Genomic DNA, 142,511 nt, shown 5'->3' with positions numbered 1-142,511 from the left:
CAGATTAGTGTTTGACCTAAAAGTGGTTGTTCAGATTGTTCTCCATAAACAAAGACTTTTTTCAGTTGCTTTCCAGCTTTTATTTTTTAACGTTTTCCCAAAATGTAAGGTTAAACTTTAATGTTCGTGTCTCTAGTGTCTCAGTCTGGCAGCTCAGCGATCCAAGAGCAGATTCTGAACTGTTACAATTTGCTCCATTTAGCAAATTGAAAATCAAAATCGCCCGGCGGGATGGCACTCAGAGCGCTTAGTTTTCCGAAGTCGCCCAAAATTGCCTCACGAGGAAACTTCGGATGACTTCGGAAAACGAATCGCTCCGAGTGCCATCCCGCTGGCAATTTCGATTTACATTCTAGCCGGCGGGAAGGCAGGGCAAGGCAGTTCAGGGAGATTAGTCGCCCCGAAGAAGAGGAGATTTGGCGACTAATCTCCCCGAATCTGACCGTGTGTCTCTGCCCTAACAGCTTTAATGAGACTCAAGGATTCTGCTTCTCAGCAGGGACAAAGGTATTTAATTGAATGTATCAATTAAATTTATCAATTTAGAACAGTTAAAGAGTCTGCGACCCCCCCCCAGTAGCTTTAGAAGATGAAAAATGAAACTTTACACTTCAATATTAGAAAAACAGTCACAGATAGAAAATAGAAAGTAATTGGAAGAAATCTTTATTTCTTGTGGTCCAACTGAACTGGAAAAAAGTGTTTGAAGGTGAACACCCCCTATAGCTAGGGGGGTAATGGTGGCTTCGGCAAGTGCTGGGTATAAACGGCTATTACATGTTTATCATAGTAAGGATGATATGATCACTATGTATAAATATAAGCGGAGGCCCATACAGTAAATTCTCTCTTTTGATAGTAGGTCCTTTCAGCAGACATGAGGGCCTAAAGTGGTTGTAATGGCAGATGCATTAGATAGCTCTAAGAAAGGGTTGGTGGCTTTTTAGCAAGGGAGGGAGGCCATGCATTTCTCAGCCCTTCAAGGTATTCAAGTGATGAGGCAGTGGTCCATAGGGCGGATGCCATACACAGACACAACTATAAGTAACAAAAGACCTTTTGTTTCTGTTGGAGCAGATCCTAAGGGATACTTTTTTAATAAAATGCTGTGATTACAGATTCTTTGCTCCCATGGTCTATGGTGGCCTACCTGGACCTCATGTTTCTGACTATTTTCTCATTTCCTGCTTTATTATATTCAAGTTCTTCTGTGTGTGGGTAGTCCTATAACAGTTTTCTTGGGGCATATGTGGGGGCCTACCAATGAGCCTATTGGAACCTTAAAGGGCACCGATCACCATGAATTTTTACACCACCAAGGATGAGGGCTAACCGAGCCTTCACTCCAGTTGGAGGAAACAGTTGGGTTTTTTTTCCCAAAAAAATTGCCACTACTAGTTCCTGGTGCGGGTGGCCATGTTTAGGCAAATGCCTGAGCATAATGAGCGAGTGCCACAACTAGCTCATTATGTCCATGTGTATGATGTATGATGTATGATGTATGCTTGTAAGACTCGCTCATTCTGTCCATGTGTATGATGTCAGCTTGTGAGACTCGCTCATTATGCATATGGCAGCCTGCACCAGGACCTCCGCCCAGTGAGGCTATCCTAGCCTGGCAGGAGCTATTAAATAAAAAAAATATTGTATCCCCCGACCAGATTGTGGGCTCCATTAGCATGTGCCTCTGATGGAGTAAAATCAGTTTTGCCTGAGGTGAATAAGAACTGCTGCTCCTCATAGACTGATGTCCCATACATATGCTAACCAGGTGCATTGGCATATGAAGTCAAAGATGTACCCAGAGAGAGAGAGAGTGCAGTGTCCTTCAGTAGACAAAAATCACCAAAGGCCCTCACCTTTAAAGGGATACTGTCATGGGAAAAACTGTTTCTTTTAAAATGCATCAGTTAATAGTGCTGCTCCAGCAGAATTCTGCACTGAAATCCAATTCCCAAAAGAGCAGATTTTTTTTTTATTTAATTTTGAAATCTGGCATGGCCTAAGACAAATTGTCAGTTTTCCCAGCTGCCCCCAGCCATGTGACTTGTGCTCTGTTAAACTTCAGTCACTCTTTACTGCTGTACTGCAAGTTGGAGTGATATCATTCCCCTCCCTTCCCCCCCCCAGCAGCCTAACAACAGAACAATGGGAAGGTAACGATATAGCAGCTCCCTAAACGAGGAAACTTCGGGAGACTTTGGAAAATGAATAGCCGCGTGTGCATTGCCGCAGGCGATTTTCATTTTAGCCAGCGGAAGGGCAGGAGGAAGGCAGTTCGGGGGATTGTTGCCCTGAAGAAGAGGAGATTTGTCCATGGGGCGACTACCGTAATCTCCCCGAATCTGCTTGTGTGGCCAGACCCTAACACAAGATAACAGCTACCTGGTAAATCTAAGAACAGCACTCAATAGCTTAATAGTAAAATCTAGGTTGCAGTGCGACACATTCAGTTACATTGAGTTGGAGAAACAACCGTCTGCCAGAAAGCAGTTCCATCCTAAGTGATGGCTCTTTCTGAAAGCACATGACCAGGCAAAATGACCTGAGATGGTGCCTATACACCAATATTATAAATTAAAAAAAATACACTTGCTGGTTCAGGAATTAAATTGTATATGACAGAGTGAATTATTTGCAGTGTAAACAGTGTAATTTAGAAATAAAAACTACATCATAAAAAACATGACAGGGAATGCCTTTAAATAAACAAGCCCTTCAAGCCTACAAGAGACCAATTCCAGGACACCGGAACATGTACTTAGGGTCTATATCCCCTTACTGCCTGACTGTGTTTGGCTCCCCTGTAGGCGAATCTTTTGCAAGAGCAAGTGGTCATGCCCAGAGAGTGGGGGCGACTCGATGGCCGGGTTGCCTAGGGTGCCCAGCCAGCCTGGCCCGGCACGGCACTGTTTGTGGTAGATACATAATGAGCAACCAGGAGATAAACCTCAGCCAGAGTGAGGCCAAGGAGAACCAGAATTAGAAAAAAGGCAAGAGAGAAGAAGAGACTAGTTGCATAAGAAATGATGCACTTATTGAAGAAGGGAATATAGTTAAATGCCTTTTCTCCAAGCAACACAATGTGCCTGCAAGCAGATGGCCCCTTTCCCTGTTTTAGAGGAACAGAACTGCTACGTCTTCCATCTGCTAAAAGCAGAGGAATGTAACACCCCTATTGTTACTAATTCAATAATTACATTTTATTTTCCAATATTGTATTTCCCTTCTGGGTATTTTTTTTGTTTCTCCTTCGGTGAAAAATCAAATGAACCTGAAATGGTTCCCAGTATATTCATTCCAGTGTTTTAGAACAGCCTGTTCCTCTCCTAACACCTGTTCCTGTAGAAGTGCCCATGTCTTCTTCCCTTTAAGACAAATTAATTGTAGGATTGAAAACAGACTGCCCTGTGATTTAATAGGAATGTAGGCTGTTGGGCATGTAGGCTAATAAATCACATTACAGGCATTTGCATATACATGTATGGGATCTGTCAGGTCCCATACCTGTATATAATGTATAAGGAGATCTGACAAGTGGATGGGCCCTATATTGTTGGAGCATTTCTGTGGGTTCCCAAGTTGGTGTCCCTGGGGTAAAAGCTTCTTCTGTATTTGGTTCAACTACAAGGGATTGGCTGTTGGACCATAATAAGCCAGTGGCAGCAGTGACCCGTGGTGGGAGTTAAATACACATTTATATTTAAAAAGTAGTGATGGGCGAATTTATTCGCCAGGTGCAAATTTGCGGCAGACTTCCACTTTCGCCACCCGTGAATAAAGTTTTTTGACGCCGGTGACAATTTAGACCCCCCGCGACGATTAACGGATGCCCATAGACTTGTTGCCGGCGTCAAAATCTGTGTTTTGCAAATTATTCGCCAGTTTTGCGAATTTCGCAGGAAATTTGCGAAATTTGTGGTGAAACGGAACAGATTCGACAACACTATTAAAAAGTTGATACTTTCTATGTTTTGTTTTGTTTGTTTTACCTCCTTGCACCCCTTCCCTTGAAAATTAAAAATCAAAACCTTTAAGAAAAAAAGTTGATACTTTCAAGATGCTAAAAATGCACAAATACCCCTATTGTCAACAAATCAGTAATATTCCATAGTAGTTGTTGAGGTTGCAATGGATCCAGACACAGGCAAGGTAATAAAGGTCTGATTTCAGCGTAGGGGCTGATTCTCGACAGGCCAAGTTTCGGCCACGTGTGATATGCCTTAGGACTAGGTGACGGATAAAGTGCTCCTTTCTCAACAAAGCAGTCTATTTGAATAAACAGCAGGGCACTTTTTTGCATTGTGCTAATTAACAACGTTTACATGGCACATTCAAGGTGGAGTGCTGCTGAAAGTAACAACAAAGTTGAAAAGGACACGCTATGAAAATGAGGGACAGAAAAAGGTTAAAAAGAGTGTAAGGGCAAGTGTACACAAAGGGACAGTACTTGCAACACATTAGGTTTATGGTTACTTATAAAGAAGGAGTAAAGGTGGCCATACACGGGACTATAAAAGCTGCTATCCGAAAATCATCCAGATGTAGATTAGGCATGTTTAAAAATCCTGTTGGATTGAGGACTGCGTTGGTTCATTGATTTGGTCCTCGGTCCAACCACCTGCATTACCAGCATTGTGATGAAGATTGGGTCAGCTCGATATCGGCCAAACAAGTAGATCTTTTCATGTATAGCCACCTTAAAGTTGCTCATTAATAGGTAGATGAAGGATAGAATCTTTCATCGGCTCATAATTAGAGCTATTCAAGTTGTCAACACACAGATACTGTCCCTGACCCAGCAGCAAAATCAATACTATATCTATATTGATATCTGCCCAATTTTAGGCCATATAACAGTCAGGCAGGGCTGCCTAGCTGGCACCAAACACAGGCCAATAAGTTTCTGACCTGGTCTGGAAGGTCCTTGTATGGCCACCTTAAAGGAGAAAGAAAGTAATTTCACACTTGGGAGTGCCAAATGTTAGGCACCCCCAAGACTCATGCGCAGTAGAATGAAATAGCTGACTTTTTAGTTGAAGTTCGGCTTTTCACTCTAATGCGCATGCACCGCTGCGAGAAGCAAGAAGAAGCTGGTGGTGCTCACTGCAATAACCCTGGGCCGGGGCAGTTTTCTGCTGATAGGAGCACTAGCCCAGGGTTTCAGGTAGGGTTGCCACCCGGCCGGTATTTTACCGGCCTAGCCTGTAAAATACCTGCCAAGGCCGGGGCCGGTATTACAAATTTACCGGCCCTCGGCCTGCCCCTAATCCCCTGCAATTTACCTTTTTCTTTGCCTCTTCTAGCGTCCGCGGGTCTTCGTTGCGTGGCCCCGTCCCTTTTGACATCACACCCCGCCCATTTTGACGCCCGCCCCTTTTGAGGCCCTGCCCCCCAGCAGCCGGTAAAAAAAATTATAAAAGGTGGCAACCCTAGTTTCAGGTAAGTAAATACATTCACTTGGGAGTGCCTAACATTTGGTACCCCCAAGTGTAAAACGACTTTCCTTCTGCCTTAAGAATGATAAATATGTCTTTAAGTGTCTACAAAATGGTGTCATAATACAACTTCAAATTACTACTTTGGGGTAAAAGTACACTGAATGGAGCTTTTACATATGGAGGTTATGTAAAGTAAACATAGTTTTATTTCTCAAGTCACAGATGTTTTGACTGATTTTTGGTATGTTTATGCTGCCCGGATGATCCCGACCACGATCAATGCACAATGGAAAGCAGTTGTTTTGTTGATCAGAAGACAGTTGTTGATGTTGATCAGTAATGCAAATGTAGATGAAGAAGTGAAGGGGAAGAGCAGTTCATACATTTCTAGCCCCTCGTATATCACCTGTTCATTTGGACCATGGGTCGATCGGTCAGAATTCTGTACTGGATATAGAATATCTCTACAGTGATCATAGAGTCATGCCATTGTGTTATGATACTGGAAGTCTACTCACTGTATTGATATGGGGATAGAGTACCTCTACAGTGATCATAGAGTCATGCCATTGTTTTATGATACTACTCACTGAATTGATATGGGGATTGAGTATCTCTAATGTGATCATAGAGTCATGACATTGTGTAATGATACTGGAAGTCTACTCACTGTATTGATATGGATATAGAGTATCTCTACAGTGATCATAGAGGCATGCCATTGTGTTATGATACTGTAAGTCTACTCATTTGATATTAGATATGTGTTATGATTACGGAGTCCCACCATTGTGTAATGATACTGGGATATTAGACACAATGTATTTATATGGAGAGAGAAATATCTCTGTAATGATTATGGAGTCCCCCCCTTGACTTCCATTACTTTAAGGGTAAGTGCACACACTGCTATTTTGGGAGATTAGTCACCCAGCTACAAATCACTTCTTCTTGGGCTACTAATCTCCCTGAACTGCCTTCCCACCGGCTAGAATCTAAATTGCCAGGGGATGGCACTCTAAGCGATTCGTTTTCCGAAGTCACCCAAAGTTGCCTCTTGAGGAAACTTTGGACAACTTCGGAAAGCCGAAGTGATCTGACTGCCACCCCGCCGGCGATTTACATTCTAGCCGGCGGGAAGGCAGTTTGGGGGGATTAGTCGCCCGAAGAAGAAGCGATTTGTCGCTGGGTGTCTAATCTCCCGTGTCTGGCCCTTAGGGTCAGGGCACACAGGCAGGTTCGGGGAGATTAGTCGCCCGGCGACAAATCACTTCTTCTTCGGGCGACTAATCTCCCTGAACTGCGTTCCTGCCAGCTAAAATGTAAATCGCCGGCAGGGTGGCACTCGGATCGATTCCTTTTCCTTTGTCGCCGGACGACTAATCTCCCCGAATCTGACAGTGTGTCTCTGCCCTTAAAGTTCTTCAGGATATCTTATTTAGAAAGCTCTTAATTAAACAATTGGACTGTTAGTCTCTTTTCATTTGTTATAGTTAATTTGCCTATGTTTTGTTTTGTGGAAGAAAAGCCTCTGGGGCACAATCTACTCCCTTATTAAATGCAATGGCTGTTCTCTCTTGCATAGCATCAGTCTGACTAGCCCTAGATAATCACCCAAGGATGGCAAATGGATAATTGCCCAAGGATGGCATACAGTCTTAAAAGCTACAGCCTGTATTTATCTAAGGGCTTTATCGCACGGGCAGATTTGGGGAGATTTAGTCGCCTGGCGACTAATTGCCTCTTCTTCGGGGCGACAATCTCCCCGAACCTCCTTCCCCTTGCTAAAATGAAAAAATGCCTGTGGCAATGCACTCGTGCCGCTTCGGTTTCTGAAGTCGCCCAAAGTTGCCTCACAAGGAAACTTCGGGAGTCTTCTGAAATCAAAGCGCAGCGACTGCATTGCCACAGGCGTTTTTTCAATTTAGCCTTGTTTATCTGGGTATTTATACAAGCAGGAGCAGCCGTGTCGAAAAGGTGTTCAGTGATGGTGACATTAACTGCCCTTATCCGATTTAACCAAGTAGTGTATAGCCAGCATTACATGACATTGCATACATATCACCCATATCACATTTAGGGCTAGATTAAACTAAAAAAAACCATATCTTGTGGTTTATCTCATGAAAACTCAATTAACGTCAATGCAGAATTCTGGAATTGAATTAGGAGATATGTTTTTCTCATCTAATTGAATCTAGCTATTAATTCTAGCCATGTTTCTTTGCTACTTTTAAACTAATTACTGGATAATTTTAGTCTCCTCTTGAGAGCAACATTAAGGGATAGGAGAGCAACATCTTGCAACTAGTTGGGGATCACCAATGTTCTGCCTACACATTTGCACATTTTAAACTTGTGTGCATATTTTTAAAAACTGTGTGCACAGGTCAGAATAAATGTAAAATTTTGTGTTTTCACACAATACTCTTTGTGTACTGGCCGTAGAATTTGTGTGCACAGCTTAGCGGGGTCACTGCTATTGACCCAGTGAGGTGGACATTACTGTGCATCAACTTTTATCGAAATGTATATAGAGAATTCTAATGTATTCCATACTGTATATATTCCTTAAAATAGCATTTACTTTCTTAGTAAAGGGTAACCCTATAGCAAAAAGTTGGCCACAAACTCATTCAATGCAGCATAATTCCTGCAATTGTGAAGGCCATGCAGATAATCATGTGATTTTTCTGCGATACAACTAATCACATGCAATGGAAATCTATAGACCAGGTCCATAACTACAGGGGTTGCAACCTCAAAAGGGACCCCAAATAAATTGATCCTCAGTAACATTTTAAAGCTAAATGCTATGATATTTTAGGCCATGGCCCAGATCGATCACATTCACATCCCATTACATCTCTAATGCAGGAATATGTGCCAAATAATGGAAGTGTGACTGAATGCCTTGTGTGTCTTGCGTCTTATATGTCTTAGGTGAGCAGATAAAAACTGTAAATTGTATATTTAGCTGGACACCTGCCTGCTCAGCATCTCAATTCAAAATGGATGAATATAAAGTCTCCCCTCCCTTCATAACTACGTGTTGGTCATTGTTGAGGGACTTGTTTCCACTCATATGTAAGAGGTTGGCACTAATATTAGGGATCAGGCAACTCACCAAGCAGTCACTGTTTCAATCCAACCTCCAAAAGTTAATTTGGGTTGAGTCAGGGGTCTGTGCAGGCCAATCAAGTTCTTCCACTCCTACTTCAGCAACTCCATTCTGTACAGACGTTGCTTTGTGCAAGGGGGGGGACAAAAAGAGGACTTATACAAACTGTTAGGAAACACAGAATAGTCAAGAATGGTATGATGCAGTGGCATGTATTGCTCATAATTAACGATGAGTGAATGTATTCAAAAAAATCGCCCATAAGAAAAACGCCTATTGACATGCATTTGGACAAAAAAGTCACCATAAGAAAAAACGCCCGTTGACTTTAATGCATTATGCCAAAAGTCCGCAAAAGAAAAAAGCCCATTGACTTAAATGCATTAGGACAACAAAGTCGCCATAAGAAAAAATGGCCATTGACTTGAATGCATTAGGACAAAAAGAGTCGCCATAAGAAAAAACACCCATTAACTTAAACGCATTAGGACAACAAAGTCACCAAAAGAAAAACTCCCATTGACTTTAAAGGAACAGTAACACCAAAAAATTTAAGTGTTTTAAAGTTATGAAAATATCATGTACTGTTGGCCTGCACTGGTAAAACTGATCTGTTTGCTTCAGAAACACTACTATAGTTCATATAAACAAGCTGCTGGGGAGAAATGGCGGAAATTGAAAAACGGCTATATGGCACAGGATAACTAATGGATAGAAGATAACACCATTAGACAGACAGAGCTTATTTGCTATCTGATGTGTAACCTGCGCCTTTTCTCCTTTGAATGGCTGCCCCCATTGCTACACAGCAGCTTATTTATATAAACAATAGTAGTGTTTCTTAAGCAAACACACCAGTTTTACCAGTGCAGGGCAACACTGCATTATGTTTTCATTACTTTAAAACACTTTTATTTTTTGACGTTACTGTTCCTTTAAGGGCAGAGACACACGCTCAGATTCGGGGAGATTAGTCGCCCATCGACAAATCTCCTCTTCCTCGGGGCGATTAATCATCCGAAAGGCCTCCTGCCAGCTAGAATGTAAATCGCCGGTGGGATGGAACTCTGAGCATTTCGTTTTCCAAAGTCGCCCGAAGTTTCCTTGTGAGGCAACTTCGGGCGACTTCAGAAAATGTAGCGCAACGATTGGCATTCCGCCGGCAATTTACATTCTAGCCATCAGTAGGTAGTTCAGAGGGATCAGTTGCCCTGAAGAAGAGAAGATTTGTCTCTGGGCGACTAATCTCCCAGAATCTGAGCACGTGTCTCTGCCCTAATGCATTATGACAAAAGTCACCATAAGAAAAAACACCCATTGAGTTTAATGCATTAGGACAAAAAAAAGTCGCCATAAAAAATACACCCATTGACTTGAATGCATTTGAACATTGTCATACGTAAAAACGTCCATTGACTACAATGTGTTTTAGCGTAATTTTTGCGGGTTTTTTTCACAGTTTTGAGAATTTTTCAGCAAAGTGAAATTGGACAGATTCGCTCATCACTACCCATAATAGTTTACCTTAAATAGCCAACATGCCAAGAAAAAACACCCATAAGAAAAATGCCCATTAACATGCATTTGGACAAAAAAAGTCACTGTAAAAAAAAACGCCCATTGACTTTAATGCATTATGCCAAAAGTCTGCCGTAAGAAAAAACGCCCATGGACTTGAATGCATTAGGACAAAAAATATATTGTCGCGCGTAAAAACACCCATTGACTTCAATGTGTTTTATCGGAATTTTTACTGTTTCGCTAATTTTTTTACAGTTTTGCGTATTTTTGGCAAAGCCAAATGGGACAGATTCGCTCATCACTACCCATAATGGTTTACCTTAAATAGCCAATTACTTGGCCACGTACTTTTGGTCATGTGATGTATTTCCTTGTTTCAGGTGAAGGTTAAGGGCTCTTACTGACGAGCGTTTTTACCTGCACTGGAATAGACGCATTACATTTTTTCCAATGGGGCTGTACTCACACAGGCGCGTGTAGGTCCCGAACGCAGGAAAAATGCAGCATGTTGCGTCTCAACCTGCGTTCGGCGCCTACACGCGCCTGTGTGAGTACAGCCCCATTGGAAAAAGTGTAATGCGTCTATTCCTGCGCTCCCCTGCGGCTGAACGCAGAAAAAACGGAACGCAGGGGAGCGCAGTTAAAAACGCTCGTCAGTAAGAGCCCTTACAGGGACAAAGCTGCATATGCTTAGAAAATAGTAAGTGAAATGCACAATTTACTATATTAAAAGATACAATGTAATTTTGTATTTCCCACTACTTATTATGTTATTTTTGGCTCAAAAAGTTAGATGTCCCCCAAACCCTGCTCTACACTCTTATCTTCATCATTTATTTATATAACGGCACCGTCATTTTATATTTTTGTTGTAACGTGATTAACCCTTTCTATAGCCTGCCCTGCTTGCTTCCACAGCACAGTCCTTCCAAATATAATTCTGTCCATTAATCTCTGTACCCTGGTTGTAACACCGAGAATGAAAATAAATGAATCAAGCCGTTGCTATTGCGTGTATGTGCAATTAAGCAAATGCAATTACCGCATATGAATATTTATTCTAGAAAGTATAAATAATTAAGCAACCGTTTAATTCTGCTAATGTCAGCAACTGTTTTTAATTAAAAAACATTCATGTGCAATTCCTGTCCTCTGGCATAAGCAAATAAAAGTGCTTGTAGCTTATTTGGGAAGCAAAGTAGTGGGCATGCTTTTTTTTTGTCTGTTCAAGGGCGACTAAACTTTCCTTTTTTTACTGAGCATTTACATTTTTGTGAATTAATTATAGTTTTGTTGCATTGTTTTCCTCTATGCCTGCGTGTCATTTCTCATTCTGTCCTTACAGATTCTTGCCTACTCATGTGGGCTGCCATGATACAGGTATGGGACCTGTTATCCAGAATGCTCGGGACCCGGGGGTTTTTGGATAAGGTATGAATTTGGATAGCCACACCATAAGTCTACTTAAAAATTTAACAGTAATAAACCCCAATAGGATTGGTTTGCCTCCAATAAGGATTAATTATATCTTAGTTGGGATCCAATACAAGGTATGTTTTTTAATATTACAGAGAAATAGGAAATCACATTTAGAAATTGGAATGATTTGATTAAAATGGAGTCCATGGGAGATTTCCTTCCCCCAATTGGGAGGTTTCTGGGTAACGGGTTCCATGCCTGTAGTAACACCTTTACAGGCAGCATGGCCTTGGCCTAGTAATAGCATAGTCTCATCACAGTGGGATTGCGGCCAGCCAAAAATGGACATAAATAAATACAGTAATAACTGGACTAACCCTCCAAGCAGGTGCTGCCCATTTCTTTCCATGCAGTTATTCAATATACCAATCATTACTATGTATTACAAAGATGATGAAATGTATATAAAGACTATTGGTTGGGCCCCAAAAACAAAACACTGTGGTTTACGTGAGTTTACTGGACAGCCCACCCTTAAAGGAGAACTAAACCCTAAAAATGAGTGTGGCTTAAAAAAATCCATATTTTATATACTGAACTTATTGCACCAACCTAAAGTTTCAGCTTGTCAATAGCAGCAATGATCCAGGACTTCAAACTTGTCACAGGGGGTCACCATCTTGGAAAGTGTCTGTGACACTCACATGCTCAGTGGGCTCTGATTGGCTGTTGAGAAGCTAAGCTTAGGGCTCGTCACTAATTATCCAGCAGAAAATGAGGTTGGTCTGTAATATAAGCTGATGCTACAGGTTTGCTGATTATTAAATTCTGATGCTAATTGCACTGGTTTCTGTGCTGCCATGTAGTAATTATCTGTATTAATTACTAATCAGCCTTATATTGTGACACTTCTATTCTATGTGTACTGTATATTGTGAGTGGGTCCCTAAGCAAAGTAAGTGACAGCAGCACAGAGCATGTGCAGTGAATCAGCAGAAAAGAAGATGGGGAGCTACTGGGGCATCTTTGGAGACACAGATCTTCCGTGTTAAAGGCCTGTGGTTGCCTTGGGCTGGTACAGAAACTCAAAACATAATGTACAACATTTATAGCTACTTCTTTATTTAGGCTTTAGTCCTCTTTTAAGTCTGCTTTAAACCAGCAGAGAGAGCCATTACAAAGATATGCATTTTGTGGTGTGGTGGAATCCAGGGGGTTAGTTCTTACCCTGGAACATATCTCTATAGAATTAGCTTATGAATATGTCTCTAATATAAAAAAACAAAATGGCTAAAATCTTGAAAACTAGGAAAAAAGAATACATAAAAAGTGTTGAGAAGAATGATCATTATCACTTTACATGAACTTGTTTTTGTTGGTTTGCATTTACTTTAAAGTTGTTCCACCATCCCAGGAATACCTTGCGCCTCAGTTAGACACGCACATATTTTTTGGGCTTCTCTATACTGTACGTGCACAGCTTAGGGATGCACTGAATCTACTCTTTTCAAACACAGCGGAATACCTATTCTTCCACAAAAGATTCGGCTGAATTCCAAATGGATCCCAGAAAAAAAAAAATAAGCGCATGAAAAAAACACCTAATTTTAGGGTTAACTTCCCCTTTAGAGGTTTGAAAGGAGACAATTACAATAGTAAACCAGACAGAGAGTTATAAGGAATGAGAGCCAGGCTTGAATCCACTCCAACTGTTCCTGGAACAACATCATTCAAAGCTTAGAGAATCGCTTAATATTACAGTTTATTGTTCCAACATCTGTACTTCTGCTCCAATTTACTCTGATTGCAACATTGATATGAAAATGAACTGACGGAGTGACTCTGTATGTGTGTGTGTGTATAAGGGTAGGACTTCACGATGCGAGAGGAGCCGACTCGTCACAATGCAACAAAACGCATGCGACGTGTCGGATGTTCTAAAGAAAAAGGAAGTGAAAGGTAAATCACAGGTAAAAACTACATTTATCCAACTGTCGAATGAAAACGCAGATGCTTCACGCGCATCGTGAAGTCCTATCTTCACCATTTTGCAGTTTCATCAATCTGGTTGTTAGGGCAGATTCCCCTAGCAACCATGCATTGATTTGAATAGGAGACTGGAATATAAATTGGAGAGGCCTGAATAGAAAGGTGAGAAATAAAAATTAGTAATAACAATACATATGTAATCTTACACAGCATTTGTTTTTAGATGGGGTCAGCGACCCCCATTTGAAAGCTGGAAAGAAGAAGAAAGTATATAATTAAAAAAACTATTAAAAAAAGACAAAATGAAGGCCAATTGAAAAGTTGCTTAAAAGTTAAAGGTGAACCACCCCTTTAAGGACCATGTTGGGCATCAGCACTCTGGCACATAAAGAGCAGAAAAATGTAAATTAATTTTGTTAATCTATTACCAATTTACCAACATATCTTCCATTCCCTGGTAGAGACCTCTAGCATACTCTTTAGTTTTCAAACTTCACCCATTGCAGAATGGTCTTCTTTCTCCTAATGGCTAAAACGCTTAAAGGAGAATTCAATGGTTAACTAAAAAAAGGGTTTTTTTTTAAGTTAACGGTTGAATTCTCCTTTAAGAAACAGATACCTGCTGCTCTAAGGGTCTTAACCTTTATAGGTACCTATATACACCTCTCCTGTAGTTAGACAATTAGCATGATTCTTAATTATAAATACATTTTCTATATTAGAACTACCAAATTACCTTTGTATCATATGGTAAGACCTGCATCTCACCCTTTTCCACACTTAAAGGTCCCATTACATCCCAACCGACATTCTTACCCCTCTTAAAAGCAAAAGACAGGCACTTCTGCACACTGTGTGCGCGCATGCGCAAGTTGATGCCGGGGCACATGCGCAAATTAACGCCGGCGGGCATGCACGTGTTAACGCCAGCGCGCATGCGCATAAGCATCAATCGACGTGCGCAGAAGCATCAATCGCCCGCAGGAAGACGGGGAGTGAGAGGACCGGACATGGGGTAGGCGACAGAGCAGGTACGTGCCTGGCACCCCCCCAGCTTTGCGCCCTAGGCACATGCCTACTCTGCCTACCCCTAGTTCCGGCCCTGCTTATAAAGGACATCACAAGTACTTCTGAGATGCAATAACTGTGCCTCTAGGATGCTTCTCCATTAGGACTTTAGTTGACAACTCCAAGCTAGAGTCCTGTGCGGAACCAATGTTTGAGACCTGGCATGACCCCAACCCGCGACCCGAACCACAATCCGCATATTTACAGGCTTGGATCTGCTACCCGGCCCATAACTGCCTTATTTGCAAATTTTAAAAGCAGTAAAATATAGACAATATAACATAAGAAATATAGATGAGACCCACAACCCACAGACCCACATCTATACCTACACTGAAAATCTTACGCTCATCCCGCTTTTCTTGCGGGTAATCCACGGGTACACGACCTGCAGTAGGACTCTAAGCAAGCTGGAAGGGTGATGGGTTTGCAATATAATAAAGTCATGAATGAAAAAAACAAACCAGTGTCCATTGTTAAATGGATATTATATGGATTTTCATTATGAAAATAAAAACAGGTGTCGATACAATCACCAATGTAATGGTGAAAGTCACTATCACTGTACGGTGGTGACCATTGTTCACAGGTAAGATTGTTTGTGCACATTACAAACGTTAAGCGCGGAATCGTCAGATGCACAGATAATATATGTGTGATTGGGGTAGACGAGATGATCGTTATCAGCAAAAGACTTGGATATCGATTGGCTTGTGAGTCAGGTAGGTCAGAAAATTTTGATCGGGCGCCTTCAAAGGTCACTCCAAATTGGCCACTGTTACTGCTGAATCGTTAGATACAGGTAGACTTCTAGGGTTTCTACCTGTTTATCTGACAACAAACATGTATGTATTGAAAATGAAGAGTCTTCCTGCAACCAGTGGTCGCAGGAAAGATCGTAATTGTCGCATCCATGGCCATCTTTAGAGATTGCCCTACTGCTTTGTACCTTGACATTTTGTAAAGGTATGAAAGCTTTATGGTTCCACACTAGGCAGTGCAGCTGTTTTAAATGGATGTTTTTCATAGAGGTTTTTGGAGCTTGCATCTGTGTCAAGTAGGGTTGCCACCTTTTCTAAAAAAGTTTACCTGCCGGTGGTGGGCGGGAACAAAAAGGGGGCGATCTGTGACGTAAAAGGGGGCAGGGTCACGCACAGTGATGAAAAAGGGGTCGGAGCAATGTGCGCCATGGACAGAAACCTGAAAAAAAAGGTAAGTACTGAACGAATTGGGGGCGGACCAAGGGCTTTTTCCTAAGGGTTTTACAAATTACTGGCAACTAGATTGCCCGAAAATTTGTAATACCGGCCCCCGGCCTTGGTAGGTGTTTTACCGGCTAGGCTGGTAAAATATCTGCCGGGTGGCAACCCTAGTGTCAAGTGTAACTGCTCTTGGCACATATGCTGCTGACCTGACCCAATTACAGATAAAAAAAAATCTGGTTATATACCCTTTAAGAAATCGGCATATGAATCTTATTAAGCTGATGACAAGGGGGCACTTTTCAGACTGGCAATAAGTGCCTGAATTCTCTTCCTACCGTCTGCTATTGACACAAGTGGGTTCACTGGCATTCTTATGTATGAAGATGCTCTGTCAGGCATTTCTTATTGACATGAATAGGAGGTTGGAAACAAGTGATTTCAGGCTCTTTTCATCTGATTGAAAACTGCACCCTTCTTCCACAAGCCTGTTCAACAATTGCTCTTTCCTTTGTACTAATAATGAAATGGGAAACCAAACCTGGTTAGGGTGAGAAGGGCTAAAAGGAGTCAAAAAGCGTTTCACTAGCAATTTAAATGCAAAGTGAAGCCTTCTGAAATCAGAAGGTATTTACTTGTCTCATTGCAAAAAAGAAAAACTTACACTCGCACACCCTGGCCGTCCAAACTCAAACGAATCCCAGGTGCTCGATGTTAGAGGGATTGGGCAACCTCAAAAACAGCGTAGACACAGAACACACCGGCACAACATGGGTAATTCTAGCAGGTATAACCTTGCTCGTTTATTGCGGATGCAACGTTTCGGGGCGTGACCCCTTTCTCATGCTTGAGAAAGGGGTCACGCCCCGAAACGTTGCATCCGCAATAAACGAGCAAGGTTATACCTGCTAGAATTACCCATGTTGTGCCGGTGTCTCATGCCATATACACAGCACTGCCTAGATAGCAAAATAAGAGTTTTGATTCTCCCATAAAGCATCATGGAGGGAGACGTGCAAATCACTCCTTTATTTCCCTTTGGCCAACTATGCATCCAGAACCGCTGGTTAATAGCACAGATACAGCCTAATGGTTCAGAGGCATATATCCAAACTTGCAGACAGCCTGTTTTGTACGGAACGCATTTTAGGACATCCTCCGGTGAAATACCTGTCCTCCATGCGATGTCCTACGGCTTAGGAATGCCGCATCGGGTGCTTTTCCGTCATTCATCCTCCAAATCTGCAGTCATACCTCCGTCCTGTACCCTCCCTTCTCAGCCATCAGCCATACGAACTCCGCCCTCAGCCCTCCGTCTTCCGCCGTCAGTCTTCTGCCTTCCGCCAGGGCCTAATTTGAATCCCATTTCAGGCCTGGTGAGAGTACAGCAAATGAGCTAGGACATTTCATGATGCTAAAGCTGTCATTTATCAATGTAAAGTACTCAAAGAAAAAGGCATGATGGAATATAACTGCATGAGCTGATCCAGGAAAAACCTGCATTGACCTTATGAATGTTGGGAGACTATGGGCTGTTCTAATGTAAGGACTGTCTGTGCAGCAATAGCAGTTAGGTCCTTGGCACCAATCAAGGAAGGAAACGGTTTTCCCAGCCCCCCCCCATTTCTAAAAACTGAATTATTAGGTGTATGTTGGGGTGAACTGATTATATCTGCAAAAGCAGGGCGCTAATCTGCTTTTATTCTCATACAAATTTGTTTTTCGTTCTTTTTACATTATATTACAGAACAGATTGTTACCGTGGGAACTGGTTGCCGGGCAAACATTCCCATTAAATAAGTTGTCGCCGTAATAGTAAGCGTCGGAACTGAACACTTCTTTCCCACTTTGCATGGCCTTGTGTCCTTGATATTCAGTGTCAACTCTCTCAATAATGCCTGTAGAAATAATAGATAGATTGACATTGGCAACCAGAAACAAATACTTTGAAGGGGTGATGAAGAGTTTCTTTGACTCTCTGGGGTTAAACGGCACATACCAGTAGCCCTGCAGCTGTGGTTGATAGAGGATGCTGGGAAATGTTGACCACAGCAGTATTGGATACTCACTCATCAGATCTCTGACTAACCCTAAGTGATTGTATATACATATCTCATACCCTGGGCCTGTGCTCCTATCAGTAGGAAACTGCACTGGCCCGGGGGTTATTCCAGCGAGCACCACGGAGCGATCATCTTCCTTCTTCTTCTTTCTTCAAATTTCCCGGGGCAGACACATGCGCAGTAGAACTAAATAGGTGACTTCTTCATTAAAGTTCGGCTTTCCGCACTACTGTGCATACACAACCACATGAAGAAAGAAGAAGCCAGAAGTAGATCGCTCCGTGGTGCTCACTGGAAGAATCCTAGTCCAGTGCAGTTACAATCACTTGGGGGTGCCTAACTTTTGGCACCCCCAAGTAAAAAGCACCTTTCCTTCTCCTTTCAAAGGGGACGTAAAGGCAAAAGAAATAAAATCCCATTTTTACTTTCTTTAATGAAAAAGAAATCTATCTCTTATATACTTTCATTTAAAAATGTGTACCATTTTTATAATAAACCTGACTGTGTGCAGTGAAATTGCCCCTTCGTTTTACTTGCTCTGACAGCTGCGGATAGGAAACTCAGATGGTCTCTAACTGCTGTGCAGGGAAACTGATCATACTTTCAAAGTATTATTTCCCAGAACTCAAGCAGCTTTGTTTGTTTCCCTGTAAAGCAGCCAGCGACTGTGTAGAGATTTGTATCCGCAGACCCAGTACAGTCTGCTTATTCTGATTATTAACCAGTCTTGCTGTATTGGCTTCTATGGCAGATATTATTTGGCTGTTTTGATAATTTATGACAATCCCTAAGCTTAGTCTCCCAACTGAAGGCCAGACTACACTGAGTATGTGCATGGTCTTGGAAAGATGTATAAAAAAGTTACAAGATGGTGACCCCCTGTGGCCAACTTTGAAGGCATACATCATTTGTTTAATTAGGCTTATATACTTACAAAATACATATTATATATACAATATATATTTACAAAATACAGCATTTCTAGCATTATTCTATTTTAGACTTTAGTTCCCCTTTAACAACATAATTAGTTCTGTCCCATTCAGCTGTGCCCTTTGCCCATTTTCCCTTCCTTGCTGTCTGTCCCACAAATGGTGGTTATGAATAGTAATAGAATATTATAGATGCAGGGTGCTACCTGTGATGAATAGTATACAAAGTATAATTTATAGCTCTGGGCTGCCTTTTAGTATGCCTAAAATATTTAAGCTAAATGCTTGCAATATTTTATATGGTTCAGTGTATCAGAGAAGCCCCATTTGGGGATGATGAAGGCAACAGTGCAAAGGTAAAATATGACTTTACATGAAACCCAATTGTAGTAGTAAGTCATTCTTTTTAAAGATGATTATTGCAGATTTCTGCGTGAATCCTAAATGGTACACTGTACTTATATCAATCGCTTTTGCATCACCAAGGCAACGCTCAGGTCGGCTAAGATTATTAATAATTATTTGCATTGTGATGCTGCAGTGCCACCTAGTGGTATTGAATAGGAAAGGGTCTCAATAGAAAGATGAATAATAAAAAAATAGCAAATACAATACATTTATAGCATTACAGAGCATTTGTTATTTAGATCGGGTCGGTAGAAGAAGGCAAATAATTCAAAAACTATAAAAAAGAAATAATGAAGGCCAATTGAAAGTTTTTTAAGAACTGCCCATGCTATGACATATTAAAAGTTAACTTAAAGTGATTCTGTCATGACTTTTATGGTTTACCTTTTAATTCTGAATTACGCTGCTTACATTGCAAATATTTCACTCTACCATTTCAATTTTATTTAAATTCTCATGACTACCACGAGTTGGGGCACTTTTAATAATGTAAATGATTTCTAACTTCATTGTGACCTCTACAATGCTGAAATATTCTCCAGTTTTCAGGAAACCTGCTTTTCAGAAGGGTAAAGGGGGTCTAGGGGGGTCAGAAATTGTATTTTATGTATCTTGGCATAAAGTTCCCACTGCCTCTCACTGTATTTACTGTATATATAGAGCTAAAGTTCCCACTGCCTCTCACTGTATTTACTGTATATAGAGCTACAGTTCCCACTGCCTCTCACTGTATTTACTGTATATAGAGCTAAGGTTCCCACTGCCTCTCACGGTACTTACTGTATATAAAGCTAAAGTTCCCACTGCCTCTCACGGTATTTACTGTATATAAAGCTAAAGTTCCCACTGCCTCTCACTGTATTTAATGTATTTTGGGTGTCACTACTTCTCCCCCTTACTGTATGACTAATGAATTTAGGGTCAGGACGTATTGTTCATCAAAGCCAGTGTACCATTGTTTACAAAAAAAGGCACCAGGGCCCCCCATAAAAGTTTTTTTGTAAAAAAAACATTGGTGGCAGGGGCCTACAGAGTATTAAAATAATACATTAGTGGCCAGGGGTTTAATAAAATTTAAAAAAAAAACACATTGGTGTTCAGTAGAACTGAACTTGTGGCTTCAGGAATTCAGCTTTGGCTCCTTTTATGGCTTCGGGACTTCAACTTCGGCTCCCTTTGTGGCTACGGGTATTTTCACGGCTTCGGGACTTTTCGCGGCTTTGGGACTTCAACTTCAGCTCCTTTCGTGGCTTTGGGTCTTTTTATGGCTTCGGGACTTCAACTTCAGCTCCTTTTGTGACTTGAGGTCTTTTCACAGCTTCGGGACTTCAATGGTTTGTGTCTTTGGCAGTTCGGGACTCTGGCGGGTTCAGCGCGGCTTCGTAGCTGTCAAGGGGGGCCCGGCTATTTTGAAAAAAGTGCTTTAGGCCTGGGTCCGCTACAACAGTATCCCCTGTGCCCCCCTGATGGTGGCCCTGCTGCCTGTTCATCCACTCACAAAATTCTGGACAGTACCAGCAGTGCTATTAGCCCATGGAAGCACTATTAGTTCAGCAGACTTGTCATGTAGCTGTTATTTGGTTACCTTCCCATTATTTTGATGATGGGCTGCTCTGGGGGTAAAGGGAAGGGGGTGATATCACTCCAGTTTGCAGTGTAACAGTAAAGAGTGACTGAAGTTTATCAGAGCACAAGTCACATGACTGGGGACACTTGGGAAACTGATATCATGTCAAGCCCCACGCCAAATTTCAAAATTAAATATAAAAAAACTTCTCTTTAAAAAAAAAAAAAACGTATTTTGGTGCAAAATTCTGCTGCAGCAGAACCATTAACTAATGTGTTTTGAATAAGAAAAGACAGAATCCCTTTACAGTTTAACCTCCCCTTTATACTTTCATGCAGAACACAAACCTTCCCTCATTTTAAAATGATAGTGTCAGGTGTATGTAACATCCAAAAATAGTCCACACTTCGTCCAATATAGTCCATTAATAAATCATTACAACAGGTGTCCTATCAATGAAAATGCGCCTTTTGGTCCCTCCCTGATTATCAGTCCATCAACAAGAAGAAAATTGAGGTCCTGCTAAGTATCGCCTAGCTAGGGAGGCATAAGACACGTATGCCAAATATACCAAAATGAAGTAATGCCAGCAGAGTAGCCCTAGCTCCTGTATTATAGTATAACATACCTCACAACTGTCCCGTTTTTCACGGGACACTCACGATTTTGACAGCTCAGTACGCAGTCCTGGATTGTTACTGAAATGTCCTGACTTTGTCTTTCATCTCCTGCACTGAACAGCCAGAAAAAGATACAAAGTTTCTAACATAATTGGCTTTTGGCAGAGAGCCTAGAAGACGTGGCAGGTGCACTTAGATACATTTGAAACAATTTAAGAAAAGCAGGTCTCTTGGGGAAACTGTGACTTGCAGCTTAAAGGGCAATTCACCTTCATCAGCAAAATGGGCGTGGTCAAAATATCTGCAGGAGGTATGGGAAACTGTTCCCTTAAATAGCAGGACTAGCTGGCCAGGGTTGCCAGGTTGGTGGTTTTTCAGCCAAATTGGGCTACTAATTTAAAGCTCAGGTGGGTTTTGAAAGTACAAACTAGCCAAGGTATGGATTTGGGCTACTTTTTGGGCCTTTGGCTGGTTTGTACTTTGGAAACCAGCCAAAGTTTTTTCTTGCCCTAATGTGCCAAGTCTGCATCTTCCAGTGCATGTTGGGTAAGTTTAATGTAAGACTACAATACCCAACATGCAATGGGAAAGACTTGTGTAGAAGTCGGAAGTTACCAGATTTTGGGCTCTGTACCCCAGTCTACTGTCACTCTTAAGCATTCTCACATTTTCCAGTGACTTTCCTCAATTTCAAACAATTTTGGGGCAGAAATCTGCTGGCCACTAAAATATCTAGAGGTTGCCCTGTTTTTCCAGTATTTATTGACTTTGTGTATGTATTAGGGCCTTATGGGGCCCCTACACCTCCTGGGCCCCCCTCTGTAGTTACGCCCCTGGTGACTGGTGAATCTGTCCCATTTTGTGTTATGGAAAAAATTGTGAAACAGACTACCTAAAGGAACACAGAAATGCACAGACTGACTGGCTGACAGTGTTATTAAATTCAGTTATGAATCATTTCCCTATGCAAAACATGGGGGGATGCGAATCCTGTGTGGGGCCCAGGGAGCAGAGTTGCCAGGTTGGTGGTTTTTCCGCCAAATTGGGCTACTAATTTAAAGCCCAGGCAGGTTCTGAAAGTACAAACTAGCCAAGGTACAGATCTGGACTATTTTTTGGTCCTTTGGCTGATTTGTAATTTTGAAACCAGTCAAAGCTACATCTCCGAGTGCATGTTGGGTAATGTCGTTTTTGTTTAACAATTTACAGACTGCCATGGTTAATGTAATCATACAATACCCAGCATGCAATGGGACTGATTTGTGTAGAATTCTGGAGTTACCAGATTTTGGGCTCTGTACCCCAGTCTCGCATCCCATTCTCGCATTTACTAAATTTTAGGGCAAAAATCCATACCTCCCAACCGCCCCGTTTTGAGCGGGACAGTCCCGCTTTTGACAGCTCGACCTGCAGTCCCGGATATGTACTGATATGTCCCGAGTTTCACTTTGATCTGCTGCACTGAAGTACCAGAAAAAGATACAAAGTTTCTAACTTAATTGGCTCTTAGCAGAGAGGCCACAATACATACTTAACATACTTTTGTAACGGTTTTAGATAAGATAAGAACTTACACAACTTAAAGGGTAATTCCCCTTCATTAGCAAAACTGTAATAACACATAAAAACCACAGAAATATGTGCAAACTTTCATAACCTGCCAAATTTTGTAAAATGGACATGGTAATAAGGGGTGTGGCCAAAAATGGGCATGGTCAAAAAAATGTTGCCACGTTACGTGCGACAAATCTTTTTGTCCCTCTTTCTGTTTCCAAAATGTTGGGAGGTATGAAAATCTGTGTGCCACCAACATGTCTATGGTTTGAACTGTTTTACCAATATTTATTGAAATCGTATATGTATTAGGGCCTAATGGGGCCCCTATACCTCCTGGGTAGTTACCCCATTGATGACTGGGGAGTCTGTTACATTTTGCTTCATGGGAAAATTTGCAAAAGGTGTATTTTCACATATATTTATTTTTTAGACTTTGTTTTCACTGCACATATTGTGCTATTTTGGGCTACTTTTGAAGTGCCTCTTGGCTAGTTTTGGGCTGGTTTTGAAAATTAGACCTGGCAACCCTACCAAGGAGACTGGAGGGTTTTATAATGGATTGCAAAAGGGGCGTGGCTTGCAGCAGAGCATGCACGTACAAGCAGGGCGGCCATCAGGGTGGCACAGGGGGTACAAGTGTACCGGGCCTGGGCCTGAAGAGAGGCCCGGCATGCTGAACTTTTCGCCGAAGCTGTGCCGCCTCCTTCCGAAGTCCCAACAGCCGAAATGCCTAAGTGCCAAAAGTTCTGAAGTCCCGAAACAGTGAAAAGACCGAAGCCACGAAAACAGCCGAAGTTGAAGTCTTGAAGCGCCAAAATCACCCAAAGTCACGGAAACAGCCGAAATTGAAGTCCTGAAGCGCCGAAAAGACCAAAAGTTATGGAAACAGCCGAAATTGAAGTCTTGAAGCGCCAAAATGACCCAAAGTCACGGAAACAGCCGAAATTTAAGTCCTGAAGCGAGGAAAAGTCCGAAACGTAACGAAATGTATTATTATATTATTATTTAATATTGTATAGGCCCCTGCCACCAATGTTTTTTTTTTTAAAAAATATTCTTTGGGGCCCCAATTTTTTTTAACTTTTAAGGGGGGCCCTGACACTAGGGTTGCCACCTTTTCTGGAAAACAATACCGGCCTTCCCATATATTTCTCTTTTTTCCCTATTAAAATACAGGTCAGGTGGCAAACCTACCTGGCGCCAATGGTTTTTTAAAAAATGTTCTTTGGGGCTCCAATTTTTTTTTTTTTAACTTATAGGGCGGTCCTGGTCCCCAATAGCTTTTTATAACTTGCATGTGTGGGGGGGGAAAGCCTTTTTTTAACGCTGAAGTCTGACTGGTCTTTTAACTATGATGTGAAGTGGGCGGGATCTGGGGTGGGGCTTGGGATGGGCGGGACCCAAAAATGTTGTTGTGCAGACCCGTGATTTCTAAGGCGGCCGTGCGTACAAGAGTACTGGGTGTGCACACGTATGCACTTATCCCAGTGGCGTAACTACAAAGAAAACAAACAGGCCCGTGATAGACCAATGGCAGCTTTGGAAGTAGGGGAAAACAAAGTAACCCGCGTCTTTATAAACTAAGACACCACAGCGTGGACTACCGCCTCACTTCAGTCTAATCGGACCAATCAGGGCAAAGACCTAGTTCCCGCCAGCACGTCCAGGTTTAGCAGTGCGCATGCCCAGTGTCAGTCGAATGGGAAGTGCCTAAAGACACTGGAAGGCGTTGCAATTTAGAGGAGGCGGTGGTGGTACCATTCCCAGCGTCCCTCGCGCGGCTTCCGCCATCTTGTTCCGGCGAGAAAGCGCTTTTTAGAGACCCGTCTATTTCCCCGCTTTGTACCGATTAAGGCGGAGGTGCTGCTTCGCCACGGTAGCGGGGAGATCGGTGGTCGTTCCAGCGGGACATGTTGAAGCAGAAAAGAGCGCGGAAGTGGAGTTAGGTTCGTCACGGAGTAATAGCCAACCCTCGTCTCAGAGACACGCAGTTTTCTCCCCGCCCTCTGCGCCTACCTACTCAGCACCGAGCCATGGACGCCGTCAACGCCTTTAACCAGGAGGTGAGGTGCCACGGGGGTGGGGCAATCGTGAGGCCTGATCGTATTGTGTATAGGGATATATCCCAAGGTGCCCCGCGCGGGCATGTGAGGCCTATAGGGATTTGCGACATTAGGGCCTTCTGTACCGCACAATTGTCACTTACCGGCGGCTCTGGCACTTGGGTGGCCTCCAGGGCCGTTTTAGTCTAGGGAAGAATGGCATTTGCTTTGGGCCCTTCATTTGGGGAGGAGACTGTAGATAAAAGTGAAAGTACCTAAACAGTAACATAGGGAGGCACCAAAAGATTTAGCCCAATGGCTTTTTCGCCAAAAGCAAAAGTTTAACGTGATGAAAGATCTGTAATTGGGAACAATATGTATGTGTTCTGCAACATTCTCCATTGCCTTTGCTAATGTCCCTGCTATAAAAAGGATTGTTCGCCTTTGGGTTAACTTTTAGTATGTAGAGTGATAATCTGAGACCATTTACAATTGGGTTTTTATTTGTTTAATTATTTACACGTTTATTTAGAAGCTCTCCCGTTTGCAATTTCACTAATCTGGTCGATAGGGTCCAAATTACCCTAACGAAACCCATTGATTTGAGTAAGCGATTGTACCAGGAGAGGCCTGTATAGAAACATGATTAAAGGAGACATAAGATAAATGAAAAATAAGCAGGCAATATATGTAATATGGTGTTGCTTTTACATGGTCCTAAAAATTATCTTTAAAAATTGCCCCTTTATTGGAGCTTCGATGGTCCCTGACTGTGTTTCAAATGAGGGTGGGCGTGTCCTAACGGTCTCTGTCAGAAGCACAGTAGGAGGGGGCAGCCAATCACAACCCTGCACTCACACAAGCACCGACAGGCTTCAGTTCCCTATCAGGTCCTGCTAGCTGCTGATTGGTTCTTATTAGGGATGCACCGAATGTTTTGGGATTCGGCTTTTTTGAGCAGGATTCGGCCGAATCCTTGTGCCTGGCTGAACCGAATCTTAATTTGCATATGGAAATTGTGGGGAGGGCGGGATTTCATGTGATTTTTTTTTTTGTTACAAAACAAGGAAGCAAACCAATTTTTTCACTTTTTCCTTTCCCGTCCCTAATTTGCATATTCAAATTAGGATTCAGTTCGGTATTCGGCTGAATCTTCCAAGATGGATTCGGCCAAATCCAAAATAGTGGATTCGGTGCATCCCTAGTTCTTATCCTACAGTGCTGTGAACTAAGAGCCACCGGCTCCCCTGCCCAGCCTGGGAATTCAGGGAGCAGGAAGAGAAGGGAGGGATTATTCGGATTTTTGCAGAAATATTCAATAAATCAGCCTGAAACACTACTTTTTGTATGCACAATTCTTCTATAACTAAATGAGTAGAATGCACTGGGACATTCTTAATTTTTACACAAAATGTCTCCTTTAAAAAGTAGCAATTACAATATATTTGTATCCTGAGAGCATTTTTTTTTTTTTTTTTAGATAAATAGTAGCGTGCCTGAATAGAAAGATTAATTAATTACAATACATTTATAGCATTGCAAAGCATTTGTTTTTAGATGGGGTTAGTGATCCCCATCTGAAAGCTGAAAAGAATCCGAAAAAAAAGGCAATACAAATAGTAAAGTCCTATTGAAAAGTTGCTTAGAATTGGCCCCTCTGTAACATAGTAAAAGTTAACTCAAAGGAGACCTGTCACCCCAAAAAAATATTCCAAATCTTATTTTATCAAGTTAATCAAGCTAAATTAACTTTACTTGCACTATATAAGTTATTTGAATCTTGTTTCCATCAGTTTGGGAACTCATAATTATAACAGGCAGGAGCCATTTTGTAGACACTGTTATTAAGGCAAGCCTTGTATCATCTCAAAAACTTGCTTGTGCTCCAGAATGGGGGACCTGATGTCCATCCCCATGTCCTGGCTACACAATTATACGGTAAAGAGAATGGGGGAATGTGGGGAGAGCAATGACATCTAGTGCTAAATGGAAAGTGAAAGTAACTGCCTTCCCTGCCTTTATGCCTAAGGCATAGAGGAGGAGCAGACAATATTTGATTGACAGTTGATATTTTTAAACAACAGCTATGAATGCTTTAATAAAAAGAATTTGGATTTCATGTTTAATTTGAAAAGGACTTTTTGGGTGACAGATCTTCTTTAAGGGGGAACTACCCCTTTAAATGCAGTGTTTATCCATTTCTTTTCTCTGGTTCTGACTTCTGAAACTGTTGGAAAAGATCTTTCTCCTGTCTTGTTAACCACCTAAATTCTGATTACTGTTTCAAGAGCTAGAGCCAGCCGTGCAGAGAATTTAAACAGCGAGACACATGCTACTTGCAGGTGTATGTTTTATGTTTATCAAAAAATATAAACCAATGAACATGTTGGAAAATTTCTTGGAATAGATTGTGTCAAGTAGGATTTGGATGAATTTTATGTGATTTTATTAGGTGGGATTAAGGGACTTTGGTATAACAAAAAAATGATGTTGCCTGGTATTTTTTCTCTGTACATGCTGCCATTGCTCAAACTGCTGTCATCAAGCTGTTGCTGAACTGAATTAAAGTTAACCAGTTGGAGGTTGTTACTGGTATGCTGCGAATTGCTTCTTGCAGTTGCAGTCCTGCTACCCTGTTTCTTTAGTCTTAGTTCTTTTTTGTTGCTGTTTCAAAACAACTTCCATCGCACCAAATTACAGATGATGGAATCCTGTCTCTCTACATGCAGAATTTATGCAAAAGGCAGTTATTTTGTTTGTAATGGAATCCGTTGCTTGAATGAGCTCTAAAGCTGGCCATAGATGCAAAGATCCGATCGTACGAATCATCGTACGATCGGACTTTCCCATCTCCCGACCCGCCACTAACCATTCAGATCAAAGTCTTACCAGTCAGATTAGTTAAAGAACAGATCAGCAATTTTCTGCCCCTGACCGCAATCGTACGATATCTATGTCCAACCAAAGCTAGTGACAGTCTCCCACTGAAAATCGTACGATCGGCAATACACGCAGAGATATTATTAGCCGACATAAATTTTCTAACCTGTCCGATCGACCAAACGACCGATCTCCGCCGGACGAAAAATGTCGGGACTCTCCACACACGGTTCGAAAATCGTACGAATCCTCGATTCGTACGATCAGATCTTTGCGTCTATGGCCAGCTTAATTCATCTGCTAGGAAAGGAAGCCCCCTATAAGATATATTGGATCTTAAGCTCCCCATAGATGCAAAGATTTTACCGAAGTCCGACCAATCCTTCAAAATTATTCGAACATCTTACTTTTCGGCCGACATCTGTCAGGAAATTGATCGGCCAGGTTAAAAAAATCTTTAACGGTCCCAGTGCAATCTATCTATGTTTGCAGGGCCAAGCAGGCAGCTCCCCTTTTGTTTTCCTGGCAAATTGGTCTTTTTAGTTGATGGACAATTCGTATGATCGCTCCGAGATAATCGTGGTCTCACAATGACTATCAGAACTTTTAAAAATCTCAACACCTATGGCCAGCTTAACTGTCAATGAATATCTGACACCCAACTGCTGCATGAAGAGAGAATGAGGAGAAATAGATGCTGAGAGAGGAATAGTGAACCCAAACTTGATTATTTCAGAAACCATGCAGAATATTTGATTCTTTACAAAGTTTTTTTTTTTATTTCAGCATACTGAAGCTTATATTAAATTTTCCTTGAACTTTGTTTTATAAGATTTTTTTTTTTTTAAAGCAACGATTCCTGGTTTTCTTGCATCCTGCTTATCTAGTTGCTGCTATGCAGATTGTGCTGGCATTTTGATTTGTTGTTTACAACTGGAACCATAAAACACCACAGCTTGGTCTCTTGTCACTTAGTACTCTGCCATGTTTGCTTTCTCACATTGAGCCAGTATTCTTATTAAAGGTGGCCTTTGTCTCACCAATACTCCATAGTATTCAGTTGGTCAAACAAATGTATACAACATGACTTGCCTTATATATAGATGGCTATATGCTATTTTTCTGTTTTCAACAGCCTGCTGTTCCTCCAGATGTTGGCAATGAACCAAAGTGTTATGGGTAGAAGGATCAATATGCAGAATGTTTTTTCAATAAAGCAAGTAAAACTGTACACCTTTTTGATGTGGTTTATACTTCCAAAGGCAGTTTGTGGGCCGTCAAAATGTTGAGATGGTAATGACTGAATGGGTTTAGCACCCACGTCACAACGGTGTTAAGTTTCTATTATTGTAGAGATGTGACTGAGCATCAAGGGAGTGGCACCATTATCCTTTTTACACATCTCAAAGTGGCTGGAAGGCAGATTTTATTTTTTAATATTCTTTCAGACTAAACCTGTAAATAGATTGTACCTCCCCACAGTCATTTAACACTTTGCTTGTACAGGTATTGGGGCCTGCTATCCAGAATGCTTATGACCTGGGGTTTTCCGGATAACTGATCTTTCCGTAAATTGGATCTTCATACCACAATCTACTAGAAAATCATGTAAACATTAAATAAAGCTAATAGGCTGTTTTTACTTCCAATAAGAATTCATTATATCTTAACGTCCCCATCGACGCAAATATTTTAGTGCAAGCCAACTAATCCGTGAAATTAGTAGGAATCGAACGATCGTACATCTTACGATTTTTCGTCCGACATCTGTCAGAAAATTGATCGGCCAGCTTAAAAAACGTTCATCGGTCACAGTGAAATCTATCTATATTTGCAGGGCCGAGCAGGCAGCTACCCTCTGTTTTCCTGGCTTCAACTAGACATTATCGCTTGAAATGGTCTTTTTAGTTGATTGACAAGTCGTACATTTAAACAATTCAAGATAATCTTGGTATCACGATAATAAAAAGATGTTTTAAAAATCTTTACATCTACGGCCAGCTTTAGTTGGGATCAGGTACAAGGTACTGTTTTATTATTACAGAGAAAAAGAAAATCATTTAAAAAAAAAAATTGATTTATTTGATTATAATGTAGTCTATGGGAGACAGCCTTTCTGTAATTCAGATCTTTATGGATAATGGATCCTGTACCTTGTAGTAGCTAACCTGTTGGACACAGTCAAGTTGAAATATCTTGGTATTTCACCCTATATCTAATAAGAAATATTTGCACTATATAAACACTATGTAATATGATAAGTGAAACAAAACCCACTTGCATAGACAATGACTGCATAGCTAACAAGGGGTTTTAGCTAATGCATCCACAGTATTCCAGGTAGTTAGTAGATTATACATTACCTTATTCATTGTTCAGAGACAACTACTTATGTACACAGCTTGCCCTGATGACCAAACCGCTATGAGCAAATTAGAATTTTAATTTTATCTTAAGGTGCAGACTGTAAAATGGAGATTAACAAAATGGTGTTATCTTCAGAAATGCTGAAATAAAAAGTGTCATGGATTGCCCAGCATTTGAGATTATGGCTCAGAAAGGTGCATTTCCTCTTCAGTTCCCATTAATTGTTGCCCTGCACATTGTAGCCCCTGACCCTGGCACTCCCAATACTACCCAGCACCCTAGTCCTTTGGCTGATGCATTAGATAGTTTAAAAGGGGTTATTTCACCTTTGTGTTAACTTTTATTATGTTATAGAATGGCCAATTCTAAGCAACATTTCAATTGGTTTTCATTATTTATTTTATAGTTATTTGCCTTTTCTTTTGACTCTTTGCAGCTTTCAACTGGGCGTCACTGACTCTCTTCTAAAAAAACAAATGCTCTATATGGCTACAAATTGTTACTTTTTATTACTGATCCTTCTAGTCAGGCCTCTCCTATTCATATCCCAGTCTTGTATGCAAATAAATGCATGGTTGCTAGGGTAATCTGGACCCTAGTTACCAGATTGCTTAAGATGCAAATTGAAGAGCTGCTGAATAAAAAGCCTCAGAAACCTTCAATAATAAAAAAAATTAAAACCAATTGCAAATTGTCTCAGAATATCACTCTCTACATCATACTTAAAGGAATTGTTCAGCGTAAAAATAAAAACTGGGTAAATAGGCTGTGCAAAATAAAACATGTTTCTAATATAGTTACTTAGCCAAAAATGTAATGTATAAAGGCTGGAGTGACTGGATGTATAACATGTCAGTCAGAACTCTACTTCCTGCTTCTCAGCTCTCTTGGTTTACACTGACTGGTTACCCTGGTTACCAGGCAGTAACCAATCAGAGACTTGAGGGGGGGCCAAATGGGTCATATCTGTTGCATTTGAATCTGAGCTGAATGCTGAGGATCGATTACAAACTCACTGAACAGAAATGTACCATGTGGCCCCCCTTCAAGTCGCTGACTAACTCAGAGTTATAGAGCTGAAAAGCAGGAAGTAGTGTTCAGACTGATATGTTAGACATCCAGTCACTCCAGCCTTTATACATTACATTTTTGGCTAACTATATTAGAAACATTTTTTATTTTGCACAGTCTGTCTATTTACCCAGTTTTTATTTTCACACTGAACTATTCCTTTAATGTTCTCAAAGGTGAACACCCCCTTTAAGGAGGGTCTGGATAGCTTTTTAGCAAGTGAGGGAATACAGGGGATCCAGGGACTGGTCCAATGTCCTCTTTGGAGTCAGGAAGGAATTTTCGCCCTCTGAGGCAAATTGGAGAGGCTTTAAAAATTTTTTTTTTTTTGCCTTCCTCTGGATCAACCAAAAGTTAGGCAGGTTATATAAAGAGTTAAAGGGTTGAACTTGATGGACGTGTGTCTTTTTTTCAACCTAACTTACTATGAGTGAATCACTACTGTATTGAGTGTAAGGTGCAGCTGAATATAACTTAGTGTGCAACCCAGGGTCACAGTGCAAAAAAAAAATGTTGTCCCTGGTTACTTAAATTTGGCTATTTGTGCCATAGCCCTTAGGAGGGCAGTTTATCCCAATGATTAGCAACCTATTGCTTACAACACCATTTGTTCTAAGCTTTTTAACTTGTGATCATCTTTGAAGTATATAGTACATACAGGTATATAATGAGGATCCTGCTGTTGGGCACATGTATCAAAGGCTGGCAGGCCTCATGGGTCTTTAGCTGCCCTGGGAAAAATCTGTATATATTTGCAGCAAATATGTCTTGGAGAACAGAAGTCCTATGAACGGACCAGCTTATTTCAACATGTGCATACTTGATTAAACAAAATACCCACATGCATAGCCGTACTAGACTTGTATTACAGGCCCCTAAGCAAACCCCTGTAATTTTTATGTGTAACAGAAAACATGCCATCAAATACAATACCTTTTTTTTTTTTTTATCATAGACGGCACAATTCATGGGTTTCTTTTCTTTAAAATGCCTTTATTGAGACATGGGCTCTGACCCAAATAATCTGCAGCATTTCATACCGCCATCTGTCTTTTATCAAGCTTGATAAAAGACTGATGGCGGTCTGAAATGTTGCTGATTATTTGTGTCAGAGCCCATGTCTCGATAAAGGCATTTTAATGAAAAGAAAAGAAACCTGTGAATGGTGCTGTCTGATACAAGGACCTGCCTTGAGGCCACTGGGAGCACCATGTTCCTCACAAGCCACTGGTTGGGAATCACTGCCTTAGTAGATTTGCATGCCCAAGTAATCAACCTCAAATGTGCCCATCTATCATTACCTGTATGTAAAACCTAAATCTCCTATGTGGCAAAAAATAACATTTACAAAAAAGGTAAACCGGTTTATTAAAGGGGGTAATTGTGTCCATGTCCTGTATGTTAAAGCATATACTTATTACTCATTTGTGTTCTCCAGCTGTGTAAATACTGATGTTTATGGGCATCCTAATTAATGATTTTTAGGTGCTGGCAATGCACCACAGCCATACCTACACTTTGTACCTTTGGAGGAAATAAAACCTGGTAATGTAGAAGCTATAACACCTGCATGTTGGTATTTCATTGTTTTTTTGCAGCAGATTCTTCAGTATGGGTGATATTTAGTCAAAGTCAAGTCAAAAGTCAAAGTAAACTTTGTCATCTCGGCAGTATACGAATATACAGTGAGGCGAGACAACGTGGCTCCAGCTAGTACATATCACAAAAAGGCACTTCAAAATACACAATAAATATGTAAACATGAAATGTGAAATATATAGGCAGAATTTAGAGATGTGCCTATTAATACAACAAATTGACTTTCAGTATTATTCATTAGGATCCGATAGTTGGGGCCCTAGGGCCCACGATCGGATCAGCCCGATATTGCCCACCTCAAGGTGGGCATATCGGGTAGAGATCCGCTCGTTTGGCGACATCGCCAAACGAGCGGATCTCTTTAAACCCACACATTCCGAGAGATACCTGGCTGAAAGATTAACTGTGGCAGCTAGGAAATCCATCCTCCCATCACTGGCTTTCTTCATCTCCACCTCCACTTTCACTAGTTAAACAGAAACTACATGATATTTTTCACATGGATTGGCTGGAATCTACTGCAAACAAAGAAAAAACACACAGAAAAGTTTTTCTTAACCTGGATGGTTGTTTTCATTATTAATCGTCAAGACTAATGACAACATAATTTAATTTATGTACCTCCAAATGCCTTATTTTATATTGTTATGAAAAATGTAAATAAAAACATTCTTTAAAGAAAAAGGTAATATACCCTTTTTCTGCATTCATAGATCATTTATGGACTCAAATTCCACAGTGATTCATATTAAAATCTTTCCTTTGCTTTACCAAGCAAAATCTTGAAAATACTTTTCAAAGGGAAACCTTGTGAGTAAAATGAAAAGCCTAATAAAGCGTTCATTATTCATCTCCATTCACATCCATTTTCTTACATCACTGCTAGCCATTCTAAAACATTGCTTATACAGTACATATGTTTGGTATCCTCTAGTTTTCTAAAAGGCACATTGGCCCATTGGTCCAAATAATGCAGTCTATCAAATATTTATTTCAGGCTGCACTTGGTGGATCCAGGGATAGAAGGGATATGATTTGACAATGGGATCTGATCTATTAGGCCGAACAAATGGGTCATCCATTTAGGCAAAGATCATCTTGGTTGGTGACTTGGCCAAAATATCTGCTTGTTTTGTCAGCATTTGCCTTTTCTGCTTTGCATATGGCCTCTTTAAAGGGATACTGTCATGGGAAAAAAAAATTTCAAAATTAATCCGTTAATAGTGCTGCTCCAGCAGAATTCTGCACTGAAATCCATTTCTCAAAAGAGCAAACAGATTTTTTTATATTCAATTTTGAAATCTGACATGGGGCTAGACATTTTGACAATTTCCCAGCTGCCCCAAGTCATGTGACTTGTGCTCTGATAAACTTCAATCACTCTTTACTGCTGTACTGCAAGTTGGAGTGATATCACCCCCCTCCCTTTTTCCCCCCAGCAGCCAAACAAAAGAACAATGGGAAGGTAACCAGATAACAGCTCCCTAACACAAGATAACAGCTGCCTGGTAGATCTAAGAACAACACTCAATAGTAAAAACCCATGTCTCACTGAGACACATTCAGTTACATTGAGAATGAAAAACAGCAGCCTGCCAGAAAGCATTTCTCTCCTAAAGTGCAGGCACAAGTCACATGACCAGGGGCAGCTGGAAAATTGACAAAATGTCTAGCTCCATGTCAGATTTCAAAATTGGATATAAAAAAATCTGTTTGCTCTTTTTGAGAAATGGATTTCAGTGCAGAATTCTGCTGGGGTAGCACTGTTAACTGATGCGTTTTGAAAAAAAACATGTTTTCCTATGACAGGATCCCTTTAAGCTGCCATTTTGAAAGTCATTTGATGACATTTTTACTTTTCTTGTTTCTACGTTCTTCATTTTCACTAACTAAAAAATACTTTTGTTTCCAGCTGTTCTCGCTTATGGATATGAAACCTCCGATCTCTCGTGCAAAGATGATTCTAATTACTAAATCTGCTATTAAAGCAATAAAGGTACGTTTAGAAAATCATTTTTAAAATTGTATATTTGTAGGTATCTGTTAAAGCAAAATGCAATGCAAATAGTTCTGTCTCTATTGTCTTGTCAATTGCCTGTTGTAATAATAATTTTTAATCCGTTCTTTGCAATATTTGGCTTAGCAATTCACAATTTTTAACCTTATTTTTTCAGCTCTATAAACATGTAGTTCAGATTGTGGAAAAGTTCATCAAAAAGGTAAATATCCATATTTTACTAGTTTCAAATGACAACATTCCGAAAAAACATCAAAGCAAAAGTAATGATTTCTGACAAACTTTGACTTTGATATTTTGACTAATGTATTTTTTTTTATTTATTTTTTTTAAATAGTGTAGACCTGAATTCAAGGTTCCTGGGCTATATGTCATTGATTCCATTGTCCGTCAGTCTCGCCATCAGTTTGGAATTGACAAAGATGTTTTCGGTCCGAGATTCACAAAGAATTTAACAGCCACTTTCCACTGTTTATATACATGTCCCTCAGAAGATAAGGTATGTTATATTTTATATAGTGAATAAAGTAGCCCCTCTTGTAAAATATAAGGATATTATAAGTTACCGAGGAGTTTCATGACCATATAAAAACACGAGGCCGAAGGCCGAGTGTTTTTATACAGGTCATGGAACTCCGAGGTAACTTCTAATATCCTCATATTTTACAACTGGGGGTACTTTATTTATTATAATACACAAATTTTAGTGAGTCATGTGACAGAAATGACATCACTACTCACCGTTTATAACTGATTACATCACTACTCACCGTTTATAAGGATATAATTTACAGGATATTCATGGCTTTTGTGTATTGTATGTAATTATGTTCCGCTTAATCATCTGCTCTTTCACTTCTAAACAGCTGCATGAGTGTCAAAGTCTTAAAGGGGTTGTTTACCTTCCAAACACTTTTTTCAGTTCAATTGTTTTCAGATTGTTCTTCAGAAATAGACATTTTTCTTTACTTTCCATTATCTTTTTTTTATTTTTATTTTTTTACAGTTTTTCCTAAAGTTAATGTTCCAGTCTCTGGTGTTTGAATCTGGCAGCTCAGTAATTCAGGTGCAGAATCTGAACTGATACAATTTTGTAGGGATGCACCGAATCCACTTTTTTGGATTCGGCCGAACCCCCGAATCCTTCATGAAGGATTCGGCCGAATACCGAACCGAATCCAAACCCTAATTTGCATATGCAAATTAGGGGTGGGAAGGGGAAAACATTTTTTACTTCCTTGTTTTCTTGCATAAAGTCACGCAATTTCCCTCCCTGTCCCTAATTTGCATATGCAAATTAGGATTCGGTTCGGCCGGGCAGAAGGATTCGGCCGAATCCGAATCCTGCTGAAAAAGGCCGAATCCCGAACCGAATCCTGGATTCCATGCATCCCTACAATTTTGCAACATTTAGTTGATTTCCCAGCAGCATCTCTGGAATATTAGCAACTATTGTGTCAATTCTAAAAGCTGCCTGTAATGAAACTCAGGGATTCTGCTCAACTAAATGTATCAACTTAGAACAGTTTACTGGGTCGGCGACCCCCGTCCCAAAGCTGCTTTAGAAGGCGAAAAATGACACCTTACACTTCAATATTAGAAAAACCGTCACACATTCAAAATGGAAAGTAATTGGAAAAAGTCTGGTGAACTGTCTGAAACCAACTAGGTGTTTGAAGGTGAACAACCCCTTTAAAGGGACCATAACACCAAAAAGTGTTTTTAAGTAATACAAATCTAATGTCGTTTTGCACTGCCTTGGTATAACTGGTGTGCTTGCTTCAGAAACTCAACCATAGTTTATATAAACAAGCTTCTGTGTAGCCATTGGGTTAGCCATTCAAGCACAGGATACACAGTAGATAACAGATAAGCTCTGTAGTATACAATGAGATTCTTCCAAACTCATATGTTATCTACTGTGTATCCTGTGCTTGAATGGCTGCCCCCTTGAGTACACATTAGCTTGTTTATATAAACTATAGTTGTTGCTAAAGCATGCACAGCAAATGTTACCAGTGTAGGGCAACAGTATATTATTGTCATTCCTTTAAAACACTTACATTTTTTTGTTGTTACCGTTACTTTAACACCGATATTCCTTAGTAAACTATTGAACATGCACACTTGCTCTTAGAAATATAAGATTAGCTAACCTGTCCATGCTCACACGGGACAGATTTTGTCAGAATGTCATTGTTATTCTGTCAATGTAGGTGTATGCTGCCTTTTTAAAACTACACTGAAGCTCAGGTGATTCTTAAAGGGCAAATATGCCTGCTTTTTTAAAGGCCTTATTTAAAAAGGTGTATAGTTATTGTATTTACAACAAGAATTCATTAGATAAGCTCACCTTAATGAGCTAATGTCAAACACAAGGTTATACTTTGCCTTTCAATATAATATGTAACTAAATCTGCTTTTCTTGTAATTTAAACCACTTTAAAACATGTTTATTTTAAAAAGTTTTTGATGAGTGGTAAATTGTTTTTTCACCTACTTTTTCTGAAGCTGTATTAAAGTATTTGCATTAAAACCCGCAATTTGGTTCTTCCTTAAAGGGGACCTGTCACCCTAAGAAATAATTTCAAATTATTTTCTATCATGTTAGTTGAGCAAAATAAACTTTACTTACACTGTATTTATTATTTAAATTTTGTTTCCTTCTGTCTTGGAATTATACAATCACAGCAAGCAGGCAGCAGCCATTTTGTGGACACGGTTATTAAGAGAAATTGTGTATCACCCCAAAATCTTGTGTATGCACCAGAATGGGGGACCTAATGCCCATGTGCAGTGCCCTACACAATTATAGAGCCTGAGGAGGGAAGGGGGAATGTGAGGAGAGCAGTGACATGTAGGAAGTGCTGAATGGAAAGTGAAAGTAATTGTCTGCCCCTCCTCTATGCCACGGGCATAGAGGCGGGGCAGGTAATATTTGATTGACAGTTTAGATATTTAAACACCTTTATAACAAGTATGGATGTTTTAATGAAAATTTTTTTGGGGGTTTCATATTTAATTTGCAAAGGACTTTCATTATGCAGCTTTTTATGTGTAGGTGACAGGTCCACTTTAAAATGTGTTAATAATTTTTTTTATTTTTTTTGGTAGAGTAAGATTGTCAGAGTATTGAACCTGTGGCAAAAGAATGGAGTTTTTAGAATTGAGATGATCCAACCCTTGCTGGATATGGCAGCGGGTGCAGTTGCGGCAGATGTAATGACTGACAACTCTATGATGGAAGAAGGTAAAACAATGTAGATGCCTCGTTCATCAGTCCAATGGAATATTTGTGACAGCTCAGAACGTTATGTTTTTGGGGTATTTCACCTTTAAATGCTATCATATTTTGAGACTATTTGCATTCAGTCTTAAATTTTTTAAACTTTTCTACTGATTGAGCTCAGGCAGTAGATCCCAACTCTTGTAGCACTTCCGCCTCCTCCTCTCTCTCTTCATGCTGGCTCAACCAGCACCCCATTCCAAAAGTTATTTAGGCTCCGCACTCGCCCCACCCCCGCACCATCCCAAAAATCGAGGGGTAAGTAAAGAGTTAGGGGCATTTACTAAAGGTACCACCTAGACTGGGGGGGGTAGCAGGTTGGGAGGTCTTTGTAGGGTAGGTGTTTTTATTAGCAAGGGTTTGGTTAAAGGAAAACTATACCCCCAAAAGACATCTCTTGCCTTGAACCAGCATTTCATAATGGTCTGTGTGCTGCCTCAGATCACCTGACCAGAAATACTACAACTCTAACTAACAGGAAGAAGTGTTGAAGCAAAAGACACAGCTCTGTTAATTGGCTCATGTGACCTAACAAGTATGGTTTGTTTGGTATGTTTGTGTGCACAGTGAATCATATGATCCCAGGGAGCAAAAAATGGCAATTTTCTATTTAGGTTTACCCAATGGCACATACAACTAGAAAAATATATTATGAAATGGTTTATTTTCATGAAGCAGGGTTTTACATATGTGCTGTTTTATGCAATATCTTTTTATAGACCAACATTGTTTGGGGGGGGGGGTATAGTTTTCCATTAAAGGGGTTGTTCCTTCCAAACACTTTTTTCAGTTTAGTTGTTTTCAGATTGTTCCCCAGAAATAGACTTCTTTCAATTACTTCCCATTATTTGTTTTTTACTTTTTTTTCCATAAGTTTAAAGTTGAATGTTCGTGTCTCTGGTGTTTCAGTCTGGTGGCTCAATAATTCAGGCGCAGACTCTAAACTGATACAATTTTGTAACATTTAGTTGGTACATTTCTCAGCAGCATCTCTGGAGTATTGGCAACTATTGTATCAATTCTAACAGCAGCCTTTAATGAGATTCTGCTCGGCAGGGACAAAGATAAGATATGCATCAACTAAATGTATCTGTTTAGAACAGTTTACAGGGTCAGCGCCCCCCCGAGCTGCTTTAGACGATGAAAATGACAATTTACGTAGAAAGTAATTGGAAAAAGTGTTTTTCTGGTGATCTATTTGAAAACAACTAGTTGTTTGAAGGAGAACAACCCTTTGGGTCTGGCCACACAGGCAGATTCGGGGAGATTAGTCGCCAGGCGACAAATCTCCTCTTCTTCGTGGCGACTAATCTCCCCGATCTGCCTTCCACCGACTAAAATGAAAATCGCCTGGGGGCAGGCATTCGGAGCGCTTCGTTTTCCGATGTTGCCCCAAATTGTCTCACAAGGTAACTTTAAAATTGAAGCCTCACAGAGCAAAGGGTGTTGTTTTTTTTTTTTTTTGACAGCTGTTTGAAATTGAAAGCTATAGAGGTAGAAGAGGAAAGAAAATTGAAAAACAACAAAAATAAGTTGTCTGTTAAAGTTATTCTATAGCATACTACATGTTGACTTAAAGGTGAACTACCCTTTAACATCTGACTAAAAATATTCACTACTGAAAAGTAACATTTCAACATCCCGTTTGTTCTTTTTTTTTTTTTTTTTACAACAGGAACAGAGATCAGTTTTAGTTGCAATAGTTGTAGTTGTGGTCTGCCATTTTTTGTGCATTCAGTATTTGTTCTGCTAGAACAGACCCACTGAGAAACATGAGCTTAGATAACCTGTGTTTTGATGTGCAGCAGCAATGAATAAAACTTATGGGCAATGTATTTCTTCTGAAATCGCGATTCACTAATAGCAAGCCACTCTCTAAATTATATTTCACGTTCATTGTAATGTTTTCAAGTTGTTGATTTTAAAACAATAAATTATTTGCCTTGGTTTGCTTCTTCTGAGCTCCCATCTTAAAATTCAATCTAATTTCTTGCTTCTAAGCTATTGCCTTGTTGTGCTAAATAAGACTCTTGACAAAGAAATAAGTTTACATTTTTAAAATTGGAGAGCTTCATTCCTAAAAATAAAAAATCTTAATAAAAGAGAATTGTATTAAATTTATTCTAATATTAAAATGATGTAGGTCAGCCCAATTTGTGTTCTGTATTAATTATAACTAGCTATGGTACGTTGCCCCACTTCCTGTCCCAAAGCATGGTTACTTGTACTTTCTTGGAAAGCTATCATTGCATTAGAGGGATCATTTTTTCGTTATTTTGATTATGTGAATTTCCTTAGGAATTCCACTTAAAACTGGACCATTCTCTTCTGCTGAAATATTTTTAGCACCACATTAAAAACATTTAAATAATCTGTGGCTGTTCTGACGTTTTGCTGCCATATCCTAGATAGCACAGGCCATGTAGTGCAGCATATCTGATTTTCTGAAAGTTTGTGGTCCTAAAAGTGAGATGTATGTGTCAAGATTTGAACTAGATTTGTTTGTGATTGGCCACTTTCAGGTCAATGACAGGCCCAGAGCATATGTTGTGAATTGTTAGGGGCAGTTTCTGAGTGTCATATTCAGACCCCTATCTTTAATTTGGGCTTTGTTGGTTAGGAAGCTTAGAACATAAGGTGTAGCTTTTCTATCCTGTTTCTTTTAGATTAAGATCTCCTTTTTAGCAGACAGTGTGTTTGTAAAATGTGTCTTTAAAGCTGCTTTTTGCCCTTTTGCAGTCTAATGCACAATTCTGTTTTACACTTTTTTTTCTTGTAATAAATCCAGATATCACTGAAGGCTCTTCACCGCCCTCTGTCATGATCCCGTCCGAACTGTCTGGCGAAGTTCAAGAACCACCTTTGGCTGCACCTGTTCCTCAGATACCTACTCCTGATGCATTTGCAGCCGTAGCACAGTTGTTTCAGAGCTCCCAAGGGCAACAGGTAAGTGTCAATACTGAAGAAACATGCAGCTAAGAATTTTTTCATTTATATTAACGTGTGCATACCTATCAATTAATATACTAATCACAGAACATCTCTTTTAGTAAAATGTTATCAATGTTTTGTTTTCAGCTCCAGCAGATTCTTCAGACTTTTCAACAACCTCCAAAACCACAGTCTCCAGCGATTGATGAAAATGTGTTTGCTCAGGTTCAGGCCATAACATCTCATTTGAATGCCCCAACACATCAGCCAGAGAGAAAAACTGCATTTGATAAGGTGATTATTATATGACCATATAAAATCATGTAGTGCACCTACAACAACTTGGTAAATGACCATTCTGAATCGGTGGTGTAACATTTTCCCATATTCAAGGGCATTGAAAGTATTTGAGCAATATATTTATGGGCATTTGTCAAGTTTACTTGATAGGCTCCTTAGACAGCCCAAAATGCATAGTAGTATTCCAACTATAATCAGTAACTGCCTGCTACTGGGGATTTAAAAATGTATATTTATAAGAGATAAATAGATAAATATAGATATAGATAAATATCTCCAATAACAGACTTTATTTTGCATAGGAAAATCGTAACAAGAAAAACTGCACCAAATAGGGCAAATGTTTCTTTATAAGCTTGGAGACTTATTTTCTTTACCCTTCTTAAGTTGCTTGACAGATTTGATTATGATGATGAACCTGATGCATCCGAGGAGTCAAAGAAAGAGGCTCCAAGCCCTCCTTTGTTAGCATCACAGCAGTCACAGCCACCACATCAACCTTTGTGAGTAGTTTTTGGCTTCAAATCTGTTATTATTTTGATGCTTGAAGTGTAATTTTTGTAGTAAAGATGATAGTATAGTTTTAATGTTTTCTCCATTTCAATTTTTCTTGTTGGGGCTCAGTTTTAGAAAAATGTACTTAAAAGTTAATGGACAAAGTAAAGGCTATATCATTTTTAAGGTATCCATTTCATAGATATCACTTGGTGATTATAATTGCTAAGCATAGACCCCACACAAGTGTGGTTTTTTTTTTTTTTGGTTTTTTTTTCTGAAAACTGCATTGGCCCAGGTCGTAAGGAGTGATGTGCCACCATCTTGCTTCTTGTTCACACACTATTTGCTGCTGGTCAAGTCCATATTTCGCACAGTATGTGCACCGCCCTGAACAGCAGGGAGGATTGCAGAGACTAAAGATACAAAGACATTGAAGTGAAACTGATACTTGTAACTTTCAATCCCAACCACACACTTCAAAGCAAACAAGTTCAGTGTAAAACATGCACCAAGTGTCGAAATTAAGACATAACTTTTAATATAGTATACTTAAAATAAGAGCCCTCATAGAAACACATTCACTGCCTTAGCCAAAAAGCTGCAGTGCTGGACACGTGTCCTTTAAAATACAAACAATTAAAAACTGCATGTGGTGGAACGCTGGTGTCAACAACAAAACAAATCTCTTGACCTTTCGCGGGACACGACTTCCGGGTATGCCTGATGACGTCACCGGACTATGACCAGACGGGGCGGAGTACGTGCCCGTTCCCAGCAAATGATGTCAAGTGAATGTATAGCGCATGCGCAGCCGTACTGTCTGTGCCACAATATGAACCACATTAAACAAATGCGGCTAGGTTTGTGTATTTGCCCGTTACTGACTCGTCGACACTGCGCATGTGCAACCAGTTGTTATAGTCTATGGCTGTAACGTCCAATACAATTTTACATGCTTTAAGAGAGGAGTCAAAGAATTAAAGGGGTAGGGTCTAATTCATATAGCAATCTACATTTTGGTTTTAGTGAAGATGCAAATACATATGCTGAGAGTGGTTTAAACAACACACATGATAAATGAAAAAAAGATGAATGAATAAATAAATAGATAAATGGAAAGATCCTTTCCTGAATGAATAAATAAATGGAAAGATCCTTTATAGCACATCGCATGTTCCTACTCGGACAAGAAACACTAACCTAATGTGCCAACATCTAGAGGAAAGGCTTAAAAGTGAAGCCTTCATTTAGACCATGAGGGGCCCGAGTGTTCAGCCAATATATCCATTTGGCTTCGCACTGTAACAATATCCTAGCTATGTCCCCTATTCTGGTGGTAAGTTGAAAATGTTCAACGGCAAAGAATTTCATGATGTTCACTTTTCCTTCATGGAATTCGTTAACATGTTTGGCTGCTTTGACTTGGGGCAGCTGGGAAATTGACAATATGTCTAGCCCCATGTCAGATTTCAAAATTGAATATAAAAAAACCTGTTTGCTCTTTTGAGAAATTGATTTCAGTGCAGAATTCTGCTGGAGCAGCACTATTAACTGATTCATTTTTACAAAAAATTTTTTTCCCTTGACAGTATATCCCTTTAAACAGTTGATTGTTTTATTTTTTGTTCTGTACTTAGGCAAATCAGATTTTTCTCCTAAATACCTTATTTGGAATCAGTGTATTTTCTTACCCAAGTTTTAATAAGAAACACTATTGTCTCATTGAAGAAAATAAAATGGGAGTTTGTATGCACGGTGTGCATACAAAGTGCATGGATTTTTAATCACATTTTATTCTTTCCCCTAATCTCTTAAATGATTTCGATTAAAATATTTAAAACAAAAATGAATTTGACCAAAATGTATTCATAGCTGATCATTTTTTATTCTATGCAGCACATTCCAAGCAGACAACATGCAGCCTGCAGCTTATCCTGGTCAGTTACCTGGACAGGTGCCAAACATGGATCCGTTTCAGCCCATGATGATGGGAATGCCGCAGGAACCCCTACTTCAGCAGGTATATTGCCAACAATATTTTTAAGTATTCCGTTCTAAACTACAGGCAGTCCCCGGGACAAGATAGGGACTGTAGGTTTGTCCTTAAGTTCAATTTGTATGTAAGTTGAAACATATATATTTACTTATTAAATGCAACTTAAGACAGATGTCTATCTTAACATAGTATTTATTTTTACCTTTCTGTGCTCTGCAGTAGACAACACACGCCAGAAGGGATTGGGGCAGGTGGTTTATTCAAGCTAAATTCTAATAAAATTCAACCAAACCACAGTATGCTACTGTAATAGCCTCTGTTTGTAACTTGAGGACACGCTGTATACATCCGATATCTAGCCGTAATTAGTTAGTATTTATCATGCAAGAATGCACGTTTGTGGTCTGTGCATTTACTGAAATAACAATTTAAACAACTTTGTTTTATCCACCTTCAAATGTTGGTCCTAAAGACATTTTAGAACTTAAAGGGGTGGTTCACCTTTAAAGTGAAAGTTTTTTTCAAAACTTCAGTTAATACAGCCTGAAATCTGTTTTATTTGAGTTTAACTTGAGACCTCAGCCATGTGACATGCTCTGATAAACTTCATTCTCTTGTTACTGCTAGTTGGAGTGATGCCACCCCCTCCCTTTCTCTTCAGCAGCCCCTTACCCCTTAGTCAGTCAGTCAGTAGAATGGGGGAGACTTCCCTGTGACTTTATAAATGTTAGGGGAGGGATGGTGTTTCCAAGAGATTTAGCATGCTGGTAAAACTGACATCTTGCAAAGCTATGCAAAAATAAAAAAACACGTAAGGGAGCATTTTCATGCTCCATGTTTCTCACTCAAGGTGCTTCTCATTTATTACTATCAGGGGTGGTAATGTCCATGAGCACTGCCAATTCAAATGCCCTTTGTACCACAGCTCTAAAGGCTAACACTGCTAGTATATATATATATATATATATATATATATATATATATATATATATATATATATATATATATATATATATATATATATATATATATATATATATATATATATATATATATATATATATATATATATATAGTTTTTAAGTTGTGTGCTTTGGGGATGGGAACTGACTGTACTTGCTGCGTAGGACAGATTCAATTTCCAATAGGAAGCTGCACAGGTTGATTTAAGTGTTTTTATGCAGTGCAGGCTGTATAACTCTATACACACAGTATGCACTTGCAAAAAACAATGCTTTCAGACTTAAATACTTTATACAATGTGGGGCAGAGTTTTAGGATTCCCAAAATCATATTGTCAGAAAATAAAGAGTTAATGGTTTCTTACACCACAAACGCCCTTCGAAGAGCAAGTTACCTGAAGCATGGAGAATATTTCAGCATTGTATAAATTAGGGATACACCGAATCCACATTTCAAGAATAAAATTTTAAATGATAGAATGGATTATTTGCAATGTAAGCAGCATAATTTAGTAATAGAAACAACACCATAAAAATCAGGACATAATCTCTTTAAATTGCAGAGTTTCTCTATCTGCTCTGCTGTATTCATCCATCTTTTGTCTAAAAGGCCAGGTCTGTCTGTTCTGTAAACTGAACCCTTAGATCTTGCATATGTATGACCTACCCTCCAAAGCCTTTCCGATAAAATGTTGATACATAAAAGTAGCATGATGCAGACCATATTGTGAATTTAAATAGAATTTTGCTTTGTTGTCACGTATTTTTAAAGCTCTAACACACTCTGCAGCACTATATAGTAAACCAATGTATACATGGTGCATACCGATTATGCACAAAATACAACCAAGGGATAAAAAAAGAACTAGGTCTAAAAATATTTTCTGAAATGCAGTTTGTAGATTAAGCATGTTTTTTTTTTTTTCGTTTTTTTTAAGCAGACTCCACTTCCTCCGAATGGCCAAATGCTTGGGTTTGGTATGGTTCCTTCTCAATCCTTTGCATCTATGGTACCACCTATGGTGTCTGAGCCTCCTGCCCATGGTTTTCAAAATACTTTCCAAATGCAGACAAATGAAATGCATGTGCAGAAAGAACATCAACAGGTAATAATTGAATCCGACATTAGCAAAAATTCAGTTAATATATTAAAGCTGCGATGCAATGATTTTCTGACCACATAACGCATCAGACCATTGCACTTATATTAATATGTTAAGGATGTTGCAACATTTTTTGCAAAATGACAATGCCCAAACAAAACCGATTATTGTCCCTAAATTACCATAAGTGTAAGCAGGGCATCTACACTAGTCATCCATGGATTGTCATGTCCTCACTTTAATTCTTCAAGAATATTTTACAATGTTTTTTTTTATTGGCACTTCTATTAACTGCAGCTTGCTTTAACACTGTTAACACTCCCAAATGGTTATCCTTTGTATTGGACTTCACAGGGATCACCTGACACATTGATTGGCAAGATGCTGGTCACTGGTTGTGTATAAAGTAATAGCAAAAGCAATTTTTCTAAGAAAATGCCTTCCCAAAACGAGGATTGTTTGTCAATATATTGCAATTTGGGAGCCTTAACCTTGTTTTTGTCCTATCTCAAACCAATTCCAGCAGTAATGCAGTTTAGCAGTGGCGTAAGACCTTACAAACCATTTACTGCAAGTTCAATTTTAGAAGTGCTTCTTAGGACTTTTTGTTTATAAATTTTTTAGGAGATGCCCATGGATGTCGAACAGCCAAATGTTCAAGAAACTAAACGTCATATGAATGAGCAAAACAAGTCTGTATCCAGGTATTGTAAACAGAGTAAATACTTTGGGTTTTTGAGAGAGTTAATTAAAAGAAGTAGAGGTATGGGAAACCTGTTGTCTAGTAAACTCCGAAATTATAGTAAGGGCATTTCCCATAGATCCCATTTTAAGCAAATCTATTGTTTAAAACCAATCGACCAACCAATCGACCAACCAATAGACCAACTTTCTAATAAAACTTGTATGGTGTACTTGATAGAAAGGGTTTGTTCCAGACCTTTTTGGAAATTGCCTAAATATTTATGTGAAAAATGTTTGAAGCAGTCAAGTGCAACATTTGGATTTGAGCTAAGTTTATTTTATTGTTGAAGGTCACCGAAGAGACGCCGTTCACGATCTGGTTCTCGCTCACGGCGCTCTCGCCATCGCCGCTCACGTTCGCGCTCTCGTGATAGACGTCGGCACTCCCCAAAATCTCGTTCACAAGAAAGACGAGATAGGGAAAAGGAAAAAGAGCGAAGGCAAAAAGGACTTCCTCCTATTAAATCAGAGACTGTTAGCAGTAAGTTCATGTTTGTTTCATTTGACTGAAGGAAAAGTCTCAAAGCTTTTGCTTGTGTTTAGGTCTCCTGATTCTTAATATGGAATGTGGTTCTTTGCTTTTTTTTTTTTTACAAATGCAAAATGCAGTCAAATCAGCATGTTTGACTTTATCCTAGTTTGGCTAAACTTATTTATTTTTAGTTTGTAGTACTACACTCTGGATAGGACAGCTGGACAAGAAAACAACACAACAAGATGTTGGAAGCTTTTTAGAAGAATTTGGACCCATTGAATCAATAAATGTAAGTGAAGTATAAATTTGCTTAATGCCTTTATTCAACTCTTAAATGTCACCTCTAAGTTTTTCATAGAGATCCCAGGGTAAATATTAAACAAAACACACAAAAGTATCTGCATTCATTAGGATCAGTGTAAATGGTAGTTGTGTATCCATTCATTTTACAATTTGTAGTTGTTTAGAAAACTTATGCCAGTAGATATTTTTTCTGCTGTGCAAGAAATAAATTCCCCATTAAAAGTGTAGATTCTCAAAATCCAAAGAAAACAATGTTTTTTTTCAAAGGTCATTGGCTTTTCTAGCCTATAGAGTAAATAGACATTATAGAAGGCCTGGCATCCAGCTTCTTTTCACAGTGTGTGAGGTATTGGATTTATAATCTTAAATCGTTCAAAGGCACCAAACACCCCAAACCTAAACGAGTTCCTTCTGTTCTTCATTGGTTTTGTCTGTGTCCAGCTCAGCTATTTTATGGCCAGAGCTTTCATGCAGGTGAATCTTATTGGTCTTCATCTTATTTAATGTATTACATTTGTTTTACTAACTTAATTGCCCCTCTCTCTCTTGGAAGCCATATAATAAAAAGCAGCAATGACAACTATTGTTCTGTGATGCTACAATTTTATTATGTTTATATTCAGACCTTTCTTATTCAGCTTCCGGTTTATTATTCAAACCAAAGCTTGTTGCTAGGGTAAATTTTACCTTAGCAACAAAATGGATACTGATGTTCCAGACTGAAAAACTAAGCAAAAAGTAAAATATATAGCCACAAAATGAAGACCAATTGATAATTGTCTCATAACCCTATTTACATCAATACCTCTTGAAGTTTGTTTTTGGCTTGTTTTATTGCAATATATGTCATAGTCCTAATTAAAGAATTTAAAAAAAAAAAGAAGAAAGGTATATCTGCACAAGCCCTATTGTGTCCTTTGTCATTTGAGTAAGGTCCATGCAGTTCTTTTCCCCCTCACTGTTACTTTTTCTAATCTCAAGTTAAATCATCCTTTAATAAATCACTATTTGCTGTTTGTCTTTTAGATGATTCCACCACGTGGCTGTGCGTATATTGTTATGGTCCACCGCCAAGATGCATATCGTGCTTTAATGAAACTGAGCAGAGGAAATGTCAAAGTAAACCAGAAGGCCATAAAGGTAAGTCAGTCTTTCAATGAATCTACAGACTGTATTGCACTGTTTAATTTACAAGTCCAAAGTTTGTATAATTCAAACGTTAAGAGGTCAATGTCCCTCCCAACTTCATGGTGATGTTAATGTAATTTGTCTTGAATGAATTTCCATTGTTTTAGTGTTGGCTGGTGATAACCATCCTTATTGTCTCTTATAGACTTTCTATAGTTATACACCTTTCTACACCAAAGCACAAGAGAGCATAGCCATAAAAAGAATGTAACTAGAAATGCTGCATTGTATATACTATATATTCTGTATTTACAGTACCAGCCCAGTGGTGTAGCTCTATTAAGGTATTGATCAGTGCTTAAAAAAGAAATACAGTAGTTCACCATTTTGGATCTTACTTGGCCATCTTTTAAATGTCAGTGAGAGGCTAAACTTAAAGGCTGTCTGTAATTATCAACATCTGCATAAAGTGAGGTCTCCAAAAATATTTTATGCCTGTATACTGCAGGTTAATTAGTCCGTTCTGTTGTAAATGCATTGGTTTCTATGTTGTAATGTAATATGAACAAATTAATCAGATATATATATATATATATATATATATATATATATATATATATATATATATATATATATATATATATATATATATAAATATATATAAATATATATATATATTTATATATATTTATATATATATATATATATATATATATATATATATATATATATATATATATATATATATATATATATATATATATATATATATATTTATTGAGTCATCCCTATTGTGAATTAGTAATAATATGGGTAGTTACTGGGGACATTTTGGCGAGAAAAATCTTCACTTTTAAATGTTCTGGGCTGGTATTCAATGTAGGGGTGCACCGAATTCAGGATTCTACCTTTTTCAGCAGGATTTGGATTTGGCCGAATCCTTCTGCCGGGCCAAACCAAATCCTAATTTGCTTATGCAAATTAGAGGCGCAGAATGAAATAGTGTGACTTTTTGTCCCAAAACAAGGAAGTAAAAAATGTTTTCCCTTTCCCGCTCCTAATTTGCATATGCAAATCTTTCGCAATGGATTCGGGAGTTTGGCCGAATCCAAAACAGTGGATTCGGTGCATCCCCAATTCAATGTAAAAGTTATATCTTAGAAATGCTTAGAGTCCAAAGAAATAATGTGTTTTGACCTCCGTGAAAACTTAAACTGCACCGATACACATTTCTGGGTTGCGTTATAACCGTATAATGCAGATAGGTGACTTTTTAAGAGCAATATCATGCATTCATTACTTTTGCTGGCAGTGCTAGTAACAGCCACAAGGTGGGGAGAAAATACTAGTTTCCACCCTAGCAATCAGAAATTATGCTTTGACACACAGTATGAAATTCAGCTTTGTCTGCTGTTAGCCAATATTTTACATGCCAAACAGGTCTACCTTCGTTATAGGCACATTAACAATACACAATAGGTGGAAATTTGCAGCCATATAAAAAAAAATCATGCAATATCACGCATTATTGCTTTTGCTGGCAGTTGTATTAACAGCCACATGGGGCAAGAATGGTACAGAATAGGTGGAAATTTGCAGCCATGTAAAAACGGTATATCTCAATAAAATAGTATTTTGATCAAATTCAAAAAATATCTTAATTTATTGTAAACCTCAAAAATCATGAATTTTATTAATGGCATATACAGCATTAACTGTATTTGGTAAATAGCTACTACCTTTCTTTTTTTGTTTTTTTCTGGCCCTGCTTTTTTTTCAAGGGGATTTGCAACATGCTCACAAGGTTATGGTCCTGTCCCAAAAATAATTTTTTGAGACCAATGTTATTTTTGTCGAGTCTAACATGAATGAGTATAGTATCAAAATGCAGCTTTAAATAAGTATAGTATCAAAGTTCAGCTTTAAACTCTGTTTGGATTGCATGATAGATTTAAGGATCAAACTGTCAACAGTGTATGGTGTCCCTTGAATATAGAAGGTATCCCCAAACTATGCATTACTTTAAAGGAGTGGTTCACCTCTAGGTTAACGTTTAGTATGTTATAGAATGGCCAATTCTAAGCAACTTTTTCAATTGGTCGATTTATTTTTTTATAGTTTATGAATTCTTTGCCTACTTCTCCCGACTCTTTCCAGCTTTCAAATGATGGGGGGGGTCACTGACACCATCGAGAAAACAGATGCTCAGTAAGGCTACAAATGTATTGTTATTGCTACTTTTTATTACTAATCTTTCTTTGCAGGCCTCTCCTATTCATATTCCAGTCTCTTATTTAAATCAGTGCATGGTTGCTAGGGTAATTTGGACCCTAGCAACCAGACTGCTGAAATTGCAAACTGGAGAGCAGCTCAAAACGCTAAATAACTCAAAACCACAAATATCAAAAATAAAAACCAATTGCAAATTGTCTCAGAATATCACTCTTTACATCATGCTAAAAGTTCTCAAAGGTGAACAACCCAATAAGTAAGCACTGATGCTTTGAAAAAGTTGATACCCCATGTTTTAACATTAGTTGAATGAATGGGGCTTGTTCTAAATATAAATTTTCTGTTATAATTTGTAACTACATATAGTTTTTATTTCTTGCACTAAAAGTCGCATTTTGAAATGGAACGTAAAGTCACAATGTACTGTTATTCAACAGCACAATCAAAACATTGCCCCTTTAAATCTTTTATTGGTCATTTTATACTTGTATAAGTCTTTATTAATGTCCTCTTACAGATTGCATGGGCTTTGAACAAAGGAATTAAATCAGAATACAAACAGTACTGGGATGTGGAGATCGGAGTTACATACATACCGTGGAATAAAGTCAAACCTGAGCAGCTTGAAAATTTCTGTGAAGGAGGAATGTTAGATAATGACACACTATGTCCAGGTAATTGTGATACAATGGATGCTTACTGTTGAGGTTGTTTTCAATATTTCACCACAAACTTCAAGCAGCATTTTTTGTTTGTTTCAGAATGGAAAGCACTAACAAAGAAACCTGAGCCAAAGGATTTGTCTCGCAATGGTGCAGCTGAGGCTAAAGGTGTTGGGGAGGCTTCTCCTGCACCTCAAGTTCTGCCACTATTATCCATTTCTGTCCGTGCACCCATTCCTGCAATGGTAAGATAAGTTGAATTAGTACATACTAATCTTGCAGGCCTTGTGTAATCTTTAGTGGAAATGTTTTTAACTTAGAAATTAAAGGAGACATAGGATAAGTGGGGAAAAAAAAAGATTTTGTAGGCAAGTAATATATGGTGTTGCTTTTACATGGTGCTAAAAATTATTTTCTTTAAAAATAGCCCCTTTATTGTAGCTCCCTATAGATGTTCTCTGCTCCCTGTCTGTGTTTCAAATAAGAGTGGGTGTGTCCTAACGGTCCCTGCCAGAAGCACAGTAGAAGGACAACCAATCACAGCCCTGCAGTCACACAAGCACAGCCAGGCTTCAGTTCCCTATCAGGTCCTGCTAGCTGCTGATTGGTTCCTGTCCTACAGTGCAGTGAGATGAGAGCCGACGGCTCCCCTGCACAGCCTGGGAATTCAGGGAGCAGGAAGTGGAAGAGAAGGGCGGATTATTAGGGTTGTTGCAGACATTTACAATAAAGTAACCAGAAACACAACTTTTTAAAGCACATTCCTTCTATATCTTAAAGAGTAAAATGCACTGGTACATTCTTGTTTTTTACGCAATATGTCCCCTTTAAAAGCAGATAAACACTTTAATAGAGATTCCAAACTTTTTTAATGTGATGTTTATGAAGAACTGGACTTTAGCAGTCCATACACTTTTTTTAAATGATTTTAACAATTTTGCTGGCTTGATGATACTAACCGCTATCTATGTACCATGGGTTTCTGTCAGCTTCTTGATCGAACAGGTTTGAACACTTATCTTCCAATGAACAAGCTGGTCTTCACACTCTGCTCTTATGCTTGTTTGGGCTGCCAGACCAAATTAATGGAATAATACAACGGTAACTGGTATGCCTCTGTCCTTTCCATAAGCCAGCTGGTCAGATACCATTTAGAAGTGCTAACTTCATGTAGTGAGACGATTATTTCCCTTACATCATGTATGAGGGCCAGATTAAATTGAAATAATGATTCATACATTAAAACCTATGGAGTCTTTGAGCAGACTGAAGACATACAAATTCTTTGGGCTTCCACATTCATCCCACAGGTCTCCAGATGGACAGGCCTCCCATATATGATTGACCCATGTATTGCTTTTCAGGGTTTTTATGTAATGATTCTACAAAATGCATATATGTGCAGATTGTAGGTTTGTTTCCTGTAACATGCATTGACAAGTTCTGTAGTTTCTTTGTTATATACTGTTTGCAAGAGTGTCCTTTTCTGTGGCACCACAGGTGAATGTTTAAGGTTATTCATATTCATTTCGGTTTGAACCCATTTTGGGGCAGTGAGGTGTGGCTGGGGCTTTATGATGTGAATGTAGTCCTGTAGTTATGCTCATACAGTCAGCAGTTGGTTCTGATAAAATTTGGAAATCATTTGATGCAGCGCACTCTGTGACTCAAGAATCACTTAGTTCAGAATATAGATTTAAAATTATCCAATACATTGATACATAGTTATATAGTACATAGTTAAATCGGGTTGAAAAAAGACAGTCCATCAAGTTCAACCCCTCTAAAAGAAAACCCAGCATCCATACACACACCCCTCCATACTTTCACATAAAATATATATATACACACTCACACCCATACCTATAATAACTATAGAGTTTAGTATCACAATAGCCTTTGATATTATGTCTTTTAAGAAATCATCCAAGCCATTCTTAAAGGCCTTAACAGAATCAGCATCACAACATCACCCGCAGTGCATTCCACAACCTCACTGTCCTGACTGTTAAGAACCCCCTACGTTGCTTCAAATTAAAGTTCTTTTCTTCTAGTCTGAAGGGGAGGCCTCTAGTGCGGTGATCCACTTTATGGGTAAAAAGGTCCCCTGCTATTTGTCTATAATGTCCTCTAATGTACTTGTAAAGTGTAATCATGTCCCCTCACAAGCGCCAACCTTGACAGTCTACCCTCATAATTTAAGTCTTCCGTCCCTCTAACCAGTTTAGTTGCACTTAGTCTCTGCACTCTCTCCAGCTCATTTATATCCCTCTTAAGGACTGGAGTCCAAAACTGCCCCCCATACTCCAGATGAGGCCTCACCAGGGACCTATAAAGAGGCATAATTATGTTTTCATCCCTTGATTTAATGCCCTTTTTTATACTAGACAGAACTTTATTTGCTTTAGTAGCCACAGAATGACACTGCCCAGAATTAGACAACTTGTTATCTACAAAGACCCCAAGATCCTTTTCATTTAAGGAAACTCCCAACACACTGCTATTTAGTGTATAACTTGCATTTATATTTTTGCCAAAGTGCATAACCTGCATTTATCAACATTGAACCTCATTTTCCAGTTTGCTGCCCAGTTTTCCAACTTAGACAAATCACTCTGCAAAGTGGCAGCATCCTGCATGGGACCTATAGTTCTGCTCAATTTAGCGTTATCAGATGTATTCATAAAGTTGGATAATTTTAAACCTATATGCTGAACGAAGCGATTCTCGAGTCCCAGAGTGTGCTGCATCAAATGATTTCTTGTTGTTATTGTGTTCTTTGTGATGGACTCAGGGCAGCAGCAGCACCCGAGTCACAACACCGGGTATGCAAACTAAGTCCGTAAAATTATTGCGGGTAGATTTATGCAGTGCTTTACACAGAGATCATCATTCACTGCAATCTCTGCACTAATGGAGCCTTAAAGGGGACCCGTCACCCAAAATAAAATTCAAAATCCTATTTTATCACATTAGTCAAGCCAAATTAACTTTAATTACATAATATAAATTGTTTGAATCTTGTTTCCTTCAGTCTGGGAACTCCTCATTATAGCAAGCAGGCAGGAGCTATTTTGTGGACACTATTATTAAGGCAAGCCTTGTATCATCTCAGAATCTTGTTTGTGCACCAGAATGGGGGACTTGATGTCCATCCCCATGCCCTGGTTACACAATTAAATGGTGAAGAGAACGGGGGAATGTGGGGAGAGCAGTGACATCTAGGAAGTGCTGAATGGAAAGTGAAAGTAATTGTCTGCCCTGCCTCTATGCCTAAGGCATAGAGGAGGGGCAGACAATATTTGATTGACAGCTGAGATTTTTAAATGAGCTTGCAACAGCTTTATTAAAAAATAAAAATTGGATTTCATGTTTAATTTGAAAATAACTTATTATACGGTTGTTTTTGTGTCTGGGTGACAAGTCCACTTTAAAGCTAAGGTCATTATCACATTGACAGACATTGTGGGGTCAGTTTCATTAGGAGCTAGTTATCCTGCATGTATGTTTTTAGAGATTCTGAGGATACTCGCACAACCATGACAAGTACATTTAACCTCCTTGCCAAAGTCAGAAGCCAAATTCTAGTGCTGGAAGACAGAAATGCTCACCACTGAGCTTCCATATATTGAGCTGTTTTGAACAAACATTTTCAAAATAAAAAAACGTGGCACTCACTGATAACCTGCATTGCTTGTTTAGGCTTGTTCATTTAAAGGAACCTTAGTTTTATTAAACATTTCAAATTTTTCACAATAAGAATAAGGAATAAATAGCTTACTATAAATTTGTTTTCATGGAGAACCCAGATGCATGTTATATATCCTGCTTTGCTGCATTTAAGAATCAACCAATCATATAAATGCTGTTTTCTTTGTAAGCAGGTGCCACCCCTTCAGCCAATGTCAGCCCATCAGCCAGTGCCATCCATTCCAACTCCAGGGGTGCCAGCAGTACAAGGATTGCCCCCTCCCCAGGGTTTACCACCCTTGCATGGGGTTCCTCCATTACAGGGAATGCCTCTCCCACAGGGGCTTCCTCCACAAGGATTGCCACTCCCTCAGGGCATACCACTGCCTCAAGGCATGCCTCCCCATCAGCCTATTCCAGGAATGGGACCACTACAACCTCCTGGCTTTCCTATAGGTATTCCTCCTCCTGGATTTGCACCTGGAGTTCCTCCTCCACCATTTATGAGACCAGGATTTAATCCAATGCATATGCCTCCAGGTATATCTTTATAATTTTTTTTTAAATTGTATATACAGGTATATGACCTATTAGCCAGAATATTCGGCACCTGGGGGTTTCTGGATAAGGGGGTCTTTCCTTAATTTAGATCAGCATACTTTAAAGTTTTTGTTTTTTTTAAAAAATCGTTTGATTGTTAAATAAACACAATAGGATTGGTTTGCCTCCAATAAGGATTAATTATATCTTCGTTAGGATCACATACAAGGTGCAAATTTTATTACGGGGAAAAATGTAGTAATTTTTAAAAATTTACATTGTTTGAAGCGGTTGTTCACCTTTAAGTAAACCTTAAGTATGTGATATAATGACCAATTCTAAGCAACTTTTCCATTGGGTTTTCATAAAAAAAATTTTATATAGTTTTAAAATTATTTGCCCTTTTTTTTTTTTTTTAACTTTTTCCAGCTTTCAAATGGGTGTCGCTGACCCCATCTAAAAAGCAAATGGTCTGTAAGGCTATAAATGTATCGTTGTTGCTCTTTTTATTTCTCATCTTTCTTGTAAGGTCCTCTCCTATTCATATTCCAGCCTCTTATTCAAATCAATGCATGGTTACTAGGGAATTTTGGACCCTAGCTACCAGATTGTTTATAATGCAAACTGAAGAGCTGCCAAAATAAAAAGCTAAATAACTCAAAAACCACAAATAATAAAAAATGAAAACCAATTGCAAATCGTCTCAGAATATCAATCTCAACATCATGCCAAACGTTAACTCAAAGGTGAACAACCCCTTTAAAATGGACTTTATTGGAGATGGGTTGGAGCTTACTGGGTAATGGGTTTCCAGATAACTGATCCCTTACCTGTATATTTAATAGAAACCAAAACCTGAAAGAACTTTAAACCCACATGCTTTATATGAATTACCAAAGTATTTTATGACCCCTAGTTTGGTATCATAGACTTCTTGGTATGGCATCCTCGCTATTCTACAAGGGAAGCATCTGTGCCATCCTTAACTTCCACCCACTGGTTTTTGTTTTACTACAAATTACCCTGCAGCCTTCTGTGCTTTTGCTGCAGTTTCTTTTGCATAGGTGGCTCCTGTGTATTCAGGGACATCTTGCCCCTCTCTATTTCATCTTGAACATTTTCAGGACCAGGAGGTCTGCCTGTGTCGTTTAAAAGACAAGGAAAGTTAAACTAAAGAAGTAGCTAGAAACATTATGTTTTGGGCTTCTGTACCAGCCCCTTTGTGTCTCCAAAGATGCCCCAGTAGCTCCCCATCTTCTTTTCTGCTGATTCACTGCACATGCTCTGTGCTGCTGTCACTTACTGAGCTTAGGGACCCACTCACAATATACAGTACACATAGAATAGAAATGTCACAATATAAGGCTGATTAGTAATTAATACAGATAATTACTATATGGCAGCACAGAAGCCAGTGCAATTAGCATCAGAATTTAATAATCCGCAAACCTGTAGCATCAGATTATAATAGACAAACCTAATTTTCTGCTGGATAATTAGTGACAACCCCTAAGCTTAGCTTCTCAACAGCTGCTCAAAGCCCACTGAGCATGTGAGTGTCACAGACACTGTCAATGAATTCAGTACTGAGATGAAGATTATTGTACTAACTTTGTTTCTATTCTGTAGGCTTTCTGCCTCCTCCTGGACTTCCCCCACCTATGACCCCACCTGTTTCTATTCCTCTTCCCACGCCTGGAATAAACATCCCAACTTGTAAGTGACTGAAGAGCAGCATTGCTGGTGTCCTTAAGTACATTTTTTTCTGGGACTTTCATGTATTGGCATCTTAGTGGCTTTGCTTCAAATTGAAGAGATGGGTTTGAGAAGGCAGGTTCTTCTACTCCATAATATAGGGACCTTTTTCAAGGACCCTTCAAAAAGGCCCCCAGTGGGACTGAAACAGATTAAGATGGTGTCTATATGTGGCAGTATACCCCATTTTCTCTCAAGAGGGTTTATACTGAATATTTTTGCCGGTTTAAATTTAGAAATATCTTTTTTGATGCTCCTTGCACATGGCAAAATTTTGAATTGTAGGTAAAGTCCTATTACGAATTTTTTATTTATTTTAACTATCTATAATACGATCAGTCCACTGAAGCACTCTGTATAATAAACTGCTCCTTACCCAAATGCCTGACAAAGAGGCAGATTTATCATAGTGAAATTCTGCCACTGTAAAGTAAGAGTTCATCTTTACACCTTCGAAATTCCACCACTCTCTATTCCTTTCTATGGGATTTTAATCAGGTAGACTCTAAAGAGCTCGAATGTTAATGTTTGATAATTATGACCCTAATGTTGTTAATACAGAGACTTCTCCGTTTGGAATCTATATTTAAGCTGCTCATACGAACCATGGACGTTGGAATGGGACTTCATTTCAATTTTTGCCCTCTCTAGTGCAAGGACAATTGTTTTTATTATGTTTAGCACAAACCCTATTCATTGAGCTCATGTGGAGTTCCTCATAAGGCCTGGAGGTCTGAAGTAAATAAAAGCATGTTCACTACCAAATTAAAGGAACAGTAAAACAGTAAAAATAATTTCACAGAAATGGCTATGTAATGTAATGTTGCCCTGAACTGGTAAAAGTGGCGTGTTTGCTTCAGAAACTCTACTATAGTTACTTTATATAAACAAGCTGCTGAGTAGCCTTGAGGGCAGCCATTGAAGCACAGGATACACAGTAGATAACATATAAGTACTACTATAGTTTTTATAAACAATTTAATAACCGATAATCTCTGAAGAATCTCATTGTATACTACAGAGCTTATTCGTTATCTGCAGTGTATCCTGTGCTTTTTCTCCTTTTTCAGCTTTGAATGGCTTGCCACATGGCTACACAGCAGCTAAACTATAGTAGAGTTTCTAAAGCCGATACACCAGTTGTACCAGTGCTGGGCAAAAGGATGTTCTACTTTCAATTGCTACTTACTTTTCCTGTTCATTTAAGCTGTAGAAGTAGTAATATAATTTTGCAGCTGAAGTGCTGTATTTTTAATTGCCTTTCTGTTGTACTGGCCTCATCAATCAGGCACTTTAATATCTCTTGTTTTGTATTTAAGTACTCTTAAAGGAACTGTAACACCAAAAAATGTAAGTGTTTTAAAGTAATGAAAATATCATGTAGTGTTGCCCTGCACTGGTAAAACGGATGTTTGCTTCAGAAACACTACTATAGTTTATATGAACAAGCTGCTGTGGAGCAATGGCGGAAATTGAAAAATGGCTATATGGTACAGTGTAACTAATGGATAACGGATAACACCATTAGACAGACAGACAGCTTATCTGCTATCTGCTGTGTAACCTGAGCCTTTTCTCCTTTGAATGGCTGCCCCCACTGCTACACAGCAGCTTATTTATATAAACAATAGTAGTGTTTCTGAAGCAAACACAGCAGTTTTACCAGTTCAGGGCAACACTGCATTTTATTTATTACTTAAAAACACTTATTTTTTTACGTTACTGTTCCTTTAACACCATAAAATGTGTATTATACGTGTTAATTGCTTTGAGTAATTACACATTGCCTTTCTGAAAATTCAACCAAGTCAAATGACTAAATCGTTTGTATAGATCTTGAGCCAAGCCGTTTTGAGCTGACAGACTACACTCGCTTATGGGATAATTTGAATAACACCTGTTTTCTTAGCTACAGCAGATACTTCATCTAACGACTCTTCAAAAGATGTATCTCATGCAAATCCTAGTCCAATGGTTCCTGTAAGGGAAAATATGGAGGAGGACGTGAAGGCTGATCATGGCAATGGATATAAGCCTATCTCATCAGGAGGGCCAAATAATGCTCCAGGGCCCTTGAACCCACTTCACGGTAAGCATTCTGTTTTTCTTTTAAAAGAGCTTTCGTCAAAGGATTTCTAGTGTAGACGAGATCTCTTGGTGCTGTTGATCTGTACCATGATGTTCTCAGGGTTGTGAGCTTTTATATTTAGCTCAAAGTCTAATTGCTTTAACGACAGAATCATATAGCATTACTGGGCAGATTTATCAAAGGTCGAATTTATGTGAATTTTTTTTACTCTAATAAATTCGAATATACTCAGAACTCAAATCAGAGGTTATTTACAAAGTCTAATATTCGATCAAATAGTCCCAACCTGAAAATTCGAATTGAGTTGTGACTCGGGAAGGCAATTAACATATTCAAATGGTTCAACAGACCTCTGCCTTTGACTTGTAAATTAACTCGGCAGGTTTTAGGTGGCGAATATTCGAATTAGAACTGTTTCCATGGCTGAGGTGTGATAAATCTCACATTTCAAACTAAAAAATTATAATTTACTATTCAACCCTTAATAAATCTGCCTATGAGTAGAGTAAAAAGCCTATCCGTAAGTGCCCCAGCACAAAACGCGTTAGGCAGTCACCTGTATTTCCTAATTATTTGAATTTTTAATCATTTTTGGTCTCTACTTTTGGAAGAAAACTCACAACTTTTGCTATTTCTGAATAAATCTGCCCCTTGGAGTTCTGTTGTACCAAAGTTTTGTGGCACCTGTAAACTTAAAGGCCTCTGGCATTTCGCTGCCTTAAATCACGGTCTAGTTTGTAAGATACATATTCACATTCCTAATTACTGCTGTTGGATCTGATTGTTCTGGTCATGTTATGGCATTTACAGTATTTAACAACTCTTGGTGAATTATGGTTTAACATTGGTTTGAACACTCCTTTCTGAGTCTTGTACTGACTTTAGGTGTTCCTTTCTTTTACGGTTTTGGGGGATTTTAACCATTGTAAATGATACAGTTAGTATTTGTATTTCTAGTTATTTAAACCTACTGTTTTTGTTTTTAAATGTTCCGTTTAGCAGCTGGCCTGGGCCTTTCAGAATATTTGCACATGTGTCTATCATCTGAAGTTTAGTTTTAATGCAGATTCAAATTAAATTACAAATATATATAGCCGGCTATAATCCCCAAACTTTGTAAAACTCCTTAAATAAGTATTAGTGCGGAACCATAAATCTCCGAGCATTACGGTAATAGCTGCAAAAATTAAGTAGAACTACTTATATTATTAATAAAGGAGAGCTTAGGAAACCTTTTATAATTTAGCACGATTAATCCATTTGATTTGTTCTGATTCCTGTAACACATTTACTTCTGAACATCATTTGACTCACTGCTCTTTTACTCGACAAATCCTCGGACTCTTCTTAGCATCTTAGTTACCTGCTTTCTAGCATTGGGTTTGGTTTAAAGTCTTCAAGCTTGTAGACCTCTGCATAGGTTACAAACACACTTGTAAATGAGGGAAAGGTAAAAGGCACGCATCATTTTTATAAACATGAATTTTTTAAGAGAAGGTGAGAGGTTCCAGTTAAAATTATTGGAAAGCAAATTCACATCACGGCAAATCACACCAACTATAGTAAAAAATACATGCACTATAGTATTTTAGAAAATGGCTAATGGTCTTGAAAAAATCATAATTCACACCCAATTCTCAAATGTTTATTTATTTTTTGATTTAAATTATTTTTATGTAATGAGTATATGGCAAGACTTCTCTTTATTCATTTCACACTACTCTGAAGATTTTGGACTGAAGAAAAGTAGCTAAATAATAGAATTATTAGAAACTCTAGAAAGTATTTACACAGTCATTCATTCGCAAAGGCTTATGACGTTTTATTGCACTTCATAAATTTCGTCACTAAACAATATCTGAAAAAGTCCACGTTTCCGTGTTCCTGATACTATTGTCTGTGTGGGCCGCACCTCAGTGCACATTAATCTCACTTGCTTAAAGGATAAGTAAACCTTAAAAATAAGTGTAAATTTGTTGAGGATGCTATTCTAAGCACTTTTGTAATGTACAGTCATTATTTAATTTTTTATTACAAGATTAGATTTATGTAATGTTAATATGAAAATTTTGTTACAACAGCGCCACCTGCTGGTCATTTTCCAACCAGTCTGACCACCAAGTAGTCCAGGAAGTTTTCAGGAGAAAGAAAGAGGCTGCTTTATGTTCTTCTGCTTAGGAAAAAGATTTATAAAAACCTTTCTCACATCTTTCCTAAGCAGCCTCTTTCTTTCTCCTGACAACTTCCTTGACTACTTGGTGGTCAGACTGGTCGGAAAATGACCAGCAGGTGGAGCTGCTGTAACAATTCATTGATGTTAACAGTACATGTGACCTTTAATATCTTGGAATTAAAATTTTTAATACGGTTTAATTATCCTTTAATGCCACATAACAAGATAGTCTAGGTTTGGCCTGTTGACCTTTATTGGATCAAGGCCAAACACACAGGCATCACTAATGAAGATTTTAGGCATACTCTCTTGGGTTGTTTTAACCTTTCTGGAATAAAAAGCTTTTGCAAGCTTGCTTTATCCGTTGATGCCCATGAAACAACGAAGCTTGCATTAAACAATATGGAAGCAAATAAAATTAATGGTGCTTTTGAAGAGGATGCTCAGTAGTGTGCTCTTTCCACTGGATGGGGATACCAGAGATACGAGGAAGTCCCCAGTAACTGCCACATAAGACTGAGAGACGTCACGTGGCAGTTTTTGTTGCAGTGATGACATAGAGCACTCCTTATCTAACCAAAGGTAAGCTTATGTGAAGGATGCACACACACAACATATTTATTAGCTTGCACGTATGCGAGTCATTCACTAGGGCATCTTCCACGCAGATATAATTGTTTGCTAATTGAACCTAAGACAATCCAGTCTTTATATTGGCCTGAATAATGAAAGGTGGGTTGACATCCCTATAACTTTATTATATAGAAATGTAAGAAAATTGTACACTTAAAAACAAGCTGGAGAAAGCTTAATATAAAACATTGTGGTTATTTAGACTTCCCTATACATTTAATTATTGTAAAATCTAAGAAAATGACATACTAGTAATTCAGTAAAGAACACTTTTAACAATCCTGTAAGCAGGGGCGTAACTACAGAGGAAGCAGACCCTGCGGCTGCAGGGGGGCCCAGGAGGTACAGGGGCCCCATGAGGCTCTCATTGATGAGCAATTTCAACATATATTGGTAAAACAGGACAAACAGTGGATATGTTGGGGGCCCTAAAATGAATTTGCTGTGGGGCCCAGCAACATCTAGTTATGCCACTGCCTGTAAGAACTTGCAAAAGTTCTGTAGTGTTCATACACTCATTACACTTCATTTAAAGTAAGCTGCACATATTGTACCTCTCCTGATTATAACTTGCTTCCAACATTGCACAACTTCATTTGGATTTACTTCTTTGGAACCAAGCAACTTCGGGAAAATGTTCAATGAAAGACTGTATAACTGTACCATGTATTGTTTTTATTTTAAATAAAGTCTGGTTCAAAATATTTGCAGTTTGCATTGATTATCTAGCTGGAGGAAACCAGGAGACCATAAGATCCTCTGTTACCTTGAGTTTGTAGATCTCTCACCGTGTTCAAGTTTTAAAATGGAAACTTTCAGACCACCTTTACTTGTCTTGAGTAAAAAAAAAAAAAGGGGGGATTATATTGGGATTTATCCATGGGTTGGCCATCTTAAAATGTTGGCTTTGCTTCCCAATCATTCACCTCCTATTAAGTATTTACAGTCTACCCAAATATTAGAAATAGGATCCACTATTTTATTTAGCACCGGATCCACTATTTTGGATTCGGCTGACCCCCCGAATCCTTTGCAAATGATTTGGTCGAATACCCAGCCGGATCCTAATTTGTATATGCAAATAAGGGGGGGGAAGGGGAAAACCGTTTTTACTTGTTTTGTGACAAAAAGTCCTGCAATTTCCCTCCCCACCCCTAAATTAGGATTTGGATTCTGTTGGGTCGGGCAAAAGGATTCTGCCAAAACCTGCTGAAAAAGGCCGAATCCCGAACTGAATCCTGGATTCGGTGCATCCCTAATTAGAAATGTCTGCACTGGTGCATATATGATTTCAGTGCATGACCATGGACCATTCTGGCATTTTGGAAATCTAGGTGTTTAAATTTTTTACAGAAGTAATAATTTTTTCATTATTTACACATTTAATTTGATTATTTGCAGTCTATAGTTTGCCCATGTCCACCATGTGATCACTCACATTAAAGGCGACCATTCAGAGAGATCTGACTGCGTCTTTGGTCTACACATTGTGAAATGAACATATATCGTCTATAAAATTACCGTAGGTATATAGAGATTCTACTTTTCACTATTTACTATAAAATGAAAATACAGCCTAAATAGTTTTGATTGGGAATAGACGACGATAATTATTAACTTCTTTATAGATCAACAGGAGCATCATTTCTTCACATACACAGGTAGACTAAAGGTAACGTGCCTTTGATCATCCCCTGAATATCTAGTGGTACATTCTTGCACATTCAGTTCTGGTATCTTCTGAGTTCTACTGTTTGTTGCCACTTTCCTTGTTTCTCGATAGGTGTGAGACATGGATGCAGATAAGCACTGCACATGACAAAAGCAGTTAGTAAAAGGAATCGCATAGATTGTGGCTTATGGAATCTCCTTTTTTTTTCTAGACTTTAATGATCGTCCATACAGTAAACATTTTAATTATCTAAGCAATGTTAGGTGCACCTATGTAACTGTACGTCTGCATCAACACCAAGTCAATCTCTTTATTGCACATTAGTCAACTAGTATATATACACACATCACACTTTATCAGCATCAGGAAGATCTTAAAGGGTAGAGCCTTTTTCTATAAAATAGTGCATTTTGCTGTTAATAAGTATCCATCTATCATAGTACGTCAAATCAACTGGACTTAATGTATTTTTTTTTCTTCAAGGGAAATTAAAGAGGTTTCACTAATTCACAATGAGACAAGCCAGTTATATAACCAGTGAAACCTCTTCAAGAGAAAAAAAAAACACAGCAAGTCCAGTTGATTTGATTTACTAATCTAGATCTACCATGTCCTGGATGAAAGAGAATCATTCACATGTTTTAACTCTAAATTTTGATGTATGAATACAGTTTTGCTTGTTTTACAAATCCTTAAAATTAGGACTCTTGTGATGACTACGGACATGTTCTAGGTTTTTATAGGAACATTGAATTCGTACTTTTAAAGCCATTTAGAAGCCCATTAATATTAATGAATTATGTTTGAGATAATGAAGATTCTTTTCTATATGTCGACTGGGTAAACTGTATTCCTTTGCTCAGGCTGAGGTATTTAGAAATTCTATAAACCTCCAAATGAGTGGAGAATAGGGATGCACCAAACCCAGTATTCCGTTTGGGATTTGGCCGAATCCAAGAGCCTAGCCAACCGAATCCAAGAGCCTAGCCAACCGAATCCAAAACAAACAAACAAGGAAGTCAAAACCTGTGCATGGTTCTTTTTCCTGATGGTTTCCCTATTTAAATATGAATATTAGGGTTGGGATTTTGTTCAGTATTCGGCCGTATCCTAAAATGTTGAATTCAGTGCGACTCTAGTGGAGAATTAACAGTATGAAAGAGAAGGAAGTAGAAATAGTATTCTTTTAAAGGTACAAGTATGGAATCCACAATACTAGGGACTTTGGGTTTTCTGGATAACGTATCTTTCCATAATTTGGATTCATGCCTTAAGTCTACTAGAAAAACATGTAAACATAAAATGAACCCAATAGGCTGGTCCTGCTTCCAATAAGGATTAATTATATCTTATTTTCGATCAAGTCCAAGGTACGGATTATTACAGAGAAAAAGGAAATCATTTTGGATTATTTGGCTAAAATAGTCTATTGGAGATGGCCTTTCTGTAATTTGGAGCTTTCTGGATAACTGGTTTCTGGATAACTGGTCTTATACCTGTACCTGGAAAATAATCTTAATTGAGTGGTTTCCAAGTGGTGTGAAAAATTTTGCGATGCTTCATGTTGTACATGTCTAGTTGTTGATGTAAATGTTCAGTTTATAGGTGCATCTTAATTTGCTATAATTTACCTTTGAATTATTCATCTAAATTGTTTTTTTGTTGTTGTTTTTTTTACAATAATGTGCAGAATAAGTGTCCATACGTATTTTAAACACTATAAGCAGTACAATAATGGCAAGTAGCTTTATCTTCCCTCTACACACTATGGATAATTGCATCCCTTTCAATGGCAAGTCTGCAACTGGGTACAAGATTGTATATTTTACAGTAGTTTTATAATTTTCTGCAGCACTATGTCTTCAAGGCAGCATAGCACTGACAAAAAAAAGGAAAGACAATGCAGTTGTCTGGTCACTTTGGTTAAAACGTAAGAGTGTAATCTATAGCAGAAAGAACTTCAAATGAGTTGTGGGAAGTATACCGTCTAGTAGCCAAATCAGGTGAGCAAAATCACTAACCTAAAGGAGAAGGAAAACCGTTTATTGCCAACAGATTAGCCACAATAGTGCAAGCTATAACAGTATATTTATTCTGTAAAATGCTTTACCATAACTGAGTTAACGGCTCTAGAAGCTCTTTGTTTAGAATAGCAGCTTCCATATTGGCTTGGTGTGACATCACTTCCTGCCTGAGTCTCTCCCTGCTCACTCATAGCTCTGGGCTCACATTACAGCAGGGAGGGGCGGGGAAGGGAGTGGGAGAAAGAGGAGCAAACTGAGCATGCTCAAGACTAAACTCTGGAGGTTTAAGCTGAAGGCAGGAAGTCTAATACAGAAGCCCATGTATACACAATAGAAGGAAAGAAATGTGTTTTTTCTTTTGACAGAGTACTCCGAGCAGCATTACTTTGAGGGTTTATGGTGTATTTATATAGATAACTCTGATTAAGCTTACTTAGTTTTAGCCTTTCCTTCTCCTTTAAGGGTCAGGGCACACACTCTGATTCAGGGAGATTAGTCGTCTGGTGACAAATCTCCTCTTCTTCCAGATGGCTTATCTCCCCAAACTGCCTCCCGCCAGCTTGAATGTAAATCGCCGGTGGGATGGCACTCAGAGCGCTTCGTTTTCTGAAGTCGTTCAAAGTTGCCTCAGGAGGAAACTTCAGGCGACTTAGGAAAACGAATCTCTCATAGTGCCATCCCGCCGGCAATTTACATTCTAGCCGGCGGGAGGGGGGAGATTAGTTGTCCCGAAGAAGAGATTTGTCCCCCCCCCCCCCCAGAATTGGAGCGTGTGCCCTGACCCTAAAGGATGTATGGGAATTAGGGGCAAGAACATTTTAGTATACATTTGTCCATAAACACTATTTCACATGAACCCTAAACATCCTTCTGCAATGCAGGGTTCCTTTACACATTTATTCACATCTTGCCGTATGATAGATCTATCTGCTCAGTACAAGTACTAATATGCCTTCTGGAGAGCTAAGAATTTCAAAGGATGAATCTTTTAAAAGTTTGCTCTTTCTGCAAAATTAATTTCTCCTGTATGAAGTGTTAGACACAAAGGTAAAGGGGCTTCCACCAATATGGTTTAATTGTGAAGCAAAGCTGGCTTCCACACTGCTGTCTGCATTTTAAGAGGTGAAGAATACTCTTGATTAATATTCAAGTGGAAGATCATGAATGGAGACAGAAGATGACCTTTAGTAACGGTAATTTGAATTTGTTTTTCATGTAATGAATTTATGTGCTAGGACAGCTTTTACACTTAAGGGGAAAGTTATAAACTTCTGGCAGGTCATCCGTTCTTTCAGGAGCCTCATACAAATGACCAACATTTTGCCATAGTGTCTATTGTTTGCTTCAGGGTAAAAGCTGATGCATAAATTGTCTGCACCTATGGAAGACTATTACTTTAGGGTTGAAATATGGGTAACCATTTGCACTGGTCCAGTAACCCTTAAGCAACAGAAGCTTGTTTTCATTATGTTAACATGGCCACACAATAGTGTTATTTTTTTTCCTTGGACAACTATAATTAAGATGCAAAATCAGCTTATATAGATGTGTACCTTCATTTCACAATAATTACGGTGATTATAAAAAAAAAAACACCCTTAAAGGAAAACTATACCCCCAAACAATGTAGGTCTCTATAAAAAGATATTGCATAAAACCGCTCATATATAAAATCCTGCTTCATGTTAATAAAACATTTTCATAAGAATGTACTTTTTTAGTAGCATGTGCCATTGAGTAATCCTTAATAGGAAATTGCCATTTTAAAAAAATTGATTTGATATAAACTCTGTTGCGTAAGTATTCATTTTGTGGTATAGTTTTCCTTTAATAGCGCAGGGACCCATTTTTGAGTCACAGCCTGCTAAGAATTCCTTCCATACATGGACTGAAATAGTGTTTATCTGATTGATTGATCTCTGTTGGATGGATTTGAGAAGTCTGACCAAACCATATGCACTTCGTGAGAAGATAACCTGTTTTGACTTGCAAATTATATAATTTTCTGTTTGCGATCAGTTACTGGTCTGTTGCAAAGTTTAGCCCATGCAATAAGATACCCCCCTTTTTTTTTTTCTCTTTTTTGAAACCGGGACTTGAGGCGTCACAAAATGTTTTGCACAGCCAAAGGCTCATTAACCAAACCTAATACATATTTGTCAAACACAATTGAATATTGGAAATTAGATGTACTGGTAAAGGGCATGATGTGTTCTATACGGTTTGCACCTGCATTTTATGATATATAATTTAGTATCTCCATGCCCCTGCAAAGGACAATTATAATATCATAAATTCTCCATTTGCATTGCTCTCCACGTTATAGTTTTGTGCAAAATTAAAGCTACAAGCATGCTGTTATCTGTTGCTTTCACGTAGAATCCATGATAGAATACTCCCTTAAAACTTACCCACTATTGTCTGAAGTGTTAACTGAATCTGAACCTATGAAATTGTGTAACATTACACCCCTGCACAACTGAACTTTTCCCCCACTTTTTTCTATATTTGGCTGAAAATTAAAGGAGAACTAACCCCCCCCCTTAAAGAGAAGCTCCCATCCACTACTCTCCATTGTCCCCTCTCCAGGTTTCTACCTCACATAGCCCATTATTGAATGTGACCCTGAAGGTAACATTATCAATGTTAGAAGTGGAGCAGAGCTCATGGGCGCCATCTTCTGTGTTTTCTTTCTTTCATTTTATGGAGCTTTCCGGGGCACGAATACCAGACTGGCACCATAAAGCTCAGTGCCAGCGATCCCTTAGCAAAGAAATCCATAGACACAAAAGATGGCATCCATGAGCTCTGCTACTCTGCATGGATAAGCCAGCATTAAATCCAGGGACACTGAACTATGCGGGTAGGAAGCGGAGAGGCTCACGGAGGGTAGTGGTTTAGTTCTCCTTTAAGATCTAAATTGATTTTACCACTTGCCTTCCTTAAACCGCTTGTGTCTTGGTGGTTTCCAATTGTCTTTTGCTTAAGAAAAAAATCCTGTAGTTTTATGCAGTATGTAGAAAATTTAAACATTTCATTCGTAATGAGATTAAATGACAGTTTAGAAAGTAGCATTCTTCCTTATAATAACCAAGGTCACAAGAAATGAGTGTTAAGTCACTTGTACTTTGCCTCCACTCTCAACCTGCTTTGTTAAAGGGGACCCGTCACCCAAAAAAATGACTCCAAATCCTATTTTATCATGTTAGTTAAGCAAAATAAACTTTAATTACACTGTATACATTATTTGAATCTTGTTTACATCAGCTAGGGAATTCATAATTATAGCAAGCAGGCAGGAGCCATTTTGTGGACACTGTTATTAAGACAAGCCTTCCATCATCCCAAAGTCTTGTTTGTGCGCCAGAATGGGGGACCTGAAGTCCATCCTCATGCCCTGGTTACACAATTGAATGTTTAAGAGAAGTGGGGGTATTGTGAGGAGAGCAGTGACATCTAGGAAGTGCTGAATGGAAAGTGAAAGTAATTGCTTGCCCCGCCTCTATGCCTAAGGCACAGAGGAGGGGCAGGCAATATTTGATTGACAGCTGAGATTTTTAAATGAGTTTACAACAGCTATGAATGCATTAATAAAACAAAATTTGGAATTCATGTTTAATTTGAAAAGGACTTTTATTATACAGCTTTTTGTGTCTGGGTGACAGGTCCAATTTAAAGCTAAAGAAAAATCGAATGCACTGTGTGCACTCCAGTTGATTAGAGGGGGGGCCTACATATTTCTGGCCATATAGTTAAAATATGTATGACGAACAGCCACGTTAGTCTTGCTCTTTATTAATCTCATAAGTAATGAGCTGCAACACATAATATAGCTTTCACACTCATGAGAGGTCTGTATAATCAATATTTCCTAGCAGATAATTCCAAAGCTCAAGCCAATCCTTGTAAAATGAAAAGGTAAGATATTCCAGCACGGAGTGTTCTTGTATATACACCATGTGTTGGCGCAATGAAAAATCCAGAATTCTCGTTTACACAAAGGCTCATGGATCATCTTGATGGTTACACGCAATAGGAGAGACTTCCTATTCTGTATTTGAAGTTTTGCTACCAGACAGACGATTGGATGAAAATCTGGAAGGATTCCTTTATTCGACTAATTCGCTTCATCGCTGTAACCAGGAAGAATTTTATTTTGCTAGTTGCTTCATGGTTTGATTTATTATTCATACACTGTATAGCGTGAGGTTTCCAAAGTAGTAGTGTAGGATTTTATATATGGTCATTATATACGTTATCTCTATGAACTCCTTCATTCTTTCGGTAGTACTTGTCCAGTATACATAGCTTGAAAACCGTTGAAATCATATGTGGAATTCACTCCTGAAATGTATGAACTGGTTTCTACACATAGGGTTGGGTAGACTAATGACTTATAGGCTAAACCAGCTTGTCTGACAATTTTTTAGTTCAATGCTTTATTTCCTTGGCAAGCTGTGGAATATCATTTGAAAGCAGCCCTTGCACCTCTAGTTGGTTAACTATAATCTATTGCATGGTATAAACTATTCTGACATGTCTTACATGTTATTTTTTGTGAAACCAAAAATATACAATTAACATAAAAACAGCTGCCAGCGTTATGTTTATACAGTCGAACCTCAATTTTACATTCCCGAAATTGGCTTTTTTTCCCCCTGGTCCTACACTGGTGCAATACTTGATTTTATGCTGATTTTTATTGGTCCCCAGGAGAATGCAAAATTAAGGTTCAACTGTGTTTTAAAAAAAAAAAAAAAATCCTCTCATAACAATAATGTTCCTTACCTCCACATCTTAAATCTTCTTACTGTCACTGCACATGCTCGTTTGCGATAAACTGCTGTTGCATCTAAATTTAGCGGTCATTAAAATTATCAAGACTATACACATACCTCCCAACTGTCCCGTTTTTCACAGGACAGTCCCACTTTTGCTCAACTCGCTCAATATATATATATATAATACACAAAAGCCATAAATATCAAACTGTGACTAGTGATGTCATTTATGTCACATGACTCACTAAAACTTGTGTATTATAATAAATAAAGTACCTCTTGTTGGAAAATACGAGGATATTATAATTTACCTTTGAGTTCCATGACCTGTATAAAAGCACTCGGCCTCGTAGTTTTAGATGGTCATGGAACTCCTCAGTGACTTATTATATCCTTATATTTTACAATAGGGGGTACTTTATTCACTATATATACATACACATACAGGTATGGGACTGTTTTCCAGAATTTTCGGGAACATGGGGTTTTCTGCATAACGGATCTTTCCATAACTTTGATCTTCATGCCTTTAACCTACTAGAACATCATGAAAACATAAAATAAACCCAATAAGCTGGTTTTGCTTCCAATAGGGATTCATTATATCTTAGTTTGGGTCAAGTAGAAGGTACTGTTTTATTACAGAAGCAGGAAATCAATTTTAAGAATTTGGATAAAATGGAGTCTATGGGAGACGGCCTTTCTGGGTTACTGCCCAGGTTTAAATTTGCTCAGTATTCATAAATGACCCCCAGGGTGACCTAAAAAGCCTAAGTATTTGTGAGCCTTGGCTCTCTTGCCATGTAAATGAGAGTTTGGCCAAATTTTTAGAATACACAACCAGCCATTTTTGTTGTTAACTGGTTGCACATATCCATTCAGAATCTATTTGATTTAGAAGCCAATTTCAAGAAGATTGCTTTAAAACGGTTATATTGTGTGAGTTTGTAGCTCCGAGATTCTCCGATAATCTCTCTTCTTATGTAGCCATGTCGTAACTTGCAGAATGCAAATGTTCCTTTAGTTTTCTCTTTTTGTTCTTGTAATTATAGTCTCTGCATTTACCTGTACAGGGCGTGAGCATGCTCCACATTGATCCTGCTAGTCCAACATCTGAGTCAGATCACACTATAAGGGGCCTATTTAGTAAACCTCACTTTTTATGGTCGAGTTTTTAAAGAGGAAAAACTTGAATTGTAAGAGGGGTTAATTTTTTTCAAAATTTATTATCAAGCTGCTAAAAATCTGAATCTGAAAGTAAAAATCTGTTTAAGTCATGTAAAAGTCAATGGCAGATGTCCCTTGTACAATTGGAAGATGTTTTTTGTCTTCATGATGTTCTAAAGTTTCAGGTGTTTGACGCAGGTCTCCGTTCGATAATCCGAAAAATTTGTGGTTTACGTTAGATAAAGTTTTTCAGGCGACAATACAAAAAAAATCACACGATTTTGTTTTGACTTTTCCTGCAGGAACAATTTTCGTTTTACAATTGTTAGTAAATTAAGCCAGATCGTGGTTGGGAGTTGGGTCAAATTTTTATTATTTTAATAAAAAAAAAACCCTTGGATTTCTCATGCCACTTAGACACAGACCTAAAGGAAAAGTTTGCCTATGAATTTATGTATTACTACTATATTTTGAGATTCAATTTTTCTCAAACTTTAATTTACGCAGGTGTTCACAGACATATTTTCACCTATATTGTTGTTTATTCCAGTTTTATCATCAAAGTTTTAAGAAATTAATACCTGTTTACAATCGGTATAGAGATGATTTATTAATTTTTTTCCCTGGTGCCTCACATCGTCAGGCTTTCAGATACAGTCAACCACTGTTATTTTTATTGTATTTTAGAAAGTATTTTTTAATGCAAATTCAACCCTTAAAACTAAATGAATAATGAATTATTTTGTTAATTCTCGCTGTGTCTGTACAATTGGACTGATTTTGGTCCAAAAGTTTCTCTGTTGCCCATATGAAAAAAGACTGAAAGCATTTGTTCAAATGCTTGTCTTGAGATTTTTACTTGCATTCCATTATGGGCTGCTAAAACTCATCCAGTAGGGGCCAGCTCCATATTGTATCCTGTTGAGTGGATAGAGACTAAACAAGAGCATCATATATGTTATTGGCCATATTTATATTGTTCTTCTCATTGGGGACAGCAGGAACTGAAAAGAAGGTTCTGCATCTCTACTTTTTTTATCTGTTGATGCACCAAACATTGGCCAACCTGGTGCCTCTGCAGGTGAAATCTTCAGACCTGCTTGATTGGCCAAACAAACTAATATCTGTATTTTATAAAGATTATACTTTTACATCATTGTTTTGTACAGTTTTATAGGTGTGTGTGTGTATGACCAGCTTGAGAAGTCGCTTGAGGCAATGTGCTCCAAGTTAAGGCGGCCATTGTTAGTGCTGAATCGTCAGATACAGGTAGAATTCTATTGTTTCTACCTGTATATCGATCTGTATATCTGACGATTCAGCTCTACACGTGTGTATTGAAACGAACAATCATTCTTGGAAAGATCTTTTTGTTACTTCTATGGCCACCTTTATTGTTGCTTATTGTGTGTTGCTGCGTATTTAGAGATTCGTCTTGAGTTTAAACACTACTACCTAAACTATAAAAAAAAAAAAAAAACTCTACTAGATCCTTATGTATGTGTAGGCTTATTTGAAAGTTTTCATGAGTGTCGTGTAAGAAAACAGTGGTAGTTGTGTGGTTGTTATATTGATAGTTTGTGCATACTGGCTAGATCAGATCATATGTTACACACATGCTTCCTTTTTTAATTTTTCCTACAAATTTGTGTAATGGAATAAAGGAATATTAATTTTCTATTCCTCTACCCAAGCTTATAAAGTGTAAGAGGTATAGTTTTTCTTAAACTGTCTCTGTGTCACAGATCGGCAAGACACAAGCTATTTTACCACCTCCCACAAGACTAATGTGCTGTTACCCATTATCCAGATGGGGGTGTAATGTAAAACAAGTGTAATATGTTTAGGTGTAGCCAATGTGCTAATTTGCTCAGTGTTCATAAATGATCCTCACAGTGTTGGACAAGAACACCAAGTAAAGTGGACATAGAATATTTAACTAAAATGTCATGTTTTCTAAAATTGATGCATGACCGTCAAATTATTTTGTGTACAGGTATGGAATCCATTATCTGGAACCCCATTATACAGAAAGCTCAGAATTATGGAAAGGCTGACTCCCATAGACTCCCATTTTATCCAAAATTTTCAAAATGATTTCCTTTAATATAACCGTAGTTTGTACTTAATCCCAATTTAAGATGGCCATAGATGCACAAATCCTATCGTACGAATCGAGGATTCATAAATTTTCGGATTGTGTGTGGAGAGTGCCGACATCTTTGGTCCGGCGGAGATCAGTCGTTTGGTTGTTCGGACAGGTTTGATTTTTGACGCCGGATCCCATTGTGCATCGTAATCGGATCGTTCGGCCGTACGGCCAAACGTTCTGATTACCCCCAATATAGCCATGCTCGTTAATGGCATATTGGGGGAAAGATCTGCTCATTTGGCGATGTTGCCAAAACAAACGGATCTTTGCGTCTATGACCAGCATAAGATATTAGTCCTTATTGGAAGCAAAACCAACCTATTGAGTTTATTTAATGTTTATATGATTTTCTAGAAGACTTAAGGTATGAAGATCCCAATTACAGAAAGATCCATTATCTGGAAAGTCCAGAGCATTCTGGATTACAGGTCCCATACCAGTACAACTTTCGGCAATTTGATTTTTGGTGATATTGGTCCTGAACAGTAGATATGCCCTGGAAGAAGTTAAAAAATGTTTTTAAAATAAAACCTTTATTAATAACATACAGTTGCTTAGAAAACTCATTGCTCTGCCAATAATACAGCAATTTAGTAAAGTATAGTTAGCACAAAGCAAATAGTAAACAAAGTAGGTGCAGAAGTACAAAAGTATTATAGTACAGCCAATAAAGTGAAGTGCCAAATACAGACATGTAGTTTCAATTGTGTACGCAATGGGTGGGGGGGGGACCTAGTTGTGGTGTTCGCGAGTCTTGGCAGTTCGGGTATGGTATTAAGACTAGGGATGCTCCGAATCCAGGATTCGGTTCGGTACTCTGCCTTTTTCAGCAGGATTCTGATTCGGCCGTATCCTTCTGCTTGGCCGAAACGAATCCTAATTTGCATATTTGGTTCAGTGATCAGCCGAATCTTTTGCGAAGGATTTGGGAGTTCGGCCGAATCCAAAATAGTGGATTTGGTGCATCCCTAATTAAGACATAAGGCAGGATTCCCAGCTTTTTTTTTGGTGTAGAGTATTTCTTATGGGATAAGTTGGATTTCATGTATTCCAGCAACTGTTGGTAAGTTGGGGGGTCGGCTTGTTTCCAGAGCCGAGTTCTACACCTGGGGAATAGACCTTGCCATATAGTAACTAGTTGGTGCTAATTGTATTGAGTCATTGCAGGCCCCCAAAATTGCCAATTCCAGGGGCAGGGAAGGCAGAATGTTGGTCGCATCTGAGATTGTGGTACACACTCTCTGCCAATATAACCAGAGAAAGTCCAAGGCTGGACTGATCCCTGGTCTCTATCTTTGGGCAATCTCAATTTTGCCTATAGTAAGGGTACTTCTGGGTCATTCCGCATGGCTAGAATAGCTGTTCATGGCCAGTTGGGGTGGATGGAGTTATATGATATTTAAAGCCTTTTATTTAAAATGTGTGATACTATACAAAAGCAATGTAACCAGCATAAGTGATAAAATCAAGTGTTTGATGCAGAGGACCATAATCAAGAGCTCACATAGCAGCCATGGTGGAATAGAAGAGAAGAAAGTCCCATAGGGTCGGTGTCTCTGGTTGCTGTCACCAGTGAGGCCAAGAAACAGGTAATGTTTGTGTTCAGCTCACTGTAAGTACCACCAGTAAAAGACACGAGTGTAACACTATTGTTCATCTACGAGGGTGGTGATAGCAGTACCTGGACTGAGAGAAGTCATAGCTTGTGGAGATGCTAGAGATAAAAATAGGCAGGATGGAGTCAAAGAAAATATTTAAGATGTTGACTATATAAACCTATGAATATATATAATGCACAAACGTACATAAAACTGCCCTGGATATTATGTAGACAACATTGTCCCACATATAGTCATTTAATGAATGACATCACTAGACAGAGCAGAATAGCGGTGACCTCATTCTGTATTCCTTCATCTGATCACTAAAGGCAAATATATGATTGCAAAGGGGCATTTCATTAAAGTAAAACTATCTAGATAAGAATGGATCCAAATATACTTAGATAAGCAAAATTTCCAGAATTTGTGACCCGTTTCCCATGATTCAGTTTTAGGAAAATTATCAGGATCATGTTTAATTTTTGGATGAATCTACTGTAATTTCACATGAGCTCTGTAACAATATATCTTTAAGTGCAAAGGGTGCAGAGCCCCATAGCAGATCCTACTTCTGTGATTATAGTTTGCTTTATTTTTTTGTTGATAAGGAGATCAAGGCTGCATTATTTTACAAGCTAATTGTAGTAGGTAGTTTATAGAAAATATATTTTTATATATATATATATATTAAAAATGCTACACTACAACAATGAACTCTCTAAAAATGTATGGATTTTGTGCATCCCAATTATTTAGATATTGTATATAATTATACGCAGAACCCGGTTCAACATCAGTCTATAAACGTTCTACTAACCATTTAACTACAATGAGAGTTGGTTTGTTTCTTGTGACCAGTAGAAACGAAAGCCAAAGAAGCCTTCTATATCTGCAATAGAAGCAGTAAAGCAGCTTCTATACATAGAGTATCTTCCATACACATCTTCCATAAATAACCCTGTGTAGCCCTGGCCTTGTACCCTTCTTTACCCTGAGTAGTCATTGCAAACTTAAAGGTGGCCATACACAGGCTGACAAAAGCTGCCGACAGACCGAGTCAGTAGCTTTTTGGCCCGTGTATGGGGCTTCCCCGATCGATATCTGGCCGAAAGTCGGTCAGATAACGGACAGGACTAAAAAATCTCGTTGGATCCTGGCCACATCTGTTCGTTGTGGTCCAGCGATCCGACCACCCGTTACCCGTCATTATGATACGATCGTTGGGCCCTAGGGCCGATATCGCCCACAAGGTGGGCATATTGGGGAGAGATCCGCTCATTTGGCGACATTGACAAACAAGTGGATCTCTTCGTGTATGGCCACCTTTATAAGACTTGCAAAATAAACCCATTATCGGAGAATATGAAGATGGTTAGCTCCCCAGTTAGGGAGTGAAATGAGACCATTTTCTGAGTAACAATGCTCGTTGCAAAGTAGAAGTAGAATATATCTTCAGGCTGTCTCTGTTCCATTGAGACATTGGAATGCAAATAGAAGTTTTAACTGCACTCTAAAGGGTAATTACATATTTCATTAAAAAGAATGTCTTACCCAGCAGCTTGATTTCAGAATTACACAGACCAAATTTCCATGGCCAAATCTGTTTTCATTTTGCTGCAGTGCACCTGACTTGGCCAAAATTGCAACAACGTACTTGCCGATATCAGGGCCATTAAAGAAGCCGTAGTGTCAAATGATGACCTTGGTTTTTTCAATCCTGTCTGCCATTTAATAGCTCGGCTTGGCTCATTTATATCAACTTTAAGTTGTCATCATAATATGTTCTGGGTTAGAATATAAAGCCCTGCATATCTTCGGCGCTATATAAATAAATGATGATGATGATGCATAAACTTCCTTTAAGCACTTAAAGTGGACCTGTCACCCAGACACAAAAAGCTATATATTAAGTCCTTTTCAAATTGAACATGAAATCCAATTTTTTTATTTATTTTTTTTAAAGCATTCATAGCTGTTATAAACTCATTTATTAAATCTCGGCTGTCAATCAAATATTGTCTGCCCCTCCTCTATGCCTTAGGCATTATTTTCACTTTCCATTCAGCACTTCCTAGATGTCACTGCTCTCCCCACATTCCCCCCGTTCTCTTCACCATTTAATTGTGTAGCCAGAGCTTGGGGATGGACATCAGGTCCCCCATTCTGGTGCATAAACAAGATTCTGAGATGATACAAGACTTGTCTTAATAACAGTGTCCACAAAATGGCTCCTGCCTGCTTGTTATAATTATGAGTTCCCAGATGGAAGGAAACAAGATTCAAATAATTTATATTGTGTAATTAAAGTTAATTTTGCTTGACTAATGTGATAAAATAGGATTCTGAATTTTTTTGGGTGGCAGGTCCCCTTTAACTTGGGGATGTTTTTTGGAGAAATAATGAAGTCTTATTGCTGACAGTGTCAGGTAAGTTATTGGCACACACCGGTCATGGTGTAAAGGCTAGCAGGAATGAGATCCCTACAATGAAAAGGTGAGTTTCTAAGAGTATAAAGGAGACAAATAAAAGGGTCGATGATTGCAGTACAACATTAAAACACATTCCCAAGAATGTCCTGTTATGGGTGGCAAATTACGACAGAGCTACATTGGAGGATTGATAAGCACAAAATTTGGACAGAAAAGAGAGGATTGAATAGATTTAGAGTAACCAGAAGGGGCAGAGCAGCAGGAGGAGGTTGAATAGGAGACTTGTTTGAGATTAAACTTCCAGGAAGCTATGAAGAGCTCATGGTTGAGGGAAATACAGTTTATATTACAGCTACTATATTAAAAAAAACTATTTATGTAACCTTATCAGAATAAATATCTGAATCAAAAGAATAAAACAGGAGGGTGATTAAGACAAGCTGTTTGTTGACAGTGTCTTGAGATCTACTGATCACCAACGAAAGGTCTACTGGTAGATCCCATCTACCTTTTGGGCACCCCAGCTGTAAAGCAAAGAGGTGCTTGTTAAGTATGAGGAACTCTAGAATTGAAAGAAAGTTGGTAATGGTGCTTGGCATACACGTATGTAGCACAAGCTGGTCCAGACAATGGACTTTTCCTTTATCACAACTTGATCCCAGGACAATGTCATGGGGGGCAGTATGAGCACTCAAAGGCCTTGTTCATATGTCTGTAGGATTATTACAGATTCAAATTATATCTTCTTTTGAGAATGTTGGTAAATGTAAATTATATATAATAAACACTCCTATATGTGCCAGTTTGTACCTTGCATTTTCATTTTTGGAGCTGGCTCAATAGTAAATCAAATCAAATTTTTTTTAAACTTGCAACACACAGTTGCCCAGAGCTGTAAAGTCGTGTGGCTTTAAGGCTTCTGATTCAGTTCAGCTGACCAGTTTCCTGCATTTGGTCCAGGGATCAGCCAAATCCGAGCACTTTTTGAAGTATCCTTGTTCAGCCGACATCACTAAGCTCAGTTTATAATTGATGACATCAATAAGAGCAGTTTATAAGGATATTTACTTGGATATTCATGGCTTTTGTGTATTATATCGATATAATTTACAGGATATTCATGCATCTTGTGTATTCTAATGAGCCAGTGAAGTCCTAGAGACCTGATTAAGGTTCATCATTTCTGGCCCAATCTTGCAATATACAAGGTTTATTCTCTCTTACACTTTTTCAGACAGAAGTTGGGGGAATGCCCTGCAACAGGAATATCAAGGGGCTTAGTCTTCATTATAAGTCAGGGGAGTTGCATTTAGAATGCTTGTAGCAGTCGGCATACAAAAATACAATACATCAAAGGAGTTACCAGGATAAAAGATGAGGTTATGACATGGGTTCCTTGGTTCATAGAATATATAGTCACTTTGCAATCGAATGTCCAGGATTTCATGATTCCAATGACTTATGTCTTAAGGCCCCCATACGTGGGCTGATAAAAGCTGCCAACAGACCAAGTCAGCAGCTTATTGGCCCGTGTGTGGGGCCATCCGACGAGCTTTCCAGATCGATATCTGGCCGAAAGTCGGGCAGTTTAAAAAATCCCGTCTGATCGTGGCCGCATAGATCTGACCAGCTGTATCGGATGCATTATGATCTGATCGTTGGGCCCTATTGCCTGCGATCGGATCTGCCACTTCAATGTGGGCATATCTGGGAGAGATCCGCTCGTTTGCCAACATAGCCAAACAAGCGGATCTCTACGTCTATGGCCACCTTAAGGAGATAATTTTCTGGTGCTGCATCTGGACTTGTGGCAGCAGAATTTTGCCATAAAGCACGAATGAACTGCTGAAAGGATTGTGTTTTCTTCCAGAAGGGAATGGATGATCACAAGACTGCAACAATAAATGTAAACACACTCCAGCCTTTTTCATTCGAGCAGTGGTTGATTTGTCATGGATTGACGATATTCCTGGACATTGGGTTCATAGCTCTAGGGAAGTAGATTTGATCAGTAATAATGTGACCGATCCCAAAGTCTTCTGTAGGGATCGACATCCCAAGCCAGATGTTGTTTTGACTGGTTTGGGATAACGAGTCCTGAAGACTTATAATGATAAATGTTTATTGAATCAACGAATAAATGTTTTTTTAAAAATTCATCTTGATTTCTAGCCTAAAGGAATCGCTAAATATTCTGTTCCCGGTTTAATTTAGAATAATTTTTTAAGGCTTCTATTATAATTTTACAAATCACATTATTTGTAATAGTAAAATATTTATGTAGATCAACTTTTTATTGGGGATTTAACGAATAATGAATTTGGTTCCGAATTTTGCCAAACCCAAGCCTGTTTTTTTGCAGGATTTGGACAAATCCTGGCCAACTCACTAAACATTCTATTCCCAGTTTAATTTACAATCATTTTTGTAAGCCTTCTATTATAATTTTACAAATCGCATTATTTGTAATAGTAGAGTATTTATATAGATCAACTTTGTATTGGGGATGCAACAAATCCTGAATTTGGCTCACAATTTTGCCAAACCCAAGCTTGTTTTTTGTTTTGTTTTTTTTGCAGGATTTGGCCAAGCCGGTGCCAGGCTGAACCAAATCCGGACCCTAATTATCAAGCAACTTTTTTTAATAATCAAGGATCTTTAGACCAGAAGTTGCCTTTTTTGTTGTTGAATTATTCAGTTTCAGTTGTATCTAATTAGCATATTCAAATTAAGCTTCAGATTTGTTTGGGATTCAGCCAAATCTTTGTTTTGTATCTATCAAAAACATTTATTGGGGAAGAAAAGGGTACAGAAAAAAGAAAGGAAAAAAATTCTAAAAGATACACTTCTTAATATACAAAAATCTATTTACAGCCAAATCTTTTGTGGTGCATTCGGTATTTGGCCAAATTATAAAATTGTGAATTTGGTGCATTCTTACTTTTTATTAGTGGTTCAAGGAGTGTATTAAAAGCTAAAACCAATAAAGTAAGAAATATAGTTTCTCTCTTAAACACAAATTAATGGGAGATCGTAGGGAAAAGTTTCTGGGTGCATGAAGTCCATTGTGGACGGTAAGCTAGGGACTGATTAGCATATTGTTGTTTTAGGTTTAGTAAATAAAATAATTGCAGTTTACATAATATCTTTTCTTTCCAGGAACATTTCACATTAATGATTGGTATAAATACTAGGGATGCACCCAATCCATGATTCGGTTCGGGATTCTACCAGGATTCAGTCTTTTTCAGGTTTGGGGGGTTCGGCTGAATCCAAAATAGTGGATTCGGTGCATCCCTGATAAATACGGAAAAAACTGAAATAAATCTTTTTAAACTTCACATTATGGTTATATGACAGTGAATCCTCTCTATAAAATGTGAGTCTCGAGAAATTGGGAATATAGATGTATTTCTTTGCAGCCAGTCTTAATGAGCCCAAGATGTCAGCAGTTATGGCATAGTCCTCATTTGTATTCTATCGCTCTTCCAGGAGTACTTGAAGGACCATTGCCCATGTGATATTTGCATGAGTAAGCCCTGTAGAGTTGTATGGAAGGACTTGCATTACTCTAGCATTAAACTTCCTTATTGCTGTTTGTTACACTCCCCTTGTATTTGTTTATTCTGAGGTGACACTGCACCCATAATAAATAAGATTGGGGTGCCTCCAGCCAAGTTTGTGATCAGTTATCAAAAATGAGAGGCATAAAACTTGTATCCGGGATTTTGATTCTTTAAACCACAAAATATCTTAATGGTCACTGTTGATTTGTGGAATTTGCTTTTTTTATGCGTTCTAGAATACAGATATAGATTGTAAGTATATTTATATTGTCCATTTTTTCTTCCTTTCAGGTGATCCACAAGGGGGCTCAGAACAAGGACTTGGTTCTGGACAAGCACAGGGAGCCCATCCGAGACTGCCACAAGGGCCTTTTTCAGGCACAACTGAAGCTGCCCATCAGGGTCCCCCAGAAGGTTCCCACCAAGGCCTGCCAGACGTAACAGATCACAACCCTCCAGAAAGTCATCATTACACTCTACCTGAAGGTCCTCATCATGGTCCATCAGAAATCTCCCACCATGGCCCACCTGAAAGTCATCATCATAGCCCACCAGAGGGTCCACATCTGGGCCCACCAGAAGGTCCTCGTTCTGGTCCACCAGAGGGTGTACATCATGGTCCTCAAGAAGGTTCTAATCACGGTCCCCCAGAAGGTCCGCATCGTGGGCCACCAGAAAGCCAGTTCCATGGGCCACCAGAGGGCCCGTATCATGGACCACAGGATGGGCCTTATCATGGGCCACCAGAGGGCCCATATCATGGGCCACCAGAAGGTCCATTTCATGGCCCCCCACATGGTTCTTATCATGGGCCTCCACAGGGTCCTTTTCATGGACCCCCACAAGGTCCTTATCAGGGGCCCCATCATGGCCCCCCACAAGGGCCCCATCATGGACCTCCCCAGGGACCCCATCATGGCCCTCCGCAGGGACCCCATCATGGCCCACCTCAAGGACCCCATCATGGCCCCCCACAAGGACCCAGTTCTGGCCCACATCCTGGCCCTCCTTCTACTGGTCTTTTAGGTGCACGACCTGGTTTAATACCACTACAGAGGCCACCTGGAATTCCATCTTCAAACATGCAACGCTTTCCAATGTCTCAAAGGCCTGTCCCCCCTCGTATGATGAACAGAGGCCCCCCTCCAGGGCAGGGTGGTTTTGGTATGCCACCTCATGGGATGAGGGGCCCTTTACTACCACAAGGGCACTTTCCTAGACAGAGAGGACCGGAAGGTCATGGGGGACCTGAAGAGCGGGATGGTAGACCATTCAGAGGTGAAAGGCAAGGCTTTCCTCCTGGTAGAGAAACAGAAAGGTTTGGAAGGCGTTCATTTGGAAATCGTAATGAAGATGAACGAGAGCGCTTTGGTAGGCGCTTTGAGGACCCTGATCATGAGCGGCCTTCTAGTCGTGGGAGGAGCAACTGGGGTAGAGGAAGTCCTAGCCGTGAAAGACAAAGAGACTCTGAGGAAAGAAATAGATGGTCAGTGGGACATGAGAGAGACAGGAGTCACCCTAGAGGAAGGGGAGATTTCCTTGAGAACAGAAAATCTGATGCAGAGCTTGATGAAAACCATAAACCTTTTAGTAGTAGAATGCGAAATGCAGAAACAGTTACTGAAAGGAAAGAGGGTAAAGAGGAACCTGCAGGGAAAAAGCCAGTTGAAGAACAGCCTCAAAAAGCTAAATCATCTGAAGAAGCAGAAAAGGACACTGGATCAAATCCAGCAAAGCCTTAAATAGTTCCAAGAAACATTACCGTGCTGACAGCTTGGGAAGTGTAAATTATGCTGTATATTTGCTTCTCCTCAACCTCCCCCGTTACTGATTTTTGGGTAATTGCAGGTTATCTGGGTTTCCTTCTGTTTGAAATGGTTCCGTCTGATTGCAAAGATTATTTGTCTTCTGTAACCTTCTAAGTGCACACTTGTGTTAACAAGTCAAAATTAGTTTTTTGTTGTTTTTTTTAATGAGGAAAAGAAAAATACAAAACATTAAGGTCCTCAGAAAATAGGTTTCTGTTTTTAATAAACTCTATTTTCGTAACAAATTTTGTGTGAGCTCCTTCCACTCCTGCATAAAAGTACAGGATGGCTGGTGTGAAAATAATTGTGTAGCCAACTGTTTTTTTTTATGATGAGACATAGTCAGGTCTATAATTTACAATACACGTTGCCCCCTCCCCTCATTTGGTTTACAAATGGTTTTATAATGAAAGGGGGTAATGACCATATCCCTTTTAGTTTCACCGATATTCTTTTATTTATTTTTATTTCTAGTCCAATATGCAGTGAAAAGGGGAAGAAATGTCACCGTTAAAACACGGCTTTTATTGGACACAAGTTCTGCCTATTCATTTTAAAGTATTTTCCACCTTTTATTTTTTGTAGAATGCAAAGTTCTTCTTATAGTTTCACTGAAAGGGAGAAACGAATTTAACATCTAATGCTACTCCAGTTGGTTAGAAGAACCAGAGGTGGTCAAAAGCAGAAGTGTCTTTCATGTCATTGTTTAGAAAAACAAAAACCATGAATGTTTTTAACTGGACAGTGCAGAAGGGTTGGTGGTTGCCAGTTTGTGGGCACTGACTGCCAGCAGAAAACGTCTATTAGAAAGCCAGGTGGCCATTCAGATTCCAGTGGACATGCTTCTTCTGCTGATAACTTTCTGGGAACCTGCACACGGATATGGAAGCCCAAACCCTGTTCTATGAACATAGGTGTCTGTTGCTCCCTTTAAAATCTTTATTGATCCACCAGTGTTAATTTGTATTCCAATGGGCAGATTTATCAAAGGTCGAATTTTTTTTTACTCCAATAAATTTGAATGTACTCACAACTCGAATGGGAGGTTATTTATGAAGAAACTTGAACATCTAACATTCGATCGAATAGTCCCCACCTGAAAAATTCAAAACCAAATACGAATCGAGTTTTCCTCCGAAAAAAAAAACTTGAATGTCAGGAAGGCTATTAGGGCAGAGACAGACACTCAGATTTGGGGAGATTAGTTGTCCATCGACAAATCTCCTCTTCTTCGGGACGAAGAATGTAAATCGCCAGCGGGATGGCAATCGGTGTGCTTAGTTTTCCGAAGTTGCCTCACGAGGAAACTTTGGAAAACAAAGCGATCTGAGTGCCATCTTGGCATCGATTTACATTCTAGCTGGTGGGAGGCAGTTCAGGGAAATTAGTTGCCCCGAAGAAGAGGAGGTTTTTGCCGGGCGACTAATCTCCCTGAATCTGAGCGTTTGTCTCTGCCCTTAACATCTTCAAATGGCTCAACGGACCTCTGCCATTGACTTGTTTTAGGTGGCGAATGGTGGAGAACGGTTTCAAGTTGGTGCTTTTAAATTCGAATTTTGACACAAAAAGAAATTCGACCCTTAATAAATCTGCCCCAAGTGTCATTGTTGCTGAGAATTTTCACTATTTGGTTATGTATGAAATTGTTACTCCTTGTGATGGGATGATGGCATGGAGACTGGCCTAGAGCCGGATACTCGAGAACATTACATGTATGAGGAGCAAACCTGAAGGCCTCCAGCCTTATTAGAAATCGGTGAACCCTTAGTACACGGTTATATAGGGCCTCGGCTGATGTAGTGGTTAAACACAGTCATCATAAACCTTGTTTTTGAATAGAAGAGACATTTCTTTGAATACCCGTAGAGAAAAATAAAGTCTGTTGGATTTTGGAGGGGGAAAAAATTATTGATTATGAAGAGACTACCCAACAGTGACCAAATGACTAACAATCCAGTTATGTAGCAAAGCCATTAAACCAAATTTTGCACCTTAATAAATTGTGAGTTTTCTTTGGGCAGTTATATTTTATTTTGATAAAGGCATGCCTGCCGTTAGGTAAAGCAGTATTACCCTTGGTATTAATATGCATTGCTCCGGAGGATTCATTTGTAATTTTATACTCTTGTGTTTGAGAGAAGCAGAAGCTGTTACTTTTTTAGCTTTACCAAAAATGATTCCTATTAAAAAAAAAAACCCAAAGATAAAAGAATAAAATACAAAACTTAAAGGATGTATCATTTTGTGTGTTGTCATTTTAGTAGCTGGAAATATTGTGTACCATTCACAAACTCAGTTGTTCTGGTGAATGGGCGTTAACATATCCAAAAACATTTCACAATTTAGCTGAATCCATGTTACTCCAAGAATAAGAGGGTAGAGTCCTGCAGAAAGTCTGGTTACCCGCAAAAACCTGCGGGTTGCGGGTATAAGTTCAGGGTGCAGGTATAGACACGGATCTTCTCAATAGAGATTTTTACTCCTTTTTTCTGTTCAAGCCTACTTCCGATGATGTCACTTCCAGTTTACAATGACAGCACTTCCTGATTCTTGATGGGTAAGAATGCTGGTCCGGGTTGTGGATTGCAGGTTGTGGGTACTGGTCGGGGTACGGGTTCCAAAAAATGGACCCGCGCAGGACTCTATAAGAGGGCTCGTGGTAAGAGGTGTGTGCATGTATGTTTGTATGTGTTGATATTATATAGCCACAAGTATGTGGACACCTGCCTGTCTGTCGGAAGTTGGTTCTCTCTTTGGTGCTATAACAGCTTCTACTCTTCTAGGCTTCCACTAGATCAGTGGTCCTCAACCTTTTTTTTTACCTATGAGCCACATTCAAATGTAAAGAGTTGAGGAGCAACACGAGCATGAAAAGCCAATTAAGGGCTGTGATTGGCTATTTGGTAGTTGCTATGTGGACCAACAGTCTACAGGAGGCTCTGTTTGAACAGAAACCTTGTTTTTATGCAACCAAAAGATGCCTCCAGACCTGGAATTGAAAAATAGGCACTTGCTGTCCGACCCCTGGGAGCAACCTCCAAGTGCTTGTTGAGCAACATGTTACTCATGAGCCAGGGTTGGGGATTACTGCACGAGATGATGGAACATTGTAGGATTTGCTTCCATTCAGCGTTCAAGAGTGGGCATTGATGTCCGGTGATCAAGCCTAGCTTGTATCTGTTACTTTTTTTTTTTTGTAAATTATTTTTTATTAAATTTGTAAAATAAATCCAGGGGTACAGAAAAGAAAAAGGGGGGGGGTGCAGTAAAAGCAGTACATGCCATCAATACATTGTATTAGTCTTGAACCACGAACATCAGCATAAAAATCCACAGCAAATAGTTTGAAGTACTAATCTATGTAGGCACAGCAATTCAATACAAGAGATATAAGAATGGATAATCATGTCAAAAGGGAAGGGACTAGGAATGCCTAGTCTAGGAGAGGGGTCTCTTGTAAATGTATGTTATTTCAGGAGTTAAATGAGTGTGTTATGGGCTTACTAATTGTTTGTATTCAGACGAATCTTTATACAGGAACCATCTGAGCCAAGTGTCCCTATACTTTGATGTATCTGTTATTTTTATCAATTGCACTAATAATCCGCTGGGTTTTGTGCAGACCAATCAAGTTCTTCCACTCCCGTCTCAGCAAATCCATTCGGTACTGACCTCACTTGGTGTATAGGGGATCATTAGAAGCATGAATGGTCAAGAATGTCATTGTGGCACCTGTGTTGTCACTGATGGGTGTGGCCAATTCAGTAGTTAAACTGGGTGTCCACATACTTTTGGCCAGAGTGCATGGGGAGGTAACGCAGACTGATTTTAGGTTCTTGCATCCCAGTGCAGGTGTGATAGCTTAAGGTACCACTCTGGTCTCTGATTTCCATCATCAGCGCATTCACCATATCTGATCAGCATTAATAATGGTGAAGTGTTAAGGAGACTAGCCAACGCTGGAGAAGTTAGCCAGGTGGGTGCATGAGTTACTTCCTGTCCATCTATTTTTGACCCTTTACTTTGGTTCCCCAGTTGTTGCTAAACCTCATGTTGAAGACTTCTCAAGGTTAAAAAAAAAAAAAAGTTATATAAACTTATATGGTTGAATTAACTGCATTGGTCCTGCTAATCCTATCCTGCTGCTGTATGGAGAACATTAAAGCCTAAGTGTTACCCTGGGCAAATGCCCCTAACGTTTTACTTACCCCTAGTTGCAGATTCAGGCATCGGAGTTCACGGGTGCCATCTTCTTTAACCATTACACCATAGGAACCTAGACATTGTGCCATCTTCTTCTGTTCAGAAATCTTCGGAATGAGACTAGCGTGGCGGCGCATGCGCACTTGGAGCAATTTTCTGTTTCAAGATAACCGCGCATGCGCCGTAACTCAAGAAAATTGCCAAAGCATCTCATTCTGAAGATTAGTGAAGCGGCTGAAGATGGTGCCCGTGAACTCCGATGCCTGACTCTGCACCGAGGGGTAAGTAAAACGTTGGGGGCATTTGCACAGGGTAACACTTAGTCCGGGGGAGGGGGGCCTATGTGGGGTAGGGGTTTTTAAACATTAGGGTTGAATTCTCCTTTAATCGGTAAGACAGAACTCCAAAAAGTCAATGTAGGTCACATGGAACATGTAAACATCCTGCAAGGGAAGGTTCTTTAAGGCATCCTAGATAAAATGTCCTTCCTGGGGTTACTTAATAAACAAACATATTCTTCCTTGTTCACATTATCTTTTGATACTGAAGCCATCATAGTCACGGTTAAATACATTCTTCTGGTTCAGCTGGACAATTCTCCAAGAGGCTCATCTAATATGGTTCTAACACAGGGAAATGCTTGACTGGGCCCATAACGACAAAAAAAAACCTTCCAAGAACCAATTCTAAATGTCATCTAATTGGGCAGGTTTTTTTTAGATTCCAGTGATTCCTGAAGATTTGGTCAGCCACTCCCAAACATCTTTGTAACAGTCACCCTGCTATAGTTCCAGGGGTACGTAGGACACAAATAAGCACTCACCCCAAATCTCCCCCTAACCTGCCTTCAGACTGGGCCCTCTTATTTTGGGTATGAGACCTTTCCATAAATGCTTAAAGAGGACATAAACCATATAAAGCAGTGCAGCTCTTGGCATACTTGCACAGTAGTTTCTCAATAACAAGAGATATCTTCTCTAGTATCTATAATAAAACCATATTGCCAAAAAGGACACCTGCCTGTCCAACATCTTATTCCCAACCCAAGGAAATTAGAATGCAGTTGCTCCCTTTGTTGCTGTAATAGCCTCCGTTCTTCTGGGAAGGTTGTCACTAAATATTGGAGCGTTGTTGGTGGGATCTGCTTCCATTCTACCACAATAGCATAAGTGAGTTTTTGATTTGTTCCAATTGGGTTGAGGTTCCTTTACTCCCATCTCCGCAAACCCATTCTACATGAACCTCACATTGTGCTGAAATTATAACGGTTGCCATAAAGCAGGACGTATGGAAAAGGATATCTTTATACACTGTTGCTTTCAGTGGACCCAAGGGCTCTAGCCTGAGCCATGAAACAGCCCATAACTATAAGACACCGGATTAATGTGCAAACTAGCGATGGGCCGGCCGACCTGATTCCTGTGGGTCGGGTGGGTTCGGACTGACCTCGTACATTTTGTCGCGGGTGTGGGTTGAGCTCTTCTCCTGCTCTCCTCGCTGGCCACCGTCAAATGCCGGCTTCCAACTTCTGGGTTCGTCTTTTATAGACGCTGTGCCTGCTCGACCCCACCCCTTTTGTGATGTAATCAGTGGGGCGGGTCTATAAAAGGAACCCAGAAGTGCAGATGCGTGCAAACGGAGGGCAGGTCAGGGTCCAGTGCACATCACTAGTGCAAACCCTTATTCAGAGAGTGTCCCACCCTGTCCTCCATTTCAATTAATGGGGATTGAGGCAGGGGGGGAAAAGTGATGTCAGTTTGAAGGAATCTCAAATGCAATCACATGATCCTTATTTACTGTACTGATAACTTGTGTTGTGCTATGATGATAGTAATCTATATAGTGAGAGAAACTGGTGTTGCAGCCATGACACTTACACACAAGTCTCCTGAACTCACACACTCATTAGGAATAACAAACAGGATCCAGCCAATAGTTCTAATAACTTTATATAAAATTCCAGAACAAGTTGGATTGAAGGCAAGGGGGTGTCCTTTATTCTGTAGGATGAACACAACAAGAATGGAGATCGTTACAAGAGAGAAAACAACTGCAGATGAGAATTAATTAAGGAGAGCAATTGACATAAACTAAGAGCTTGGGGGCATCACGTGCGGGACATGGTCACGGGCAGAATCCAATCACACCACATGCCAAGCGACCCCCGGCGTTGCCAGTTTTCAGACTCTCGTCATCTCCACCTTTGCCCAAGTCATCTTGCTTCTCATGGACCTGATTGGAGAGGAGGGTATAAAACAATAACAATAGTAAAGTTGTGAAGACTTGGGTTGATAAAGCCGAGTTCAGACAAATTCAGCAGGTCAGTTGTATGGAGCGAAACATTAGCCAGATATGTATCAGCTGAATTGTTGGCCAGGGGTTCAAGAGATCAGATCACTATACTTGCTCCAAGGTGTTGGGAGCCAAACTATTCACTTGGTGCCCTCACTAAACAAAAGATCGTACAGTGCAGGGTAAATGGCCACATTTATCAAAGGTCTTTTTTTTTTTAAATTCTATTAAATTCGAATATATCTCAATTTCGACTGGGGGGTTAGCTATAAACAGGGCTGGATTTACATAGCGTGTGACCCTAAGCCCACTGCCATTCGTCGCCACTGTCCCCTCCCCTTTATTCGTACAAATAAAAAACTATCGTATCTACTGCGCATCACCAGTGTTTTTGAACCAATGTGGGTGAGGTTGGGCAGCATGCCTCTCCCTAAAATCCTGCTGCCCTAGGCCTTGGTGACCTCTCCACAAATACGGGCCTGGTTATAAATTAAAAAAAAAAAAAAAAAAAAAAACCTTGCATCGAATTTGACTATACTTGATTTGAGTTTTCTCCGAAAAAATGTCAGGAAGGCTACGAACGTTCAAATTGGTCCCTGGACTACTTCCATTAACTTATACATGAACTAGGCAGGTTTTAGGTGGCGAACAGTTGAATTCGAGATCTTTAAGGGCCAGAACATGAATCTCAAAATTCAAATTTGATAGATTTTGAAAAAAAAAAAAAAAAAACTAACTTTAAATTCAAATCTGCCCCTAACTCTCTATTAGTGACGCAGATGTGGGTTTAGGTCTCGTGTTCACAAGGGAATATTGGACTTACCACAGCAGTACGGCCAATGATCGAGCGCTCGCCTTTCAGGGAGATCTGAGGGTCTGTGAATTTGAACTGAGCAACACCACCTTCAGCCGTCACATTGCCAAGATCCCCAACGTGCCTGTAGGAAAGTAAAGGTGTTAGAGAAAGACGATGCCCTGGAACATCAACATCTCTGAGCACTTAGAAAGTTTCCTTCCAGAGAAAGTCTTACACGGGAGCCAATGAGAACAAATTCCAGGTTTCCCATCATCTCTCTCGTTAGGGACTGAAGGACGAACACATTAGAACTAGGGGTGCACTGAATTCACTATTTTGGGATTAAGCCGAATCCCTGAATCCTTTGTGAAAGATTTGACCAAATCCTAATTTGCATAAGAACATTATGGAAAGGAGAAAGTGTGGGGGGGGGGGAAAGTCACGTGATTTCCCTACCCACCCCTAATTTACATATGCAAATAAGGATTTGGTTCGGTCGGGTACAAGGATTCGGCAGAATCCTGCTGAAAAAGGACAAATCCCGAACCAAATCGTGAATTTGGTGCATCCCTAATTAGCATGTATTGCATTTGGACACAAAGTGCTGGTTGTTGAGCAGTGCATTGGGTTCAGCCATGATTAGTGCTAATGATCCTCTATAAACCCTAGGACTGAATAGATCCGCCTCCGTCATGAACTTCCCATCTATACACACTCATACACGGGCCGATAAATACGGTCGACAGCTTATTGACCCCAGATCAATATCTGGCAGGTTAAAAAATCCAGTCAGATAGCGGCCGCATCTGTGAGTGTATGCAGTCCCGCAACCTGACCGCCTGTATTGGATCCATTATGATCAGATCGTTGGGCCCACGATCGGATCAGTCCAATATCGCCCACTTCAATGTGGGCACGTCGGGGAGAGATCCCCTCGTTTGGCGATCTACGTCTATGGCCACCTTTAGTTATATATAGAGTCACAGATAAGAACACGAGATTCCAATAACCGCCGCCCCCTTCCCTCATGATGGACACAGTGCCCCCTTGTGGAGGAACCTGGTCAGAGCTCTCTCTTCCTAAACAGGTTTCCCCAACATTTAGATCCCATTAATCACATTTCTCCTGTGCAATTTGTGTTCCTCCATACAAAATAAATAAGCGGTTCCAGTTACATAATATGCGCAGTTGCATTGTGTTTGGGATATGTGATACATGATATATTATATGTGATACAGGGAGCGGCACCCTAATAATCCCCCAGGAATTATAAAAAGAAAAGGAACTGGTTTATCCAGATACCTATCAAGCAGCGGTGTCCTGGAACACCTCCTTCTTTACATTTAGGGGCAGATTAGTAGGTCGAATAGTAAATTCAAATTTTTTTTTTTTTTGTGTCGAAATTCATACATTCAAACTTTTTGTACCGGCCAAAATAACTATGGTCATAAATACGAGGTTTTATAGTATAATCTGTGTGTGGATATTATAGTGCCACGAATATTGGTTGTTCTTGCCCTAAAAATACTGCAGTCTTTCCAGTGTAGGACTTCCTAAACTGTGGGAATCCTGGAGGAAAGGCTACGCCATAAAGCAAGGATATACTGTATAACAAGGATCTATAGAGAATCACCTGTCGGCATCTTTGGGGGATCCGTGATTCTTGTTCTGCGGGTTGAAATGAGGGCCGGCGCTGAGACAGCCTGGAATAAGCAGAGAGCACAGGAATGTGACACACAATAACAATCGAATAAAGGATCATTATACTGAAATAACAGAAACGTTTGTGTAAATAGAGTATCTTTCTATAGTTGCACAAGGCCCTGATCACAGGACAGCTCCCTTGACTCTTACCATTAGTGTTGTCCCCAAACACGTGGATATGGAAGCCGTGATTTCCGTCAGTCAGACCCTCGATCTTCCCTTCCACTGTCACGTCACCATCGTCCTGCGCAGAGACGGGAGGAGAGGAGGAGCTTATTATGGGAAATGCACCCAATCGCAGCACTTTTTAGTTGAACCAGATCCATACCCATCCAATCATGTAACTATTCAATCGTTAGACGGCTGAAAGTATCAATGCTTTCGGTGCCTGCCAATCAGAACCCAGAAACATGGAAAGGTACCAACCACGTCCTCTGTTTACTGGCTACTCATGCAGCAGATACATGAAAAGGTGCCAGCACTCAAGGGGTTAAAATCCCTTGAGCATAATCCCTTCCACTGGTTAATTTTTAGGATACCCCCGCCCCTCTTAGAAGCAGACACCAACAAACTTTGGACCTGCAAATTGCAGTCCCATCTCTATAAAGGGGTCACTTCTCCGGCCAATGAGATGTAGGAGCAAATAATTGTCTGTGTGTGAAACAAAAAGACTGACATTTGGACATAAAAGTGCTGACTCATGCTTACACAGCAAGTGCCGGTTTATCAGACTGGCATTCTGCCACACAGGCATCTGATTCTTAAAGGAGAACTAAACCCTAAAAATGAATGTGGCTAAAAATGTCATTTTATATACTGAACTTATTGCACAAGGCTAAAGTTTCAGCTTGTCAATAGCAGCAATGATCCAGGACTTCAAACTTGTCACAGGGGGTCACCATCTTGGAAAGTGTCTGTGACACTCACATGCTCAGTGGGCTCTGATTGGCTGTTGAGAAGCTAAGCTTAGGGCTCGTCACTAATTATCCAGCAGAAAATGAGCTTCCCCTGTAATATAAGCTGATGCTACAGGTTTGCTGATTATTAAATTCTGATGCTAATTGCACTGGTTTCTGTGCTGCCATGTAGTAATTATGTGTATTAATTACAAATCAGCCTTATATTGTGACATTTCTATTCTATGTGTACTGTATATTGTGAGTGGGTCCCTAAGCTCAGTAAGTGACAGCAGCACAGAGCATGTGCAGTGAATCAGCAGAAAAGAAGATGGGGAGCTACTGGGGCATCTTTGGAGACACAGATCTTTACTGCTAAAGTGCTGTGGTTGCCTTGGGCTGGTACTGAAGCACAAAACATCATGTACAACAACTAATTCTTTAGTTAGGCTTTAGTTCTCCTTTAAACGAGCCCAGATGCAGTTAGACACAAAGTGTTGTAGTTAAACAGGCTTCCTTGGTGCATTTCTGGTCTAAAGAGGCCACTGCAAGGACACAACCCCCCTCCCCCCCCCTATAGTCATTCACAGACTGAGGGCAATAAACAGTTTTTTGTGCTGCATCAGGGCTCTGTGCTGCATCTGGCACAGGTACAGTAACTGCATGGTGGCAATGTGGAAATGCACCAGGCTAATAAGTTATAATAAGTGGTGCAAGGAGATGATCAGGAGTAAAGTGGCTGATGTGAGTTCCCTGGGAGCAGGAGCAGCAGTGTAGAGTAGGAGCGAGTAATCCCCAGATTAGCAGAGTATTAGCCAGACAATTACATGTCACAGAGCACGGGGCTTAGTCTCGACACACAAATCCGGGGATGAGAGGGCTGAATGTGACTCAACAAGCAGAGCACCGGGTCACTGGCACAAACTGCAGGAATCTGAGGTCCAGAAAGTGTGTCAAAGTCCAGCGTGATTCTCCTGTATAGTGACTATAACTCCCAGCATTCTCTGCAGCCTGAGAAAGAGTTTATATAACCCTCTAGCAGCACGAGGCAAAGCCTGTCCTGTTTCTTATACACGAGGTTCTGCACAAGGGGTGAGCAGGGAACTCATTCCTAATATACTATAATATACTACATGGTGAAAAGGCTCAGATGTTGCTGATTCATGTGTATAGTGATAGCAGGCAACTGGCACCACAGAACTACAACTCCCAGAACCACTTGCTCTGGATTCTATTCTTAGTGGGGGACTTAAGTCATTCTCCCCAGGGGCTCATTGTTCTTTATATAAATCCCCTGTGTCCTGAGTGCAGCACCTGACACTAGAGATAAACCGGTTAATATCGGCAGTGCAAGAAGCCCGGGCCCCAATCTATGTGGCCCACGTACACTGACAGCAGCACTTGCTATAGTATATAGAATGGTATATAGAATCTTATGGGTTTTTTACTTCTACCTACAGCCCCAACAACCTGCCCCCTGATACTCTGCACCGGGGACTGATGTCCTGCCCCATCACACCTACAGTTGCCACCTGGCCAGTATTTTAGCGCCGGGCCTGTAAAAATGGTGGTTGATTCCAACGTTATTAAAAAAAGGTAAATATATAGGAAGGCCGGTATTTTTATCCAGAAAAGGTGGAAACCCTAATCACAGCATAAAGACATACAGGAGAGAACATGGATGGGGCCCCTGCACAGATTGCTCTATAGGTGCCCCAGTTTAAATCATTTTTAAACTTATACCCACCTAAGGGCTCCTCCCACTAACTCCCCCAGCATGCACTGCCACTCTAGCCTGCCCCTCCCAGCATGCACTGCCACTCTAGCCTGCCCCTCCCAGCATGCACTGCCACTCTAGCCTACCAGCTCCCAGCATGCACTGCCACTCTAGCCTACCAGCTCCCAGCATGCACTGCCACTCTAGCCTACCAGCTCCCAGCATGCATTGCACTGCCAGTCACGCCGTGCGCCTCACAGAGCCTGTGGAAACGCTTGTTGTAGTTGCACAGATGGCGCAGGCAGTATATGACAAGCAGCTCAATGAACATGAGTGGCCCACACGGAAAGGGCACGGCAGTCCTAGCGCGGAAGGCACAGAGCCCCCCACTAGAATACTCGCCTGTTGCTCGAAGCGCACCACACCCTTTACATCGCCGCTTCCCGCCAGCACACACACCGCCTTCACCATGGCTGCAGCACAACTATCGACAACTGGCACCAGAGAGCTTAGAGCGAGACAACACGTGACAAAACTGCCCCATGTGATTCCTCCAGCCAATAAAAGCAGCGCTTTTAAGACCCACCGCCCTCGCAGCTGTCAAATGAGCGAGCTTACTGAGCCACGTGACCCGAGGGCTGGCCGCCTGCTCTGCTCGGGGCTGTGTTTTTGTTTTGTTTTTTTATAGAAGGCAGTATCTGCGTGTGACCCATGGGCGGATTTTAATGAAGGCTTGGGGAGGCTAAGCCTTCCCAAACCAGCACAGTAAATGTCCTTAAAACGGGGGATTTGAAAGACTGATTCTAGCAATACGTTGCTACAGAACGCAGTAACTTTGTTTCACTTGCAGCTCCCGTAGTGTCACACAGGCTGAGAGATCAGCTGACTGATGACCGGGAGGGGAGTGGGCGGGACCTGCACAGCTCAGAGCTGATCTCTCTGGAAGAAACGCTGTTTGCTAAATGGAAGCTCAGGTTTAGCCATGTGCAGCATCTCCAGGACTACAGTGAGTTTATAAGATCCCAAGTAGTTATAAATATGTATTTATTCCACAAACCAGCTTGCCAGTTGCTCATATATATATATATTTCTATTTATTTATTATATCACACAGACATTCAGAGACTTAGGCAATGAGAAGGGAACAATTATTTGTGTATTGTGTATAACTGTATTTGTTGCTCCCTTTATCCCATGGTTAGAAATATGTATTTAATCTGAGTCAGCTTGCTGCAGTTTTACCCCTTCCTGACATGCCAAGATGTGCTTCTCACATGGAATCCTGGTGCATACCTCCCAACATTTTGGAAGTAAAAAGAGGGACAAAATTTTTTTTCCCCGCACGTAGCGCAGCAATTTTTGGCCACACCCCATTCTGTGGCCACACCCCCTAATTACCATGTTTGTTTTACAAAATTTGGCAGGTTATGAAAGTTTGAAAATATTTCTCCTTTTCTAAACTGTGTTTTTGTGTCTCAAAATTGTTACAAAGTATCTTATTTGCACCTGTTAGCTGTTCTGGGCTCTCTGCTAAAAGCCAATTAAGTGAGAAACTTTGTTTCTTTTTCTGGCTGTTCAGTGCAGAGAAAAGAGGGACTTTCCAGTACAGATCAGGGACTGCGGGTTGAGCTGTCAAAAGAGGGACTGTCCCTCCGAAAAAGGGACAGTTGGGAGGTATGCTGGTGACAAGAGTACAGAGAGGAGGACAGTGGGGTGAAATAGAGCAGATTAGCCTCTGTATCTGTCTGTACTTGTTCCATTTAATCACATGACCTTATATTTTGGGGAAATATATTTTCTGAGGTGAAGACTTCCACTAAATTCACAAAATGTATTTCTGACATACTATGTTATACTTGATGTTTATTCTGCATTTATTTTGCTGTGTTTGTCAGGGATGTTATACACTACATGACACTATTTAATCTCTGCTCTTACTGGATTGTATATTGTATAAAAGTTGGTATACAAAACACACACACACACGCACACATGTATATAATTATTCAAGAGGGTATTCAAGAATATTTATTGCAGCATCACTGTGCTTTTGTGGAAGAACAGTGATGTTGCAATAAATATTTGGTGAATTTAAAAAAAATCAGTGTGCTGGTCCCTCTTGAACAATTATATACATTTACTTGGCCAAGCACCCGTAAAGTGGAAGTCAGAGACAGAGTGCGGGTACCTTCCGCATTAATATATATATAGAGAGAGAGAGAGAAAAAAAAAAAGAAAATGAGAATTCATGCAGGGATACTATTGACCATAGCTTTTGTTTAAAGGATGCCTATAATCTAAAAAATGTTTCACCAACTATAGAAACATTCCAGATGGGGCACACAATAATATTTGTTTTAAAGGAGAACTAAAGAAGTTGGTCAGAAATGTTGTACATTATGTTTTGGGGTTCTGTACCAGCCCAAGGCAACCACAGCCCTTTAGTGGAGAAGATCTGTGTCTCCAAAAATGCCCCAGTTCCCCGATATATATATATATATACAGTGGCGTAACTAGTTGTTACTGGGCCCCATAGCAAATTCAATTTAGGGCCCCCAAAATATTTATAAGTTGGCCTATCTTACCAAGATATATTAAAATTGCTAATTAATTAGGGTCTCACAGGGCCCCCTACACTCCTGGGCCCCCCTGCAACCGCAGGGTCTGCTTCCTCTATAGTTATGCCCCTGTGTATATATATATATATATATATATATATATATATATATATATATATATATATATATATATATATATAGTCAACTACAAGAGGTCCTCTGCACTCAACCCATTATCAATATATTTAAGACAGTGACATTTTGTGCATACTGCTACTGAAAAATGCCTTACCCTTTAAACAACACAGGGATTGTTTGTCCATATATTGCAATATATTTAAGCTGGCCAACTACGTCAAAGTCATCCCATATCTGGCCAGTCCTACGCTTAATTTTCATCTAATTCATTAAGAATTCAATTGCTTAATTATACATTTTACAAAGGGACTAAGTTTTACCTGCAACTTACTTGCTGCTTTCAAAGTAAAACTCCCAAACTTGGCTGCCCTATTATTTGGGAGTTTGGGAGTTTTACCTTGAAAGCAGCTAGTAAGTTGCAGGTAAAACTTAGTCCCTTTGTAAAATGTATAATTAAGCAATTGAATGTTACTTCTCTGGTGTATGGTGTTTCAGGAGTCAGAACCAGCAGTGCAGTGAATATAAACCTTCTTCCCTAAAAAATGAAGGTTAAGGGTCAGGGCACACAGGCACATTCTGGGACATTAGTTGCCTGGGGACAAATCTCCCCAAACTGCCTTCCCGCCAATTTAAAATGTAAATCACCGACGAGATGTCACTCGGAGCGCTTTGTTTCCTTGTGAGGCGACTTCGGAAAACAAAGTGCTCCAAGCGTCATCCAGCCGGCGGGAGGTAGTTCGGGGAGATTAGTCGACCGAAGAAGAGAGGATTTGGAATCTGTTTGTGTGCCCTAAAGGCAAGTCAACCCCAAAATATAAATCTGTCTAAGAAAAAATATAATTCTAAGCAACTTGTCAATATACATTTATGAAACATTTGAAGTGCTTTTAAAGTTATTTGCAGAAAACAGTTGCAACTGAAAGCAGCATTTGCTCTTTACTCCTGGCTGTTACATTTTAGACAATGTAGAAAAAGTCTGAGTTCCCCCAGCGAAGACAGGTCTGTAAAAGGAACAGTAACAGCAACAAATGAAAGTGTTTTAAAGTAAGTAAAATATAATGAGATTACCATGCGTGTCCGTGGCTCAGCCATAGGAATTGATCCTTTTCACTGGACTTTATCCCTGAATATTGCAGAGAGAACATGTCTAGCTAATACAAAAATTGTTTATTATTTGCTTAATAAAAGAAAACCTAATTCTAAGCAACTTTGCAAAAAACATTCATTACACATTTTCTATGGTGTTGAAGTTTTTGGATATGTATTTCTATTGAAAGCCATGTTTGTCCCTTTCTATTCTCTGCCCTGATGGCTAAGACTGTTGATACAATGTAAGACAAGGCAGCTGATTAAAGAAAGATTAAAGTAATGAAGATGTTGTCCTACACTGGTAAAACTGGTGTATTTGCTGCAGCAGCTTGTTTATATAAACTATAGTAGTACTTATCTGTTATCTACTGTGTATCCTGTGCTTGAATGGCTGCCCCCATGGCTACACAGCAGCTTGTTTATATAAACTATAGTAGTACTTATCTGTTATCTACTGCGTATCTTGTGCTAGAATGGCTGCCCCCATGGCTACACAGCAGCTTGTTTATATAAACTATAGTAGTACTTATCTGTTATCTACTGTGTATCCTGTGCTAGAATGGCTGACTCCATGGCTACTCAGCAGCTTGTTTATATAAACTATAGTAGTACTTATCTGTTATCTACTGTGTATCCTGTGCTTGAATGGCTGCCCCCATGGCTACACAGCAGCTTGTTTATATAAACTATAGTAGTACTTATCTGTTATCTACTGTGTATCCTGTGCTTGAATGGCTGCCCCCATGGCTACACAGCAGCTTGTTTATATAAACTATAGTAGTACTTATCTGTTATCTACTGCGTATCTTGTGCTAGAATGGCTACACAGCAGCTTGTTTATATAAACTATAGTAGTACTTATCTGTTATCTACTGTGTATCCTGTGCTTGAATGGCTGCCCCCATGGCTACACAGCAGCTTGTTTATATAAACTATAGTAGTACTTATCTGTTATCTACTGTGTATCCTGTGCTTGAATGGCTGCCCCCATGGCTACACAGCAGCTTGTTTATATAAACTATAGTAGTACTTATCTGTTATCTACTGTGTATCCTGTGCTTGAATGGCTGCCCCCATGGCTACACAGCAGCTTGTATATATAAACTATAGTAGTACTTATCTATCTACTGTGTATCCTGTGCTAGAATGGAGCTCCTCTTCAGAAAAGGCGACGATCCATCATGCGGTGCTCAGTTTCTCCTCCCTGGCTATCTCCTATAAGAAATCAGGCAGGAGAAATCGAGCGCCACAAGATGCATTGTCGCCTTTTCTGAAGAGGAGCGCAAGCAGAGTTTCGGTAAGTTTTTTCTTAATAAAGACTTGATTGATTTAAAAGTTTAATTTGTCTTTGTCTTTTTAAAAAATTTATCTTACTGGTCCTTTAACCCACAGGGACAGGCAACTCCACTTGGTGGCTAAAGTTAGAATTAGATGGGCTCGCTTCAGGGACCTTGGCTGTGGCACATCTAGTTAAATTGTCCCAAGTTCTACCCACAATTACTACCCACTATGGAACACTGCCTGTTGACATTAGGTGAAGCTCTTGGGATGCCCTGGATTATCAAGGTGACAGGGGGCATCTGGGCAATAATGGTGTGACCCAAACATCGTTACCTTGATTGCAAGGGGACGGGAAATAAAGCAAATACAGTTATTTTGGCTTCCTATACAAGTAGCGCATGTCCCATACACCATTGCACATTGTATATATCTGGAAGTACGCCGGCCCCCGTATTAACACACAAGCTGCATGGACTAAGGACAGGACTTTCTACACACTGACCCCATGCACACTATGCAACCGCACTAAACTGAGTATGTACAAAAAAAACAAAAAGGTACTTGCATCCACATATGCTATTTGCAAACTGCACTGAGCCCCAATGCACCCCCACAGCCTGCTCTGTAGAAGATATTGCTGTTTTGAACATTGATTTAGCTTTAGTCCCGCCAGTACAACACAAATACAATAGTGCATTTTGCACCTGACACAATTTAGCTTTGGTTACCATTATGATAAAAAAAATGCTGCATTGTGGGTAATAAACATGGTGGTGTAAATGAGCCCCTTGTGTATATGTCATGAGCATTCCCTGTTCTGTTCTCTATATTCCAATAGGGGGCGCTGTTACATAAAGTATAGGAGCTCGGAGTAAGGCACAAGCAAGCAGCACAATCCTATCAATATACTGACCCTTCTGTGCTGCTGATTCCCTTTTTACCTTAGTCAGACCATATATTCCCCATCCTGTGTCATGATCAGGGCATCTGAGACTACGCAGAATCATTGTACGCCCGTAGCAGTCTCCTTGTTGATTGAGATACAGAGGGGAAAGAACATGGGCCTCGTTTGTTTTTGTGGACAACGTTAAATCAGTGCAATTTGTAATGTGTTTATGTACAGTGCAGCATTTTCCCATAATTCAGTGGCTGCTGCGTGTCCCCACATAGTCTGGTGGCTGAAGCCTATGGAGATGTTCTCTCTTGTATAAGGACAGTATATAAGGAGGGGATGCACCGGGTTAGGGTCGGATGAAGGCTGGGGTGCATCGGGTTAGGGTTGGGTGCAAGTTTTTCTGGACCCGCACATCACAAAGTGGCACTAGAATTTACACCCTGATACAGTAAGCCAGATACAGTAAGCATCATGCCTCATAAAAAGTAATTTCTGTCTCTCTGGAGAGATGCAGGGAGTTGAAATGCAGCATGCCCTACCCTGTATGAGATTGCAGAAGTGCCATAATAACATAGTATTGCCAATTGCACATTTTCTACACAAGTTTCTCAGTGCCCATGCCTAGGACAGCAGCTTTGGAGCCTGTATAGGAAAACATCCCTCCCCCATATTCTTGGAAAGCCATCAGCCTCCCACTGGACACCTGCTCCAAAGGTAAGTTTAGGGGAGGGTTACCACACTGATATGACTGGCACATGTGTAAAGAATGTTGGAAATAACTCTTGATTAGTAGAGGGCAGAGCAGAACCAAGAGGTAATTGTGCCCTAGGCAAGAGTGTCTACAACTCTGCTCCCCTCACTCACCACTGCCACTTTGCCTCCCTGACTGCCTGCTTGCTCTCTGCAGCTCCTGTGCCAGTCAATTCTTGGCAGCTAGAAAAGGCAGTGGAGGTATGTGCATAGGGTCCTAGTGCCCCTTCACCACCTAGTTGCACCCTAGGCACATATTTCTGCTGCTTACCCCTAGTTCCCTGGTAGAGGGACAGGCGAGGGTCAGCACCAGACAAAGTTACATGGGTGTAGGTCCCTGCCCTCTTCTTGCACACACCCTAATAAGCAGCAGGAGGACACGGAAAGTGCTGGGAATTCAGGCCCTGAACTAGGGGAGTGCAGGCAGAAGAGGTAAGTGACCAGCTCCCCCGCACCATTGCAGACTAGTCCCTGGATCCAGGCCTGGACTGGCAGTCAAAATAGGCCCTGCCATTCTAAGTACACAGAGGCCCAAACAGCCTCCTACCAGCCCACTATATGGTAACTTTCTATGGAACCATACAGCAGCCCCTCTGGCATTTGCCAGAACCCACAGATTGCCTGGATCTCTATGAGCTATCTCCCATAACCCTGTATTCCCTCACTTGCTAAAAAGCCATCCGACCCCTTCTTAAAGCTATCTAATGTATCAGCCTGTACAACTGATTCAGGGAGAGAATTCCACATCTTCACAGCTCTCACTGTAAAAAACCCCTTCTTAATATTTATCTGGAACCTCCTTTCTTCTTCTCGTGTCAGCTGGAAAGATCTACTGGTAAATAAAGCATTAGAAAGATTATTATGATATGATATATTTATATCTTTATGATCCCCTTATATATTTATACATAGTTATCATATCACCCCTCATATCTCTATCCCTGAGCTTAACCACTTGAGTCCCTAACCTGACAGCAAGGTCACCGCAGGGTGCTAACCCTTCACTAAACTCCTCGTCGGAGCCTTGGCTGCTCACTAACTTTCCTGAACCTATCTGTCACTCCTATAGTGACCTATTACATTTTCTGACCTGACACTCACTTCTATACTGAAGCCTGCCTCCACCTCAGGCCCTAGCAGCACACCCCACTTCCAATGGGTGCACTGGACAGAGACAGAACACATGGCAACATCCCTTTTTAAAACCTCTGGGGAACTACATTGACATCTACTGGTCAGTCACTGAACTGCCAAAAGAATACGTTCACATAGGAAAAATGAAACTAAAGAACCTAAAGGTTAGCAAAACCTTTACCCTCCTACACATACACTGAAGAAAATAACTGATTTGCTTTTTCTGTATCTGTTACAACCGTACTGGTACCATTATTTGAAAATAGTTCGAATTACGAATGTTTTTTTTTTTATTGCTACTTCAACCATCGAATTGGCTACTTCGACCTTCGACTATGACCTTCGACTTCAAATCGAATGATTCGAACTAAAAATCGTTTGATTATTCGATCATTCGATAGTCGAAGTACTGTCTCTTTAAGAAAAAACTTCGACCCCCTAGTTCGCCACCTAAAAGCTACCGAAGTCCATTTTAGCCTATGGGGAAGGTCCCCATAGGCTTTCCAAGTTTTTTCTGATCGAAGGATAATCCTTCGATCGATGGATTAAAATCCTTCGAATCGTTCGATTCGAAGGATTTAATCGTTCGATCGAACGGTTATTCCTTCGATTGGTCGATCGAATGAATTGCGCAAAATCCTTCGACTTCAATATTCGAAGTCGAATGATTTTAATTCGCCAGTCGAATATCGAGGGTTAATTAACCCTCGATATTCGACCCTTTAGGGCTCTTACACATGAGCGTTCCGACCTGCGTTCCGTTTTTTGGCGTTCAGCCGCAGGGGAGCGCAGGAATAGACGCAAGTCATTATTTGAAATGGGGCTGTACTCACTCAGGCGCGTGTAGGCGCCAAACGCAGGAAAAATGCAGCATGTTGCGTCTGAACCTGCGTTCGGCGCCTACACGCGCCTGAGTGAGTACAGCCCCATTGGAAATGTAATGCGTCTATTCTTGCGCTCCCCTGTGGCTGAACGCCAAAAAACGGAACGCAGGGGAGCGCAGGTCGGAACACTCATGTGTAAGAGCCCTAATACATCTGCCCCTTAATCTTTTTACTATTAATATACCTAAAAAGCCTTTTGAGGTTAGTCTTAGTCGCTACTGCAATGTGCTCCTGATTTCCTATCTTTGCCTTCCAGATTGTGGGTTTACAACATTTATTATAGTCTTTATATTCATTAAATGCAGCTTCTGTCTTAACAGACAAGTAGTTATTAAATGCCTTTCTCTTCTTTCCTATAAACTTATTTACTTCTATATTAAGCCACATGCGGTGATTCTTGGTGCTTCTACATTTACTCCTTAAGGGAATAAATTGAGAACAGTAACAATTTAATATCATTATCAATATATTTAAGACATTGAGACATTTTGTGCCTTAAACTACCAAAAAAAATGTATGTAGAAAAGATCTTCTTGCCTGGAGTTCCTTAGAGATTGACCCCCTGCTGTGTGACCCAGAATAACCAGTTTTTTAGTTATGCACATGATTTATTTGCACCATCTTTGTTTCTTGTATGTCAGCTGATGCCCCCAGGTTCCTTTTATCCAGATATAACTACTATGTATGCCTCCTTTTGTAAGAGTTCCGATGCAGAACCCCCCCATACACCAGCACTGATTAAACACATTCACCCGAAGCAGTAAATACCTCCCAATGTTTATTGTTCTGCTCATTTGTTTATATTGTGCCTGTATAAAAGTCGCTCCATGCTGCGCGCCTGCTGTTGTTCGATTTGCTGCGGATCCATTATAATAGCTGCACCTCCAACTCAACAACAGGGAGCCTGGGCTAAAATATCAAGTTAATGCCTTAAATACACAATATGGGTATCTCAGGCTGCAGTTTGGTCATGCCAATAAATTACTCCTGTAAGCAGCTGCAGAACTAGAAGATTCAAGATTTTTGTTTGGGCTGCACCATCACCAAAATCTAGGGGAGGATAATGTGTTTTGAAGATATACAAGCGTGAGACCTGTTATCCAGAATGCTTGGGACCTGGGGTTTTCCAGATAAGAGGTCTTTCTGTAAAATAAAAACCATCTCTATAGTTAAATAATTTTATCATTTATCCTATATGTCTATTAGGATAAATTATGTTATAATTAATATATTTATTTTTGTGTAGGTAATAATTAATTCATATGGTGCTGGTTTTACATTTGACTGTAAATTAATATTTTCCTCAAAAATTGTCCCTTTATTGGAGCTCCCCATAGATATTCTCTGGTCCTTGTTTTTTTTTTCAAATGAGGGGTGGGCATATCCGAACCTTCCCTGCCAGAAGCATAGTATGAGCAGGACAGCCAATCACAGCCCTGCAGTCACACAAGCACAGACAGGCTTCAGTTCCCTATCAGGTCCTGCTAGCTGCTGATTGGTCCCTGTCCTACAGTGCAGTGAGCTGAGAGCCGCCGGCTACCCTGCATATTCAGAGAATTAAGGGAGCAGGAAGTGGAAGAGAAGGGAGGGATTATTAAGGGTTTTGCAGAAATATTCAATAAATCAGCCTGAAACACTACTTTTTTTTAAGCACAATTCTTCTATATTTAAAAGAGTATAATGCACTGGTACGTTCTTGTTTTTCACTCAAAATGTCTCCTTTTAATCTACGAAAAAATGATTTAAACATTAAATGTTATTAAATCCAATAAGGATTCATTAGGTCTTTCAACTAGCAGTTAGGCAGGTTATATATAGACTTAAATGGTTGAACTTGATGGACTTGTGTCTTAACTTAAATGTTACTACGATTAATTATGTCTCAGTTGAGATTGAGTGCAAGGTACAGTTTTATTATAAAAGAGAAAAGGGAAGTCATTTTTTAAAAACGTGTAAATATTTCATTAATATGGAGTCAATGGGAGACAGCCTTTCCGTAATTTGGAGCTTTCTGGATAATGGATTTCCAGATAATGGATCCCATACCTGTATATATTGAAACTATTGAAATCACTAACTGCACTTTAATTTCTGGCTCCTGAAACAATGTATCGGAAGCCAGTGATTAATGGAACTGGAGGAAAACGGGCTTCTGTGATACTGTTTCAGTAGTCGGAACCAGCGACTACTAAGGTAGAAACAAACACTGCTTTCAATAGAAATTACATATTTAGAAAAAAACAACAACTTTAATAGCATGGAAATGTTTAATTAAATATGGCAAGTTTTCTTAGAATTGTATTCATTATGCAGAAAGCATCCATGTAAGAACTTTCAGTCAAATCTCACAGACAGAGTGCGGGTGCCGTGGGCCACAGATCAAAGATTAGTGGTCAGTGCTGCTTTTATTGGCTACGGGCATCACATGGGGGTATTTACTGGGTGGAGATCTCATTTATCTGACACATTCAATATGCACCTCTGCAGTCCAGCATGTGATCAGGCTCTACCCAGTGGCAGATCTACCTGGCGTGTGATTGAACCAGGGCCCACACCACACCCCCTTGGGGCCCGTTGGCTGTTGAAGCGAATCCGCCGCAGATCATTTCTGGAGGGCCTGTACCCCTTGGGGCCTGCCGGCTAAGGTGTATTGGGGCATGGCCAGGTGTGACATTTAATTTTCCAATTTTTTTTATTGGCCCCCTATTCTACTTGATTGCAGTCAGGGCCACCATCAGAAATCGCAGGGCCCAATATGAAAAAATATACTGGGCTGCGCCCACCACAAGCCCCACCTACATGTCCGCCCTCCCACCCCACAGGTCCACCACACACTAAAAAAAACATTGGTGGCTATGGTTCCCACATGTTAATAAAAAAATATTGCTGGTCAGGCCCCCCCCATTGAAAAAAACATTTGTGGTCAGGGCCCCCCGTTAAAAAATATTGGTGGCTAGGACCCCAATTTGGAAAAAAAATTGGTGGCCAGGCCCCCCCCACGTTATAAGAAAATTGGTGGCTAGGGCCCCCCTTTATCGTCCATGTAAAAAAACTTGCCCTCTCCCAGAAGTTTAAAAAAAAATTGGTGCCCAGGGCCCCACCACACAACAGTGACCACAAAGGGTTACCTTAAGTGTGACCCACCTGCTGTCAGTGAGCTGCCAACTACAGAAGGGAGGAGGGGAGCACAGGTGGCTGCTTCTTCTTCCAGTGACAGCATTTTCTTCCCTTATTGGTCACAGAATTTCAAGTCTTGGTAAAGCTGCATGGTGATTGGATGAGCTGGAGGAGAAGTTCAAACCTCAGCTATCCAATCCCTGAGCAGCTCAATTGGGACTTAAACTCAGTGACCAATAAGGGGAAGTAATGGACGGAAGATACCTCCCCTTGTGCTCCCGCCCTGCCTTCCTGAAGTCAGCAGCTCTCAGAAAGCAGGTGGGCCTGGCTAATCAAGTGCCGCATGGCCGGGCCCCCCTTACCTTCGGGGCCCCCTACAACTCTCCCCCCTGTCCCCCCCTGATTGCAGTGTTGGACTGGGATGCCAGGGGCCCACCAGAAAACCTTAGACCATGGACCCACTTTTCAAACCAGGGGAGTAACTACAGAGGAAGCAGAGAGAACAAGGGGCACGGCTCAAAAACTTACGCTCCCGTAGCTGCTCATCTATAAAAGGTGCTCAGTCCACACCATCCCCACTGTCCACACAATTTCGGCAACCCAAAAAAAAGGACGGCATTCCGGAAAAAAAGCAGGTTTATTGCAGACTCGGATCACAATCACCTTATGCATTTCAGGAATGGATCCCTTAATCATAGGCTATGATTAAGTGATCCATTCACGAAACGCGTAAGGCGATTGTTATCCGCAGGAGTCTGCAATAAACCTGCTTTTTTTCCGGAGGGCCGTCCTTTTTTTTGGTTGCCGAAATTGTACAGAGGAAGCAGAACCCTGCAGGGGGCCACAGGAGGTATAGGGGCCCCATGAAGCCCTAAATAATGAGCAATTTCAACAAATATTGGTATATTGGTAAAAAATGGACAACCTCCATTTATGTTGGAAAAATGAATTTGCTGTCAGGCCCAGTAACATCTAGTTACACCACTGTTCCAAACTATTATTTCTCCTCACTGAACCTCTTTATTCGCCTAGTCTTTTATATCTACTTATTCTATTCTTCCATTATTAAGCATCTTTTCCCCATAAAGAAATAGGGAATGATCGTGAAATAGTCCAAATGGTTAGAAGCAAGAGACCCACTGACACCTGGGCCGATCGGGAGTTTTCCTGGTATCCCGGTGGGCCAGTCCAACACTGCTTGATTGGCAGGGCCCGTGGCAGAGGGTACCAAGGAGGTCAGTGAACTAATAACTATGGCCTCCTAGGGGTGGGAGTGTGCTGTTAACTAAAGCTGCCAATAGACGTGTAGATTTTAGCCTTGTGTCTGACAAATAGAAGTGATAGTCACCCTTTGATATTGTCAGGCAACACATGCAGAGAAATGATCACAAATCTTCTAACCTGTCCAATCGACTAAATGACTGATCACCACGAAAAATGTCAGGACAAACCTTCAATTCGTATGATTTTGTTTTTGCGTCTATGAGATACCTAGAAATGAGATGGTAGCACCTAATTGTAGTTCAGGAGCATCCCTCTGTCCATGCTCCTGTTCAGCCCCCATGTATTTTGCTCTAAACCACCACTAGGGGCCAGGCCTGAGCATGTTTGGTTTTGGCCACATCGGCATCAAATGAGCTGCTAACCAAAAGGGTTGCAACTATAAAACAGGGGTCCCCAACCTTTTTTTACACATGAGCTACATTTCAATTATAAAAAGAGTTTGGGAGCAACACAAGCATGTAAAAAATTCCAGGGGGAAAATAAGCGCTGTGATTGGCTATTGGTAACCCCTATGTGGACTGTCAGCCTACAGGAGACTCAGTTTGGCACCTGGTTTTTATACAACCAAAACTTGCCTCCAAGTCAGAAAATAAAAAATAAGCACCTGCTTTGAGGCCACTTGGAGCAACAAACAGGGGTTGGTGAGCAACATGTTGTTCCTGAGCCGCTGGTTGGGGATCACTGCTATAGAAACGCAGACCCCCCTGAGTGATGGAGACCCCGTGCGTTATAGGGACACTGGCTGGTAAGGAGTTTCAAGCAAAATAGTGCCCTAAAATGATTTGATGTGGGGCCCAGTAACTATAGTTACACCAGTGCTGTCTATTATATCTCACTTTGCTGTATGTGTAGCAGTGTGATTTAGTTGCCCTTTAACTCAGTGTAGCATTTACAGGTGCCGATCCAAACGGTATTAACTCATGGCAGTTCCTACTTGGAAAACAAATACAAGCAATAAATCAAGCAGTAAGAATTCCCTTTAAGTCGGTGCTGAAGTGCAGGGCTTTGGCTGGACATACTCAGTGTCACTCTATACCCCCCCTGCACAGGTGCATCGTCTCTTGTTACAAGTTCAAACGTCTTCAAGGACATCCCTGGGGGGATCATTTATTATCAGCGTGGAGAGGAACACGCAATAGAGACACGCATAGGAATGCAGCCCTGACAGCGCTGGGAATGGGAAACTCTGGGAAACTCACATGAATTCCCCAAGATTTTTTCAGTCCCCTCAAAATATGAAAGACCATTGTTCCGGTTCTGGTCCCTCGATGCTGAGAATTCAGCCCAGGGTCGGACTGGTGGGTGCAGGGCCACCAAATGCACTGTTTATATGGAAACCAATTGCTGCTGTTATTTACAGTATATACTTGTCTTGTGCAGGTCAGGCAAGGTTATATAAATCGTTACATATTAAGGGCCAGGCCCATATGTAATCAGTGTCGAAATGGGCCGGTGGACTGGGCCGGCATGGGTTAAAGAATAAGACTGGCAGATGACTACTTTACATAAAGCCTATTTATATTGTCAGATACCTGTCAAGTAGGCAGCCATATGTAATTAGTGTTGGACTGGGCCGGCGGGACACCGGGAAAAAACCTGGTGGGCCCCAGCCCTAGTGGGCCCCGCCGGCCCAGCCCCGGCCTTTCACGGAAGGCGGAAACGGCTTTAGACTTCCCTCACTGGCCCCCAGCGTGTGACGGAACAAAAAAGAAGGTGGGCACTGGGGGGTGATGTTTCGGCTCTGAAAGGGGGGGCAAAGGATGCTTTGTGTCTGGGGAGGGGGGCCCTGGGGGGGGTTTGTTGGCCCGAGGCAGCAGCCCCGGTGGGCCCTGCTTTTTAAATGATCCTTTCTTTATATAGCACCCTGCCTGTGGAGCTAATCATCTAAGGTCCCTACAGGCATTGGGGAAGATCATAGATCATTTTGGGACAAGGGGGACAAGTTTCGCTGTTAAGTGTAACTTTTTTGCTTCCAAGCTGCAAAATGTACCAAAATGTATCAGAGACTTGAGCAGAACACAGTGGCGGAACTACTGGAGGTGTGGGGGGGTTTCAACTACACCAGATCCCGCACCCCCTTAGGGCCCGCCGGTGGTTCGCTCACTTGCGAATCCGCTGCGATTTCCACTTCCGGAGCGGGGGGGGGAGTAGGGTTACCACCACATCCCTGAACACATATGAAATCCACAGCCTGCATGGCTAATTCATTTGACGCATGATACATGGCTGCACATAAATCAGTTCAGTCTGCAGCATGCATCTAAATGAATTGCTAATTAGCCATGCAGGCTGTGGAATCCATATGTGTTTTAAAGGGGTGAGGTGGCAACCCTAGGGGCCCGGCAGCTGCATAGACTGCACTCAGGCCCCACGCCGGGTAGTTCTGTTACTGGCAGAACATACTAACTCAGTGGTGTAACTAACTAGGAAGTAGACTGGGGTTGCACCCAGGGGTGCAGGCAGCCTGGCGGGGTTCTACTTCCTCTGGAGTATGTCCAGCTGGGGGGGTCGTGGGATCGAGGAAGTATCTACAGTGCGAGGAATTGATTATGTGCAGAAGGGCCCTGGGAAAAAAATCATTGTCAAAGGCCCACTGAAACTACACCCTGTACTAACTTTACTGCAAATTGTGTCCAAGGCAGAATCAAACACCAAGGTTAGAAGCACTGCCCACTGAGCTCCTGTCTATACATAATTAACCAATTAGCATAACTAAACACAGGAGCTAAGCACACAATTAGTATTAGACACTGAAAGGGAAGTGCTTTCCCTTTGTGTAAATACAGCAGGAGAAAGAGAGAAGCAGAACAGTTTCTATGATCAGAAAAGCAACAAGTGAAAGTTCAGTTTGGAACAATGGGTTCTCCTTAATGACTTCCTCTTTCCTCTGCTCTCCAGCTGGGCTCTCTGCTTTATGGCATAGCCGTTACTGGATCAAAGCTTTTATTTGCCTTTGTTCGATATTTGGTTATGATACCTCCCAACTGTCACGTTTTTTTCAATGGGGCTGTACTCACACAGGCGCAGGAAAAATGCAGCATGTTGCGTCTCAACCTGCATTCGGCGCCTACATGCGCCCCATTAAAAAAAACGGAATGCGTCTACTCCTGCGCTCCCCTGCGGCTGAACACATAAAAACGGAACGCAGGGGAACGCAGCTTCAAACGCTCGTCTGTAAGAGCCCTAAAACTTAATTGGCTTTTGGCAGATATCCCAAAATACGTGGCAGGTGCACCTAGATACTTTTGTAACTATTTTGAATTTTATTTTTAATTTTACATTCTTTCAATTTTATTTTTTACAAGTTTTACAAAAACTTTTGCAACAATAAGCAAAGAAGCAATTGTAACAGTTTAAGATAAGCAGGAAATTGTGACTTGCAGCTTAAAGGGCAATTGACCTTCATTAGCAAAACTGTAATGACACATAAAAATCACGGAAATGTGGTCAGACTTTCATAACCTGCCAAATTTGGTAAAATGAACATGGTAATTAGGGGTGTGGCCATAAAAATGGGCGTGGTAAAAAAATTTGTCCCTCTTTCTATTTCCAAAATGTGTCACTGGGCTTCATGTATCAAGAGATCGTCACATAACTAGAACAATGGCTTAAACCAGCCGTACATGCCCACAATTCAACCATAAAGCCCAAACATCTGGCACATATTCCCAGCTGCAGAGCCGAGGATATCTTGAAGGACTCTCCTGTCAATATTCAATGACTCTTTTCATTTCCATCAAGTGTGTAAGTTAGATATCAGGTGCAATTTACTGACAGCAGGAGAGGGGGAAAGAGGCAACATGCTGCGCTCCACCTGCGTTCGGCACTTACATTCGTCATTGTGAGTACAGTACAGTACAGAAACGCAGAGGAGCTTAACCAAAAAAGCTCATAGTACTAGCCCTAAATCAGGAAGACTCCTGACAAATACAGGGTAGTTGATAAGTCTAGGATCCTCAAACATGTATAATATTATAACACAAATATAAAGGAAAGTTTTTCTTGTGCCTGATATGACTGTGTATATTTAACAGAGATGTTCTGCTGTTTTTTTTATAGAGAAGTGTAATTAAATAAGTAGGTTTCCTTCCTTTCTCTCACAAAGAAGCACTGCTTTATGGCTGAGATTCTAGCTATCTGTATAACAGAGCATTCTGTCCCATATGATTGCAAACAGACTTAGGTGGGTTTCAGCTCAAATTGCAAATACTTGCAGTTATTCACCAAAACCTGCTGAGTCTGTTTGGGAGTCAATTAAATGGGGAAGAGAGAGGCGGCTACTGCCCATGGTAGGGCCGATTTTCGGCTAGCTGATTTCAGCCACCGCGTGGGCCTAGCCATAGTTATATAAACAAGCTGCTGTGTAGCCATGGGGGCAGCCATTCAAGCACAGGATACACAGTAGATAACAGATAAGTACTACTATAGTTTATATAAACAAGCTGCTGTGTAGCCATGGGGGCAGCCATTCAAGCACAGGATACACAGTAGATAACAGATAAGTACTACTATAGTTTATATAAACAAGCTGCTGTGTAGCCATGGGGGCAGCCATTCAAGCACAGGATACACAGTAGATAACAGATAAGTACTACTATAGTTTATATAAACAAGCTGCTGTGTAGCCATGGGGGCAGCCATTCAAGCACAGGATACACAGTAGATAACAGATAAGTACTACTATAGTTTATATAAACAAGCTGCTGTGTAGCCATGGGGACAGCCATTCAAGCACAGGATACACAGTAGATAACAGATAAGTACTACTATAGTTTATATAAACAAGCTGCTGTGTAGCCATGGGGGCAGCCATTCAAGCACAGGATACACAGTAGATAACATATAAGTACTACTATAGTTTATATAAACAAGCTGCTGTGTAGCCATGGGGGCAGCCATTCAAGCACAGGATACACAGTAGATAACAGATAAGTACTACTATAGTTTATATAAACAAGCTGCTGTGTAGCCATGGGGGCAGCCATTCAAGCACAGGATACACAGTAGATAACAGATACGTACTACTATAGTTTATATAAACAAGCTGCTGTGTAGCCATGGGGGCAGCCATTCAAGCACAGGATACACAGTAGATAACATATAAGTACTACTATAGTTTATATAAACAAGCTGCTGTGTAGTCATGGGGCAGCCATTCAAGCACAGGATACACAGTAGATAACAGATAAGTACTACTATAGTTTATATAAACAAGCTGCTGTGTAGCCATGGGGGCAGCCATTCAAGCACAGGATACACAGTAGATAATAGATAAGCCATGGGCTGCCCCTATGGCTATACAGCAGCTTGTTTATATAAACTATAGTAGTACTTATCTGTAATGTACTGTGTATCCTGTGCTTGAATGGCTGCCCCCATGGCTACACAGCAGCTTGTTTATATGAACTATAGTAGTGCTAATCTGTTATCTACTGTGTATCCTGTGCTTGAATGGCTGCCCCCATGGCTATACAGCAGCTTGTTTATTTAAACTATAGTAGTACTTATCTGTTATCTACTGTGTATCCTTTGCTTGAATGGCTGCCCCCATGGCTACACAGCAGCTTGTTTATATAAACTATAGTAGTACTTATCTGTTATCTACTGTGTATCCTGTGCTTGAATAGCTGCCCCCATGGCTACACAGCAGCTTGTTTATATAAACTATAGTAGTACTTATCTGTTATCTACTGTGTATCCTGTGCTTGAATGGCTGCCCCCCATGGCTACACAGCAGCTTGTTTATATAAACTTTAGTAGTACTTATTTGTTTTCAACTGTGTATTCTGTGCTTGAATGGCTGCCCCATGGCTATACAGCAGCTTGTTTATATAAACTATAGTAGTACTTATTTGTTTTCTACTGTGTATCCTGTGCTTGAATGGCTGCCCTATGGCTACACAGCAGCTTGTTTATATAAATATATATATTATATAGTAAAGTTTCTGAATCAAACACACCAGTTGTACCAATGCAGGGCAGCAATACTTTATATGGTCATTCCTTTAAAACACTTTCATTTTTTGGTGTTACTGTTCCTTTAAATTGTTCTTCCAGTTATTTTACATTGCCTGCATTTATCTACTCTCATCAGCATTTATTAGTGCCAGCAAGTTATAGCAAAGGTAAATTATAATGGCCCAAGTTATGTATTGGGGGGAGGGGGTGCTAATGTTCCTGTGCTGCTTTAGGGCTCTTACACACGGGCGTTCCGACCTGCGCTCCCCTGCGTTCCGTTTTTTGGCGTTCAGCCGCAGGGGAGCGCAGGAATAGACGCAAGTCATTATTTGAAATGGGGCTGTACTCACTCAGGCGCGTGTAGGCGCCGAACGCAGGAAAAATGCAGCATGTTGCGTCTGAACCTGCGTTCGGCGCCTACACGCGCCTGAGTGAGTACAGCCCCATTTCAAATAATGACTTGCGTCTATTCCTGCGCTCCCCTGCGGCTGAACGCCAAAAAACGGAACGCAGGGGAGCGCAGGTCGGAACGCCCGTGTGTAAGAGCCCTTATGCCTAGAAGACCAGGTCCCTTTAAAAGTGACACTGCTGGGTGTTTTTTTCACTGAGTATTGCAATATGGATTCAATTTGTCATTCAAATGTTAATTAATAAGCTGCAATTTACAAAGAAATTAAAATAGGATAACCGCAGGCAATTGAGATGTCATTATAGATCAATAGTTATCAAGTGAGTTATCTCCTGTTGGAGGCTGAAGATAAAAGCCACTGATTAACAGCACTTGTACCCTCGTTAGCTTGTTCCTAACGAGCATAATGGGGGCTTGGGGCTTCTGACACCAGGATGAAATATTCTCACCACTTACGTGTTGTTATTTTAATAAGCAATCAGGGCGACCCAACAAATGATTATACTGCCCATTAATCACTTTCAGTATTAATTGTACTAATTGCCATCCCAAGATTATTGTAGCTAACCAGGCTCAAAGTGTTCAAAATCTTGGAATAAGTATATATAGAGTATATATATATATATATATATATATATATATATATATATATATATATATATATATATATATATATATATATATATATATATATATATAATATATACACACACATAATATATATTATTATATTATTATTTTTTATTATATATATATATATATATATATATATATATATATATATATATATATATATATGGATATGGATATTTATATAATACTTTTCTTTTATCATAATTATAATGGAGAATTCCTATCATACTTACCGTAATTCTCTTTTCCTGGAGTTCCTCCATGGCAGCAACTAACGGGTTAATTCCCCTATCCCGAGAATGGACAGGCTTAACAAGCAATAATTACAATCCTTTAAGAACCCACCCCAGCCTCCTGTGCGTTGTCTTTGTTTAAAGTCCTAAGGGTGGGAGCGCGTGCTGCCATGGAGGAACTCCAGGAAAAGAGAATTACGGTAAGTATGATAGGAATTCTCCATTTTCCTGGGTTCCCCATGGCAGCAACTAATGGGAAATAAAAAGCTATGGGGGGGAATAAACACATAACACCATCTGCATTATAAAAGTTTACTATTGAGTATCTAAACCAAGAACAGTTGAGGCAAAGAGAACAGCATCTTCAGTATTAACTTCCAACTTGTAATGTCTCAGGAAGGTTCTGGCTGAACGCCAACTGGCTGTCTTACAGATGATGTCAGTAGGAACCTTCTTCTCTGTTGCCCAGGATGTAGACACTGCCCTTACTGAATGCGCTGTGATACCCACAGGAATTTCCAGCTTCTGCTCAACATAGGCTCTCTTAATTACTGAAACTAGCCATCTGGCTAGTGTAGCTTTTGTAGCCGCATGACCCTTCCTTATGCCAGCTGGAATCACAAAGAGATTGTCTGATTTCCTCCAAACAGCAGATCTATCCAAATATATCTTCAAGCTTCTTACTGGATCTAGAAGGTGGATAGGATCTGAATCATTGCCTTCAATATTTGAAAAAGCTGGTAAAACAACCTCTCTCTTGAGATGAAACTGAGAAACCACCTTAGGAAGTACTGAAGGAAGTGGTCTCAAAATAGCTCTTTCTATATCACAAATTGTGAAGGGAGGATTAGCTGCCAAGGCAAATAGATCTGACACCCTGCTAGCCGAGGCCAGAGCCACAAGGAAAACCGTCTTGAGAGTTACAAAATAGTCCGAGACTTGTTCTAAAGGTTCAAATGGAGCCTTTGCTAGCCCTTGCAACACTAAAGGCAGACTCCAAGGGGCGGACAACTTCCTATTTGGAGGTCTTAACTTTAAAACAGCCTTGAGGAATTGAATTATTAATTCATTCTTAGCCCAATGAGTATTTGTAAGGGCTGTAAGAGCAGAAATCTGCACTTTTAGTGCACTCAAGCTCAACCCTCTTTCAAATCCAGTCTGAAGAAAAGATAATATGCTGGTGACTGATGGGGAAAATGGATCCATAGATTCCTTTGCAGAGAATTGAATAAATTTCTCCCAGATACGATGATACGTAGTATTAGTAGAGGATTTCCTGGATTTTAAGAGCATAGAGACCACAGGCGGAGAAATTCCCTCTTTCAATAGTCTTGACCGTTCAATTTCCACGCCATTAAATTCAGGCTCTGAGGGTCTGGATGCAGAATGGCTCCTTGTCTTAACAGACCTATCTGAACTGGGAGTTTCAGGGGAGGACGCATTGCTAAACTTAAAAGGAGAGGAAACCATGGTCTCCTCGGCCAATATGGAATGATGGCAATAACCTTGACCTTCTCCTGACAAACCTTCTTCAATACTGCCTGTATTAAAGGAATTGGTGGAAAGACATAACCCAACTTGAAATCCCATGGTATCGATAGAGCATCCGAACCCATCGCTCTGTGGTGAGGTTTCCAGGAGTAAAAGTGGGGAACCTTGGCATTCCATGGAGAAGCCATGATGTCCACCCCTGTTTTTCCCAGTTTTGAAGTTATCCAATAAAATACTTCCTGGTCCAGTTCCCACTCGTGACGATCCGCAAATCTTCTGCTGAGCCAATCTGCTTGATAATTCTGAACTCCTGGAAGATAGACTGCTGTCAAACTCCTGACATGAGTCTCTGCCCACTGCATGATCAATGCGGTCTCCTCTAATAACTGTTGACTCCTGGTTCCTCCTTGCTTTCTTACATAGGCTACTGCCGTAGAATTGTCTATCCTCAGTTTCACATCCTTGTCCTGCAGGTGATCTTGGAAGGTCAGAAGAGCATTCCTCGCTGCTCTCAGTTCCAGAATATTGGACGAGCTTTCTATCCTGCCCGAGTTCCATCTGCCTTGTATATTGAATTGTAGATAATGCGCACCCCATCCTACCGTGCTTGCATCCGTGGTCAGCAGGCTCCAAACTGGCTCCTTGATGGGTAAACCTATCTCGAGATTGTCTGTCACGAGCCACCACTCTAACTCTTCCTTGAGTCTCCTTGGAATCCTGATCCTTTGGCTCATCGAGCAACGGTTCCAACACTGTAGGAAGTGAAACTGAATGGCTCTGGTATGCCATCGACCCCATTTCACCATCTGAAAGGTTGATGACAGAAGACCTAAAAGGCGAAGCCACTGCCTTGCTGACAAACACCCCTGTGCAAGGGCTTCCTCCACTGATAGTTGAATCTTCACTAATTTCTCCTTGGGAAGAGAAACTAGATCTCTCTGCGTGTCTAGGTGAGCCCCCAAGTAAATTAATTGCTGAGAAGGGACTAGGTTGCTCTTTTGAAAATTCACCAGCCAGCTGAACTGCTGCAACGTCCGAAGCACTTGACCCGATATGGCCAGTAATTGCTCCTGAGAGGAAGCTAGGAGAAGCAGGTCGTCCAAGTAATGGTAGATTCTGATATTCTGTTCCCTTAAAAAAGCCACCAGTGCCACCAGAACCTTTGAAAACACTCTGGGGGAGGTCGATAGACCGAAAGGTAGACATGTGAATTGGAAATGACCCTGCAGGGTTGAGAATCTCAAAAGCCTGTGATGATGCTGGGCAATAGGGATGTGTAGATACGCATCTAGAAGATCGATGGACATCATCCAATCCCCCAAGCGTAGAGCTTGAATTATCGTTGACAAAGATTCCATCTTGAAATGTTGAGGATTTATGCAACTGTTGAGCTCTTTTAGATCCAAGATTGGTCTGTATTCTCCTGAGGCTTTTGGAATGAGAAAGAGAGGTGAATAAAAACCTTGAAATTTCTCTTCTTCTGGCACTAGTTGAATCGCCTTCTGGTAGAGGAGTTTCTGCACATAAAGATGAATAGCCTGAGCCTTTGCTGGATCTGAAGGAATAGCTGAAGGGACATAATGCGGGGTTGGAGGTCTTCGGTTGAATTCTATTGAATACCCCCTGCTTATCACCGTGCAAACCCAGTTGTCTCGAATTGTTCCAGTCCAAACCCCAGCAAATCTTTTTAATCGACCTCCTACCTTCTGGGGTTGGACTGGCGGACCTTCAGAAAAACTTGGTGTTCTTCTCTCCCCGAAAGGAAGCAGGCATTCTTCCCCTATCCGACCTAACTGAGGTTTGACCTCCTTTCCAAGCTCGAGATCTTCCATATTCTCTTCCAGGTCTATAGTTCTTCTGATCATTAGAAAACAGGTTTTCTCTAAAGGATCTTCTGTTTGAAGAAAAATAAGAACGTCTAGGTCTACTTTCCTGTGGTAAAAACATGCTTTTACCCCCCGACACCTTCTTTATAACTTCCTCAAGCTTTTGTCCAAAGAGCTTCTGTCCCGAAAAGGGAAAAATGCATAAATTATATTTAGAATTGTTGTCCGCCTGCCATGGACGGAGCCATAAGGCACGCCGAGCTGAAACCGACAAGGCAATATTTCTAGCTGAAAGTCGTATGAGGTCTAAGGAAGCTTCCGCCATGAAGTCTGATCCCAACTTGAGTTCCACCAAAGCATCTATAATCTTCTCTCGACTGACTCTACTCTTCAGAGCTTCTTCAATATTTGAAATCCAGGATCTAAAGGCCCTGGACAAAGAGGATAAGGCTATGGCTGGCTTGAGAGCCGAGCCAGAGGCCAAGTATGCCTTCTTCAAATCATTATCCATCCTTCTCTCCATTGGATCTCGAAAACTAGTGGCATCTTCTACAGGAAGCGTTGACTTCCTGGCTAACCGCGCCAAGGCTGCATCCACTACTGGTGGAGAATCCCAATCTTTTGAATCCTCTGAAGAAAATGGATAAAGTTTAGACAATCTGTTCTTAATTGACGTTTTCTTCTCCATCTTGCTCCACTCTGAGGCTATTAATTCCTTAACCTCTTCAAAGATAGGAAAATAATTATTCCTCTTGGGCTTTGACATGAACAACTTCTTGGAAGTAGAAGCTTCTTCCTTCTCCTTTTCCTCCTCACACTTTAATGCTTCCTTAATGGCTCTTACTAAAGGATCCACCATCTTGAAGTCAAATAGATGCGCAGCATCTTCCTCTGATTCTGCCTCAGACAAGACCAGATACTCATCTGTCTCCGACTCTGAATTCTCTTCACTTCCTTCTTTTTCCTGAGACCTAGTTCTAGGTCTTTTTCTTGATCTTAAGGATGAAGAAGCCTGCACAGCAGACAACATACCCTCTGAGACTGCTTTTTTAATCATGCCCAAAACATCCGAAGTCTCCTGGGAGGTTTCTCCAGCCACTTCCGTGAGGCAACTTCGACATAAATATTTATCCTTTAGAGCCCTATTAGGGCATGCTTTGCATCTGGGTCTCTCCTCTTCCCTTGTGGCTGCTGGATCCTTAGAGATCGACTGAGCTTCTTGATGAGTCCGAGATCTCTTTGAAGAGAGCCTAAAAGACAATAGTGGATGATAGTGAAAAGGAAAAAAAAGAGAAGAATCCAAAAAAAAAAAAAAAAAAAAAAATATATCTTTTGTGCTCTCACCTAGAACCTGAGCGATGTGAATCATGGGCAGTGGGAGAATCCTCCATTGGAATGGGTGAATGCTCAACCCCTTTTTCAGACAAGAGCTAGACATGGTAGCCAAAAAAAAAAAAAAAAAAAAAAAAAAAATAAAATCAACACCCAGCACTAACAACTACCATGCCAAGGAAGAGGTACCTACCAGAAGAGCATGAGAGAGAGACCAGACAGCCAAGCGTAGCCAGTGGAACCAAGAAGGACCAGCAAACATATCTGACACCTTTAGCGTCCTTTTAAACCCTTCTTTGGCGCCAGAAAACCGGAAAACCGGAAGTGACGTCACTTCCTCCCCCTGGAACGCATAGGAGCGCATTTGGAACGCAAACCGCAATGTACTACTCCACTTTACCTCTAATGTCTCCCCCATACTGTCGATTGAAGGTGAGGGGTGGGGGGACCCTCTGACAGGCAGAGCGCCAAGCGGTTACCTTTGCAGAGGCCTCACATGTGTGGAAAAGGGCCAACCATGACCCAGGTGAGAGCAAAGAAAAAAAAGCCTATCCAAACCAGTGGACAGAAAAAAAAAAAGACAACGCACAGGAGGCTGGGGTGGGTTCTTAAAGGATTGTAATTATTGCTTGTTAAGCCTGTCCATTCTCGGGATAGGGGAATTAACCCGTTAGTTGCTGCCATGGGGAACCCAGGAAAGTAAGTTTATTGGGTAGGGGGTTGGGTGAAGCCCAGTGGGACATGATTATATTTGATAATGAAGGTTTTTTCCCCCTGATTTAAGTGGCCATTCTCTTCCTGCACCTGCGCCCTTCTTGAAAAGATGTTAATTGAATCAGACAGGACTGAGCTGGATTCTGCCATAATAAACTGTTATTTTATCTGTGGGGTTTGGGAGGTGCCCAAAACATTAATCTACGTTATCACATATTTCATATTATATGTTTCAAGGGACTGTGGTCATACAAATATTGCTGAAAAAAAAAGGGTTTTTAATAATATTTAACTCGTTCAGCGCCAGTGGGCAGCTTGTTTGATCATGTACTGATGTGTAAACAAGAGCTGACTGCAAATGTAGAATCTACAGCCTTTCATGTTGACCTCAAAAAATCTCTAATAAAAGAAAATCTAATTCTAAGCAACTGTGCCATATACATTCATTATAATGTTTCAATGGTTTGTGGGTTAATTATACATGTATTGCTATTGAGTCAGTGTCTGTCCCTTTCTATTCTCAGCGCTGGTGGCTCAGACTGTTGATACAGTATAAGGGCTCTTACAGACAAGCGTTTTTAGCTGCGCTCCCCTGTGTTCCGGTTTCGTGCTTTCAGCCGCAGGGAGCAGACGCACTGAATTCTTTTCAATGTGGCTGTACTCACACAGACGCATGTAAACGCAGGCAAAAAGCAACATGCTGCGTCCCAACCTGCGTTCGGCAAATGCTGCTTTCAATAGCAATTGTACATTGCATATTGGAGCTGTTTCTAGCCTATGGAGCTGCTAGAAACAATAAAAAGCCATTATTTGCACGCAAAGTGAAAGAGAATGATTGGCAGGTTACATTTTCAGCCTTCATCCACTGGTTTAGTTAGTTAGTTTTTCTATATTTTCATCCATTAATTTTCTATAAATAACATGTCATTGTACCAATTACAGCATATCCTCTGAGTCTGCATGGTATTTGCTGTCATGTTGATTGTTCTTGTTTATGTGAAAACCAAATAAAATATTTTAAACATTTTCAGCCCTCATAACTAACAAAAAAATGAGGTGTTAATATCACACTGTGGCACATCGTGCTTAGGAACATGCTGAATGATAGACTCTCCTATACTCACACTAAGGGTGTTACAGTTACAGATGAGCATTTTTAGCTGCGCTCCCCTGCGTTCCGGTATCATGCATTCAGCGCATGTAAGTGCAGAGCACAGGAAAAATGCAACATGCTGCCTCCCAACCTGCATTCGCCGCTTAAATGCGTCTGTGTGAGTACAGCCACATTGAAAAGAATTCAACGCATCTACTCCTGCGATCCCCTGCGGCTGAATGCATGATACCAGAACGCAGGGTCTGTAAGAGCACTAAGCCAGCATTTCATTTACCCCAAAATCATATGCATTTCATGTGACCAAACAACTCAGCCGCTCATTGTGGCAAAGGGCAAAACATGTACCAAGGGACAGCGTCGGACTGGACATGGGGGGGCCCACCGGGTGACTAACCTCAGGGTCCCCCCTCCGCGGGCATGCGTGATTGTCAGCGAATATGCCAGCGCACACCAGGTTTTTTCCCGGTGTCCCGCTGGCCCAGTCCGACGCTGCCAAGGGATCTTCATTTTGTCTCAAACAGGGCCAGAACTAGGGGTAGGCAGAAGAGGCACGTGCCTAGGGCACAAAGTTTGAGGGGCGCCAGGCACAGTACCTATTCTGCGGATTCCCCCTAGCCCTGTTTCAGCAGTGTGTGCTCACGCTCCACCACGCATGCACATGTACACATATACACCGCATGTGCTGTTCCACTCATGTGCACGCTATTGTTCATGTGCACGCATGTGAAGGGGGGCGACCTAGTCGACTGGGTTGCCTAGGGCACCCAGCTGACTTCGCCCGGCACTGGTCTCACACATCTAACAATCTGACCAATCATATTGCGCCATCTGATATTATTGGGGAATTACCAGCAGTGTTGTTATAGTTTGACTGGGCCAGTGGAACACCAGGAAGAATCCGGGGTGCTGAGCTGGGATATGTGTCTATTTGCCTGCAAACCTGATCGGTTTACCAGCTATTACTGGGTACATGCCCACCTACTTATCTGACCAATGATACTGTGGCATTTTATTGATTTGGATCATTTGCAAGGTAGGGTGATTTTTAAACATATTCTATTATTTTAAAAGATGTATAATTTCTAGGCAATACAGGCAGCTAATATATATATATATATATATATATATATATATATATATATATATATATATATATATATATATATATATATATATATATATTATGCGTGTGTGTGTGTGTGTATTGTAGGTACTGTGGGAAAAATGAGGAATTAACAGTGTATCTTTAATGAGATTGATGGCTAAGTCAGATTGTGCTTCCTCAGGGATTTGCTCCATGGTAATTATGTTTGGTGAGGCAGCAGCCTGATACTAGCGCGCTTCCACATTGATCTAGTAATTAATTCCAGTTTATTTTACTTGGGTGTCTTGGCTTATAAAACTTATTTATCAGCTATATTCTGCATAACAAGGCTGCCAATAAGCACTGTACTCATTATATGTCCTGCTGCTTCCAGAGGAGGAACCAAGTGTGAGAGGCAAGTTCCTCCAAAAAAGGTTGAACCTAAAGGGGAATGCTGCCAGAAAAACTGTAAACATTTATAATATATTTTTTTTAATATACAACAAAAACCTTTGCTAGATACAATAATAAGGTTAATATCCACAGTGGTGTTAAAAGCGCATAAATGGCTGCCCCCATGGCTACACAGCAGCTTGTTTATATAGAGTATAGACTATAGTAGTACTTATCTGTTATCTACTGTGTATCCTGTGCTTGAATGGCTGCCCCCATGGCTACACAGCAGCTTGTTTATATAAACTATAGTAGTACTTATCTGCTATCTACTGTGTATCCTGTGCTTGAATGGCTGCCCCCATGGCTACACAGCAGCTTGTTTATATAAACTATAGTAGTACTTATCTGCTATCTACTGTGTATCCTGTGCTTGAATGGCTGCCCCATGACTACACAGCAGCGTGTTTATATAAACTATAGTAGTACTTATCTGTTATCTACTGTGTATCCTGTGCTTGAATGGCTGCCCCCATGGCTACACAGCAGCTTGTTTATATAAACTATAGTAGTACTTATCTGTTATCTACTGTGTATTCTGTGCTTGAATGGCTGCCCCCATGGCTACACAGCAACTTGTTTATATAAACTATAATTCTGTAGCAAACACATCAATTTTACCAGTACACCACAACTGTACATTATATTATCATTCTTTTAAAATTCTTTAATTGTTTGGTCTTAGTGTTCCTTTAACTTAAAGCTGAACCACCTCTTTAAATCATTGCAGCTTGTGGCTATGCTGTAGAAGCATTTGCCGCCGACAGACTTGAATCAACAAAACTCCCTGGAAGATGCATCTATTCTCCATTCTTAGGCAATATGTCACTGGAGAGAAGCCGCTCGTACGTAAATATTGGCAGCAATGACATCGCTAACTTGTGCCTCAATCAATACCTTCTTAAATACCTTCTTGAATCTGAGAACCAACATCTTCTGAGATATAAATGGATTTAGAAACACTAAACCATCGATCGCCTCCTAACTGATTTTGCTAAATGATGTTTCGGCGCTGGATGATTGAGTATGCTTTTCGACCGGCTTTTGTGTATCAAATTCCTATTGTTGTTGTGTTGAAACCCATGAAGAATCTGGCCTGTGGATATCTGCATGTCTTCCTATGGAAAGGTCACTAGTGCAATTGAATTAAACCACTAGACGTGCCAATCATAACTGTACAGTCGCGTTTACAAGTGCCCCAGGTAAATCATCAGCATGACCTCTAAAATATTATGAAACTTGTGTACTATTATGGGCACAGTAACAAAAAACAACACATTGGGATGTCTTTTCCCAACATTGTAATATATCCCCCCAGAATTCCAAGATACATCTGTTTGTAAATTCTATCTATGGACTGGGACACAAAATGGGTTCCTATGTTGCTAAACATGTTCCCATTCAATAATCTAAAGCTGATTTCTACAATAGAAAATAGTCATTAAGGGCTCTTACACATGAGCGTTCCGACCTGCGCTCCCCTGCGTTCCGTTTTTTGGTGTTCAGCCGCAGGGGAGCGCAGGAATAGATGCAAGTCATTATTTGAAATGGGGCTGTACTCACTCAGGCGCGTGTAGGCGCCGAACGCAGGTTCAGACGCAACATGCTGCATTTTTCCTGCGTTCGGCGCCTACACGCGCCTGAGTGAGTACAGCCCCATTTCAAATAATGACTTGCGTCTATTCCTGCGCTCCCCTGCGGCTGAACGCCAAAAAACGGAACGCAGGGGAGCGCAGGTCGGAGCGCTCATGTGTAAGAGCCCTAATATAAGACGCGTAACTGGTTCTAAACCAATTAACTAAACTTGGGTTCACTGTGAAAAGGTTTAAGGGATTCGGTCATGATTTTTGTGATGTAGTTTTTATTTCTAAATGACACATTTTACACTGCAAATAATTCACTCTACAATATAAAATTTAATTCCTGAACCAGCAAGTGTATTTTTTTAGTAATAATATTGGTGTGTAGGTGCATCTCAGGTCATTTTGCCTGGTCATGTGCTTTCAGAAAGAGCCTGCACTTTAGGATGGAACTGCTTTCTGGCAGGCTGTTGTTTCTCCTACTCAATGTAACTGAATGTGTCTCAGTGGGACCTGGATTTTACTATTGAGTGCTGTTCTTATATCTACCAGGCAGCTGTTATCTTGTGTTAGGGAGCTGCTATCTGGTTACCTTCCCATTGTTCTGTTGTTAGGCTGCTGGGGGGGGGGGGGAGGGGGTGATATCACTCCAACTTGCAGTACAGCAGTAAAGAGTGACTGAAGTTTATCAGTGCACATGTCACATCAGGTCCAGACTGAGAATTAAAATAGGCCCTGGCATTTCAGGTACACAGAGGCCCAATCAGCCCACACAGAGGCCCAAACAGCCCCCACCAGCCGACTAAATACTGATTTTCTATGGCACCTTATAGCAGCCCTTCTGACATTTGCCAAAACCCACAGATTGCCAGTCCGGGCCTGTGTCACATGACGGGGGGCGGGGGCAGCTTGGAAACTGACAATATGACTAGCCCCATGTCAAATTTAAAATTGGTGGTATATGAATGGGAACCAGATATTGGGAAGTGCTGACAAATTCCAAAAAGCATTACAATTACCTGCTCTAGATATAACCCTGGTACAATAAGGCTTTGAAAGACTCCTGATCCGGTTTGTCACATCCATCCAGCGTAATTAAAACACATCCGCCCCACTTAAACAAATGACTCGGCAGAACCCGCTGTAATGCTCACTGGCATCTTGCCCCAAACACTGATGGATAATTACAGGGGCCGCCATTAGCTAAATGACCTCATTCACTGTAACTAAAGGCAGCTGGATTGCACGTGCTAATCATGAATATGGAGATTTCAAGTGCATCCCTAATTATTATGTTATGGCAGAATGGCGAGTATGTAGAGCATGGAAAGTTGGAGCACAGATTTAACACAGAGGCAAAGAAGCTGATTCTCTGATATTTGACCGTGTGCATATGGAATCCATCGGATATGCTCATATTTCTTCCTTTAGAGAGTCCCCATATAATAGCCATCCCCCCCCCGCTTCCTCCCTGCATAGACCACTATTTTACCGCCATCTTCGGTATCGTCTGATATGTTTGATAAATGACCTCCGTTTTCACGTATCCGTAGTTAGCCAAGAAGAGGATCAGAAAATGGCACCCGTGAGCTCCGCTGCACTATTCTGCATTGGGAGGTCTGTGCAACTTTTTGCAACACTTTTTAAAATAGTGGTCTATGGGGGTGAATGGGGGCTATTAGATTGAGACTCTCTTTTAGAGGGGGTTTAGTTATCCTTTAAATAACAAACAGAATGCAAAAAGAGGGCTCATAAAAGAAAGTGTAGAACATGCATGTATGATACCACTAGGCGGTGTCCTATAGCAACCAATCAGACTTTTGCATTCAGTTTTGAATGTGCAGAAGACCATAACTGTTTGCTGACTGGTTTCTGAAGGTCTCTGTACTAGTGGGAAATTGCCCATTGTGAACTCCAATGTGTCTTTTGCTTTTAAGTAACTATTTTAGACAAAAAATGAGGGCAATGTTTCTATTTGACTACACTTCAGCTTGGTTAAAAGCATGACTAACTCATTTGCTTGTTTTTTTTTTTTACTGTTCCCTTTTCTGTTTTCAATGCAGCAAAGAAGGCACCCCGGGGGGTCAAGATTCTATTCATGCCAGAGAAATACAATAAAATAATGCACAAAAGTTTAATAATTCCCTTCCTTTCATGGGTTAAGGACAAAAATCAACTAAAGGTTCAGTGCGGAGATAAAGGAATACTTTTACATAATATACTCTTCCCTATGGGAATTTTCTTTCACGGCTCAGAGGAGAAGCTGAAAAGCCACCAAAGCAAAGGGGCTGTTCAAGGCGGAACAGGAGTTTGGAATTAGAGGTTCTATCAAAGATAAACGGGCTGAGTTTAACACTTATAGAGCCCAGCTTGGACAACTTTAGTAGGGCCTTCTGGAATCTGAAGAACTTCATGTGGGGAGGTAAAAGGACTCAGATCCATCTAAGCAAGTGAGTCCCTCTACACCAGGAGTGCCCATACTTTACTAATGTGTGGTCTACTTTAGTGATGTTGTCCCATTATGAGCTACATCCAGGGCCACCAGTAGAAAACAAAATGTTTGGGGCCCCCCGAGCCCCGCCCACACTCACACCCAAGCCCCACCCACTCCACATCACAGTTAAAAGACCAGACAGACATCAGCGCTAAAAAAGTAACCACACACACAAGTTATAAAAAGCTATTGATGGTCAGGGCCCCCCTTATGAGTTAAAAAAATTGGGGCCCCAAAGAATATTTTTTTTAAAAAAACATTGGCGCCAGGGCCCCCCTTACAAGTTAAAAAAACTTGAGGCCCCAAAGAACATTTTTTTTTAAAAAAACTTGGTGCCAGGGCCCCCCTTACAAGTTAAAAAAAATTGGGACCCCAAACATTAACGGAACTAGGTGGGGGCGGGCCCTGGTGCGGGCGGTGCAGCCCCCACCCTCGTCCGTGTGATTTTTCTCTGCGGCTGCAGCTGACTCCAGCCGGCTGCAGTGTGCACGATATGCCGGGGGTGCCCTGCGGGGGTGTGGGCCCTGGCCCAGTTGCACCCCCTGCTCCCCCATTAGTTACGCCCCTGGCCCCAAAAAACATTTTTAAAAAAACATTGGCGCCAGGGTCCCCCTTACAAGTTAAAAAAAAATGGGTCCCTAAAAAATATTTTTTAAAAAAACATTTGGGGCAGGGGCCTATAGAATATTAAAATAATACATTGGTGGCCAGGGGATAAAAAAAAAAACACAAATTGGTGTTCAGTAGAATTGAACTCATGGCTTCAGGACTTCAACTTCGCCTCCTTTCGTGACTTCAGGTCTTTTTGCAGCTTCAAGACTTCAATTTCGGCTGTTTTTCGTGACTTCAACTTCGGCTGTTTTTGTGGCTTCGGGTCCTTCGGCTTTTCGGCACTTCCGCATTTTGGCTGTTCGGGACTTCAAAAATGGCCGCACAGATTTGTCACTCTCAAGGGGGGCCCGGCTCTTGCAAAAGTGAAGCACTGGCCTTCATGCCCGGGCCCGGAACACTTGTCCCCCCCTGATGGCGGCCCTGGCTACATCCATGAAAGCATTGTTAGCATTTTGTTCCATTTATCACTTAAATATTGATTTATGGAAAAATGTATATTGCTATGTTTAACAAACCACTATTTCTTATGTGACCATGACGTAATAAATATCTGAATTAAAAGGATGAAACAGGAGGGCGATTAAAACAAGCTGTTTGCTGACAGTGTCTTGAGATCTACTGGTCACCAGCTAAAGGTCTACTGGTCGCACCCCTGCTCTTCTACAGCCTCTGATACTTTCAAAGCAAAAACCAAAAGTGATCTTCATCTACTTTGTTGGCTGCTGTTGGGAGATGGGAGTGTTAAACTTTTTCTTCCATAAAGCAGGAGGTGACAACCCTAGTACAGTACCCCTTTGGGTCATATAAGTTTAATTAGCTGTCCCTGTGAATATACAGTACATTTATCCTCTAGGTGATACGCTCCAGTTATTTAGAATGGCTCAGTTGGTTTATTTTCCCATCACCAAAAACTAGGTCTGATTGGTTGCTATGGACAACATCACCGGTGATGTTTGTGTCCAATGTTAATAAATACACCTCTTGGTGTTAGCCTGCAACCCATTATATAGAAAGGGTCTGTGTCTAGGGTGGCAGTTTTAGAGAGGCAGCCTGAGGGTGCTTATTTAGACAAAAACAACTATCTGCCAGCCCACCACCTGACACTTGATGCTAAATCTACCAGAGAAGCTGAAGGGCATTACTTTCTTGGTGGCTGGCACCACTGTGGTGGGAAGGGGGCAGTCTGAAGTCCAGTATATGGGCAGCACTTGATTGTGTGTGCAATAGTGTGCCTATTCTTGGTGACTTGGTGCACTATATAATAAGTGACAGTGTCCAGTGCATCTCACTTGATAATATGCTTGGGGTTCAGTAGCCAATGCTTCCCAGTGTATATAATGTACTTAGCTTGCCGCTCACTGTATAAAGTGCTTCGTATGCCAGTACCGGGAAATCTTTATTATATGTTACAGTTATAGGTTTGTAAAGCTTAATGATGTATTGATGGAATGTGAAACATATTTAAAGAGTGCCAAGCCTTTACTGAAAGGAATGTAGCTTGCCCAAAGGAATGGCATGCCCACAAATGGAATGCAAGATAAGCTGCCTGTTACACTTGCAAAAACGTACACTTTAAAAAGGGTGTCACTTTAACTATTTAACAAAAAAATTGTGATGGCACGCCAAACATTTTTCTTTTCTGCCTCCTATGTGTTCTCAAGTCTACCAGATCAGAAGTTATCAAACTGTGGGCCCAAAGGAGTGATCGGAGGTCAGTCCGAAAATCAATAAGCAAGAATAATATTAGGGGTAGATGCTAATTTCTGATCTGGGTTCTACTGAAACATTAAAGCAGAGCCACATAGGACAATACTTTGACAATACAGACCAACAGCACAAATAAGATCCACATCATGGAGCACCAAGAGAGCAGAACGTTGATTTAAAAACAGATCTTTTTACCCAATTAAAAGCATGAGCTGTTCGCTACTATTTCTCTTATTACAGAAGCACATGCAACAGCCGAAGAAGCAACTTCCAGTTTCAAAAGCTCTCGGTCCTGCTGATCATATTATTTGACAAGAAAAATGTCCTTTTACAATGAACAACATTGGAATCGCCCTTCTTTTTCAACTCTAATTAGCGGCACTCTGTAAAGTTGTTTAGCACAGACACTTTAGAGCAAATTGCAAAGCTGTATCAGTGCCAGAGGGCAGCTGGAGTAAGAACTGGAGCCACGTCGTAGCAAGGACAAAGGAAAGTGCTAAGTGAGGGACCGTGGCCAGGGTAAATGGCTTTATATAGCACTGAAACTCGGTCAGAGACTGGAAAGAAGCCACATAACTAGGACTGTTGCAAAAAGAAAACAAATTTGACACGTGGCACCCGACCACTAATGAGAGGGTTTTGCTCCCATAGGAGCGTCCTCCCCATGCTGTCTAATTCCATTTTTACAACGTGGAGTAATGCGCTGCTTTGTGTTTTTAACTGCAATATTTTAGTGTAGTATAGATAGGGTTGCCACCTGGCTGGTTGGTAAAAAATTAGGTTATTAATAGGGAAAAAAGATAAAAGCATAGGTGGACCAGTATTTTTTCTAGAATAGAGGCAGATGTCTCAGTAACAAAATAGGAGAAGTTTACCAAACATTTAAAGCTACAATGGCTTCTTCATCTCATATCTAATAAGACATGGGGATAAGGGGCTCGCTCATTATCCTCATACATGTCCCGACATGGCTGCTAAAGTCAGGACCGCCATCAGAAATCGCAGGGCCCCATATGACAAAATTTCCTGGGCCCCCTGGGCTGCACCCACCGCAAGCCCCACCTACAGGTTCCCCCTCCCCACCACACAGTAAAAAAACAAAACAATATTGGTGGCTAGGGTTCCCACATGTTAATAAAAAATAAAAAGATATTGGTGGTCAGGGCCCCCCATAAAAAAAACCTTTGTGGCCAGGGCCCCCCCATTAAAAAATATTGGTGGCTAGGACCCCACATGAGAAAAAAAAAAATTGGTGGCCAGAATTGGTGGTTAGGGCCCCCCCCACATTATAAGAAAATTGGTGGCCAGGGCCCCTTAAACTTCCATGCCTTCCCGAAGTCAGCAGCTCTCAGAAAGATGGGGGGCCCAGCTAATCAAGTAAGTGTGGCGTGGCCGGGCCCCCTACAACTCTTCCCCCTGCCCTGATGGCTGCCCTGGCTAAAGTGCTTGCTAAGGGCACTTTCTTAAAAAACATACTATTGTTTCCCTCATCCGGAGTCCGGGCTCTGTCAGGTCGCACCTCTGGCGGGAGAAGTCATTTTGAAGTAAAAAGTGCCCTTTAGGGCAGGGGCACACGGGCAGATTCGGGGAGATATAGTCGCCTGGCAACTAATCGCCTCTTCTTCGGGGCGACAATCTCCCTGAACTGCCTTCCCCTACTAAAATGAAAAATCACCTGCGGCAATGCACTCACGGTGCTTCGATTTCCAAAGTTGCCCGAGGTTTCCTCGTGAGGCAACTTCGGGCGACTGCGGAAATCGATGCGAGTGCTATTGCGCTGGCGTTTTCTCTTTATAGCAGGCGGAAGGCAGTTTGGGGAGATTGTCGCCTCGAGGAAGAGGTGATTAGTCGCCAGGCGACTAAATCTCCCCAAATCTGCCCGTATACCCCTTCCCTTAGGCAATACAGGGTAAAGGTGAAGGTGGGCATACACTTAACAATTATGATCAGGGCAGCCATCAGGGGGGGACAAGGGGGAGAGTTGTAGGGGGCCCCGAGGGTAAGGGGGGCCCCGGCCATGGCACACTTACTTGACTAGCCGGGCACCCCATCTTTATGAGAGCTGCTGACTTCGGGAAGGCATGGACGTTTAAGGGGCCCTGGCCACCAATTTTCTTATAATGTGTGGGGGTAGGGCCCTGGCCACCAATTATTTTCTCATGTGGGGTCCTAACCATCAATATTTTTTAATGGGGGGGCCCTGGCCAGAAATGCTTTTTTATGGGGGGCCCTGACCACCAATATCTTTTTATTTTTTATTAACATGTCGGAACCTTAGCCACCAATATATTTTTTGTTTTTTTACTGTATGGTGGGGGGCGGACCTGTGGGGTGAGGAAGGCGGACATGTAGGTGGGTCTTGCAGTGGGCGCAGCCCAGGGGGCCCAGAAAATGTTGTTGTATGGGGCCCTGTGATTTCTGATGGCGGTCCTGATTATGATCATTCGTTTTCATTACAAACGGTAAGAGCTGAATTGTCAGATATACAGATAGAAACAATAGAATTCTACCTCTATCTGATGATTCAGCTATAAAATCCGGCTGCTGTTCGGGCGCCTTCAAAGGCCCGATCAAAATTTGTCATTTTGGCCAATACACGAGCCGACTGTTTAAAGAGGTTGATGACTTGATCATAATGGAGGCCTAACGGTACCTGCTGTGAGATGACAACAGTTCAGGAGTATAAGTATAGTATAGTATAACTATAGAGGAAGCAGACCCTGTAGTTGCAGAGGGGCCCAGGAAGAATAGGGAGGCCCAAATAAAGAGCAATTTTAACATGTATTGGTAAAACCGGACAACCTTTGGAAATGTTGGGTGCCCTAAAATGAATTTGCTGTGGGGCCCAGTAACGTCTAGTAATGCCACGGCAACAGTTCCTTATCTGATGAGCTTTTCTAACATGCATTCAGTAAGGCAACAATCAGAAAGGTCCCAATACGCTACTGATTCATTCTGGAGGGCTGAGCTGGCAGTTCTTATCTATCTATGTATGGCCACCTGAGATTTCCCTCAAAAATCAGTATTAAAACAAATTAGCAAGAGACGTAACATGATTTCAATGATGTCCAATTAATTTTGAGTCTAAATCGTACTAAATAATCTTGCAGACTGGAGTCTACGCAGTTCTGAACAAAACCTAGCATAAATCCTCACTTAAAACTCTTCAGTGTAATCCAGGGTAATATGAAGGTAATGTGTTTTATAAAGCATAATAACCCTGCCTTAAATCATGCAGAAGTAACGTATTTCTTTCCTGGGGAACAGATTGCATTAAATAAGACATAACATTATATAAGGCAAGGGCTTGTAGGTGTAGCGAGAGCAGATGTATTACAATAAAGATGGGCAGAGCATTTGCAGTCAGTGGGTTGAGGTAATTATGGGGAATAGATGAGAATGTTCTGTACAGCCAGAAAAAGTACTGTGTGTGGGTGTTTATGGAAATGTGTGTTTTCAGCAACAGATGCTCTGCTTTGCTATAGATTACCTTAATAGGGGGTCTGAATACATGTGCTGCTCGGTAGTGTAGTTATATTGAGGGAGACAGTTTACTAAAGGTCACTTCTCAAAATATCAGATATGACGGCTCATTATCAAACCAAGCACAAGGTGCAATATTTACATTCCAATTGCCATGTATACAGAGTTTTCCCCCCTGAGAATTCCAGTGTGGGCACCAACCAGGGCCTGTATTTAGGTTCAGTGCTGCCCTGGCCACTTGACCTTTGCCCTCACTGGCAATTGGCACACGTGCCTATCACAAGACAGACAGATACCATTCCCATAGCAATTTCTGTATTTACCATATAAGTAGTAGATATCCTAGGGCCACCCCCCTAAAGCTGCTGCCTAAGATATGAGCCTGGGTGCTTATATGGTAGATACGGGTGGCCCTGGAAACCCCTAATTAATGTCATATTAACATAATAAGTTAGGTTGAAAAAATACGTTCATCAAGTTTTAGGTTTTTTATTATATGATTCCTTATATTTTTATACATAGTTATCATATCGCCCCTCAAGTGCCTCTTCTCCAGCGTGAACATCTCCAATTTGGCCAGTCTTTCCTCATAGCTAAGATTTTCAATACCTTTTACCAGCTTAGTTGCTCATCTCTGTACCCTCTCTAATACAATAATGTCCTATTTAAGTGATGGAGACCAAAACTGTACGGCATATTCTAGATGGGGCCTTACCAGTGCTCTATACAGTGGAAGAATGACCCCCTCCTCCCTTGACTCTATGCCCCTTTAATACAGCTCAAGACCTTATTTGCCCTTGATGCTGCTGACTGGCATTGCTTGCTACAGTTTATCATCTACAAGGATTCTAATGTCCTTTTCCATTATGGATTTGCCTAGTGCAGTCCCATTAAATTGTATGCAAAAAAAACAAAATATATTTTATATATATATATATATATATATATATATATATATATATATATATATATATATATATATATATATATATATATATATATATATTTCCCCCAAAAATCACTGTATTTATCCCTTATGAGTATCCTCTAGCATTTACCTAGCCCATAAGCTTCATTAGAGTGCTGTTTGTATTCTTGTATTTAATCTGTAAGTCTGATGTAGACATCCTTCTGTTGTACAGTGCAGTGGAAGAAGTCGTCGCACTGTCAATGACTGTTAAATAGAATAATAACCATTTATTCTTATTATTCAAGTCTATATTTTGTACACACTGTTAAAAGGGTGGTTCACCTTTAAGTTAACTTTTGGTATGTTATAGAATGGCCAATTCTAAGCAACTTTTCAATTTTTTTCATTATTATTTTTTTATAGTTTTTTAATTATTTGTCTTCTTCTTCTGACTCTTTCCAGTTTTCAAATGGGGGTCACTCCCCTATTCATATTCCAGTGCCTTATTCAAATCAAAGTTAACTTTTAGTAGAGAGTGATATTCTGAGTTATTTAGCTTTTTATTCAGCAGCTCGCCAGTTTGTAATGTCAGCAATCTGGTTGCTAGGGGCCCCATTACCCTAGCAACAGATTGCTGACATTACAAACTGGACAGCTGCTGAATACAAAGCTAAATAACTCAGAATATCACTCTCTACTAAAAGTAGAGAAAGGCTAGTAAACGTTAGTAGTTGTTGTGCCTAAATAAAAAAATTTTTGATTATTCGTAAGACCTGTGAGTGCTCCTTCTTGAGGATGACATATATATATATATATATATATATATATATATATATATATATATATATATATATATATATATATATATATATATATATATAGATATATACACAGTATATACATAAGAAGGTGCACACAGAGTACCAGAAAAAGCCTGGGTGCTGGAACAAGGAATCTTAATTACAACCAACAGAAAAGTCCGCACTCATAGGTCTTGTGAAGCAAAAAAAAAAAAAGTGGATTTATTCAACGTTTCGGCTCCTAAACGCGAGCCGTCATCAGGAGGTGCAGGCCCAACACAAACACACATATTTATACTCAGTACAATTCAACAAGAGCGCCAAAACCCAAGGATGACGCTAACAGTGGGCGTGGTTAAAAGGCTGACATTATTGATGGAGATCGATCGGGTCTTCTTCTTTTGGATTTTAATAATTACTTAGACACTATATTGATTCTCACTGTCACTTATGCACGACACTAATTGATGGTTATAGACTATCAGATGGAAAGATTTACACGGGTTTGCATTAACTTATGGGTACACAATCACAGATGATGTCAGCCCACTATTATCATTATCCTTGGGTTTTAGCACTCTTGTTGAATTGTACTGAGTATAAATATGTGTGTTTGTGTTGGGCCTGCACCCCCTGATGACGGCTCGCGTTTAGGAGCCGAAACGTTGAAACGTTTTTTGCTTCACAAGACCTATGAGTACGGACTTTTCTGTTGGTTTTATGTGTGTGTGTGTGTATTTAAAATGACTTGCTTGCTTTGCTCTTGTAATTATATGCTGTACATCTGTTTCCTAACTTCTCAAACACAATACTTTCCATATGGATCCTGGCCCAAAAGGGGAATGTCCACTTTGAATTTACTCGGAAATCCTCAATCTTCATGTCTAGAGATTGGGATGACAAATGAATCGGTTTGCTGTTGTGTACATTTAGGTCTAGGGTGATGCTTTTTTAAACTCCAAGCCTGCCACGAGACACTTGTTTCTAAATCTGGAGGCAAAGCTGATGGTGTACCTCTCCGATCCAATGGTCGGTAGGATTACCACCAACCAGAAGAATATAATTCCAGCAGGGTGGCAACCCTAGATGCTGCATGAGGCCCCCTTTTCTGGTACAGACAGAAGGTTTGAATTTAGGGCCACATATAGAGTTGCCACCTGTCCAATTTTGACCCAAACAGCCCGGTTTTTTGAAGGACTGTCCAGGTCAAAACTGCCTGCCAGTAACAAAGACTGATACATTTTATTTATACTGCAGCTAGATTAGCCATTACCTCTAAATCAGGGGTGTCCAACCTTTTGGCTTCTCTGGGCCACATTGGAAAAAGAAAAATTGTCTGGGGCCATACATGAAATACACAAACACTTTTGATTTGTAAAATTAAAGAAAATACACAGAAAAGAACTACAATACCAGTTGGCTAACCAGATGGAGCTATACACTGGAATATGGGACACCTGGATATTAAACAGACTTATTATTAGTATTACTAACTGGGAAATGGGCAGAGTCTCCATAGGTCACCACATTGTTACAACCTGGCATAGTAAGCCTGTTCCTAACAAGACAACAGTCTGAGGTGGTTAATGTGTCTGGACTTAGAGAGCACAAAGTGTTATTTCACTCTCGTTTTCTCTGTATTTCCATACATTTATTTTTTAATTTCTTTCTTTTTTTTTCCCTTCTCTTCCTTTTCTCTCTCCTTCAAGTTGGGCCGCATTCATATCCATCGGCCCTCGGGCCGCAGGTTGGACACCCCTGCTCTAAATGGAAGGCTGTAGAACCCCCAAACTTAGGGGAGGTTATTGGCCGGATATGTGACATGAAAATGATGGAGGAAATGACTTTAAAACAGAAAGTGACGATGTCCTTACATGATAAAGTGTGGTCCAAGTGGGATTATTATGTTTCCCAAAACGAAATGACCTACTTTTTGTAGCTATGAAGATTCAAATGTGAATGGATGTTGCCCTTCCAGTTAGTAAACATGGACATATCTCTTCCGTCTCATAGTTGACAAGAGAGGGAAATGGTGTCGTTTATAAGATCTATAGAGTCGAGGCAATTACACATAGAATATACTTTGTGCATAAATGCAATAAATATAAAGAGACCATAACTTGAGGAAAAACTATGTTAATTAGTATGCCATCTTGATGTTTGATTTTGTTTTCGTTCTCCTTTTCTATGTTTCCTAGCACCTAACCCTTTGTTACCTGGATGAACCACCTTCCGTCGGGTGGGGGAAAACCTTGAAGGAAGCCCAGCAGGCAGGGATTTGCAGTTAAACAGTTCCTTCTTTATTCATCAGGGCCTACATCAGCACAGCAGTTTACCAACAGGGCTCTATTGCCTGGTCTTTCAGCTTTACTTTCACTGGACTGCACACTGTCAGATGGGCTCACTCTCACATGCACCCCTCCTGGGTCTTGACCAGCTGTCAGTTAAACCTAGTCTGACTTGTGGGTATCCTGCTGGACACACTGTGCCCACTCGCTCCTTGTAGGGGCCACAGCTGCCCATGCTAGTCCCTGGCTAACTTATGCCTACTAGAGTATACTAGTTACCACAATAGGTTTGCCACATGTCCGGTTTTAACACGGACAGCCCGGTATTTTGAAGGGCTGCCCGGGTCAAAACTTCCTGCCCAGTTTTCCAAATAAGGAAAACTGAGCAGGATTCCCCATGATTGACACAGTGATTGGCCAATCGCTGCATCATAGCCCCGTCCCTCAATTACACAGTCACGCCCCTATAAATCACGACCCTGGCCACTGGGGGAAAAGGTGGCAACCCTATACCACAAGCTTCCTCACTACCTAAGGTCACTGTCTCTTCTAGGGAATGACTCAACTATCAGAGAGTCTGCTGCTCTCTTTCCTTCCCATGACGCATCTCAATATTTCTCCCTGCAACCTTCCCTTTTATTACCCTTCCTCCACCCACTGGGGACTTTCCCTAGCAACAGCTACCTCTTGCTCCCCCGGGTGATTTACCTGAAAATACCTGTATTAACTATTTATCACACATTTGTACTTAAAAAATTATCAATTTTACCCTACCACACACTGGTTGGCAGCTATGAAATATAAAAACAGGGGGTGGTAGTAACATTTATTAAGCATTTATTGCGCGTGGCTGGCAGATGGGGGGCAAAAGTCGGTAAGCGCTGACAATTTGGCTTTCCCCCTCATTTTTTATTATATTCACATCTGTGTAAAAACAATGTATTATGTAACACAAGAGAAGGCCCATGTGACTGTTTCCCTGGAGCCAATGAAGCTGGCATGTTCCTTTACAGAGATGAATGTGTTTTTTAAAGGGGTGGTTCACCTTTAAGGTAACTTTTATTATGTTATAGAACGGCCAATTCTAAGCAACGTTTCAATTGGTTTTCATTATTTTTTTTTTATAGTTATTTGTCTTTTTCTTCTGACTCTTTGCAGCTTTCAAATGGAGTCGCTGACCCCTTCTAAAAAACAAATGCTCTGTAAAACTACAAATGTATTGTTATTGTTGATTGAGTCTAAGGTTGATGATATCATCACGGTTGTAGACTCTCACGAGCAAGACATTATCTCATTACAATCACAAGTTCAAGAGATGCAGGACAGGATTGAAGATTCCAATTTTCAATAGATCAAGACGCAATAACATAAGGATTAGGGGCATACCAGAGGCCATTACAGATCTGCAGCTGGCTGTTACTGAGTTAATTCAGGCCCTATTGCCATATGAAGGAGTCTCGGTGGGACATGGGTTTTTACTCCTGAGTGTCGTTCTTACATCTACCAGGAGCTGTTATCTGGTTACCATCCCATTGTTCTTTTGTTTGGCTGCCGGTGGGGTGGAAAGGGAGGGAGGTGATATCACTCCAACTTGCAGTACAGCAGTAAAGAGTGATTGAAGTTTATCAGAGCACAAGTCACATGACTTGGGGCAGCTGGGAAATTGACAATATGTCTAACCCCATGTCAGATTTCAAAATGAAATATCAAAAAATCTGTTTGCTCTTTTGAGAAATGGATTTCAGTGAAGAATTCTGCTGGAGCAGTATTTTTAACTGATTCATTTTGAAAAAATTTTTCCCATGAAAGTATCCCTTTAAACTGGGCCTTTTGGAAGCGTCTTCTAAAGTTTCTTCACCGGCTCAGAGATCCCAGACAAAATTAACTCCTCTCTGGGAAAAAGTGAAGTCTAGATCTCAGGAATTACGGGCTCGTTGAGAGGTATCGACCTGAAGTGAAGGTCTACTCTACTTAAGGATATACACAACATGCTGTTTACCATTTTTTACCGTGTCTGGTGTTTGTTGCGGTGTTCACGCATATTGGGACATTGTTTATTTTCTATACCAGTAAGTGCCAGCTGGTTTATGCTTCCCCCCTCAATGGAAGTGAACCATGAGAAGTTTCCCAGGCTGGCCAGGAGACTTCCTCAAATGGTTTCTCTTATTCTCATTATACTACGGAAATATCTGGAATCTTGTAAACTGTTGGTTTTTTGCTTTTATTTGTTTGCTAATCTTGACAACAACCTGCTATTAGTCCTAGAGAGTGTATTTTTACAATGGGTATGCAGACAGACTACTGTCCCACGGATACATATCCCAGGTAAAATTTCCTGCCTTACGGATTGTCATCTGAAGCTTAATATCAAGTCCCATTATGACTACTAAAATCCTTAGTGTTAACGCCCAGGGGTTAAATTCGCCAGTTAAAAGAACTAAAGCTTTTACTTATTTCGCTTCACTACATGTGGATATTTTATGTTTGCAGGAGACTCATTTTTCTCACTCCTCATACCCGAAATACTTCCATAAACGATACTCACGGTACTTCTGGCAACAAGTCAAACGAAATCCAAGGGAGTTGCTATAGCTTTCCACTCTAGCTTAGCAGTTACTATTGAGAAAACGACTGTGGACCCAGAGGGCCGTTATATAATTGCATTAGTCTTGATTGCTGATTCCCCTCTCACTATTGTATCCTATTATACTCCAAATACACATCAACTGGTTTTTCTGGACAAATTGCTTCATAAATGTAGGGAGCTGCAGAAAGGGCAATTAATCTTGTGTGGTGACTCTAACTTAATTTGGGACCAAATTCGAGATCGTATGATGATTACTAGAGATCAGGAATGTACTAAATATTGTAAAGAGCCAGTAGCATTTAAATCCCTGTTACATTTATATAACATGATTGATGCGTGGAGAGAACAAAATCCTGATGTACTCCAATTTTCCCATTACTCAGCTCCACACAAGGTGTCGACCAGAATTGATCACATTTTTCTTTCCTCCACTTTGGTGCCTTCTATTCGCTCTGCCAAAATGTTAAATATAGGGTGGTCGGATCACTGTCCGGTTATGATTACCTTGTCTTGTGGAGAGACCCAGGACTAGGTTTTGGAGACTTAACGAATCTATATTGAGTATTCCTGAGGTGGTCTCTACAATACAGAAATCCTTGGGCGATTACTTTAGTGAGAATGAAAACTCAGTTTCTTCAAGAGACCTGTTATTGGAAGCACATAAACCAGTTATCAGGGGTACATTTATACAGATTGGCTCTAGGCGTAAGAAGGATAGAGAATCTAAACTATAAATTTTGACACGGGAATTGGATAAATTGATTTCCCAGCAGATAGAATCCCCCCTAGTGGACTATACTATGCAAATTAAACAGCTTCAGAAAGATTTAGATTTGTTAATGACAACTAATGCTGAGAAAAAATTAAGATGGGCTAAAAATAAAATGTATTGTTGTATTGATAAACCGAGTAGGATTCTAGGATGCAAGTTAAATGAGCGTAATACCCCCCCCCCCTCAGATTCATAGGATTAGGTCCCTTGATGGGAAATCCCAGTAAGCTTGCTACTGAATTTGCAAATTTTTATCAGAAATTGTATTCTAAGCCTGGGAATATATCTAAGGAGAAATTTGATAAATTTTTTAGGGGATTTACGATTCCATCTTTGGCTTCCGATCTAGTCCAGTTAATGGAAGAAGATATCACATTGGAGGAAGTTCAATTGGCTGTAAAACAACTAGATACTTGTAAAGCTCCTGGACTTGACGGCCTTCCCAATCTCTACTATAAAAAATTCCTCACTGAATTGGGTCCCCATTTAACTAAAATGCTAAATGAGATTAAAGTAGGAGGGAAATTGCAAAGGGAGTCATTGAAAGCTAAAATTTCTGCTATCCCTAAGCCAGATACTTATCTGATTGCAAAAACTACAGGCCAATTTCAGTCCTAAACACTGATGTTAAACTTTTAGGAAAAATCCTGGCCCATAGAATCAATTCTTTCCTCCCCCTAATAGTCCATAAGGACCAAGTGGGCTTTGTCCCGGGTAGTCAGGCAGCAGATGCTATTAGGCGCCTAATATTGCTCATCACGCTTAATTATCAGGAATTAAAACGATGCTGCTAAAATTGGATATCCGCAAAGCTTTTGACTCCCTTCATTGGGACTATCTGTATTATACACTAGTGAGATGGGGTTTTGGGGGGGAACTTTATTACTTGGGTCAATTCCCAAAAATCAATCAGCAATAGTTAATATTATGGGATTTTTATCTAATGTTTTTCAAATCTACCGGGGGACACGGCAGTGGTGCCCTCTCTCCCCGATATTGTTTAACTTAGCTATTGAGCCATTGGCAGCGGCAATCAGAACCAATATAGATATCAAAGGTATTGAAGTAGCTGGTATTCAACACAAATTTAGCTTATTCGCTGATGACTTGACTCTGGCGATCTCTAACCCATTAACCTCCCTCCCAAATCTGTTTAGACTCTTGGATATTTTTGGTACCATATCTGGTCTCCAAGTCAACCATAATAAGACGGAAGCTTTGAATATCAATTTACCCCCTGCGGCTGTTACTGTAATGCAACTTAACTTCAAATTTACTTGGCATCCACACTTTATTTCAATTTTAGGAGTTAAGTTGACTAATACGTATGATACAATGTACAAATATAATTACCCCCCATTATTTAAAACTCTGTATACTCGACTTAACAAATCGAATCATCACCATATTTCGTGGATCGGCAGAGAATACATTCAATTAAGATTACAATTTTAACAAAAATTATGTACTTTTTCCGGACGCTACCCGTGCCAATCTCTATTGATGATTTAACCCGTTTTAACACTAAAGTTCTCCAATTTGTTTGGGCTAAGAAGCCTTCTAGGGTACGCCAGTCGATACTAACTTGCCCAAGAAGTAGAGGGGGGCTTGGTCTTCCTAACTGGTTGTTTTATTATAAAGCAGCCCAAATATCGCAGATTCTAGCACTCCATTCTAAAATAGATAGCCCCCCTTTGGGTTTCTCTAGA

The 142,511-nt window shown here is 40.4% G+C and overlaps 2 protein-coding genes across 4 annotated transcripts; one reads left to right on the top strand and one right to left on the bottom strand.

Annotated features, from left to right (window-relative positions):
- Positions 1-24,330: 24,330 nt before the first annotated feature.
- Positions 24,331-83,825, top strand: scaf4.S (SR-related CTD associated factor 4 S homeolog). Of its 3 annotated transcripts, none has more exons than XM_018248871.2 (20): positions 24,331-24,971; positions 34,780-34,863; positions 35,042-35,086; positions 35,222-35,383; positions 37,999-38,134; positions 40,959-41,116; positions 41,249-41,395; positions 41,789-41,904; positions 43,796-43,919; positions 45,799-45,963; positions 46,585-46,664; positions 46,995-47,185; positions 47,368-47,468; positions 48,509-48,622; positions 51,360-51,516; positions 51,604-51,749; positions 55,386-55,734; positions 57,364-57,450; positions 59,399-59,578; positions 82,068-83,825. In XM_018248871.2, the coding sequence occupies exons 1-20, from the start codon at positions 24,942-24,944 to the stop codon at positions 83,516-83,518; spliced, it is 4,023 nt and encodes a 1,340-aa protein (XP_018104360.1). In that variant the 5' UTR covers positions 24,331-24,941; the 3' UTR covers positions 83,519-83,825. The 3 variants fall into 3 exon arrangements, with proteins under 3 accessions (XP_018104360.1, XP_018104358.1, XP_018104359.1); XM_018248869.2 differs by having other exon boundaries at positions 45,796-45,963; XM_018248870.2 differs by having other exon boundaries at positions 24,332-24,971; positions 45,796-45,963; positions 55,389-55,734.
- A 5,936-nt stretch (positions 83,826-89,761) lies between these two features.
- On the bottom strand, positions 89,762-95,718 carry sod1.S (superoxide dismutase 1 S homeolog). The gene is made up of 5 exons (NM_001372114.1): positions 95,595-95,718; positions 92,730-92,823; positions 92,509-92,578; positions 90,903-91,017; positions 89,762-90,019 (listed from the first exon to the last, which is right to left on the bottom strand). Exons 1-5 carry the CDS (start codon positions 95,661-95,663, stop codon positions 89,912-89,914), a joined length of 456 nt encoding a protein of 151 aa, NP_001359043.1. The 5' UTR covers positions 95,664-95,718; the 3' UTR covers positions 89,762-89,911.
- Between the last annotated feature and the right edge of the window lie 46,793 nt (positions 95,719-142,511).

This window comes from Xenopus laevis, chromosome 2S (genome assembly GCF_017654675.1).
Source record: "Xenopus laevis strain J_2021 chromosome 2S, Xenopus_laevis_v10.1, whole genome shotgun sequence".
NCBI classification, from domain to species: Eukaryota; Metazoa; Chordata; class Amphibia; order Anura; family Pipidae; genus Xenopus; species Xenopus laevis.
The sequence above is the reverse complement of the archived record's forward strand: the minus strand, read 5'-3'. Positions and strand labels throughout refer to the sequence as shown.

Excerpts from the sequence above, each read along its gene's own strand:
- scaf4.S (XM_018248869.2), top strand. The coding sequence starts at position 24,942 with ATGGACGCCGTCAACGCCTTTAACCAGGAG. Across the intron at positions 38,135-40,958 it reads CAACTCTATGATGGAAGAAG|ATATCACTGAAGGCTCTTCA; the intron begins GTAAAACAATGT and ends TAATAAATCCAG. Across the intron at positions 48,623-51,359 it reads TAAACCAGAAGGCCATAAAG|ATTGCATGGGCTTTGAACAA; the intron begins GTAAGTCAGTCT and ends GTCCTCTTACAG.
- sod1.S (NM_001372114.1), bottom strand. The coding sequence starts at position 95,663 with ATGGTGAAGGCGGTGTGTGTGCTGGCGGGAAGCGGCGATGTAAAGGGT. Across the intron at positions 92,824-95,594 it reads TGGTGCGCTTCGAGCAACAG|GACGATGGTGACGTGACAGT; the intron begins GCGAGTATTCTA and ends GTCTCTGCGCAG. Across the intron at positions 91,018-92,508 it reads TCCCCCAAAGATGCCGACAG|GCACGTTGGGGATCTTGGCA; the intron begins GTGATTCTCTAT and ends ACTTTCCTACAG.